Source organism: Hydra vulgaris, chromosome 06 (assembly GCF_038396675.1).
Source record: "Hydra vulgaris chromosome 06, alternate assembly HydraT2T_AEP".
In the NCBI taxonomy this organism is placed as follows: Eukaryota; Metazoa; Cnidaria; class Hydrozoa; order Anthoathecata; family Hydridae; genus Hydra; species Hydra vulgaris.
Genome location: NC_088925.1, coordinates 59,825,776 through 59,960,000, shown reverse-complemented (window position 1 = coordinate 59,960,000; position 134,225 = coordinate 59,825,776). Strand labels below are relative to the sequence as shown.

The window sequence follows — 134,225 nt, the reverse complement described above, 5'->3', positions numbered from 1 at the left end:
AATTTAATAAGTTTTACAATGGAAAGGAAAAGGAATCTAATATCTCTTTCTTGGACAATATTATAAATAAAGTAAATAGTTCCGTATGTACCTCCCTAATTTTTTATAAAGAAACGAATTCAGGTCATCATACTTCCTTTTGTAGTTTCTTCCTTTTTTTCAAACAAGGTAAATTTAATTAAACGCCCTGATAGAACTTCTAAAGTTAATAATCCTAAGCTTGGTTTTTATTATGAATTTAAAAATCATTTTTACATTTTCAAAGGCAACATGTATCCAACTTGGCTTATAAACAAAGTTTATAATTCTTATCTTATCAAAAAAAACTATTTCTATTAATAAACACGAATTTAAAAACCAAGAAATCATGAAAAACTACTTTACACTTCCTTATGTTGGTAATATATCTGAACAAACCAAAAAGAGTTTAAACTCTATCATTAAAAACATTGTAAACCTATAAACTTTAATTTAATTAAAGTTTATAGGTTTACCTCCTTTAAAACTTCAAATAAGTTTTCATCGAAAGATTGTCATCTTGTAGAGATCAAATCATCCGTTGTTTATAAATTTGCATGCGCATAATGTAATTTCTGTTAAATAGGCAAAACTTCTTGCCACCTCAAAACACAAATGAATTGAACACTACAGGAGAGTCAAAAACTCACACATATACAAACGTAATAAGTAAATAATAATTTTTTTATTAATTGTAATAACGACTGTTTCTCAATATTGGATTCTGCCTCCAATAAATTTAAGCTAAAGGTTAAGGAAAGTTTGTTCATTGAATAGAAAATTCCATATATAATCAAACAGTTAAACCATTATAAAATATCATTTTTCACATATCAGTTACCATTTTCTTTGTTGTAAACCTTTTGTTAAATAATTTATATTAATTGTGATTTATATATATATATATATATATATATATATATATATATATATATATATATATATATATATATATATATATATATATATATATATATATATATATATATATGTATATAGTGCAAGTATTGCTGAAACAAATAATTCTATATTCAACAACTCATCAAAATGTCACACAATATTTTCATTTTCACCATCAGTTGAGTCTTCTGGTAAAGTTAAAAGTAGTTGCATTAAGTTGTTAATGTGGTTTTTTATTCTTCGTATAGTATATTTGCAATACACCTTTTTCCACTACAATTTTTTTTTTTTTATATTTTATGTAAAACTCTTAATAGTTGAGAAATTTTAATCTACTCAAATTTATTTATTTTTAAGGGAACACTTCTTCTTAAGCATCAAGACCAATATCAAAAGGATTGAAACTACCTGTTGAAACTGAAGAGACTATAAAATGGAGCAATACAGAGCTTCAGCGTGTGGCCATGCTGGAGCAGCTAAAATTTTATAGGTTAAAGTGCTTAAAGTTAAAAAATTCTATTCCCCACCATTTATTTAACGAAGAAGAGATCAATGTTGATGAAAATAAAGCATAAAGTAGTGACATCTTGAAATAAATTTTGGTTACTGTTAAATGTACAAAAGTTTTAAATTCAAATATGTCAGTTTTTTTTACCATGTATTACATCGTCACGTTTGAAAACGTTATGAGGAGTAATAAAAGAAGGATGAATTATTTAAACTAATAGAAGTATTTTTGTACATTTAACAGTACCTGTAAAATATTTTAAAACTCCTTTATGTTTCAAGTTGATTTTTATTCTATTTCTTAAATGTCAGTTATAATTTGTTTAAGAATATTTCTATAGTTTATAGCATAGTATAAATGTATTATCAACTAATGTATATTTGAATAATATTCTAATAATGAACATTTACGACAAAAAAATTGTCAAGTAAGTTATCAAGTCATAAACATATTATAACTGACACTTGAGATATTTTCGTGTATTTACCGCTTTTTTTAAAAAAATTATTTAAATAATTTATTTTTCTTAAAAAACTTTAAAAATATATTTTTATTATTATAAACAATATTGTGAAATATAAAACTATGAATGTTGTTTTCAATTTTTTACAAATAAAAAGACTGCTTTTGAATTTTAAAATTCAATTTTACAAAGTTGACAATATAAAAGATAAAAATGTTAGTTATATAGTAACTCCCAATTTTAATTTCATATTGCCAATGCAGTTTCACTTCAACGCTGCTGACGAAGTAAACAAATTTGCTGTTTGTTCCCTTCTTTATTTACAGGAACATTTTCTTTTTTGTTGTGTTCTTCTTGAAATCCGACATCTTCTAAATCTGGATAGTTTATTGTGAAATAGTGTGCAGTATAAAACATGCAGTGGTAGCAATCATCAAAACAGGTAGCAATCATCAAAACAGGTAGCAATCATCTCTGGTTTAATTTTTACCTATAAAATTAAAACACAACAATAACATTTCATTACAGCAGTGGAAATACTACTTTTGATTTACTTATCAAAAGTTCCATCAACAGCATGTTTTATCATCAGTAGGTTTATCATCATCCTGATGAATCTACTGATGGTGAAACGTGCTGTTGAAGACGACTAAAAATTAGATAAGTGTTTTTACTAATTTATTATTGCTATGGTATAAGTAGATATCTTTCTGTATCGACATAAAATATATATTTTTTTTTTTTACTAACTATATGTATATTTTACTAACTTGTAAATTGATTTAAGCAAACTTTTAAATTAATAAATTCATCAAAAAATTTACCATAGGGTTTATTAATTCATACATAAGAGCAATTAATAGCTCCTATTGTACAGGGAAAGTCTCTTTCGTAAGCCCATCAGGTTTTGCTCTCAAAGTTTAGAAACTTGCAAATGGAGTAACCTTTTGCCGTAGATGGTTGGCTTATTCAGATTCTATAAACTCAATATTTTGTTTTTGCGGTCTACTTTTTGATAATAATTCGAAGTTAAACTTAGTCTCTGATGAGTCCAATAAATGGAGACATTTAACTAAAACATTGGAAAATCATGAAAATAGCGTCTCCCATATAAAATGTTATCAACAGTGGGTGAAAATTGAAATAAGATTAAAAGCTGGAAAAACTATAGATAATGAAGAACTTAAAATTACAGAAAAAGACTCTTTACAAAACTGAAAACAGTATGGCTTTTCGAGGGAGTTCAGTTAAACTGTTTACACTTCAAAACGGCAAATTCTTAGGACTAATACAGATGCTTGCAAAATTTGATCCTGTGATGCAAAAACATTTAGCACTTGCAATAAAAGGTGGCACTTCAGATCATTACTGCGGGAAAAATATTTAAAATGAGTTAACAGATATAATGTCTCAAAAGGTTAATGATGAAATAGTAAACCGAGTCTTGAATGCCATTTTCTAATCAATCATTGCTGATTGTACACCTGATGTTTTTAGAAAAGAACAACTTTCTCTTATAATTTGAATTGTTGACCTTTCATTAGACATTAGAGTGGAAATTAAAGAGTACTTTTTAGGATTCTTTTCTGTTTCTGATTCTATAGGCTCATGACTTACTAAAGTTTTCGAGTTGCTAACTAAGCATGGACTTGAAATCTTTAACTGCAGAGGTCAAGGGGACGATAATGGATAAAATATGAAAAAAAAGATTAATGGGTTACAAAAAAGGGTTTTAAATCTTAACCCTTTAGCATTGTATGTTCCCTGCAGCAGCCATAGTTTTAAATTTGGTAATAAGTGACTCTGCATAATCTTCAGTAAAATCTAAAACTTTATTCGGTATTCTCCAGAGATTGTTCATTCTATACTCAGCTTCAGTGAGCCAATGGAAAATTTTAGAGAGCTGTAAAAAAATGTTCCAACAAACATTGCCATTAGGGCTAATCAAAACAGACAATGAGTTTAGTTGAAACATAATACGAAAGTTTAAAATACGGCATGTTTAACAATAAAAAATGAACTTTAATATAACACAAGTATATTGTATGTACATATCCGCCTTTTTCTCGGATTGGACTCACCAAATAGTTCTCGGCAGTATATGCATGCTGCTTCTTGCTCGCTATTATTTGGTCGCTATTATTAATTAATAAAGACTTTTTACAGTTTTTAGGTTTTTTGTCTCGCGTTTTCTTATAATAACCTTATCTTTTACAGAATAGGCTTTTTTTGGTGTAATTTTTGTGCGTATTTTTTTTTCTGGCACTTTCTTTGCAGTTTTTGTCTGTAACTTCTTTTCTTTTGCTACTTTTTTTCTGGCAATCTCGTCTTTCTCCGTTGTATCTGCGAGTCCTTCCTTTTTTGGGGCCAATTTTTTTTGAAACTTGTGGTGTCGAAACGTCTAATATTGACCGAACGCTTTTAAATTTTTCAAAAATTTTATGTGGGGTTTTTGCTAAATCTGCTGGTGGAGTTTTGAGAAGTCCTTGAGTTAATGATCCGATATGCTCAATATTATCTGGTTTTACATCTGAATAAAATTTGGTTTTACATCTGAATAAATATATCACAATCAAAATTTATATTAAAAATCACAAATATTGTTATTATTATTATTATTATTACCAGTAGCCAAGCTAGGAAGTTCTTGACTGATAGTAGCTAAAGCAGGAACTTCAAGCTATAGCATAGTCACTGCTGGATCTAGGCGGTCTGTAACATTTGAAGGCATATTTCGACATTCGAAAAAACCTTCGCGATCGACTGGACTGATTTCGCTGACTTTAAACCCTGCAAATACGTTTTTCATTATCGTTGCCAGAGGAAATGCATAGCGTACACAGCTTAGAATGTCATAAATAGTCATTGTTTTGCCTTTATTTGCATTCATCCATGTGTCACACGCAGTGTTTAAGAATTTTTTAAAAGGAAAGTATACAAATCTGTCAAATAGCCGCAGCTTGTGTGAGCAGTGAGGCAGAAAAGACAACACAACAACTCCATTGGCCTTCGCAAAATCCAACACTTCTAGGTTAATGTGCAATTCATAATTGTCAGGTAGCAATAAAGCTGGTCGCTGTGGAGTGCATCGTACGTTGGTCAAAAAGTGCTTCAGGAACAGCAAAAAACTTTGTCTATTCATCCATCCGGATGGATTCGCAGTTCCGATGCATCCTGTTGGATCATCACAAACAAAATGGTCACAAAACTTTATTCTAGGAAAAATAAGCATTGGTGGAGTAGTATTCCCTGAAGCTCACAGCACAACCCACTATCACTATTTTTCCTCCCTCGGCCGATGTGACAGCTCCAATTTGCTTCACTCCCTTTCCAGCAACAATCTTTTGTGGCCTTTGTACAGTTTATCAAAAAAATAAATTTACAGTTACAGATTGTCGAAAAATAAATTCACATTATAGAGGAGACCGGGGTTAGTTGGCTCGGTTTTTACTCTATGAGCTCTTTAGCCCAAACAGCACATTTTTTTGAAAAAAAGTGTTTTGAAATTAAAGTGTAGTCTCAAAGAGTATAAATTTGGATAACTGATAAAATTTGCATTCATTTACAAAAACTATTCTTGGGGCCTTCACGGGCCCTCAAAAAAAAAAAAAAATTGCGCCAACTTACCCCACCACGGTGTAAGTTGGCGCAAGCTATAAAAATGAATAATAATGTATTATTAAGTGCAAAATTATTAGAAATTTTTTTACTATTTAATTTGGCAACAAAATTAATCCAAAAATTTAATATTAGTTTTAGCTGGTACCAAATATTAGTACGGATAACAGCCAAAACAGTATCCCACTTTTTATCTGTGAAAAAAAAAATTAAAAAAATATTTTTTTAATTTTTTTGTAAGAGTAAGTTTTTTCAATATTGTTAAAAATCAAAAAGAAAAAGGAAAAAATAATTTTATAAAAACATGTATTTTTTTCCATAGTAAATGCTATGAGCCAACTTACCCCGTGAAAATTTTATCAACTTACCCTGAAAGCCTTTATTTCAATAAACAGTCTATAGATCTTGAAAAACGGCAACTTTGAAAAAAATTCTGACTGGATATAGTAAACCAATTGTGACTGGAACTTTTAAAACAATTTTTTTTTCATACGACCGACTATTATCTTTGTAAAGTAAAAAGGAAGCGAAGTTCCAAAAGTTACGTTTTTGTTCAAAAAACACATAAATTTTAATATCTCCCATGCGCATGCGCGAATCCTGACAATACTATAGTGAATGATGAAATGGTCAATTAGGAAGGTTCTGTATCATTTTTGTCCCTTTCTGATGAAAGGCTCTGAAGATAAATGCAATTCGTCAACTTACCCCTGCGGCCAACTAGCCCTGGTCTCCCCTATCTGTTAAAGCTGGTGGCACAACTCAGCGGTGAAGTTTTTTTCGCGTAATTGTAAACAAGCTTTTGCACTTCTGCTCTCTGAGTGAGGCCATAGTATACCCGTAAAGCTTCTAATATGTACCTCGTAAGCGCATTCTTTTTTTTCATAGTAAAAATATTCCTGTTGTTGTGGTACCCCACAATTAAACTGGTTGGAGTGCTTGGCATCGCTTTGACTTTAATGCAGTATCTTCTAAGTGTCAAGTGAGAAATGTCATAGACTGCTGCAACTCCTCGGCGTTTCTCTCCATTTTCAACTACTCCTTTGACAACAGCAAGCATCGTATTGCTTGTTGCCATACCTTTTGCTGGTGCCTTTCGTTTATAATAACGCAATCTAAAAATAATTTATTAATGCCGATAACTCTTTCACTACTGCAGTTTTACAAAATTTCTAATAGTCGTGACCGTAAATAGTTTTCAAGAAACATTAGAATCGTATATTGAAAAAATAGTTTCAATTTAAACAACAAACCTCTTTCAAAAACTAAATATAAGAACTTTTAAAATGTTTAAGTTTTAAACGCACAACATTTTAAACATAGATTTGCAAAGAGTTGAAAACCATTGTTTTTAAGAATTCAATTGATATTATAAAGCCGTCACAAACGGCAACCAATGGCTTGTGTTCAAAATAATAAAGAACAAACCGCTTTCAACGACGTGCGGTAGCAAGATTTAAATGAATGAAAACACAAGCTAAATAATAAAGATCCTTGATTTAAACACTTATTTAGTATGCCAGTATGGATAATTATAAAATAACAAAAATAATTTATGAGCGATAATAGAAGGAATATAATTGATGCCTTAAAACAAAAATGTCCCAATCACAACGTTCCAACAAACCCCCATTTAACTAGTGCATTCTTAAACGATTTAATAAAGGTATGCCATGCACAAAACCCTATAAAAAGCACATTAAAAAAAAAAACATAAAAAATACTACTTAGATATTATCAAACTATTTTATTATCTTTTAGAATACAAGATTACAATTAATAATACAAAAATCACAAAAAAAAACTTTCATGTGTACAATTCTCTAAAGTCTTGAGCAGCAACTTAATTTTCGCAATTTATTTTATCCAACAACAAAATAGTATGTATTTTAGTTCTTGAAACCTTCGTTTCTTGTTTGTAATTATAAACTGCTTGTTAGTCGGCGCAAAAGTTCAATGTTTCAACTAACCCTGTGTTCCGACTAACCCCGGTCTCCCCTAATCCTGAAACTGCACATAAAGCGATAACTCTAGCAGAGCAATTGAAAGATTTTAGCTTGTCATTTTAATTGTCTTATATGACGTTCTTTTTTAAGTTAATATTGTTAGTAAAACTCTTTAAAAGAAAGACATGGACATCACTAAATGTGCAAAATTAGTGAAAGCTGTTGTTCAGTTTTAGAAAACTACAAAAAATGTGGTTTTAAAAATGCAATTATAGAAGCAAAGGATTTGGCCGTAGAATTTTCAAATAGAGCCTGTTTTTATACCACCTAAATGAATAACATGAGTGAAACGCCATTTTGACGAATAATCCCAAGATAGGATTTATTTATTTTCTCCCGAAAAAAATTAGAAATCGATTTCTTTAATCATCTTTTAGACACAACTCTAATTTCAATGAGAGAAAGAATTATACAATTAGAGAATTATTCAGAAGTTTCCCCAGTGGGCACGCGTCGTCCAGTAGACGTCCAGACGTCCGACGGACAACGCATGCCCACTGGATTGGGTCTTTTGTATAATGTCGATAGTTTGCACAAAAAAAAAAAGAAATTCTAAAATCATGTTTAGCTCTTCGAAGAAAACTTACCGTAAATCTAAAATCGGACATTAATGGTATTCTCCTTTGCAATCAACTGATGAGCATTGAACATGAGCATTAAACAATTTGAAATGAGCAATGAGCAATGAGCATTAAACTTTTTTTCTGAAATGGTCAAGGATAAAATTACTCCTATTATTGTTTTAAACTTTATAAAACAGCATATAATGCAAGGTTTACATCCAAACACATAGTTTGCAATGCGAATTTCGCTAACAATGCTTGTCATTGTCGCGAGTAGAGAAAGAAGCTTTTTCAAAATAAAACCTACTTGCGGTCAACAATGTCGCATGATAGATATTTAAATTTAGGAACTCTACCAATTGAAGGTGATATTGCTAAAATTCCTAATTTTTCTACGCTAATTAAAGATTTTGGTGATAAAAAGGTCCAAAAGAGCAATTTAAAAAATTAAATGTATTTTGCGTAAAACATAAACAAAAAACGTTTGTTTGTATGTAGGATTTCATTGCAAAGTATTAGTTTTGAATTCAATTTGTCATTATTTTCCGTCTAATTTACCAGCAAGTTTATAAAGTGTCAGGGACGGCAGAAAAAATTTTGCACGAGGACGGCAAGAAGGCTAAGGCCGGCACAGTACACACGCACGCATATATGTATATACTAATATATATATATGTATATATATATATATATATATATATATATATATATATATATATATATATATATATATATAAATATAAATATATATATATATATATATATATATATTTATATATATATATATATATATTTATATATATATATATATTTATATATATATATATATATGTGTGTGTGTGTGTGTGTGTGTGTGTGTGTGTGTGTGTGTGTGTGTGTGTGTGTGTGTGTGGGTGTGTGTGTGTGTTTATATGTTAGGGTGTTGACTTTTAATACTTTTTATAGAATTTAAGAAACACTATAGCATTAGTGGATGAGTACTTATGTATATTATGAATATATCTGTTATTTGATTTATTTTTTTTTAAAAGTCACCCACCACAGCAATTATACATTAATGTTAAGCTGTTTAAAAAGATAATATGTTATATTGGTTGGGTATATTATATATATCAAATAAATCACAAAACAGAATAAATACACACTAAAAATCATCTCTGAAAAGATTGATAAATAGTGATAAATCATAGTATATTTGTAATATAACCTTTTTTTAATATAATGGAATAATTTCAGTAACAACTTTATTTATTAGAATGTCATATAAGCAATCAAAGAATTTAGTTAACAAAAACAAGAAAAATTGAACTAAGAAAAGAATAGAAATTTAGAAAAAAATAGATTTCACAATGTTACTAGAAAACGTGTAGTCAGTATGGACAATTTAAACAGTTTTAAAAAAATGTCATCTAAAGCTATAGTGATTAGAAAATTCAAATCAATTGTGTGTTTAGAAAAGTCAAAGTTAAGTTGAATCAAAATAACTTGCTTTAAACTGAGAGAATTGTGGCAAAAATTTTCATTTCCTACTTTATCAATGCAATCCGTTCATCGTAAAGTAAAAAATCTAATAACAGATTATGATAAATATTTACCAAAACCAAAAAAATCAGTCCACACTACTTTTACTTTTAACTCTTTTAATTGTTTGATATTACTGATTTGAAAGGTGCGTGGTTAACAAGTAAAAACAAATTTTTTTACAATATACAGACAGAAACACAAGAAATAAGAGGCTATTGTTCTAATAAAGTAGTTGACCCAACAAAAACTCATCCATCCAGAAGATACTGATATTAATATTGGTTCTGATACTATGGTTATTGAGACTAGTGGGGATGAATAGTTTGACACACCAATACCCGATACTAACTCAAGAAAGAGGAGGTGCACAACTTTATCAATTTTGAAATTATCACCAGCAAGAAAGTTATCATCAAGAAAAGTTGTTGCGATGTGCAAATTTTTAGTTAAAGATATTGTATTAATCAACATTATGTTCTAAACAGAGTTTTGAAGTTGGTCATTGATTCTGTAATTCAGTATGTCCTGAAAAGTCTACCTCATCTGGCTTACACTATTCTTTTACTAAATTCATTCTTGAAAACAACATTAAATTGCATAAATTGCAATTTATGCAATTTAATGTTGTTTTCTTGTTAACTCATCTAGAGAACAACTTGAATTAGTTTGTAATTTTTTTAGTGGTAACTGGCACAAAGTATGGTTTGGGAAGCATACTTTTAATGAAAATGATTTTAGTGATCCTGAAGTAGATATCAAAAAAGTTGGTAATTACCAGAAAGCTGTTACTTGTTTGAAAATCTATTGGACTAAAGAACCATCAATTATTGCAAACATTCAGCGCAGTAATATATGTGCGATACAATTGAGCAATAAAAGTTGCCTCGATGTATAAACTCTGAAAAATCTAATTTAAAAAATATTTTGTCTAATAGTAAGATTTAAAAAAAAGAAAATTAATTACAAACTGTAAATACAAATACAATATTGTTTTAATGATTAGAATTATTTTTGTTTTTTATTGATCGTTGACCTTGTATATATATATATATATATATATATATATGTATATATATATATATATGTATATATATTTATATATGTATATATATATATATATATATATATATATATATATATATATATATATATATATATATATATATATATATATATATTTATGTATATATATATAAACTAAAAAAATAGTTAAATAAAGTAGTAAAACAACAAAACGAATGTCTAATTGTCAAAATAAAAAAAACTAATATGCTCGTAAAAAACCAATTGCTCGCCGTTTTTTTAGATGTAGCTTTTTTACTCACGCGCTTTTACTCGCATAAACATGAGTGAAAGCTTTTGCGGAAAAAAAGGCAAATGTTCTAAATTTTTATTCACGTAAAAAACACCAGAAAAAAGTAAAAGCAGAGTAAAAGCAATTGTTCTTTTTTTAATTCACCTGGCCTAACTGCCCACGAGTAATGATACCAGCAATTTTAAGAAATCAAAATGCCAACTGCAACGAGAAGTAGAATTTATAGTTTTTTGAGTTGTCGTTGTTGTAGCCGTTTTAAGTAAAATATTGTTACAAAAATTATTATAAAACGTAACTGATTAAAAGATTTTTGTATAGGTTACATACTCTTAGTCTGTGAAGCGGGTTATGATACTCCTTAGTGAGTTAAACTCGTCTTTGCGGACCTTGGTAATGTGGCCTCTGTATGGCAATTAGCCGGAGGAGAATAAACCACTATACCAAAAAAGCAAAGTTTACGTAATGTACATTACGTAAACAGTTTAAATTTTAAACGTAACAAGAGTTACGTAATATATATTACGTAATATATAATATATTATGTTATATATTACGTAAACCATTTAAAACTTTAAACGTAACAAGAGTTCATAACGAGTTAACTTGATAATTTGCGCATTATAACATCTAGTGCAATATCTGTCCGCTTAATCTATGCTATCTTCTACTTGTTCTGTTTTTCACTCTATTATCCTTCGATCTATTAATTTTTAGTCTGTGAAGCGGATTATGATGCTCCTTAGTGAGCTGAACTCGACTTTGCAGGTCTTGGTGCGTGACCTCTATATGGCAATTGGCTTAAAGAGGATAAACCACACAATGCTAAAAAGAACATTAAATAATGATTTTTAAAAAAATAGTTAATCGAGGTTCGTAATGATTTACTTATTTTTCTTTCCAATAAAAAAATAAACAATGAAAAGCTGTTATTACTTTACAATGTTAATAAATCTAATAACTTAACTTTGTCTTTTAAAATTTATCATATATTTAACTTAGACAACATATCGTATTTCATTTAGACAATATATCAGGGGATGAACTCAAAACCGATTTTCTTTTTCTATCAAGAGATATTTACGAACAGATCGATATTTTTAATATTCCCGTGAAAATAACATGTTACAATGGTATCACTATTTTAGCTAAGACGATATAAAATTAATCACAAAAAATTTTTATACATTGTAACAAAACTTTAAAAAATTTTACGTTTTTTTTAACTATTTTACGTAACGATATAAAGTTAACCACAAAAAAAAGCTGAAAATATTGTTTTAAAAAGTTTAACGTTTACAAATCTATTTTACGTTTTCAACAAAAAGCTAAAACTTTGTTTTTTTACGTCCCGCCTAGAACTTTAAAACGAGTGTGTGGATTTACCTTGAGCTCACCATCAATATTTTATTTGCGCTTACATGCGCATTATCAATACTTTGAGCGGTTGCAGTGGTGTTTTAATTTCGTTAAATCAAAGCATTATGCAAAGATATATTATATAAACTAGATCTCTAACTTGCGGGATTTTATTGGACGAAAAAATGAAGCTGATTTTTTTTGTTTATAAATATAGTCCGCCATTTGTAAAAAAAGACAAAAGCAACTTCACTTTTCGAATCGAAGTTAGACATCCAGTTTATATATTGTATCATTGGCATTAAGTGTTTTTGAGTGGCCAAAATACAAAGATAAGTCTTAGATTTAAAAAAAAATAAACTCCTTGTTCCTAAACTGTTTTCAAATACTCAGATTAAGAAAAGTCCACAATATTTTTACTCTAATAATACCAGTCCCTGAAATAGTGACCATTGTCAAAAATGGTTGCCAAACTTAAATTTTTTAGAAAATTTATATGTTTTCTATTTCTTGCAGTGTTTCATGAATAGTTTGTTTTTCTGCTAATTTATTTATATGTTAAAAAGTTGCAGATCATATACGTCTTAAGATGCTCACAAAAAAGTTTTATTTTTCCATTTCAATTTTCATCATGTTGAAAGCCGAAAAAATTGTTTAAACCGCAATTTCCAACTTCCGTGAACTCTCAAAAAATATGGTATCAAAAGGTATTGACCGAAGTGTTATAGAATAACGTGGAAAAGAGTACATTTTCAAAAAATTAAAAAATTATTTGCAACTTTTTGCGACTATGCGAGAAGTTTCATTTTAAAGTTTGCGCTACCTGGATAATACCCAATTTTCAGTATTTTGTTTTCCTCAATGTTAATTGATCAAAAGTCCGTATTAGTCTTTGTATTCAATAATCAATTGAAAATGATAGTTTACTGTTGGTAATTGACATTTCATTAGATAATTATTTGCTCATGATATATTATTTATGATTAAATTAACATAATTGGAAAAAAAAAAATTTTAATTTAAATAAAATTAAAAAGACAAAATTTGTATACTAAAAGTAATAGTAATAATTTTAAATACAATATTTTAAAAACATTTTTTTCATAGAGCCCTTTAATATAATAAAATATTGATATTTCAAATTATAAAATATTTAAAAAGAGTTAAAAAATCTACGTAAAAACTAATACGACGTAATATATATATATATATATATATATATATATATATATATATATATATATATATATATATATATATATATATATATATATATTACGTCGTATTAGTTTTTACGTCGCTAATTTTTTTATAAAATGAGCTTTTTAAAACCACATTATTTCGAAATGGGGCAAGTTGGGGCAGCTAACTTTTTTAGTTTCTTATAGAATGATACAAACTCTCTTTAAAAAAAGAATCAGCTTCGCGAAGGAAGTCTAAGGTAAAAAGTCCTAGCACTATAAAAATCAGTTTAAACTCGTTACAATTGCAGTTTTAAAATGCATTTCTTACAACGTGTATAAATACATATTTCAAATATTTTCATAATTTAAGATAAAGTTTTCTATTATCTTTGTATATATAGAAAATTAAATTGAAAGGTTTTGTATTTAAGGAGAAAATCAAGATTTAAAAATGATAAAATTTTATTGATAAAAAAAAGCTGTTTTCAGTCACTTTCAAACATAAATTAGCGTTTGAATCTTTTATTTCAGTACTTATTTTTTTATACCGTTAAAATCATAAAAAACTGTAGAAAATAGTTAGCTAATAACATTATTTAAATTGCGCTACTCAAAAAACTGTATTTTGGCCAAATTTTAAGTGTTTCTAAATCACTGTGTGGCAGTTTAAAAGGAATTTGATCGATTTGTTCTCAAGAAATACTTTTCGTTTACATTTTTCTCAAACTTACAAATTAAATTAGCTGGAGTTAGGTTATTAATATATTTATACATTAAAATTAGGTGCTGATAAAAATTTATTTCGTAAACATTCATCATTTTCATATTTCTCATTAAGGGTTTCGTATGCTCTCCTTTTTTTTTCTCGTTAATAATTCTACACGCATGTTTTTGCAAACTATTTTTTTAAGTTTTGATGGTAGTGTACCATGTAATATTAGCATAGTTAATGAAACAATGAATTAAAGTTAATATACTTTTCTTTAGAAAAGCATATTAACTTTAGACAAACAGTATTTACATATGGACATTTTCCCAACTTAATTTATATTCATCAATAAACTTTAAACTTCTTACAATTATCTTTTAGCATTATAAACATGACCTGCATTCTTAGCACTTCAAATATGACATATAATTGAATCGATGTATACAAAAACGTTCTAAGTCATAAAAACTATTTTTTCGGGGAACGAGAAAAAACTTATTAAATCCAAAATTATTACTTTAATAAATTCAAAAAAAAAATCTGGGTGCTATTTGATAGCTTTAAATATTAGATTTGTTAAAAAATATATCAAAATTTGTGATATATATATGTGTTATACATAGTTAAAATTGTATGACTTAAAAATAGTTTTTATGACTTAAAACGTTTTTGTATACATCGATTCAATTACGACCTCGTAAAAATTGTAACCCTTTCAATTTGAGGGAGGGGGGGGGGCAAATAATTTTTAAACGCTAAAAGATTGGTCTATGAAATTTAAAATTTATCAAAGAGTATAAAATAAGTTGAGAAAAGACAAAAAAAATTTTCTATTAACTTGTTGCTCTCACGTACGTTGGGGGCAGTTGCAGCCAAAACTTTAGGACTTTTTTGTTCCCAGATTCCAATCATCACAATTTTTGCCAAGCATCTTCATTAGACATAAGTATAAATATATAAGTGTTTAGAGTTTGACCTCAAACAACAAAAAATGCTACATCCGCCCCTGATATATACATACATTTGACAGGGCATTGGTAAAATAGCGCGGGAATCGGATTAGGGTACATACATCAACTGAATAAGTGAGAACATGCAAAAGAGTGCTGCTGTAACGGCTAAAAGTTTGGGTTGAGCAGCAATATGGTAAGGGTTAGGAGAATTTTTCACACTTAATTCATACATTTTATATATATATATATATATATATATATATATATATATATATATATATATATATATATATATATATATATATATATATATATATATATATATATATATATATATATATATATATATATATATATATATATGCTGTATTAATTTATATTAAAGCAATACGGTAGGAAATCTTGGAATATCATTCCAATTTCAGCCCCGTTAACCTATAAGTTAAAAAGAAATTAATAAAAGAAAAACTTTTTATAATTCTTTATAAACAAGGCGTCATTTTTACACGCTATAGAAATTAAAAATAATTTAATTAAATAAACTAATTCATATATGAAATATAAATTAAATAAAAAAATAATCCATAAAAAAAAAAGATTGCAATTAAGAAGTTTAAAGAAATTCGAAATATTCATTTTATTGATTATTGATTTATGTGAGTTTTTTCTGTTGTTCCATGTTTTTTTAATTCTATATCGGTAACTAATGGCGTAACTTCTGTGGCTTCAGTTGTTCCATGTTTTTCTAATTCTTTATCGGATGATAATATAGCCTCAGTGGCTTCAGTACAACCATTAAGGTTAGGATCAGTCTCTCTACTAGAACCGTAGTAAATATAAGTGTAAAAGTATGCCATTATAGCGAAAATCACAGTGACAACTGCCAGTAAAATAGCGAAGAAAAAAAATTCCTCTGCCTAACAATAAAAAAAAGTAAATGCATTAACATAAAATACCATTTGATAGAAGATCAAAAGCATATATATATGATTAAAATTAATATATAAAGTGTGTGTGTGTGTGTGTGTGTGTGTGTGAGTGTGTGTGTATGTGTGTCTAAATATATATATATATATATATATATATATATATATATATATATATATATATATATATATATAAATATATATATATATACAATATCGGACAAAACAAGTGCAACCAAATAATGCTAACTTAGTTTCTTTATATAAAAGTGCTGCATTTTTTCAATTTAGAGAAATAACTATGTAACTGTTTAGAGACAAAGTTCTTCAAGTTTTATTCATCACAAAGTTCATTATTTGTACACGAAAATTAATAAATTAATCAAAAGTATTAAAAAAAGTTGATTTTCTTCTGGACAAAACAAGTGCAACTCCACAAAATGTTGACCAAGCTGTATTTCGCTATCAATATTTCGTGGCGAATCCTTTGTTGTCGATCACAGCCTTGCATCTTCGTGGCATAGATTCGATCAGGTGATCAATAAAACTTTGTGGAATTGCTGCCCAGGCCTTTTGGATTTGTTCAAACAGTTGATCCTTATTACGAACTCCTTCACGATTAATTTTGCGGTTGACAATCTCCCACATGTTCTCGATGGGGCTGAGATCCGGAGATTGAGGCGGCCAATCCATCACCGATAGGTGGTTGTCTTGAAACCACTGCTTGACTACTTTTGCAGTGTGTTTCGGATTGTTGTCTTGATGAAAATCCCATTTTATTGGCATATTCCATTCAGCATGAGGTAACATAACATCTTTCAGGATATTTTTATACATGAAACGGTCCATTATTCCATCGTTTCAATGTATTGGACCTAGACCGTTAGCAGAAAAACACCCCCAGACCATTACATTGCCTCCATCATGCTTCACGGTCTTATGGCAGTAACGTAAATCGAGGCGTTTTCCGGCCGGTCGACGTACACGGCAAATGCCATCGCTCCCAATGATGTTGAACTTCGATTCATCACTGAACAGGACAGTTCGCCATTTCTGCACATTCCAGTCAATATGAGATGTAGCAAACAGGAATCTTTTCTTCTGGTTTTTTAGTGAAATCAGCGGTTTCTTTGCAGGGCGTCGAGAAAACAATCCGGCTTCAACAGCACGTCGTCTGATTGTTCGGTCCGATACAGGCAGCTCTAATTGCTTTTGTATCTCGACTGATGATATCCAGGGATCCTTCTTGACGGATCTGACGATCATAGAATCCTCTCTAGAAGTGGTGGAACGCGGTCTTCCACCTTTGTTATCAGCTGCCAACTTCCCCGTAGAACGATATTTGGAACATAGTCTTGATACGGTCCATTTTTTCAAGCGATATTTATCACAAATACTTTTTTGTGACATTCCACTTACGTAATCGCCAATAATTTTCTTTCTTAGTTCCAATCCAAGACTGTTGGAAGCCATTTTTGCACTTGAAGTCATAAAAATAATAAAAATAATCACGCTTCTCAAGGCTTACTGTGTTACATTTACTTTGTGGTGATACAATAATGCTCTGTGGAACACAACGTCTTGGTTTGATGTCGACTGTATTGATGTAATGAAACACTTGTTGTATTTCACTTCTTGTATTGATGCTCTTCGAAAAAACAATTTGATAAAACTCACTTCGATAAACTGTCTTGTTAATACTGACTGATAGACTTCCATATACTGACTGAATTACATGTCGATTTACATGTCTCTTATACAGTAAAATGAACCTGTGTGAACCTGTTCTGGAAGATTCTAGATGCTTCTTTTTGATGCTTCTGGAAGCTTCTGGATGCATCTGGATGCTTCTGAATGTCTCTGGATATTTCTGGATGCTACTGGATGCTTCTGGAAACTTCTGGAAGCTACTGCATGCTTCTGGAAACTTCTGGATACTTCCTTTAATTATTATAAAACTTCCGTGACGTTGACACGGACCAGACTTAAGAAAATAAAACAAACTAAAAAAGTTGCACTTGTTTTGTCCGCTGCAAAATGGCACTTGTCAACGAAATTCTGGCTGTGTGCTGTCACCTGTCAGCTGATTGCTCATGTCATGGCATGCTATGACTCCAGACTCCTGAACTGTTTGCTGTGGTAGTATAGTTCGTTTTGTTTTTAAGACATGTAAAATTAGGAACACTTTTTAGCATTGTTCGATGTTGGTTGCAAATGTTTTGTCCAATACTGCATATATATACATATATATATATATATATATATATATATATATATATATATATATATATATATATATATATATATATATATATATATACATATATATATATATATGTATATATATACATATATATATACATATATATATATATATATATATATATATATATATATATATATATATATATATATATATATATATATATATATATATATATATATATATATATATATATATATATATATATATATATAAATGTCATATAGCATGTCCAAAATTTCTTTTAAGCACCAGAAATATTTTCATAAACAAGACAAATTTTTAATTAGTAAAACCATTTTATTAATAAAAAACATGTTTCCACTAAGTAGAAATTGAAGTGCACTTCAATTAAAATTAAATATTAAAATAACTATAAAGGTATTAGTAGTATTAGTACTTTCTGTAACTGGTGTGAGCCAGATAGTTTCGTATTAACACACTATGACAGCTGATTTGCTTGACTGCTGCTCAGCCAGTAATTAAGACCTGCTTTAAAACTGGTAACTGCAAGTTATGGCTGATCTATTAATTCAAAAGTTTTCACGACATGCTTCCTTAGTTATTTCTTAGACATTAAAAGCAATGATCTCTCCTTTGAGTTTGTTGAAAACTAGTTTTTTGATTATTTCTAAAACATTGAAACTGTTAAAGGAATTAAAAAGTTGAATCATGACTCTTCTTTGTCTCCTTTTTGTCAAGGTAGTCAAGCCGAGAGTTTTTTTAGGTGATTCTCATAGTTGATTTTCTTAAGTAATTGGTATTAACTGAGTTGTACGATCTTTACCTCTTTCTAATAAATTAATTTTACCCTTTCGAATAGGTGACCAAATGGTTACTGCAAATTCTAACAGTGGTCGCACAAAAGAAAATATTTTTAGGAGTTTAATATCTAAATGAACAAAGCACTTTCTAATCCAACCCAAATGGGTTTGGCTTTGCCTACACATTTTATCACATAATTTTTCCATTTCAGATTGCTTGAGAAATACACTCCAAGATCACTTCATTTAAAATTTTCAACTGGTGGTAAAAAAACCAATAGAAAATTTAATTACTCGAGTACCAACTAATAACATAATTACAAAAATAAATCAATTAAAAAGTTTAAGATTATTAAGTTTAAGAAAAACTTTTTGTTATAATTTGAAACTTATATATACAGTTATCTATATAAACTTATAAAAAGGTATCGATTTCAATAAATCTTAAGTTAAAATTTAAATATGCTCTAAAAGTACTAAAATAATAGTTTAATAACAAAAGACTACAAAAGATAATATGTATAGGAAGTATAAACAGAGTCAAATTTGATGCTGAATTTAAAAAAACTTATTTACTTGAATGAAACAATTTTCATTAGCATGGAGATGCTAATGAAAATTGGGACTTTTTGTCCATCTTTTAATGTTCAGATATCTGCTTCTTGAGATGGTGAGTAATTTTACCTATATAATAGGAGTTACATCCTGTATAAACGAATTTATAGGCCACGAACAAATTGAACTCGAGAGGAATAGGATCTTTAGAAGAAAAGAATTTAGAAATATTTAGCGAGGTAAATACTAAATAAATATTTGCAGCACAGTATTATCTTTTAATTGATAATTGATATTTAATTGTTATATAGATAAATAAGAAATTTTTTACAAAAATAGAAATTTAAAAGAAGACAAGAATTTTTTGATTTTTGGTTGTGTTTAAATAGGAGTTATATATTTTGTATATTTAACTCCTATTTAACTTTGTTTAAATAGGAGTTATATATTTTTGAAATTAGCCAAGATGGGTGGATGATTCTTTAAAATACTTTAAAGAAGTCGTTTATGTCAGAGTGAAAACTAAGTTTAGTACTATTAATTTTAAATGTTCTATTGATTAAGCATTTGATTGACTAACTCTGTACAAAAATGGAGTGTAATTAGAAAAATTAGTGTGAAGACCAGAATAGGTGTTTTTTTTTTAAACGGTCTAGATAACTAAAGAATTAATTTTGGGAAGACTACAATATCTACAAACGATACTTTTGAATTTACTTCTTGTTCCATAGTATAAGAAAAAGAATTGTGTATTTATAAAATTTAAGAAGCTAAGAAAAAGATGTTTTTCATTTTCTGACTGGAAAGCAGTACAAATGCCATCAATAAATTGTTTATAGAAAACTGGTTTTACACCATTCAAACTTTTAATGCATTCATTTTCAAAATGACACATGAACAAAATTGCAAGAACAAGTGCTATGTGAAAACCTCTTTGCTGCATCATTGATTTGATCATAAGTTTGTCTTTTAAAAAGAAAATGTGTTTTCGAAGTGACAAATTGTAATAGATTTTTAAATCATTTTTAGTAATTTTAATGTTTTTATTATGGAAAAATAGAATTAACTGCATTTTTAATGGTTTCTTGAAGCAGAACATTGATATATAAGCTGGTTACATCAAATGATATTAAAATATGATTGTGGAGATTGACTTCACATTTCTTTAACAAAGGATAGTGACTCTTATGTACAAAACTCAGTGTTTCTACACAAATATTTACATTTTGTATTAGTCTTTTTTAACACCTTTAAAGGTATTTTACCAAATTTTAATATTTAATTTAAAAGAAGACGATTAGTGTTAGTTGAAACATGTATTGCTTTTTATTAATAAAATGGTTTTACAAATTAAAAATTTTTTGTCTAATTAATTAATATATATATATATATATATATATATATATATATATATATATATATATATTTATATATATATATATATATATATATATATATATATATATATATATATATATATATATATATATATATATATATATATATGTATATATAAATTAGTAAAAAACACTTATCTAACTTTTATCTTCGACTTGAAGTTTCACCAATGCTGGATCATCAGGAAGAGTTTGTGTGTAAAAAACTCTTCCTGGTGATCCAGCAATGGTGAAACTTCAAGTCGAAGATAAAAGTTAGATAAGTGTTTTTTACAAATGTGTTATTGCTCTGTTCTTTAAGAACATTGAGCACTCTATTTGTAAAATACACTAACATAATTTACATATATATATATATATATATATATATATATATATATATATATATATATATATATATATATATATATATATATATATATATATATATATATATATATATATATATATATATATATATATATATATATATATATATATATATATAAATAAAGAAGATATCTAAACTGTAAACTAATCCCTAATTATAGAAGCAACAATAACATTGTAGAAACAAACCATATCATCAGTTAGCTTGACTCCAGCCAATATAACTACTAAGAGATTTCCAACAGATACTGTTAACAGCCAAGCTGCCATTATACAAGACTTCATAGACGGTGGTGACTAAAAATGAAAATAATTTTTTATATTGTTTTGGTGAACAAGAAAATAATTTTTTTAATTTAAATATAAAAATAAATTTGATATAAACTTCCAACACTATAAACCAATTCTTATATTATAATAGTAACTATTTAATTTTAAATTGCACCTGAACTATTTCTTCAATCCTTTGATTTTATTATTTATGAATGTAACAAAAGAAAAGTGATGGTGTAAGTGCTTTTTTCGAGGTATAACTTTAAAAATCTCTTAAAATGTCTAAAATAAATCATTTTACTAGAAAAATGCAAAGTATTGCCTTGAGGGTTTTTATTTCAGACAATTTATTTCCAAAGCAAATGCAAGAATTCAAATTCAGGCAAAACTCTTTATTTTATAAGGTGTTGTAGTTGCTGAGAGAAGATGATGATCAGACAGATGTGTGGTGTGACTCTAACAAAACAAGAAAATGATGATGTAGATAATTTATTTAATGATTTTTAAATTACTAAACAAAGTACTATTTAATAAAGAAAAAAGACGTTAATTACAGTTTTGCACAATTTATTATTTGTAGAATTTCATTTTACCCAGAAAATTTTAATCCTAATATAAGTTTTAAAAATATTGATTATAATGTCATTGTAAAGATGAAAATAATTTTTAATTGTTTTATGTTGATTTTACTGAGTAATTTTTTAAAAGAAGCAAGTTGTTCTGATTACTGATTGTCTTGATTGGAACAAAAAGGAGTCTTGACAAAACCAAATTTGAAATTAATTAAATCAAAATACGGTTCAAACTACTGTAGGGTTATCTGTTTGTACTAATCAAATCATAAATATTTCATAGTTGAGCCATCTTTTAATATGTTTCATAGTTAAACCATATGTCAAAAAGTGTTCCAATAATATTAAGTGTTCCAATATCGGCAACTCTCCCCTACTAAAGTGCGTATAAATACGTAGAGATATGTTACACCAGCATAAAAATAAATAGCAAACATATGTTTATATCCAGATTATATGGAAGTTTCTAATAAATGGTAATTGTGTGCATAAATGTATAATATATAATGTATATTTTGAAAATAAATTTTTTCTAGCCCTGGCTATCAATACCTGCCCAGTTTTTAGTTGGGCCGGGGCATTGTGAAAAATAAAGGTCTCTTTTGGATCAAAAATCAGAACTTTTTTGTTACTAAAAATAAAGTGTTGAAATTTTGAACAAATTTAAAGTAGTATATGACGCTTCTAAGAAAATACTTTTTATATAAAAAAAATTAAACATAAAATTTGCAAATAAAAATCAAAAAATTCAAACTTGCCATTTTTTATTTTGTTTTTAACTAAACATATTCTTTTTAATTATATAAAAAAAACTAATTAATTTGCACATATTTCAACATTTACATGAATATTTTCAATAGTTTATAAAATTTTATACAGTGTGTTTTTATCAAACAAAGTAAAGGTCGACTTTCAAAAGCTGCAAAGTATCTTCATCAAGTTCTTGGACATTTTTGCTATATACGGTTTTCTAACGCTGGTGATGTAGGGATCATAAGTGTACAGAAGACCATGAAATACGCCCTCATTTGTAGCTAATCTAGAACATTTCCTGGCATGATGAAGGCAAAAAATTTTATAATCTTAATTAAGGGATTCTTGGGCATCTTCTGAAAGTTGATCAATAGGCAGTACTGCAAAATGTTTTATGATATTTTCTCCGTGAAGTAAAATTTTGTTTATTGAAGATGGCATATAGTACCAGCTATAATTACTCTCATAAATGTGAACAGCAGTTTCTGCAACACATGTAACAAAACTTTCAGCATTTATCATAACACTTGAGAGAGCTTGTAGAATTATGTAAAATCGCTAAATCAAATTTTCATTTCATTGATTTCAGGAGAGCAGCTTGCATTGTAAAAAAATCTCTTAGCAGTATTACCATCATTGGTATTACCACTTACTTGTTTCGGTTTGTCAACAATTAACCCTAGCTGCTCACGAAAACGTTTCTATACCAAGGTCTTCTTCTCTTTTGTCATTTTTTTTCTTCACTTTTAGCTGACAATGTTTGGAAAGACAGGTTGTGGGAAACATGTAATATCATTTCCATACACTGAATCCAGGCATGTTAAGTCAACATTCCATATTGATACAAACTTTCATTTTCGGGCGTAGCAGACACTTTAGTCAAATCCTTCCTTTGGCGTGAATTAGCTCCACATATTGTATGTGTAAACACAGAAGGCATATCTGTTAATACCTGAGCCACATTTCAATCTATCATTGGTAAAAAAAGTTCATTTTCACTTGTATTACTTTATAACATTTGTTAATTATAGATGACAGTAAAGAGTATATTTGGCTTTTTATTTCATCTACAACATAATACCAATGATAAAGTGTGTGTCCATCAAAAATAATTCTCAATAAAAAATTGACAAAATAACTTACACAAAACTATTGTTACAAACAGATATAGTCTGAAACCATGATAAAAAGTGGTTTTCTGTTTTCTGACTTTTAACACTTTTTTATCTATAATTTTGGAAACCGCACATATTAGCATCCGATTTTTAATAAATCAATTTTATAGACTCCTAAGCTACAAATCAATTATATAAATAAAGCGTGGAGAAGCTTAGGTGACAAATTTATATTTTTAATTATAAGGTTAGTAAACAAAACCTTATAATTAAAAATATAAATTTGTTCTAAAATCTTCATAACAGGATGCTTTCAAAAATGTTTTACTTTTTTTTCAAAAATGTTTTACTTTTCAAAAATGTATACTTTTTTTTATTACTTATTCATAAAAAGTTTTATAAAAATAACTTTTAAAGTGATGAAGCAAATAAGTTTCAATTGAAAACGTACAAAAATATGAAACAGGTTTTCAAAAATTATCTTTTTACATAAAATTAGCTGAAATCTTTACATTATAGTAAAGATTAACTATTAAACTACTAAAAAAAATTAAAAAAAAATTTTTGCAGTGAAATTTAAATTTGAGCAAAAAACGTTTATGCTTTATTTTTCTAATACCATTTTCCACAGTGCAGGGCTTTGGTCACTTACTGGTAATAACTATATTATATATATTTAAAGACTTACTTGAGAGTATGCAAACTCAAGACCAGTGATAGAAAACATTACTTCACCCAATGTTATAATAATGTATTGCGGAATTTGCCACAATATATTTATAGGTCGAGGTGAAAGATCTGCATATTCTAACATTTTTAACTGAATTAAAAAGGCAAAAATTTATTTAAAACATAAAATAAAATTCTTGAATGTGCTTTTAAACTTAAGAAATAAATAACTAACCCCCTGCAGTTTTTTGTTAGGTTGAATTACAACAGTGTATATACCACCATTTCCAAATGAAATAGAACGCTAGTATAATAAAATTATAGCTGTAAGCAACATAAAATTATCTAAAACATTATTATATATTTTACATAGAATGTTTAGATATAACAAAAAAATAAAGAATAATGAAAAGACAAAGTAAGTTTTTGCTGTTTTTATGTAAAAAGTTAATATATAGATATGTTGTATGTATGTATGTATGTATGTATGTATGTATGTATGTATGTATGTATGTATGTATGTATGTATGTATGTATGTATGTATGTATGTATGTATGTATGTATGTATGTATGTATGGCTTAGACAGGAATGGCGTGCAATTGAATGCTATTGCTGACCACGCAAATAATTTTTTTTGTTGACCACGACTGTTTAGATGTTTGATGATTTAAACATTTCATAAATGCACTAAAAAAAAGAATTGCTGAGCTAAACTGTTTAGCTTAGCATTTTTAAGTTTGAAAACTATGAAAAAAATTTAAAAAACTAAAAAAGAAAACAATTCCTCACAAAAAACAAAATATATAAGCTTTAAAATAAAACTCAAAAACTTAAACTCGAGGCCAAATTTACTTTTTGATACATTTTTAATTGTGGTTGAAATAAATTTCTTTAAAACTTACCTTTTGAAACATTTTATTAAAGTTTCGGTAAAAGGCTTTTACAAATTCCTTCTGATTGCTTAATAAATTAAAAAATTTTATTTAAATTGTTGTTCATTCAAAAAGTGAAATTAAATTATTGAAATGAAATTAAAAAAAAAAAATTTAATTGTATAAATATTTTTTTTGAAAAAGTCACAAAAAAATTTTTTTTTAATAATAACGTAGTCTATTCAAAATAGTATTTTTTAATCATTTTATTAGTAAGTTTTTTGTAAAAATAGAAACTAAAAAATAAGCAATTAAATCATTCCATTGCAACAGGAAGATTTTAATTAAACTTATTCATAATTTAAAGTATTTAAAAAAAGTAACCTTATAAAAGATTTTTAGAAACACATGAAATAAAAGTTTCAAATTTTTAAATTTGTCATAAAAAACAAATGCCTACTAAAAAAAATTGACATTCTCAATTTACACAAAATGCGTTTACTTTAAATCATTGCAATTATTTTTTAATCTTATTTAAAGCCTTCAGGTAAAATAAAAATGTTAGAAAAGATCAAAAGTTAATTGTTATTCATAACTTAATGATTTTCTTAATGCATGGTCAATTTGTAAAAAAAAAATTATTAGCGTGGTCAGTTACAGAGTGTGATTGCACGCCATTCCTGTCCAATCCTGGTATATATATATAATAAAACAGTGCATATTTAGATGTTTTTAAAGATAATTTTCTTCCTTAATATTTTTATAATAAAACAAATAAAATTTTTGAAACTTTTAAAAAATTTCACTTTTCTTGAGGTTGAGCTACTTTTAAAAAACTTTTTATACATATCAGGAACCCTTTAGATGTTCAAGGGTTTCGGGGCACCTCTAAAAGTATTTTTTGTTCAAAAAATTTTGAAAATCTATTTTTATTTTATTATAGTTTAAGTAAAGTTATTTTAATTATAAAGAACACATTTAGAACTCAGATTAGGTAATTTTAAAGAATTGTTTCTTGATGCACCCTATATATATATATATATATATATATATATATATATATATATATATATATATATATATATATATATATATATATATATCTATATCTATATCTATATCTATATCTATATCTATATCTATATCTATATCTATATCTATATCTATATCTATATCTATATCTATATGTATATGTATATGTATATATATATATATATATATATATATATATATATATATGTATATGTATATGTATATGTATATGTATATATATATCTATATATATATATATATATATATATATATATATATATATATATATATATATATATATATATATATATATATATATATATATATATATATATATATATATATATATATATGTATATGTATATGTATATGTATATGTATATGTATATGTATATATATATATATATATATATATATATATATATATATATATATATATATATATATGCTGGTACTCATGCTTCTGGTAATCCCTTCGGAACATTGAACTTAAACACTCATTTTTTGAGATGGAAATGGAGATGTTGTGTTAACTAGCATACAGGCATAGCAAATCATTTGGTTGTGCCATTCTATTCAGCATATAAAATATGCATGTAAGGTAATGGAGAGAAAGGAATAAAGTTCCACAATCATTTGAGAAAAATTATTAAAAATTAAATGAAGCCAATACTTGATTTCTCATTAGCATCTTTTTTTGTGTTTTTTGTTTGATAACTTGAATGCATTCACAAACTTGAAGAGACATTAAAAGATAACTTAATCATACCTACTTTTCTTGAATGTTTAATTCGCAAGATGTAAATACTTTTTAACAAATGTTTTTTTAAAGCTTTTTTTAAAATTAGTTTTTTTAAAACTATTATAAACTTGCTTTGAATCATAAATTTAACAAAACTGTGTTCTAAATTTAGATTGTTGTTATTACTTTGAACTTGAAATTATAAGAAAGTGCAAATTGAAAACTCAAATCAGCACTTCCAACATTTTGTCGTTGGAATTAAAAAATTAAATGAAGTCAATACTTGATTTCTCATAAGCATCTTTGAAAGCAATTTGTTTGCTTTTTAAAAGAAGGAATTTTTTTCTGTTTTTAGTTAGATAAATTTCTGTATTGAGTTTGAGTAAACTTTATACAGAAAAAAAATAGTATGGAAATGATTTGATTCTAATACATCATCCAAAAAATCATTATGTATAAAAATGATTTGGTTCTGTTGCATCATCAAAAAAATGTATAAAAAAGAACCAAACAAATCTTAAGCTTACCTTGTTTGTCAAATTGTTTTTATTTTAAAAAGTTTATTTTATTAAAGAAAGTCTTTAATGACTAGAGTTTCTCAAAAACAGGTAGCTTCAGAAAACAGCTGTTTTCTGTTTTACATTTTAAAAAAACTGCTGTTTTCTGTTTTTCATGGAATTTACAACAAAATAGTCCAATTTCTAGCGTTATTCAGATTTGTACTAAAGGCGTAATCGAAACTTTGTGCAGAAGTTTGTTGAAATTGAAAAAACTTGTTCAATGTCTGTGGACGACGATTTAATTGTAAGGAGAGCCTCATATAATTTTTGAAAATTTTCTGTTCTATTTGCTGTGTTCCAAAATAGCAAAAATTCTTGTTTAGCCATTCGAACTCATCATTGACTGATGAAATGCGAGTAAATTTTTCCTTTCTCAGCAATAAATCCAACTCTTCTTGAAGAGATATTGAAGTTGAACTAGTCTGATAACCTTCAGAATCACCAGAACTAGAAGTATATTCATCTAATCAAAAAACGAAAATTCTTTTTGCCAATTTTCCAGCAAAGAGCAAAGTGTCTTTTGATGGAATATTCGTAGGATCTATCAGTGATCTTAATAAGTTCACCATATCATTATTCCATCCTCCACTTGTTCGCTTCTTGAGATTTACATACAACTCCTTCCCAATGTTGTTTTTTAATGTCATACAACTCCTTCCCAATGTTGTTTTTTAATGTCATACAACTCCATCCCGATGTTGTTATTTAAATTCAAAAGTTTTTCCAGCATAAAGCCAATAACAGTATCAGCTGTCAAAAGCATTGCACTTTCACAACTCAGTGTCTCAACAACAATTTTGATTGGCTCCATGGCAGTTTGCAACATCAACAAAGCATTAAAATCTACCTTATTGATCAGATCAAGCATATTTAATTCAGTAAATGTCTCAAACAGGCAAAGTTTTGTTTTAATCAGTGGATCAACCATTGTGGGGATAGAACTTCAACGATGTTGAACGTCAAGGTGCAATTTGATTTTAGCTCCAAATACTTGAGTTAATTTTGACTGAAATATTTGATTTCTAAAAGTCAAATTACCGATATATTTGACAACATCTTTTCGGTCGTTTTTCTTATACAAAGTGTCAGTAGATCCCAAGTGAATGCCATGATTAATGCAATACTGGTCAATAATCTTGACAAATTTCATATATTTCTTATTGATTGTTGCACTGTCTTGTATTGATCCCACTTAATCTTTTTCAAATCAATTAATAAACTCTTCAAGTGATTTGATACTTTTTTAACAATTGCTTCAGCATTGCAAAAATCAAAGATGCAAAAACCAAGGAAGTTTTATTTTCTTCACTACAATGCAGATTTATTCCAAAGAAGTGGCTGTGGTGAATAGTAGTATACTCATCAACACTTATACTGAATTTTCTTCCCTTCCCAATTTTTGAAACAAGTTCTGAAACCATTTGATTTTTCTTGTTATCAGCCTTGATAAGCTTCATTGCTCCACTCTCATTTTTTGGAAGTTGATATCCTTCTTTTTTGATTTCATTGCAAATGAACTGGTATCTGGTGAAAGCTCTAATGGATATTCTGTCTGTGGCCATGACAGAAACTATTTCGTCTACTCTTACATTGAACAAAATCAAGCATTGCTTTAGGTTTCTTTTCTGCTACAACTTGTTCATGAGGAATTTTTTCAGTTTAAGACCAATCAATTTCATGCTTTGATTCTAAGTGAGCCTTTAAGCTCATGGTAGATCCTCCAGAGCACTTAATGACATAATTGCAGCAATTGCAAACTCCTTCTATATTGTTAGTTACAGGATTTTTTCCTCTTGTTGCAAACACCCAAATAGATGACATCTGTATTGAATTAAGGTGTACATTATATATACATATATAATAAATAATCTTCATAATAAAATAATCTACTTTCTAGCAAAATATTGAAATAATTAATCACAAATTCAATTAGTTAAGCCAATAATATCAACAACTCAACCTCACTGTTATGTTTTGTATTCTTATTTATAGGAAAGAGAATCATTATTATGTTTCATTTAACATTTGTTTCTATATCATATTAAACTATTGCAAGTAATTATATTATGTTAAAACTATGCGAAGTTTTTTGTATTATTATTCTAACTTAGTTGAATTTAGCGCTACGACTTTTATTCGCGCAAGAATTCCTCATGCGGAATGAATCTCTTAAGGAAATAGTTTTGCAATCATTATAGAGTTTTTCATATAATTCTCTAAAGGAAACTGCTTGTGCTGCAATCTTTAATGATTATTCTAAACAAGTATTAGAAATGATTGTCCATAAGGAATCAGTTTCGTTACAATCGTTACACTTGCTTCAGAAAATAAATATTTTTAAGTTTAATTTATACTACTTTGTTCCATATTAAAAATCCAGAAATCGTTCAAAAATCAAACTGTTCTTTTAAATTAAAAAAAAAAAAATTGTATTTTCTGATAGAAAAAAATATTGACATAAAAATTAAAAACAGGAAAACAAGTTGCAAAAAAAACAGGTAGCAATAAAACAGATGTTTCCTGTTTTCTGATTTTGGGTAAAAACCAGCTGTTTTATGGTTTATATTAACAGCTGTTAGAAACTCAACTAATAACTTATACAAACTTATTTATAGATAAATAGATGGATAAAAATAAAAATATAAAAATATTGCCTATAGCAATGAGTTTTATTTTTTATGTTTTTTTTACTATCTGTATTATCTACAAATGTTTTTATTATTTATTGTATTATCTATAATATGTGTTACACTAAAAAAAGATGCAGGGTTTAATAAATTGTTGAATGTGCAAAGGTTTAGCATGAAATTGAAGGAAAAACAAACATCAAGTATTTCCCCTTTAATTTAATGTTTTTCTAATTTTGAATATTAATTACACTAAATAAACATTAAATGTTTTAAAGATATAGAAAGAAACCAAGCTAAAACTGTTAATAGAATAACAGTAACTTCCAATTCCAGTAACTTCCAACTCTAATTAGTGGTTGCATGCAGCCTTGTTGGAAGCCAAAATGTTTTAAAAAAAAAACAGTCTTCATGAACATGCATAACTTATTTTTTAAATTATAACTTAGCCGAATATTAATGCTTGATTTTAAAATACTGTAAAAATAAAAAAAAATTTTAAATAACAATTTTTTTTTACAGTATTTTAAAATTAAACATTATAATCAAATTTTTTATAAAATGAATTACTTAACAATTCAAATGAAAATTGAACTAAATAAAAATTATTAACAAAATTATTACTACTGAACAAAAATACTGGACTAAAAACGAATAAGTAATATCAAAACAATACTAATAAAAAATATCATAGCACTGCCTGCTAGATAGAATGCTAGAAAATATCACAGCATCCAGCATGTTGGATGGAATGTTGAAAAATATCTCTGCATCCAGCATGCTTTATGGAATGTTAGAAAATATTGCTGCACTGCATGCTGGATGTAATGCTGGAAAATATCACTGGACTACATGATGGATTATGATAATATCTTAACTATGCTTAATTCAGATAATATCTTAATTCTGAATTATTTGAATTTTAATCAAAACATAATTATATAATTTCAATAAACTAGGGATAGGTAAGGGCTTTAGTACATACATTGACTTTTGGGTTTGGCTAGCAGACAGAAAAAACAAATAGCTTAAATTTTTATAAATTTAGTTTTTTTTTAGAAAAATTAAGGTTTGCACTAAAAAATGTCACAAGTATGTGAAAATGCTGATCATATTTTGCTGTGTCTTAAGATATAGTGAGAACTATTTTTTTTTTTTAATAATCTAATACCTATAACTATTACATTACAGAATTATAATTACCATTAATACAACATTTAATGTAATAATAATTAATAATATTAATTTTATCATTAATATAATAACTAATGTAATCAATAATCAATAATATTATTATTATCATTAATATAATAATTAATGTAAAAACATTACAAAATTTAGAAAAAAATTCAACCTGTTTTTCCCGAAAAAGCCCTTCAGAGGGTTGAAAGTACACACATTCCTGATTCCAGAAATGTAAAAACTGAAATCAACAAATTATGTCCCAGAAAAAAAATTGCAACTGAAATTTTATTCTATAAGCACACGACACAGAAATGACAGCACACATTTTTTTTCGCATTTTCACAGCACATTTAATTTGAAAAACTCTATAAAAATAAAGGAGTCATCTTCAATTTGCTACCATAGTCAGGATTACTTGCGTCTCTTTTGCATCTTTTCCAGTGTTCAGCAAATGAGTGGTGAAGAGCTTCTGTTTACTGCTCACTGTAAGGTCCAAGTGCAGTGTGCTTCATTTCAATGAATTCTTTGATATGAAAGAAGATTGCATGTACCTTGGGCGTCACTGAAACATTTGACAAAGCCAGATATGAGGTTTGAAATGCATCAATTTTCACTGCATAGTGTGGATCAAGCTCTTGTTCAAAGCAGGCAGTCAAAACGGCTCCAAATTTTCGAAGGGCATCAAGGATACCAATAGCTTAGAATGCACAGTCATTTTCTGCTAGTTTTTGAAAGAGATCAACATTCTTCAAAAGCTTGTGGCATTCATTGCCAGCAAATTGACATCTATGATGGGGTTGTGGTTGAATGTTTAGGAGTCTTAGCCAATCATCAGCTTTGGGCAAAATGTATCTTAAGGCTTTAAACAAGTGATTGACAACCCCAAGCATCAGGTGTAGCTCCAATGAAAGAAATTGTCTGATGTTTTCATGTTTCTGACATTTCTTCAGCAACTGCAACCAAAAGCTGTTGTTTAACTCCACTATCTTTGGCATGGGGTGCAGTGAGCAATTGCTTGCTTGGGGCAGAGTGACTGATACCACTTGTGTAAATTATTCCCAGACTGACTCAGGGATCCACCTCCACTGTCATTCAAAAGCTTTTTCAGGTCATTGCAATGAACAACAGTTTTTGACTTTTTGGTGTTTGAAGTTTTTTCAGTTAAAACATCAATGTCAGTTTGTGTGAAATGTTCTGATAAATGTCTTCCGAAGGCATCAAACTTTGCATGAAAATTGCGTTCAATAACCTTTGTTCTGCTGACTTGATTGATTGTTGATGGAATTTTTTTAACACCAGAGTTTGACAAATTAGTATTCACCTGAACAGTGATAAGGTCTTTCACTGTCATGATTGGAGCATTGTCAAAAAGTTTTTTGGCACTGGAAGGCCCTAAAATACAGAACCATTAGTTAAATAGTGTAACAAAGCTTAATAAGATCTAAATTTCACTAAACCAATTTGACAATAAATTTTAAATGATGTGGGGTTCTATTATTTTTATAGTAAATTTTATATCTTATAAAATTAAAATGATATTCACAATTTACCTTTTGTGATGGGGAGAGGTCTTCCACTATGTTGTGAAACTCTGATTGTTCCATGTGGAGATGCATCTTTTGAAGAAATCACTGAAGATTTAATCAGCTCTGCCAATGCTTGTTCTTTTGTCACAAGGGTTTGCATATTTTTTCTAAATGTTGTCTGAATGTGAGTTTTTGCTGCTGATGATGGCATCGGATCAGCAGAGTGGATGCTTTTCATTCAATTTTAGCCTTCCAACATTGCAAATAAGACAGTCACAATTATGTTCTCATGTCTCTGGTCCGACTTGAATGCTCTTGTAGTTGAAGATAGGTGTCAAGAGGACAGGCTGGCCAGAATGCTTTTCCCTCAGTTTCACTATGCAATTCTCACATATTTCCTTTGGGACTCAAGTATCAGAGAAATCAATTGGTTTATCAAGTAGAGAATGAACTTTTTCAATGATGAATGTTGTCACTTGTCTATCACACTTTTGAAAGCACAAGAAGCAGACAACCTTCCTGTTATCTTCATGTGATCTTGCAGAATTTGGCACTTTTAAAAATATAAGTCTTTTCAAAATTCACTTAACTAAGTTTGTGAGCACTTCAATTAGAAGTAGCACTTTCCCAGAATTTTAGTTTGAGCACATTGTAGGGTTGTGCTTTAGTATTTGAGTCAAATATGCTTATGGTTTTAGATAGATATAAAAAGTGAATTTTTTTACATAATTTTTAACAGAAAAACATGCAAACTGGCTTTCCTAATATACTGTAAAATTATTGCCTATATTTTGTGACAATCAATTTGATGCAATGCTTTGCAATCTAATTAGGTAGTTTAATTAATTTAAAAGTCATCTTTTAGTTTTAATAATACTGTAAAAATGCAAAAATACTGTTAACTGTCATTTCAGTAAGATGTGCTAATAGAGTAAATTTCAATCTCAATTTTTTTTCTCGGACAAAATTTGTTGATTTTATTTTTGATATTTTTAGAATCAGGAATGTGTGTACTTTCATCCCTCCAAAGGGTTTTTTCGGGAAAAGTGGGTTGAATTTTTTTCTAAATTTAGTAACGGTGATTTTGTTATAACAATTATTAATAAATTTTAAGTATATTCCAGTATTTCAAGTAAAATATAATATTGGTAATAAAAAAAAACATTTTTAATTTTACATAGTAATAAAAAATTTAACATGACAATTAAAAAAACTATTTTCATATCTAAAATTGAACAACAAACAAAATATCATTTGAAAATAAATAAATACCAGGGCTAACGCATTTACTGTTCCTGTTGGAGCAACACGAACTTTGTATGTTTTTGCAACAATATTTATGTAGTCTGGTTTTGTAAATGGAAGAAGATCAATTGATAATGTTTTATTCATGTGTACAGTCACTTTGTCACTAACAGAACCACCAGCATGTAAGAAACGAACTTTGGCATGACCATGTGGTAAAGGTGTTATATCATCTGCAAGCTTAAAAAATATAAAACATAATAGTTAAACAAATTATCAAACTATCTGTATTGGTATCTCGTTAGAAACATAATAAGAAACTTGCTTTTCAATAAGCATTGGTAACTAGCTTAATTAATAGTATAATAAATATTAGTAACTAGTTGGGTAATAAGTACTAGCTTTAATCAAAAACTTTTAACATTAAAAAAATACATATTTCAAATACATATTTCATGCAAAAATTTCTAAAATTAAATGAACAGATAATTTATAAATACCTGCATTACAGCAAGTCGACTGTGATTTGCACCAATGACCATTGTGTAACTTCCTTTTTCTTCAACATAAATATTTGGCTCTGCATTCATTTTTGGAGGACAATCTGTGGAAATGTAGATGCTGTTAATAGTGATTGGAATAGCAAAGTATTCAGTTCCCTATAAAAAAAGTCCAATAATAACATGTTGTCATTAAAATAGGTTAAAATATTTTGATAAATTAAAAAAAAAACTTTTGAGATTTTGTAAACCTCAATTACCTACTTGTTGGTATCCAACTGATACATTTGTTATCACCATGTCTGGTCCATAAATATCTATTTCACAAGGCACTGTATTTATAAATCGATAATTGGCAAATCCGGTAGCAGGCAAATCAGCAACAGAAGATTTTGCCTAATGTAATCAAAATTGAACAACAACAAAAAATTTTTTTCAAATTAAACTTGGCTTGGTTTATAAATATTTTAATTTATTTAACCTGCTATAAAAATAAATATTGTTGATCTCAATTCATTACTCCCTCACCTTTATTAATAAAAGAGAGGAAGTATTAATCCTTTCTCATACTTTATTTGTTTCTAATTTTAAAATTAAAAAACATAAGAAAGAAAGTATAAGAAAGTATAAAAATATGTTTATATATATATATATATATATATATTTTTTTTTTATATATATATATATAAAATTAATAAATTATACATATATATATGTACATGCATACATACATACATACATACATACATACATACATACATACATACATACATACATACATACATACATACATACATACATACATACATACATACATACATACATACATACATACATACATACACACACACACATGAATATTTATTGAGTCCCTGATATTATCCAAAAAAAATTTTATAAAAATTTCAAAAATAGTAATTGTATTTTAAAAAAACTTAAAAAAAAAAACTTTTATAAATGTTTAAAAAAAAGTTTTAGCGCAATAAAATCTAAAAAATACTTATATAAAATGATTACTATTTTGAGTAATGCTTCTTTTGAGTACCAAGTTGAGATGTATTTTTTTGGATAATAGTAGAGATCCGTATAATATAAAAAGGTCATGTTAATGAAATTACTAATAAGTAAAAAATAAAACCTCCATCTTTATTTGCAAAAAACCAGCAACAACAAACGATATTGCAGTCAATGCCATCCCAAAGCCCATTCTTTGCAGGGGTCTGGTAATAAACATACTTATGTTAAAATCAATAAGTTAAAAAAAAAATTTGCAATCATTATAATCATTATTAAATATTAATATTAATATCATTATTAATACTATTAATATTATTATATTATAATATCATTGCAAATATAATTTTTCAAAACCCTTTTTTAGAAAAAATTAAAATGGGAATTTCTGAAGGAAATTTCTGTTTGAAAAATGAAAAATAAAAATACTTCTTCTAATATGTTTGACTTGAATTTTTGATAGTTTATTTCATTAATAATTTTTTTTTAAATTTATTTACTATAATATTAATTTTTAAAATTATATAAAATCTATATAAAAAATATACATAAAACTTTCCTTTAAAAAAAAAAGTAGAAATTATAATTTGCAAGCTATTAAAATAAAAAAAGGAAAAAAGAAACAAACAAAAAAAAACTGAAAATAATTGTAGTAATAATGATAAGAAAATTAATTTTTTCTTAATAAGAGAAATAAAATAAAATAAAAAGAGGTAACAATGTCAAGTAGTTGGATAAGTTAATAAGATAATAAGAATGACGTACTCAATAAAAATGTAGGGAAGTAAAGAAAATTCTTTCTGTTTTCTTTATGTTTGTAAATTTGAACAATTAAACTTGCATGCTTTTCTAATGTTTGTGGTTTTCCTATCACATCTGTTGCATGAATCAAATCAAGCAAACAAAGGATGATCATAAAATTATTTTTATGATGATAACATGTTGTTTTATTTTCCATTAACAAAAAAGTAAAACTTACTTGGTTAAAAATCTACATTTTCTGCCAAGAGGATAAACCACTGCTTCTACAAATGGAATCAAGATCATGACAAACACTGGATTTAAAGCCTAAAATTTTATTAAAATTTTTTAATTATTTCTGGCAGATAAAAAATCATAACTAAAAATTTTAGTCTAGAATTTTAGTTGAGAATTAAAATATGTGAGCAAAATAAACTTGTAGGAAAAAATTTTAAAATAATAAAAATTGTCTTATGCTCATATGCACTATATTTTGAATGCATACGCAAAATAATAACATAACAGATAGCAACACACACACACACACACATACATATATATATATATTAGGGTGCTCTGAAAAATTTTAAGTCAAAATTTTTTAGCTCTCTGGACATTTTTCTATTCTTTTAATCATAAAATACAAAAAAAAATCACACTTTAAGATTTAGAAACAACTGTAAGCCTTGCCACGACAAAGAAAATGTTTTTCATATTATTTAACATTAAAAATACTACGAAAAATTGTAACATTAAAAATATAACAAAATTTTTTTTCAAAATTTAGAAAAACTGTTGATATATTTATTTAAACAATAAACATAACTAAGAAAGTTCAGTAAGGTTATTTTATAAGATTTAAATATGCTAAATTGGTACTGATGTCTCTAAGAAAAAAAATAGTTTTTAAATGTTTCCCAGGGTTCTTTTTTCAAAATCTGGTACTTTGTGTCTGCGTTTTTCAATAAACTGTAACAAATATTGTTTCTGTATTTCAACTTTAGTTAAAGTGTTTGCAAAGTCTGTAATAAGTTTCATGGCTCCTTCAGCAAGATCATTAACAACTTTTGATTGACAAATAAACATAGCAGCTTCTTGAAAATCACTACTTCTTTCCCACTGTGCTGGCGGCAAGTGTAACAAGGCAGTTTCAATTCTGAGTAAGTTGAACAGGAGCCAAGATTTCTTGCCAATCGTACCAAATGTACTAATTTTGTGGATGAAACCAACTGTGGAAAAATTATCAAAGTAAAGAAAGACATTGCAATGTCTTCCTTTACTTTGATAAGTTGTCTAGCTATTTGTTTCTTTTCCAATTCTGGCACCAAACTTGAAAAAACTAGCAATTTCTTCGGTCAAATACCACAGATGCCTGTTCAGGGCAAGAATGGTCGCTTCACCAACTTCTAGGTCAGTTTTCTTTAACATGTGAAGATCATGGTACAACTGATGGTACATAGGCTGCAAAAGGGGTGGCTAGCCATGTCTTTACGTAGAAGAGTGCATTAAATATGCAAATACGATGCAGTTTCTCCATTTTATCTTGATCATAATTCAGCTGGTCACCAAAGGCATATATCTTAGCACAATATATATACCAGTTGCCATCCAGCGAACATGATGGTTTGCACCAGGTTGTAGCCAGTGCACCCCACAAGGAGGCATTTGTCCTAAAAGTATTAGCATGAGTTCTGCACATTCTCTGTAATCATCACGAAGCAAGCTGTCACCATCAGCTGAAGTCAACATTTGTCGCAAAAAAATAACAACTTTGTCTTTCTGCTATATAAGACAACGATTAGTGATATGTAAAATTTTAAAATTTGATTGATCTTTGATGGTTTCCCAAGATTTCTTAAATTCTTTGAACTTAGGAGTGTCAGGACTGGATGTTGGACCAAAAATCTTTTGCCAGGCAGAACATAAAATTCTTTCTATTACATGATGTCGACAAGCAAAATAGAAAAGTTTCTTGTCTAACAATGATTCCAACTATATCCATGCACCATTTTTCCACCCAGAATTTAATGCTGTCAAAAACTAGTTTAACAATTGACTGTTCTACCTTCCACCAAACCACAAGAGAATGGCTTGTGTTAGCCATAGTTGCACCAGTTCCATAAGAGATTACTGGAACCTCAAATAGTTTACCTTCTTTACAGTTTGGAATCCCAGCTATAAGAACACCTAGCCGTTCAGCATCCTCTGGAACAATTTTTCCATCCCAATGTAATGTAACACACTTTTGGGAAACAAATATAGTTTCAATATCATCCCCATATTTTATTCCAAGTTTTTTTAGCCACTGTTCTGCTGCTTGCATTTGATAAAGTCACACACTGCAAATCAGCACCACCCTCTGAAATTATAGCTGCCATGAAAGCTGTTCTTTTACCAGCTGATAAATTTAATCTGCCATTGCTGAAGTTTTTTCACTTTTGAATGGATTGCGTGGAAGAGCCAGTGTAATTACTATGTTTTTGTCAGGTTAGATATTTTTTGGTTTCGTAGCAGATTTATGAGGGTTTTCAAAATTTTCGTTTTCAGAATTGTCTGAGCTGTGTGTAACTGTAACACTAGAGTCATCTGCAGATTGCAAGTCTACTTCAGGACTTATAGTTTCAGGTTTTGTGCTTGTTGTTGCTGAAAGATTTTGTATTCTTCTAGTCATTTCAATACTCTCTCTCTGTATTTTCTGTGTAATTTTCTTAAGAAATTCAATGTCTTCTTTTTTCTGCTCACTATCACGAAGTCGATCAGTTTCTATTTTGTTTTGACCATCTTGGTGAGCAATATAAAAATAATTTTTCAGATCAACAAATAGTTTTTTTTTAGCTTCATTGGATTCGCATCCTTTCTTCTTTTGAAGTGGTCTATAAACATCATACAAATACAAAACTTTTGCTTTAACCTTGTCTTTGCGTTGAATCGCAATTCCAGCATTATCCCATTGATTTGAATTTCTACAATAACCGTGTTTGCAATGTCTTTTCTTAAAACTGGTCTATCCATAATTGAGTTAAAGCGATGAGTAGCGTCTAAGTAAAAAAGTGCAATACTTAAAATCGAGTTTCATCTAATATCTTTGATAATCTTTGATAATTTACCTTAAAATAAAAATAAATGATAGAATTAAAGAGATTTTAAGAAAGATATTTTAAAAATATATTATTAAAGATAATATACGTAATAAAATATTAACTAACTATCATTAGATATTATTATTTATATGCTTTATTTATAAATTATTTATTTTTATTTATTTATTAATTTATATTATATTCATATTATAATTATTTTGTATCATTTATGTAATAATTGCCAAAAACTTGTGTCAAATTTACATAACGTACCTAAATGTAACATATTTTAAATTTATTTTTAAAAAAAATTCACACTTAATTTTTTGGAGGCTGGTGGCAAGGCTTAAACACTACTAAATTGCTTGAAATTTGTTTACTTATTCTAAAATAGATAAAGGAATGGGAAAACCAATAGGGAGCTAGATTTTGAGAGGAAAAAATTTACACAGAACATTTCTAGAGCACCCTATATATATATATATATATATATATATATATATATATATATATATATATATACATATATATATATATATATATATATATATATATATATATATATATATATATATATATACATATATATACATATATATACATATATATACATATATATACATATATATATATATATATATATATACATATATATACATATATATACATATATATACATATATATACATATATATATATATATATATATATATATATATATACATACATATACATATACATATATATATATATATATATATATATATATATATATATATATATATATATATATGTATATATATATGTATATGCAATAGTGGTGTAGTGGCAGAGCACTCGCTTCATAAGCGAGAGATTCCGAGTTCGATTCCCACCATGTCCTTGGTAGTACCACGCTCAACTTGTTTCTGCGTGCAGCGGCCTTGTTCGACGAGGTTTGTTTTGTCATAGAGTTGAGAGAGGGTTATAACCACAAGTAGCCTCCTCATCTGTAGTGGCCTTCTCAGCCTTGGGGAGGTGAATAATAAAAAAATAAAAAAAATATGTATATATTATTTAGGTGCCCCAAGAAGTCCTTGCGGTCTTATCAAAGAGCACCGCAGATGATACCATGGATACCTATGGTATCCATGAAACTTCCAAATAAAAACATCCAGAAATAAATAATTGCTACAGTATAAAGTGTAATGTATAAAGCGTAATGGAAATAAATTATAGCAAAATTCATCATTCTTTTGTTATTTTTTTTTCTGAAAAAAGCTGGACATTTTAATTGTTGTTAATTTTCATTGATTAAAACAAACATATACCTGCATTTGATCAGGCTTTACAGTTCCTAAATAACCCTAAAAATACAGCAACAAAAAAGACTATAAATAATAATGTAAAAAAAAGGTATAAATAAAAACAGTTTAAGTTCACAAATGAATAAAATTATTTTTTATCACATGTTAGGGTGGGTAGAAAATTTAGATTTTATTTAAAAGTAAAGATTTCTTGGATTTTTTTTTAGGGTATTTCTAATGACTGGTTTTTTTTAGAACTACAAACTACTAGCCATGCCATTGATTATATTATTTATGAAAAATTATATTACTATGTTGGAGCAATTTACTTGTAAAGATAACCCATAACCCTCACAAACTTAGTTAGAAAACTGTGTAGCAGACCATAAATACCTAATAAGTGTTTCTATATAAAAAAGCTTGTTTTAATTTGTTAAAAAAGTTAAAATGTTGTTTTCATTTTTTTTTTTTTTTAATCTTTTGAAATTGTATTAGAAACGCAAAGAAAAACTTACTTTTAAAAAAATTCTGCTAAAGTAATAATTTTTCAAAATTTTTACTTTTAATATTGCTATATTTATTTCACACTTCAATGTTTTCATCTTCCAAATAATCTTCCAAATAATCTTAGCAGCTTCTAAATTGTTCATTATTTCACCTTCTAAGTTAATAATTTATGTTGGTTCCGATGATTCTAACTCACTGATGATTCTAGTTTTTCCAGTTTTAATGATTCCTCATTGTCCACTTCTAAAGTTAAAAAACTATTTACTTCTTCTAGAAGCTTGAGCAAAACTTTCTTTGTCCATCTAGATTCCAAGGAGATAGAACTGATAAGAGAAATGGAGGGTCTAATTGCACGGTTAAAGATGTCATTAAAATTTTGCTTGTCTGGAACACTTACGAGCAGGCAGATCACAATGTCATCTGTAACATTTGCTTTGGCATTCAGATGCCTGTTCTGCTAAAACTTCCAAGAAAACTGGTAAATTCATCATTATTTCAGCTCCATGTGCAAGAACTTGTGTTCTTGCACATGGAGTGAACATGTTGACAGCATCTTGCACACGTGTGAACTGTTGACAGCATTTCATACGAATCATACAAATCTAAATATTGACAATATACTGTTACTTGCATTATAGCTTAAATAATTCTGGATTCAATGTATGCTGACAAATTATTGCAATTAAGTTATTTTTGAACATTTTAATAACTGTCTCATCAATCCCTAATATTTTGCTTAGCTTTTTTGGGTCAGAAAATGCTTTTTTGCAAACATTTCCGGTTGCAGATAATTCTGCTCCACTAACTGTAGAGAAATCAACTCTGAGATAGTTCTTTTCGAATATTAATTGCTGGATGAATTCCTCTTTGTTGTCATATGTTGTTTTGAAATCATTGCTTTATCTCCATTTTTTAAAACCGAAGTGGTATGAAATATCTAAGACACTCTAGAAATCTTATCCAACCATGTAATGGAGATATCCCATAGATAAGTGGACCTTTTTTTGACTTAAATCCACTTCAAAAGTTCTTTAAACACATCATTGCGGTTGGTGTAGCTCTGCAAATACAACAGCATTATGTTGATGATGTGTTTGTTATAATTGTTAAAACTTTTCCGTCAATCATGGATAAAATAAAATTGAAATTAGTAATAACAAACTTTCCATTAACCAATTCAATATTCCCTGGATGCAAATCTAAATATGTATTTCCTATTCAAGCCTACCCAGGAAGCGCGTGCCGTCACACGCCTTGTTCGTCCACATTTGAAGTAACTTTTTTAAACAAACTGACCACAGCAGTTAGCATCTTTTAACCAAATTTAATACAAGTTAATGAAAAAATATCTTTTATAAAAATTTAACAATAATTGAAAGTTTTGATATACAATTTATTCACGATTTTTTTTGTATAATTAAGAAACTAATTTGCTATGTACACTAGAACTATGAGAAACTTTGTTAATTTTTGTCTTACGTTTATTCGTTTTAACGTCTCTTCACTTTTAAAAATGTTTTTGCTATATTTGATGTTTTTTCTTAATACTTATATAAGAAGAAAATAAGAAAATAAATTGCTATTTATTTACATATTTATTTATACAATTTATATTTGTAAAACATATTTGATTAAAAAATTTTGTAATGACAGAATAAATTAAATAAAAGAATAACATGGCATAAGCATATACCACTTTTGATGCACACCTGAAATTAATTCTTTTATATAGCCCAATTTCCAACATTATTACGAATTACTAGAGGTAACGAACATAACAATTGCTCTGTTTGAAAAAATGTATTTAAAAATTTTTTTAAATGTAGGCTCCTAAAACTTTCGTTATAAAAGTTCAGTAAATTAATATTGCACCTACAAGCTTTTGGAGCATTGTTAATAACATTAGTTCATCAGGAAATAAATTATCGGGTCTAAATGCATAATTTAGATAATCAAAAAAAAGTGCATCCTGTAAATCCTACTAAATTGCAGACTATTTCAATGGGGGTATTGAAAACAATCAAATATTTTATATTTAAGTATAAGTAATGATGACTTTTAATTTTTTTACATAAAAAACTTGTTGAAAAAATTTTTTTTTACAAGTAAATAGCAATTAGTTTTCTCGCTTTCCTGTGCATTGATAAAAATAGTAAAGTTTAGCAAAAACATTTAAAAAAACAAATTTAAAAATTGAGGATGTTTCTAGTGCAAATAATAAAGCATTTCCTTAATATACTGACTGAAATAAGTTGCGAAAAAGTTGTATATCAAAAAATATTTTCGTTTTATTCTTATATGCTTTTTTCCTCAACTTGTATTAATTTTACTAGTAGAAAATAACAAACACACTGAAAATAAGAGAGCAATTACAGTAAATAATTTAGATATTATTTTTTAACATTTTTTTTTTAATATTCAATTTTTTTTAGCTTATTATATTTATATTTTCTATTTTGTATAGTCTTTGTTTCTTTTCTTCGAGTACTGCGGTTTTATTCTCTCTTGTTTCTTATAGCTTAATTTTGCCACAAATTCTTAAAACGCTTACAATATAAAAATGTGGTCGAGTTGTTTAAAAAAATTACTTTAAGCATGGACAAACAAGGCGTGTGGCTGCATGCGCTTCCCGGGAAGGCTTGACATTTGACACTGTTTGTCTAAAATGACAGTTTCTTTGATAAAATTAAGTTCAATTGGACTACAAAATCTTACATTTAAAGCATCGAGTTGGTCCACAAAAAGACATTTTATAAATATGACACACAGAGCCTCAAAGCCGTTGTTATAATTGCAAACATGCTTGAACCTTGACTGTCAACAGAATCGGGAAACGCCTGGTTGTACAAAGCTTGTCGAGGAGATCCATCCATACCCTAACTGTTTAATAACAACATATTTTCACATAGTTTGTTACTGATATCCAAATAGTCCATTATTTCTTTTTGCTTCATTTTTACAATTCTTTCGGCGGTGCTTTCATAAATGCCTGTAAATCTACTTTGCCTTTTAAATCACTGAATTCCAAGTGATTATCTTGTGGACCACACAGCTAAAGTGCTTTTTCAACTGTTGAATAAGATGGATCCATCTTAATTAAGATGCCTGTTGGATTTATTTATAGCCAGATATGCTAAGATCTATGTCAATTACTATTGCAGCAGCTTCTTCAGCTGTCATTTTATCATTATTACATGTCAGCTGAACAAACATATGAGAAACTTTATGATTTTTGATTACTTGTGTTAACACATTGAACAAAGAAAAATCTTTTTGATTATATAATTTTTTCCGGCTTAAACTAATAACTTTTTAATTAAATCAAAATTTAAACTTGTATACACTCATCATCATAAAAATTAAAAATAAAAATAAAAAAATTTTCCTGAGCATCTTAAGATGAATATAATTTGAAACTTTTTAACATATAAATAAACTAGCAGAAAAAATGATTCATGAAACACTGCAAGAAAAACAAAAACACTTAATTTTTCAGAAAAACTTAAATTTGGCAACCATTTTTGACTTCACTGGTCACTATCTCAGGAACTACTACCATTAGAGTAAAAATATTTTTTTTCTTTCTTAATTTGAGTATTTGAAAAATACTCAGATTAAAAAAAATACAAAGCCGTAAAAAATTAGTTTTCTAATATCTGAAACAAATTATTTTTGTACATTTGCCACCCCAAAACACATAGTGGGGTGTAGCAAAAAAAAAGATTTTTAAAGTAATTTTTTACCCTCCCTATTACATATTACCAATCAAATATATGTAAAAAGTTGCAGTGATGAGACCTCAATGCAACTTTTTACATATATTTGATTGGTAAATATTATATTGAATTATACATGTTTTAAAAACTAGTTCATCACAATATTGGAAAAATTAATAAATGAACCTAAGGAGTAAAATCAGGAAGAAAAAAAAATGAAATGTCTTATTCTGTTAAAAAGTCATTATTATTAGTTAGGTGCAACCATTCTATTAAATATAGCAATAAAGGTTTCAATAATGAGTTGATTTATAATCAATTTAATTTAACTCAAGGTTCACGCTATATTAATTTATGAATTGATTATTTTTGCATTATTATTTATGATTTTATATTTGTTGGTATTTTTTAGATTATTTATATATTTTTACTATATAACAAAATCAACAACAACAAAAAACAAACAATGTCTCCATTCATTTCCATAGCTTGCAATGTCCATCTTGATCCCTAAAACAATAAAATCGTATGTTTATAATAAAATATAATTTTACAAGCCCATACAAGAGCAAGGTAAAACTTTTAATTTATTATAAAAATTTTACTTCTCAATTAAGATAAGAATTTTTGAATCTTTATGTTAGCTGTTGTTTAGAAGTTTGTATATCACAAAAAATTATTTAAATAAAATTCACTGAAGGGAAAAGAAATTATTATCTCTTATCTCTTAAACACTAAAACATGTTTTAGGGATTTATGTTGTTGACATTAAAATAAGTTAATTAGTGGTACTACAGAGATGTAGTGGTTATGTTGGTAGATTGTGATTATGTTGGTTGACTGTAAGATAAAGATGTAGTGATGATATTGGTTTACTGTAAGATGAAGATGTAGTAATGATGTTGGTTGACTATAAGATGAAACGTAGTGATGATGTTGGTTGACTGTAAGAGCAGACTTGATCTTTACCTCTCACAATCATTTTATTAAAACAGATGATTGAATTGAAACAGTAATTAAATGTACTAAAAAATGTAGTAGAATGTCCTCAATCGTCTTTTTTTTTAGTAACATAGCTAAGGTGGGGAGAGTACCTTGAAGTTTTTTTTTTTGAAGAAAATTCAAGTAATATAAATATTACTTGAATTTTCTTAATAAATATTTGAAAAAATTATTAATATTTCAATAGTAAAATTTAATAGTTTATAGAGATAATCATGTGGTAAATGATGGTGTGTGAGATTTAAAATTTGTGAGTAAAGATTGTTAGTGTTATGAGGGATGTTTGTGAGCGTTGCGAGCAAAGTTTGTTAGCGTTGTGAGGAAAGTTTCTTAGTGTTGTGAGGGAAGTTTGTTAGTGTTGTGATTGAAGTTTTATAGAGGTGTGAGGGAAGTTTGTTAGAATTGTGAGGGAAGTTTGCAAGCATTGTGAGGGAAGTTTATTAGAGTTTGTGAGCATTGTGAAGAAAATGATGGTGTCTACATTTTGTATAAGTTTATAAAGAGGGTAATAAAAGAAACGATGATGGATAAAAAGGTTATTCCTTAATAAGGTAAGCTCTTTATATTTTGCATTTGCATAACTAAAAAAATGTGGGAAATCAATACCAATTTGAACATTATATGCACTTTTTATTATATTTTATATTATATATTAACTTATATTTAACATTAAATGCAGACAGTTTACTATTAGTTAATGCAATAATTGACATATGGCAAAAATTTATAACAGATGGTAATTTAAATTGTCAGAACTTTGTAGTGCACTTTTGAAAAACAGTATATTTGGCGTTTCCAATTTATATTTCATTTTAGAAAGTGCTTTATATTAGAATCGCCACATTCAAAGTTAAAAAACTTACAGAATTGACAAGTTATGCAATTAAGGGTTTCAACTTTGAAATTAATTAAATGTTACCTTTTTTTTAATTTTAACTCATAACCCTTGCAATTTTAACACTTTGAAAACTTTAGGTAGATTAAAAAAATAATACAAATTTTACAAAAAAAGTTTGATATAAATATATTATTAAATTACTGCAAAAAGGCAAGGTTAACTGACTTGAATCCTAATTTTTTTAGTGTTTTGTACTATATTTTTAAATCCAATTATTATGATTTTATTTTATTGATATCTTATTTTTGTTTAATTAACTGATTTATTTAGGAATTGACACTGCAAAGTGTATTTACATTAACTAACTTGAATAGGTAAAACATGCAAGAAGTGTACATATATATAAACTTTGAGATTTCTAATAAAATATTAAAATCAATTTTTTTAAGTATAAAATGGAATTGTGAAGTAATTATATTAGAAAATAATACTGCAAAGTTTGTAAAATAATTTTAATTAATCAAACAATAAATAATAAATAAAAACTAACTTGTTGGTCAAAGAGTGTCCAGAACACTGGTAGAGGAAGAAACATGAAAAGCACTTTAAATAATGCTTTAATATCTGATATCAATACGGGCTGCAAACATAAATTACAAAAATTAATAATATTTAAGAAATACAAAAATAGCAAATATAAAGATATAAACTAACAAACATGACAAGTTTATTAAAAATACAAATTTGTTAAATATTGCAGCATAAAATCATAAATATTTTGAAACATCTAACACTATATTCTTGTCCTGCCCAATCCATCCAGTGATCTTTTTTAGTCCCACTTCCACAATTTGCTATTCTATTTTTCAAAGCGCTCTAAAATAAACATATTTATAATAATATTTTGTATTATATATATATATAAATCATTCAATAAAATATATGACAATTAAAAAACTTTTTAATAAAAAACATAACATTCATAACTAAATTTCTATAATTAAAAAGTCAAGAGGGGGGACACTCCCAGAATAAGAAAAGCAGTAACTAGGAAGCGCCAAACCAATTAAAAAATTATTTTAGGTTGCATTCCTATAAAAAAGTAAAACAGAGGCACTAAAGGCCAAGAAGTACCTAGGTTGATATGGCAGTTTGCAATAGCAAGTCATATAAAAAAGTAAAAATGATCAATATGTTTATAGTCATAAATATATGACTCTCTCTCTCTCTTTCAATATGCAGTATCAGTGAGTTGTTTGTTTCAAAACACAGTCTCAATGTCTATTTAAAGTTATTAATAACAATTTGTAGTCTATTTGAGTAGTGCTAGTCTCTTTATTTTTTTATAATATTTAAATTGATATTCAGATCAGTTTAGCAATACTAAGTACAAAGTCCAGATCACCAATACTAAATACACTAACAAAATACTTACACCAACAGCTGATGAGACCTCAACAACAACGTTTCCTTCAGGAGGAACTTTTTTATACAAACTACTACCAGCAAGAAAAAGCAACAAAGCGACCACCATAAGAATAGCTGGTACACCAAATGCAAGCGGATAGCAATCATATCCAAAACACTGTACATCTCCTTTACGAAATAAAAAGAAGTGACTTTTTTTTTAGTTTGAAACTTGAAGTTATAAAATAACTTTATTAAAAAATTATTTTTACCTCGTAAAACTGGTGTCAAAAGTGTTGCAATGAGGGAACCAAAATTTATAGAAAAATAGAAAATAGAAAAAAAGCTCCTCAGCTTGTCATCCTGTTAAACAACAAAAACAAAATTAATATCGATATCAATAAAATTAATATCGATATCAATAAAATTAATATCGATATCAATAAAATTAATATCGATATCAATAAAATTAATATCGATATCAATAAAATTAATATCAATATCAATAAAATTAATATTGATATCAATAACAGGGCTCGAATTAAGCGTATCGCAATCGCGAATCGCGATTACTTTTCGCACCTTCGCGATAAGTTTTTTTTTTAAATTTGTTTTTTCGCGATCTTTCTTTTTTTCGTGATTCTTTTTTTATTTTAGAAGATTGATACTCTATTCACAAATATTTAGTGTTCTTTTACAGTATAAAACTGCAGTGACTTCTGCAACTATAATTTTTTTTTTAAAGCGGAGCAGAAAGTAAAAGAAAGAAAAATAAAAGATCTAGAAAATCAATTAGCAAAAATGTTTAAATGCAGGAAAAAGACCAATTGTTTAAGGAAGGAAAAATTTATAAAAAACAAACGATTAAATACATATTCGAATCAAGAAATAAAAGATTTTGATTGAAAAAAGAAATAAAAGTTAATTGATTGAAAAGTCACTTTCTTAACTCGAATTCTCAAGGGCTTTATTCCGATTTAGCTCATTCATTATGAACAAATTTAATGATATTTTTATAAGTTTATTTTGCGAAGAATAGTGGAAGGCAATATAGAATCTAAATAGTTATTAAAAAAAAACTTTAAAGTTTGTTAGTACACTTGCTAATTTTAAATTAACAGCAATAAATGGATGCAAATAAGGATCACAGATGCAGATTATCTACAGTTAAAAAGTGGGAAAAACATTTTAATTGCGAGTTAGAATACGATTTAAATGGAAATGAAGTTATAAGATTAAGATGCAGTTTATGTAAACAATTTGAAAAATGGATAAGTCAAACAAAATTGTTTTCCATGACCTGGATCAAACCAGGAACAATATCAATAAAAAAATACTCACTAGCATCGCACTTAATCAGTGCGCAACATAAAGAGGCCATGCAAATTCATCAACAAACAACATTAGGTTCAGTTTTATTATCTAACCATGTTATTCATAATACTCCAATCGGGCGTGGTTTACGTAAAATGGCCGTAAAAGACGCTTACTCGGCTATAACAGATTCCCAGGTAGCAAAGAGAGCAGAGTTAAAGGGTTTTTTAAAGCGATGGAAAAATGCGTCTGTGTCTATTCATTTATCAATATATCTTGATGTTTTATCTCCCCTTCGGCGTCTGAGTTTAAGTTTTCAGAACAATATTCATGATCCAGTAAAAGCTGTAAGAAGAGTTCAAGAATTTACATGGACAATGGCCAAGCTGCAAATTCTTCTAGAAAATTCGTTAGACAATTTGCTTGATGAAACAAGTGTTATGACCTATTATAAAAAACTGTCTAAAGATATTGAGACAATTGATTCAAAGCAATGTTATCAAAATATTGCACTTTCTCAATATACCGAAGCTAATAGCCTTGTTCTTGACCAGTACAAGCTAATTATTGCAAATATTACCATATGTATGGAAGGCCGTTTTTAAGCTCTTAAAAAATCACCATTGTTTATACATTTGGTAGCTTTACTTGACGTTTATAACTGGCCATTAAATGTGAATGTTGGAACTTTTGGTGATAAAGCTATCGGTGAAGTTGTTGAACATTTTTCTGAATTTTTAATTGGTGTAGGATGTGATTTGAATAATATACTTCATGAGTGGATCATTTTAAATGCATACATGTTTCCCATCATAAGTAACAATCAAAATGAGTATTATTTGAAAATTTGGGAAATTGTTTTTTCCAAATCAAATTTGGTCAAAGAATGCCGAAATATTCTTGATATTTTTGAACTATTTTTAATTTATCCTTTTACAAATGTGAAAGTAGAACGAATGTTTTCATGTATGAATCGCGTAAAAAATGACTGGAGAAGTTGTCTACTTCGGATAAGTGAAGAAGGTCCTGAGGTTGACAAATTTGAACCTGATATTGCTATGGACGAATGGTAAATTGATAAAGTAAGACGATTGTCAGCAAATTTTCATTGTTATCCGGAAAAAAGAAAAAGAAAGTCAGGAAAAACAGACATTGATCTAGCGACAGTTATAATATTGGATTTGGAAGAAAGTGAAAGCGAGGAAGAAAATTTAATATTCTAAGCATTAAACTAGTGAAATGGTTACAAAACAATCAAAATATTTACGATTACAATCTAATACTTTTTCTATTAGCAATCAAAAAAAGTATTAGATCGTAAAAGATTCTATTATTTAGACACATTTTTTTCTTTCGCTTTGTTTTATTGAATGAAAAAAGTGAACGCTAACTTTTATTAAAAAATACATTGAATGAAAAAGCAATAGATAGAAATATCATGGGAATTTGATAAGGTTACTTAGATAAGAAAACTTACTTAATAAGAATTTAATTATCATTCTTGTTTGTGATTGTGCAGGTTTTCGTGAAAATGTTAAGTTTTAACATCTTATCAAGATAATGTTTTCGTCATTTTTAATAGTTTTTATAACTGTTTTAAATTTATAGATTGTTTTGTTAGAGTTTTAAATAATTTTTTTTTACTGTTAAAAATTTATAGAAAATTAAATATTCTAGTTGTTTTAAACAGTTTAAAATATGTAAATAAAATAGAAAATGAAATAATTATTTAAAAGATGATTATATCAAGTTCATTGATTTTACAAAAATACAGCCGTTAGATTTAATGCAATATAATAATAGTAATAATGCAAATTATAACTAAAGCTACTTTACAACCGCTGAACGTAAATGTTATGACATCTTATGCAAAAATGAGACTTATTATATACGGTATTATAAATAAGCTAAAATAAATAATGTCCCCTCCCCTTCGGCGGGAGTGGAGGAGGGGTTATGAGCAACAAAAAAATCGCGATTAGATTTTTTTACGTTAATTTGAGCCCTGAATAAAATGGTATTTAAATAAACTTAAGGATTTTGCACAGTTTTGTACAAAATTATTTGTATCAGTCTGGAATTATTTTAAAAAAATTAAAAATAATGTGAATAAATAATATAAAATGCATACTACTGATTGACTTGGTAGCTTTTTAATATTTTATTCAGTTCTATATTTTTTATAGCTTTTCTTAAAAGTCATCAATTTAAAGTAAATAAAAAAACAAAATGATAAAAAAATTTTCATAGCATAACACTTTCAATAATATTGTTTAAATTTGTGGGAAACAAAATTCCTTACTTATTTTTAAGTTAAGTTTTTTTAAGTTGAATTCTTTTTTTTTTTTTTCATTTACAATAAAAAAAAAAATTCTTTGGTAATCCTTGAACAGATTTAGTTCGATATTTATCTTTTTTATTATATTATTAAAAGATTTTAGAATGCATAAGTCCAAATATAATGGTGTTAAAGAGCGTAAATGGTGTTTTTAAATATTATTAATTTTGACATATTTACATAAAAATTTATTGCTGTTGCTAATTCTTACCTGCCCAGCTTCAAATTGATCTCCACCAAATGCAGATACACATGGTTTTATACCACCTGTACCTAGTGCAATTAAAACTAAACCAATTGCAGGACCAGCACTGTTAAAAAAAAATTAATAAAACCTTTATAATAACTTTTTCTTAAAAAAAAAACTAGAACAAACAAAAAAACTTACAATTTCAGTTCATGAAGTACAGAAGGTACGGCTGTAACAGATACAACTATATTACCAACTGCATATATTACTGATACATACATTATAGTTCTAAAAAATAAAGAAAACATTAAATAAATTGCTGAAGTTTCAAATTAAACTTTACAAATTAAAACCAAATATTTACAAGTAAAAAGATTAACTTACTTGTATTTCCCCCAAAAACTATCAGCAATGATGGCTCCAAATATTGGTGAGAAATAACATAACATGTTAAATGCATGATAAACTGCAGTAGCATCATCTTTACTCATGTTTAACATAGTTGTCAAATAAATAACCAAGATGGCTGAAGATAATGAAGAATATATATATTGTTTAATAGCAAAATCAAAACTTTAAAAAAATTCAAGTATTTTTTAATTTACCATGCATGCCATAGTAAGAGAATCTTTCACAGAATTCATTACCAAGGATAAATAATACTTGCACAGGATACCCAAAAATAAGCTTAAAAAAAATAATAAAATTGTTTTTAATATTTGTGAAATACAAGTAGGATGTAAGTACAAAAAAAAATTCAATAAATACAACCAACCATTTAAATATAAAACCCAAAAACAACATAACAACAATTATAATACTCTAATATATAAATCTTCCAGTTAATGTTTATAAGTCTGAAGTCAAATCCATAAAAAAAAAAGAAGATATAAGTAAAGCATTTTTCTGTACAAAAAAATATGAAGTTCATTTTTTCCCACAGAATGTAGAAAACTTAACACATACAATGAAACTCACAAATCTTTATTTTTTTATGAACAATAAAACAGAAACATAAAAACATGAAGATTGTCACTCAATGGCATTAAAAAGAAATCACCCATTAAAACTAAAATAATACAATTTATTTAAAAAACAATGCCATGAATGAGCCATTTAACATAAAATGTCAATTGGCTTTATTTTATTCATCATATATGAAAAGAATTTACACCAAGATCAAAAACACGCTTAATTGTGTGAGACAGTAGGCACTGCCCCTGCGTAGTCTTTTTTAACACTTAAATTTGCTTGAATATTGTGCCAATTATTGGCACATATTAAGTCTCTAAAATACTATAGGCTAATCTTGTGCATGGTCTGGAAATGCTGTTAGATGCAATTAATAATAACTTTGTAGTGGCATAAAAAAATAGCTAATTTGAAACTATTCATTAATCAAAAATCTCTGAATTTAAAAATGAATATTAAAAATTAAATTTCATAAAAAAATTTAGAGTTTTCTTAAAGTTTGTGATTTTTCAAGAAAAAAAAAATCTTATTTAAAAATTTTAAGAAGAAATTAAAACTAAAACTTGTTGTAAAATAAAGTCCGATAATTTAAAAAATAATTAAAATGTAATATTTCTAAAAAAGCATAAAACAGTAACAAAAGAAAAATATTTAATATTCTAGTATCTATGTGTCAGTAATCTTGTCACCTCAAGATCATTATGATCAATCTGCTACTAGCAAAATCCAGTATGCATTACAGTTAACCAGCTGCATTTATTAAAGTGTTTTACTATCTTGTTAAACTTTCTAGAAAATGGTTAGGAGAAGTCAACTCTAATTTAGAATATGCATAGTCTTGGGCACTTGTATGTGTAATTCCAGAGATAGTGACTTAATAAAAATACTTACTGTTTTTCTTATAATACTTTTTCTTTTTAAAACAATGTCCAAAAAGGCATTGCAAATGTAGCTGCTGAACTTGCAGTCCCAAAAAAAACACTAACTTTTGAACCGTATGGCTCTAACCATCTAAAAAGTTTCTTTTTGGCAAGTTATTACACCAGAAAATCTTTTAGCTTGGTAAGAAATATTTTAGTGATCCCTCAGAGACTCTGAAAATTGATTGATTGATTGATGGTCGTTCTGGCATTTCCACCTGACAAATTGCTTGACAGCTTAAGTGCAGCCAATCTCACATTGTGTATACAATTCAGCAACACAACAATATTGTTTACCAAAAAAAAACAGACCATTCCAGCCCGTACTCTTGAGCAAGTGTCCAAGTTACAAACATGTTGCGGCAGATTGTGTAGAAAATTTTATGGGTATGATTTCGTAATTGATGATGAATCCTACTTCACATTTTCACACTCTGATAAGAACTCAAACGTTAGGTATTGGTAAGGCAATACAAAAGAAGTTTCTTGTGGTGTGAAATACAAGTCCAAGGCAAAGTTTGAAAAGAAAATGCTTGTATGGTTAGCAATTTCACCTTGATGCATCTCAACACCCTATTTTTTTCCTTCGGGCCTTGCTGTCAAACAAAATGTGTATTTGAAAGAGTGCATTATCAAAAGACTGATGCCTTTTATTTAAATTATCATCCTGAGGGTTATTTTGTGTTTTGGCCTGACTTGGCTTCGGCCCATTATGCTAAATCAGTGACAAGCTACTTGATTTCAAAAAACATCACTTTAGTACAAAAAGCCGATAATCCTTCTGCTGCTGTGCCTGAACTTCGTCCAGTTGAGAACTTTTGGTCAATTTTGAAGGGTTTATAAGAACAATTGGCAGGCTACTTCTGTTGATGAATTAAAACAATGGATCAAGTATTGTTTGAAGAAAGTAGATGTAAATGCTGCACAGAATCTGTGTGGAGGGGTGTATCGAAAGCTTGATTTTGTAAGACGAAATGGTGAAACAAGTCTATTGCAACTTCAAAAATAAATTATTTGATTATAAATCTACGAGCTGTTTTTTATTTTATCAAAAAATATTGATCCACTGCAAAGTTAAAGTGTTTCAAAAAAAATCTCAAATTTTACTGTTTACTCGTTATTACCAATCATTTATTTTTAACCTTAGTAAGATATTTTATCATTTAAATTAAATCAAGCAATACAAAATTGTGTAAAATTTAAATTTATGAAAAAAAAACAGTTTATCACTAATCTCCCTGCTCTATTAGACAAAAACATTTTCATTCAAACTTATCATTATACAAAGTTTGCCTCTAATTATTTTTTATACAATAAATGAAAATATGTCACTAAAATATAATTAATACAAATTTCAAATATGGAAATACTCTGCACTAAAATGTTATTTAGACTATATGACACTATATGAGACTAACTTATGACTAATACTTAGTGTGTCCACCTTTATTTTTTTAATTACATCTGAAATACTCCGCGTTTAATTCTGAATAAATAAAAGACAGAATAAATTTACTGCATAGGCATTTAATTCATTTATCATGACACCAAATCTGAATTAATTTCTCTTTGAGCTGAGTGGTGTTAGTTGATGCTGTTTTCAGGACCTTTCTCTTCAGTTCATTCCACAAATCTTCAATTTGATTAAGGTCTGGGCTATTCCAACACTCAAATCTTTGAAAAACTTCATTACAGATTTCACTGTATGGCATGGCGCACCATCTTGCATCAAAAATTATTTTTTATTTGGGAACCATTCACGCAGCTGGGGCAAAAAAGCCTATACAGCAGTTAATAGCAACATATATATATTTTCAGTCATTTCTTCTACTAATTGCACTATTCCCTCGATATAAATGTACAGATCTTTCACTGAAATAACACTATTATTTGTGGATGCTTGAAACTTTATTGGAAACACTCTGGTGGAATTGTATCTTCTTATTTTCTTCTACCAAACTGGACCCTTTCCTATATGAATTCCAGATATGACTTTCCCTTATGACTTAAAGATTCATCAGAGGAACATTCCTGCAAACAACATTAACTAATTTATTGATCCTATGCAACTACCATGCACCAATCTAAACAATTGCAAATCTAAACAATTTTTAATTAAGATTATTCAATGGATCTTGTAATATTACATTATTAAATTTTATTTCTCATCCTTTTGTATCCCTTTGTTTGCAATCATATGTACTTTTATCAAACATTACAGTAAATTTTTGTATGCCTTACTCCAATCATCACTGGACCAGTTTGAAGTTTCAACAACCAACTGAATCTCTTCTTCCACATGGCTGGTGTTAACTTTAGCTTTTTCTTTGACCTATATGCTTTGTATCCGTTATTATACAGCCTTCTTTTTTCTATCCTTGACTTATAGTAACTCCAGAAGCTAATTGTCATTCGTGCATCAGTTTGATCAATGTATTCTTACGCCTTTTGCAACACAATTCCAGTAACAAACATATTTTTAGCTACTCTTTATTCTGCAAACCAAGGGGAATTTTTAAAGCTGTGTTTTCCAACGGAAGTTTTATTTCATGTTTCTTAGCCACACTTATGTCAGATTTCTTGCCCATTTTGTTCAGTTTCGCACAAAAAAAATTTTTTGCACAACAGCATACAACACTGAGTGATGTTAGAGATATCCACAAATAGCAATTAATTATGACAAAAAATACCAAAAAGTAAGTTAAAAATATGAAAATATCACACAGAAAATAACAGCAGCAATTAATAAAAATGTCAATAAAATACAAAAAAATATATGATTTCATGCATCACCATGGCAATCAAAAATATTTTTATGTTATAATGCCATCTTTACAAATTAAAAAAAAATTAATCAAGGTCTGGCTAAGGTTAAGAAGAAAGAGAACAAATTTTCAAAACTAAAACTTCAATGGCCAGTACTGTAATTTAAAACTTAATAATAAACAATAAGAACATTAAATGGTACCAGAATTGAATTGAAAAAAATTTTAAGAAAAGATTTTGGAAAAGTGTTTATCTAAAAACAAAAACAAAAAGAAAATGGAAAACATTTTTTCCAAAGTCAAACTAAATGTACTAAATTCATAATTGCTGTTACATTGATAAAATGGAAACAAACTATGCAGTTATATCTACTTGTGACAATAAAGAATAAGGAAGAAAAATAATTAACACAACTGCTTATTATAGTAAAAATAAGGAGAGAAATATCTAACACCTGGACTTAGTATAAAATAGAAAATGATGGTAAAAACCATGACAACACTGTTATATAAATTTTTAAAAGATTCAAAAAACTTCATCAACCAAAAACAAATCTAGTTTTGGAACCAACAAAGTTATTCTTACAAATTCAAGATGTTAATGAATCGTTGGACATCAAAAGATTGTAATTCGAAAAATTAACTCTAACAAAAGAGATTGACGTCAGCAGAGCTGAAGAAGTTAAAAATGCAAAAATGAAATTAAAAAAATCTAACTAAAATACTTGATACTCTGTTTTAAACAAATTCAATAGGAATTTACAAGCATGGTTTCAATAAATTTGATTAGAACTTATCAACATAGTTTCAGTAAATTCAACAGGAACTTACCAACATATTTTACCAAACCCATACTTTTTAGACGTAAACATTTTTATTAATAAAGCATATTATAATATTAGTAGTATACATCTAACGTTTGAACATATTTTAATTATGTAAAAGTAATTTAACTCAAGTTTATATATTTTTTATTTTTCTTTGTTTGAACACTACTTGGTTGTCACTTTAAGAATTATTAAAAAGCTAATTTATTTTAACACTTGTTTAAACAACTGTTTGAATTGGAAACACACAACTAAATCATAAATTTGTTGAAACTAAAAAAAAAAAAAAAAGAAATCTAAGAAAACTAAATTCAAAAATAAATCATAAACAAATAAACAAAAAAATTATAATCGAAATGACAACAAATGTAAAAAAATAACACCTTTTGTTTTGGAGCAACGTTGACGGGTTCATCATTTTCTAGAATTAAAATTAAAATTTTCTTAGTGATGTAATCAATAATGAGTTGATCAAGTTGATCCAACTTTTAATAACATGATACTAAACAAAGTTATTTAGTAATAACGAAATAAAACAGATTGTATTAAAAAATAACAAAATAAAATAAAACCTTTCATATCACGCCTTCATATCGTGTTGTATTCATAAAATCTTGAATAATTTGTGAACCATGCTACACTATGTAGTAGAGTAGATGGTAGTGTAGCATGATAGTAGTAGTACAGTCATCAGTTGACTACTGATATCGACGAATCTACTGATGACTGTACTACTACAATTAATATTATTACTTAGCTAATTATGCTACTCTACCATCAAAGTACTGACTAGACAGTATTTCTACTATTATTAGTTTGCTATTCAAGCTACACTATCATCAGACTATACTACTATCATATTGTCACCAACTACACACTAAAAGCTATTAAATGAAAACTTTTCATTAAAAATGTTTTTCTAACTATTTTTGTTTATAACAAACTTTATTTAGATTAACTGTTTTAATTATTCTAAATATTATATGATTAAAACATTATATGGTTAATGCAGGTAAAATTGATTTCTACTCCTTAAAACATTAACTCATTCATTTTAAAAGAGCGACCAAAAAAGTTTTGTTTGTATGTAATTACTTGCATATGATGAATCATGTTTGAAAAATTTTAAAATCATGTATTGGAGCATAATATAAATCGAATAACTCAAATATCTCAAATAAAAAGTAAATAATATGGTTACCTAAAATTATTAACCAAAATCAATTATTAACCAAAAGACCCTTGAATACTTAAAGCATCCCTAATGATATCATTTTTAAAAAAAATTTCAAAGTTTGTCATGTTGGGTTTTAAATAAAGTAAAATTGTATAAAAATAACAAAAATAATAATCACTTCATAAAAAACAAGTCAAAAAAAAAATTAAAAATGGACTTTTTTATTTTTGGCATTAAAAATGTTATTTTTTATGCAGTAAAATTGAAAATAATTTTTTTTTTTTAATTGATTACTGCTTTTGAAACTTTTGTATATTTTCACTTCATTTGAGACCCAACATAATTTTTGAAAAACATTTTTCTTGATATTATTAGGGACCCATTAAATATTGAAGAGTCTTGGGGGACTCAAAAAATAAATCTTATTTAGACATTTTTTTAATCCAGTGTTATTTTATTATGTAAAACACAATTAAGGGGTGAGAGCAGACATTTTTAGGAAAAATTGCTTTTATGGGACACCCTATACATATATACGTAACAACGAAAAAATAAAATTGCAAATTTTTTTTTTACCTTATGCAATTTTGTCTTACACATAACTATTTAATTATGTCTTAGACATCAACTTAAACTTTCAATGAACTCATTTTCTAATGTATATTCTATTTGAAAATTCTATTTTTGCAGAACAATTGCAGTGGGCTGCAGTAGTTAAAAGGCAGAAGAGGTTGGGAAAAACAATTTGTATAAATGCTATCACCCAAACAAACGCTGGGTATGGCACTGCTAAAATAACTGTTATTTAACCAAATAAACATGTCATGAGCATGTTAGTGTTATTCAGACCCTGTTATGCAATAGGGAACCAACCAACATTTACAATATTTCAAGATAATTAAGAAAAGCAATTTTAAAACTAGATCTAATTTAGTTTTAAAACATGAAATTATAATATATTCACAGCCTCTTGCAAATATGACTATAGGTAGAATATTGTTATTGATATTTATAATTAGCCTTTTTTGCAATTAGTAACTCATTTTTAAAAAAATGGTTTCTGCTTCCCTATTGCATAACGGGGTCCATTTATTATATTGCCATTTTTAAACTAAATTTTTTGTTTTTGTTGTTTTTTCATAAAACTTGCTTGATCTGGTAAATTAAAGTTAATTTTATCTTTCTGTACAGTTGTAATGTTTTTAATAAAAAAGGCCAAAAATATTTCTTGATATCATAGCTCGTAATAACCTAGTTTATTCTCTCAAAATGTTGAGACTAGAAATGTAAAACTATTAAAACAACTTTTTGAAAAAATTCAATTATGACAACTATTTTAACTATGACAACAAAATATATGTAACCTGGAACAAATTATGTGTAACCTGGAACAAATTATATGTAACCTGGAACAAATTATGTAACCTGGAATGTTAAATATTGTATAACAAATCTATTACAATATAAAGAACTTTAATTTAGTCATACCACTTTGTTCCTCAACAGGCACACTTTTATAGCTGGACATCTTTCAAAAGAATAAACTTCTTAGAGACTCTAAATATTCAATTAAAAATTAAAAAATTTTAAATCCATTTTTCTTTTTCTAATAATAATAACAAATAATTAGAAATATTTATTAATATTTCTATATGCCTTGTTTAAAAAGTTAAAAAGTATAAAAAACTATACGTTAGAACACACAAACAAATAAAAATAAATTTAAAGCAATGTTTTAAGTGAATACTGTTAGCAGCAGTTCTTATTATCTTCAGAATTAGAAAAAATTAGGTTCACAATAAATTGCCAACCTTAAAACATAAGGTTGGCAAAGGTAAGAGATCGGCATAAGGTTGCTGAAAAAATTTGACACAAAGGTCATACGATAAAATATAGAAACAAGGTTGACGTTTTTTGCCAACCTCAAACACTTTTAGCTCAGCAGTTAGCCTGATTCCGAGGGCTTTTATCTGATTTTTAAACAAGTATTTTTTTGCAAAAAAAGGCAAAACTAATTCTACATTATAACTTAAAAAATAAGTAAAAAAAAAAAGAATTGGATTTAAATAAAATCCAATTCTTAAAAAAAAGGATAAGTAGTTTCCTAAGCTCAATCAGACCTTTGGGCCTTAGGGATGTGAACAAAATTTTATAAAAATTAAAAAACAAATAAAACTGAAGTGTCTGAATGAAAGGGAAGCCTGATAAATACTTTTTGTATATTTAATCAAACTTTTATAAATGTTCTTTGAAACAGTTATTCATTTTAAAAATATAATTTTAGGTTAAAAATAAATAAAATAAAAATGAAAAACATAAGAAATAAAATAAGGAGCTACACACAAGCTGAACCTAAATCTTAATTGAATCATTGTACTAGAAGAAATCAACTAAAAATTTGGATTAGGCAGACAGTAAATGTAACTAGCTTAAAAATGTATTCATTTAAAGGGATCCAAAGTGCTGAGACAAGTTGTGTTCATTTTAAAGAGAATGTTAAAAAAAAATGTTTGGGCAGAATTTTTTAAAGTAAAACAAAATAATAAATGCATACCAAGAAAATCAAACTTTGTTGTTTTACTCGAAGCTTGCCGCCTCCATGTTAGCCAATTTCTTAAAGTCTTTAAAATATACAATGCAATCTACAGACTTTATAATTTATTCAAGTGCATTTAATTCCAAAGAGTTTTAGTAAATGACATTTTTTTATCAAATTATAGAATTTTTTTTATTATTATTATAGATTACTAAAGAATTTGTTTAGTTATTATTATATAAAAGTTTTTTTTTCATCATAAACTACAGTAGAATTTCTTTAGTTATTTTATTTTCTAAATTTCACGAAGTTCGCATTAAAAATATAAATAAAATATTTCAGATATTTTTAACTTGTCTATTGCTTTAAATTTTTTTTTCTTTTGTTATATTTATTGTTATTAAATGATTAATATCCTTATTAAGATTCTGTTAAAAAAATTGTTTTGTATTTTTAACACTACCGCAAGCCATTGATAACGGCTTTTGATTTTATCAAACTTTGATCGCAAGCCACTTGTAGCAGCTTTTGAGTATGCTTCTCAATTTATCTTGTTTTGTACATAAATTTTCACTCTTGACACATTTGATTGTTTTTAAGGTTTAATTAATTCTCTACATAATCAAGAACAAATAAGCGTGTTATTATAAAAAGTTACTTGACAAAAATAAAAAATCTTGTAATCCTTATTAAAAAATAATCCTTGATTAAAAAAAACTTCTTTTAATTTAGTTTTAAAATAAAGCAGCGTTAACACTGTAAAATTTAACTCGTAGAAGTGTATAAGTATTTAGCTATGTAATATAAAACGTCCTCAAAAAGCATTCTTTTTATACATTAAATGAGTTTTTAATGAAATTTTTTCTGTAAAGAATGTATTGCTTATTTTATTTTATTTTTAAAATTGAACAATTTTTGGTCAAGCAAAAAAGTGTTGCATTATAGAGTAAGTTTTAAAATTGAAATTGCTTAATGAAAAACTTTTTATTATCAATTTTGGTAGGTTTTGATTTGTAATTTTAAAAGACAGGTTTTAATGTAAAAAACTTGCCAAATACAACATAAATTGGGAAGTATTAAATATATGTTTTTTAACTCCCGCTGCAACACATTGACAATTTTAATTCCCACCTGCTTTGAATTATTGCCATAAAACATTAATTATTGCTTTAATTAATATAAAGCTGTCTGCAAATTTGTTAGGTGTAAAATTTATAAATATTTTTTAACTAAAAATTTTAGAATTCAGCAAATATCTCTAATAAATAATGTCTGTAAATTTGTTAAGAGTAAAATCTATAAATATTTTCGAATTAAAAATTTAAGAATTCAGCAAATATCTCTAATAAATGATGTCGTTTACCAAAACTCTTTGTTAATTAAAAATTTAAGAAATTGTAAAATGTCATTTTGATAGGAGAACAAAAATGTCCTAGTGATAAACGGCTTAGAAAAAAAGTTCACATTGTTTACATAAAAAGAAAAAAGATTCAGAATATATAAGGTGATCAACATCTTTTTTGAATATTTATTATATTTATTATATTTTAATATAAAAATCTTAAGTTTATTTGGTTCTTATGCACTCTATAAAAAAAGATTCTTTTGTTAAGCTTCCTATAAAATTTATAGGAAAGTCATGCGATTAATAACAAATGCATATTTTAAAAAACAAATAAAACGAAAACAAATAATATTGATTCAAAAGAAAGAAAAATCTACAATGATGACATTTACTAAAACCCTTTGGAATTAAATGCACTTGAATAAATTATAAAGTCTGTAGATTGCAACATATATTTTAAAGACTTTCAGAGATTGGCTAACATGGAGACGGTAAGCTTCGAGTAAAACGACAAAGTTTATTTTTTTTGGTATACATCTATTATTTTGTTTTACTTAAAAAAATTCTGCCTAAACATTTTTTTTTATCATTCTCTATAAAATAAACACAACTTGTCTCAGCACTTTGGGATCCCTTTAAGAAAATCTTTTAAATAAATTATTGTTGCTGTCGTATATGATTAAATTGTAATAATTTTTTAAAACTTTGTATTTTAACAACATTATGAAGAGATTGAGAATAAATCTAAATAATTAAAGTGAAATACTGTATCTTACTCCAGGTCAGTTCAGGTTCAGGATTATCACGATAACCCTGCTACTGGTATTATGTAACCTACTACTACCTCCCCAATGCCTTGGTGCCTTGTGGAGTGTGCTTTTTTAGGCAAAGGCTAGGAGAAACAAACTCTCACTTGAAAATTCTGCTGCCTAGGAACTCTTGGTTAAGTAAAGGCTAGATATGGTGTCTCGATAAAAATACTCATCTTGGGCAGATGTTAACTGTCTCCAGCTAAAATTCCCCTGCCTTGGGGCTCTTGGTTAAATAAAGGCTAGAAATGATGTCTTGAAAAAAATACTCATCTTGGGCAGATGTTAACTGCATTAAGCTACTGCCTTGTATGAGGCCTCCTAGGCAAAGACTTTAGGAGTAAGCAGAATAACTCTGCTAACCAGCCTAAAACCCCTTCTTCATCTATTAGGATGGCATAGTCGCAAACCTGTGTTATATTGTTTCCTGCCTAGGATGATGAATGCTGGATCTTCTTGACTCTTCTCATAGGTTTTTGATTGTGTCTTCTTGAAAGTAACTATGCAACTCTTCCTGTTATTTCCTAATAAGGGTACAGCCCTAAAACTCAGTTAAATGGTTCTGAGGTTAGCTGGTAGTAAGATTCACCCAACTATGTGGTAGCTCTCAGAGAGGCTGATTCCATCAACAGCTGCAAAATATCAGAGTATTAACAGTGCCATGTTAGGCATTGGTGTCCATGTTAATACTTAGCGTCCATGTTAATACCATATAATTTTTGATCAAATTGATGGCCAAGTCAAGCCTCATTCTACTCAGGGTTGGCAAAAAAACCCAACCCAAAAAAACCCAAAAAAACCCACCTTAAAAAAACCCCAAAAAAACCCAAAGATATTTGGGTTTTTTTAAAAATATCTTTTTTTACAACAGATTCTTAGCTTTTATAAACCCTATACTGTAAATAATATTGGATTTATTATTATGAAATATATATGTATATTCTACTTTTTAGTTTAAACTCCTTACAGAATAATCCATATTATGATTAATCATTTGTATAGCTGGTTGGGGTTATACAGAAAAAATTATTAGGGAAATTAGTTTAACGCCTAAAAAGAAAAAGAAAAATCAATGAAGATTACAAACTATATTTCATTAAGTTTCAAAAGCTTAACAAAATGATTGGCCATTGTTGTTTACCAATCAAATTCTTCGCCTCTCAAATGTCTGTATATCCGTACAAGCTTTTCAGCTCTATCGCTCCCTAACCAATTTCTTAACTTGCTCCATACAATACCAAAAGTAGAAAACACTCTTTCTATGGAGCCAGTGCTTGCAGGACAACTATGAAGAGATTGAAAAAATTTTGCAAACCCTTCTGGCAGTGGTAAAGATTTTTGATGCAGCCTTTGCTTCAAATCTATTATACCCCACCATCTTTCACTTGAAATTGTAGAAATAAAATTATCGTTGAACATGTGCGGTGGAAAGGTAGTTGTGACTTTTAGCCTGAAATCATAGTATCCAGCCACGTATTCATTGTGCCTATCACTTAGCCAAACTTCTGCAGCAGCTTCTTGTTCAATGCTTAAAGATTTTCCTAAAATTAAAGAATATTGTATTCATGCTTTATATATTAAAAATGAGAAATGTAAATATATGGATATTATGTCATAAATTGTGTCTGTAGTCTAGAATCAACTAATGGCTTATGTAAGTTATATAAGTTAAAACAATGTAGTTTTAAGTTCGTTCTTTCAATTTTTGGGTTAGATTTGGTTGCCATACCTTGGTATTTAATATCAGTCAAATTTGCCAAAAAATGAAAAGGTTCCATTGCTTCATCAAATTTTAACTTAATTTCCATATAAAATGGCTTCAGGTCATTCAGGCTTCATCCTTCAGGAGAGATAACCAAACTTCACATGCATCTAACAATGATGTTGAGTCACTTTGTAGCTATAAATGAAACTTCTTTTTTTAAATATCTTTGCAAGTATTTTAACAGTATATTGAAGCCATAGTTTAAAATATTTTAATGAATAACAATTTTGCTTTACATATCTACCTTATCTAAAGCTATCTCACATTTCTCCAGTTGAATTAGAAGATTTTTAGCTTCTCTGAAAATTCCAGCATTATCTATAATTTTCTTGATATTATGTTTAATACCACCTTCATGCTTCTCTATAATATCAAGGTAGTGGTTATAATTTTTAATATAAGTTTTTAAACAGTCTACTTGAGAGTTCCATCATGTATCATTAGGAAGTTGCGGCATAACTCCATTCCTATCATCCAAAAGCCATCTCTGAAATTAAGAACTAGTTTAATTAGTTGATATATTAACATAATTCACTGAATAAAAAAAACAAAAAAATTAAACTGTAAAATTAAAATAATATATTATAAACAATATTTACTCATACGTGGTTGGTGATGGTTTCGGAAGTATTTGTTCACTTCAATTAAATGTGCCAGAAAATTTGGTGTCACATGCTTCTCAACTAAATTTAAGTAATGAGCTGAGCATCCATATGTAAGTAACAACGGATATTCCTCTTTAAGAACTTCTTTCATCTTTTTCATTTTGTTTTCATTATCTGTACAAATGGCAAATACCTGTTGGAAGTAGAGAAATATTCTTATATTTTTAGTTAATTTAAATTAAAGTAAATACTATGTACACAAATACTATATACAGTATTATTATACTTACATTTTGCTCATAAACCTTCTTGATTTGTTTTATTGCTTGAATGGCTAATTGAGCACATTATTCTGAAGTTTTTTTTTCACTTCCTGCATCTATAGCGGAGATTAAATATGGGGTCTTTCCATTATGTACACTGTGAGCAATAATTGGATCATTTCTGACACTGCTCCAACCATCTTGTATCAATGTAATAGTACTCCTATTATTTGCAAATTCACTTTTCATAGATACAACTACCTCATCGTTCACTTTATCCAGTAACTCTCCTGAAAGTTTCTTCCGGTTCGGAGGGTCATAACCAGGTCTCAAAAAATTAACACAATTTTTAAATTCTCTATTTTCTACAGCATTAAATGGAATATTGCATGCAAAAAAAAATTTGGCAACTTGCAAGTCAAAAATATCCTTCTGGTCTGAGCTTGTTCTTGAAATGTAGTTTTCTATTAACTTTTGTTTTTTATATGGGTTTGATGTTGAACCAGAGTAGCTACTCTCAAAGAAACCAGAAGTGCTTGATGCTTCAAAAGATTCTGAAGTAACTGGGCTAACAAAATTACACAACAAGTTTACAGATGTCCGAGATGATACTTGGCCATCATTTAAAATAAAATTCTTATTTCGTTCTGCAACATCAGCAGATGGGTTTTTTTTTTTACATTTTTTTAAATGAATTCTGATTCTTTCTATTTTTTAGCTATTAATAATTTCATTGCAATAATTGCACTGGCACTGCAGTATTACTTTTCCAGAAACAGTTTTTGATAACTTAGTCACGTCATTCCATTCATCTGCAAGCATTCTTCCAGATTTAGGAGCCATAATATATGCTCTTATTAAAAAAGGTTTTTTTTCTCTGAAATAAATTCTATTATGATTAAAATATAAATAAATAATGTCAACTAGTTAATATATCAGGAAATTCCAAAACACTTTGCAGTTTTAAAAGTCATAATATAACAAAAGTCAAAACATAACAACATATTCTCCTAGACTAGTCCAGGAGCTCCAAAATATGTTAGAGACTTAAGGTACTTTGGCAATAAAAATAAGAACATATAGGGTAAATGAACTAGAAATTTAGAAATTTAACTTTCCTTTCTAGAAATTTTTATTTTGTAATAACGGTCAGTTTTGAAAAAACCCAAAAAAACCCATAAAACCCATAAAACCCAAAAAAAACCATTTGGGTTGGGTTTTTTTTAAAAACCCAGGGTTTTTTCCAACCCTGATTCTACTCCATGGTTTTCACCCTCTGGTGCAGCTGCTATATCTAAAAGTAATCAATTTTTTCATCTTTTTCAAAAGAGCAACTCTCTTGAGAACAAACAGCTATTTATTATTGCAAGAAATCGATGTAAAAAAGTGCTGTCAGATGCCAAGCACCATTATTCTCAGTTTACTAAATCTCAGATGTTAGGCTCTATAGACTTTTGAAAAATCTTCAACAACATCGTTAACAAAGGTAGGTCTAACATTCTATCTCTCATTCACAAGACTGACCTTATTACCTCTCCCAAGGATAAGGCAGAACTATTTGCAAAGAACTTTTCTTCTAATTTGACTCTTGAATCTTATGGCCATTCTCACCCTTCCATTTCAATTAAAAAAGTTAAACCATTGTTAGACATTCAAATCACTGAAGCTTCCGTTGCTAAAGTCATTGATTAATATCTTCTACAGCTTGTGGTCCAGACAACGTTCCTGTCATAATCTTACAAAAATGCTCTCATTCCTATATTAATGAATGGCAACCGTCTCACTGACTCCTCTTCTTTATTCCTTCTTGGATTATCGTTTACTACTGACCTTTCATGGAAACCATAAATACATTCAATTACTAAATTAGCATCTGATAAGTTTGATTTTCTTTATCGTGCTCGCCACTTTCTCTCTCCTGATTTCATTCTCTACCTCTACTAATCTCTTATTTGTCCCTGTATGGAATACTGTTGTCATATTTGAGCTGCTGCTTCAAAAGATGCTCTTTCTCTACGAGACAAGGCCCAAAAAGGCATTGTAATTGTAGTTGGATCTGTTTTATCTGCTAAGCTTGAGCCTCTTTCCTATTGTCATAAAGTTGCATCTCTTTCTCTTTTCAACAAATACTATAATGGTTGCTGCTAAAAGGAGCTATCATCTTTAGTTCCATCAATTAAAATTCATTCTCGCTTTTCTTGTCATTCAGCAAAGTCTCATTCTTTTAATGTGTCTGCCCCTGCATGCTCTAAAACTTTTAATTTGTCAAGTTTTTTTCTCATCACGTGAAAATAGAGGCCTTGTTTTAAATAAAAAACAGATAAGCACATTAGCTCTTTGTAAATTTGATATCATAAAATAATTTTTATTGTTTTTAAGTTTCAAAGTACCATATATTAAAAAATATATACCGTTGCACTTTCACTTGCCTTAAGACAAAAAAAGTTAAACGTAAACTATATGAATATTTTTGATGCAGTGTTTCATAAATTATAACATGTTTACAAAAAATTTAATTTTTTGTAAAAAATAGAAAAGAAGGAAGAAAAATGGAGAGAAAAAAAAAACAATTTTTTTAAATTTAATTAACTTTTTAATTAAATTCTTCCTAAATTATAAGGAAACTTCTATCTTTACTTTTTTGGCATTGCACAAACTGTTAATTACACAAAGCTGATGTAACTATTATCTCTATATTAATGTCAACTTTATGGTAGTGTTATTACAAGTGTTAGTGCCCCATTCAGTGCGTTTGACACGGAACTCTTGGCAGCCATTGCAACCCAGGTAATGGCGAGAAAGAGTTGCAGCACTTTTTTTTATAAGAAAATGAAAATTAAAGTGTATGCAAATATCTAATGTACGTAAACTTCAAATTAAGTAATGTTAAAACATACTGAAACATTTATCAAGTTTTACAGTTCAGTATTTAAAAACTCGAAAAAAAGTTTTAAATAGGCTTCATAACATTTCATTAAAAAAGTAAATTAACAATGCACTAGCCCACAAGCTTTAAGAGCCAACAACAAAAATTCATCAGGAAATAATCAGGTTTAAATGCACAATTTGGATAATCCTACTAAAGTGCAGACTATTTCAATGGAGATAATGAAAACAACTAAATATTTTATATTTAAATATTAGTATTAATGACTTTCTATTTTTTTACATGAAAAACAAGTTTAAAAAAAAAAAATTTTAATAAATAGCAATTAGTTTTTTTGCTGTGCATTGATAAAAACAGTAAAGTTTAGCAAAAATATTAAAAAAACAAGTTTAAAAATCGTCACTGTTTCTAGCGCAAATTATAATGTATTTCCTTAATCTACTGACTGAAAAAAGTCGCAAAAAAATTGTATATCAAAAAATATTTTTATTTCCTTTATATTCTTATCTACTTTTTTCCTTTACTTGTATCAACTTTGGTAGCAGAAAATAACAAACGAACTAAAAATAAGAAAACATAAACAGTAAAACATTTAAGTATATTATTTTTTGACAGCAATTTTCTTTTTTTTTAATATTCAATTATTTTAGCTCATTTTATTTAGATTTTCTATTTCATATAGTCTTCAGCTCTTTTCTTCGAGTATTGCTACTTTATTCTCTGTAGTTTCCTTTAGCTTTATTTTGCTGTCAAGTTGTCTAAAATAGTTACTTAAGTTGTGGACAAACAAGGCATGCAACTGCACGTGCTTTCTAGGAAGGTTTGCAGCTTGACTTTCACTTGAAAACTGAATTGTGCCAACCTCTCCTTAATTTTGATCTATAGCATTTATTTCCATTAAAAAAAATATTATATTGTTTTAAAATTTTCATGTCAATGTGCCAGCGTGGCAGAGTGGTTAGTGCGCAGAGCTTCTGAACAGAAAAGCGGTGGTTTGAGTCTTTTTTTAATTTTTTTTTATTATTTCAAAATACAAAATACTTTTAAAGTTTTATAGAAATTAAAAACAAATATATGTAATGATATTATACACTTTAACAAACGAAAAGATTTATAAAAAGCTAAAAATTCTAAAAACATCAAAAAACATGGGGAAATTTGTTGTGTATGGGTCATGATTTATGCTATTAATGTGTCTATAAATATATATAAACAATATATATATAAACAAATATTATATGCAAATGTAAAAAACCCACTTATATAACATTTTATTCAGGATCGTATGTATTTGTTATTGAATTTAAAAAATTGACAAAATTGAAATAATATGAAACATATTGTCTCATCCAAGTAGAAAATTTGAAACTTCAATTTTAGATTTGCCCCTCACTAGATAATTTCAGATTGCTAAAATTATATCATCTTTTTCTTAGACCATTAAAAATGATAGAGGCAGCTTTTTGTAAATCGATGAAGCCACAATTTTTTTGGGTATGTCACTTTGTGGCAAAAAAGCTAGAAAAACAAACTAGAAATAAGATTTTATTTAAGTTTTTCGAAAAATTCCTTCTATCAAAAATGTATGGAATATATTTCTAAGATATATTTTCCAATAAAGACTCAAAATTTTATTTTAAATTTTAGAAATCTTTTTTGCTATACAACTATTATTTTGCTATAAATATATGAGCAAAATTTTATAAAAATTTCAAAATTTATTACGCTAAGAGGAGGTCTTAAACCCCCTAAAACAACACTGACGACAGCGCACTAAACTACTGAGCTATCAATGAAATGCATTTTGGAGAAAAACAAATCTTATTATAAATCTCTTATAAGCTCTACGCAGAAAAGGTGCACAAGTTTTTTTGTTCTTAAAGTTCTTTTTCAGAATAAATTATTTTACTAAAAAACATTGAAGTAAATAAGAAATAGGTATAGAAATAATAGGTGTGGAATAGATATGTATAGAAATGGTGGGTTTGGTTAAGACCTATATTTTAGGGGCCCGGAAAGTTAGGATATATATAAAGAAAAAGTATAGAAAAGTTCGGTTTGGAATAGAGTTAGAAAGAAGCGTATTATTATGGGTCAGCTAGTAAAATATTATTTTTCTAAACTATTATTTTTTGCAAAATAAAACTTATAAATATAACGAAGACATTTCAAGAGCTATATTGCTTCAAGCATAAATGCAGGCAAAAAAATTAATAATAGAATTATATCCTTAAAAAAAAAATTTTAATTATAAAAAAACAAACTCTTTATAAAATGTCATTTAAAGTTTGTAATAATGTTTTTTTCAATTTTTTGATAAAATCAATCACTATTAAAAATAAAAATAAAAAATTTTAAATATCACTATTAGAGGCACTAATATTAAAATAAAATTTAATGTGTACTGTTTTTTAGCTAATAATTTATTTATTTTTAAATTTGGTAGTTATTTTTGTTATTGATTGTTATGAGAATGATGAGATGGTTTAGTGCATACGTAAATGGCCAGATTACACTTTAAAACAAGACCTGAATTATATAAAACTGTCAAATAAATTTTGAATTTGTTTACAATTTTGGAATCATTGTAGCTGTTATAGTTATTAAGTCAAAAAGAATATGGAAAAAAAAACTTTCTGAAAAAAGTTTGAAAAGTTTTCAAAATACTCCATAGAATTTGATTTATACCACACAATATCTTTTTCAGTTTCATATATAGAACACTCATATTTATATTAAACAATGTATTTAAAAATTCAAAGAAAAAAATTTAACATGTTTTTTGAGAAAACAAAGTCTAATATAAATACATGGACTTTTTAGTGACACAAAACTTTTTTTAACTGTATGTTTACTTTGAAATAAAAAACTGAGGACTCTTAAAAAGTTCTTAAGGCTCTTGCTTGTCTAAATAAATAGCTTCTAATGACCTAAAAAAAAAAGGCAAATAACTCTATTGTAATGCTGCATCTCTTAGTTGTCCCAAGAAACTATATGGGAAGTTATAAGATATTTTATGCTATAATTTTATCAATGAGAAAGAAAAAAATTATTATCAACTGAAAATTATTATTCAGTACCCAGAAAATAAAGATAATCCATTTTAAATGCAACCATTTTTGAAAATAAATTTTTAATCAGTATCTGAAATAGGTATTCTATTTGCAGATGACAAAATTATACACTCCAGTCTTGACAAAAGGTCATCACTGTTCTGGTTGCTTAGAGCAGGCAACCAATATTGATTCTTATCTCAAAATAAGAAATTAAAATATCATCACAAAATAAGAAATTAAAATAGATTTAAACAGAATTCAAAAAAAAAAAAAGTTAATTGATTACATAATTTGTGTATTGTTTTTATTTTTTTTATGTTTCTTTAGAGTGGTTGTTATTTTTCAACAACAAAATTGGATAAGGCAAACCAAAAATAAACAGTTTTAAGTTAGCATTAAAAATAATGATTTTCCTATATTTTATTTCTTTTAAAAAGGAAAGTAAAAATATAAATTGCTATCTGTTCCTAAATTATATTTGTATAATTTTAATGTAATATTTTATATACATGTATATATTTTATTTTTAACATTCAGCTCTGTGTGTTTAGTTCTACCCACCCCCTTCCTTTTGGTCTACAATATTATTGTAGAAAAGTTATCAATAATTATTACTATTAATTGTTATGCAAATATTATTAATAATTGGTAATAATTGTTTAAAATTATTTCACCAATAATATAGTAGAACAGAAGGAAGGGAGCTGGTAAAAAAAAAAATTGGGACAAGGTAGTAACCGAACCACGTACATTCCCTGTATGTTGCAAACACCTTATCTAAGTCAGCTAAACATGCTTATATTTTAGAGCAAATAAATAAAAAAAAGTTATACATAAAAGTATAAGCATGCATTACATAGACGTTTTCATATAAGGACAATATATACTTGTTACATTAAAATTAAACAAACACATTTTACAAACAGATAGCAATTTATATTTCTGCTTTCTTCTTTAAAAAATAAAAAAATAAGGAAACCATTCCTTTTAAAGTTGACTTAAAATTTTTTTTTTTTTTTGTTTTGCTTTATCCAATTTTGTTGCTGAAAATAACAACCACTTTTAAGAAACAAAACTAAAAATAGTACACAAATTATTTAAATTTTTTATTTATTTAAATTTCATATTTTAATTTAAATTTGATTTAATTTCCTATTATGTTAGTTTTTGCTTTCTTTGTTTTTGAAAAACTTAGTTTTTTCCGCAACGCCTAATAATAAAAAACTTGCAAACAGCCGTGACTAAGTTGTTTAAAATAAAATACTTATGCGTGGATGTACAAGATAAAAAACCGCACATGTTTTCTGAAAAGCTAGTTGCCTCTCTTTATTGTGTTCACAATTTCTTTTTACCAGATTCTATTCTCTATCTCTATAAACTTTTTACTTGCTTCTGTATTAAATATACTTAGCATATTTGGGAAGGTCCAAAAATGTTTTGTAAATGTAGTTACGCCTGCTTAAGCTGTCAATCTTTTTTCCCATTGATCTTGTTTCATTAATTAAAACTTATCACATATCTCATCAATTAGGAAAGTTGCATTCTTTTGCTCTATTTTTCTTAACATGCTTTAAACACTTTTATTTATGTAATTTTTTTTTATGTATAAACTACGTATAAATTAGTATAGAAAACCATACATAACATTAATGTTTTAATCTAGTAAAATATACCTTTTTATTATTATTGATACTGTATTTATTGATACACTGTTTATATTTTGCACTATTTTGACTCATCATAGCAAATACTAGATCATTTTTGATACTAAGTTATGTTAAATTATTATTCCCCTGCCCGACCACATATATATATATATATATATATATATATATATATATATATATATATATATATATATATATATATATATATATATATATATATATATATATATATATATATATATATATATATATATATATATATATATATATATATATTTATATAAATATATATATATATATATTTATATATATATATAAATATATAAATATATATATATATATATATATATATATATATATATATATATATATATATATATATATATAATAAATTGCTGTTATTTTTTTTTTTGTTATTGTTATTGTAATTTTTATTATTATTATTGATATTATTTCTTTTTCCTATTTTTATATTTATTAAAATTATTATTACTTTATAGTAATATATTATTATTTTTATCATTATTATTCATATATGTGTGTTTTATATAGGCATATTTTAGGTAACTACTACCTAGATAAAAAAAAAATTTATATAAATTGTCTTTTTATTTAAAAAAAAATTGAAACAAAATCAAAATTGAAAAAAAAAACTTTTAACTTTATAGGCAAAAAAAAACAAAAAAAAACTTACAGATTTTATTATTTTTGTATTAAAACCATGGTTAAAACATGTAGCTTTTTACATATATTTTAAAGAAAAAAATTTAACCGCCATTTTTAAAACTACAACAACAATCGTGATGATATTATGCACTTATCGCTTGAATAAACGTAAAAAATAAACACAATTTTCAGATCGAAGTTGCTAACGAACCACACCACTCTAAGCAGTATCTCTCTAAAATAAAATGTTTTAGAGAGTAAACATTGCCGTTTAAAGGATTTTAAGTGTCGGTACAAAGGAGTTGGCTAACAATTAATTAAAATTTAATTAGTTAAACAATTAATTAAATTTTCAGTCTGTAAAAAAAATTAACAAAATCAAAAAGCTAAATACCGCAGTGTATGCAAGTGCGCAAGTTTAGAAGATACGGTATGCAAGCTTGCTTGATAAAGTGTGATTAATTGTAAATTTTCACTTTTCGTCTGTTCGATGCCATCTACTGACAAATAATCGGCTCTTAGATCTTCTGAATAGCATTTATCCGAAGGAATTTGAAGAAAATTCCTTCCAGAGATGCAGGCCAGTCCCTGTGGCTGAAGGCGAGAAATCTTTTAGCAAGTTAGCTCTCGTCAAGAACTCTCTAAGAGCTACCATGGAACAGGATCATCTTAAGGACCTGTCTTATCCTTTCAATCGTAACAGATCTTACGAAGAAAGTTAATTACGATGTTGTAACATCCAACTTTGCTGCTACAAAAGCTCGTTAAGTCTTGATACAACATCAGAAAACTTGCTACCAAATCCAGAAATGTTTTTTTTTCTCTGTTGTTTTTAACTGTTTGATTCGTGAACTGTCTTAAGAAATTTTAAAATATTTCGTAAATACTAGAAATAATAGCTATGTTTTGGTGGTGGTTTGAGGAGGAGGTATCCAGTAATTTTTTTTATAATATACCCTGGGCATCATGAAGTCTCTATGCGCCCCTGCATATATATATATATATATATATATATATATATATATATATATATATATATATATATATATATATATGTATATATATATATATATATATATATATATATATATATATATATATATATATATATATATATATATATATATATATATATATTTTCTCCTTCCTCGATAATGTTATTAAAAATTATGGTTTTCAAAAATTAATTTTAAGGACAAACAACGCTTCAATTTTTAACGGAGTAAACATAACGCATAAAAATTATTTTTAGAAGCACATCTCACCACAAACGCCCACATGTCATTTGTTTATGACGTAATTTTAACTAAAGTTTTTTGCATATCTCTTGCATCTTATAAATTATTTTCGTAGTTACGATTTCATTACATTGTTAGAAACATTTAATTTTTTTCTCTATTTTAATTTAAAGGGGCAACAAGATTGCCTTCAAACCATAATGATTTTGTTAAACATTTAGTGACGATTGAAAATTGAAGATTAAGTTTTTTTTAACATTTAAACATGAAGCTTACAATATAAAAGACATTAAGTTGATAAAGACATTTAAAACATTTGTTTTTTAAGAGTTTTTTTTTACTAAAAAAAATTTTCAAAACTCCTTGTCCGAGCTTTGTATTTATGATAGAGGGAAAAAGATTTAGGGTGGAATGCAAGAAGCGAACTTGAGTCAAGCTCGACTTGAACTTTATATTGTAACCAATAGCGGCAGAGTATTTTTTTAATTGGAAAACCCATTCTCTGCCGCAATTGGTTACAATGTAAATTTTAAGTCGAAATTGACTAAAGTTCGCTTCTTGCATTCCACCCTAAGGTTTTGTTCTATTAGGAGTGTTGCATATAGTGTTTGCTAGGGTGACCAGAGGTTTTCCGCGGTTATTCCGGCTTTAGGTACGCTGTCCCGGCGTCCTAAAAAAAGGTCATCGAGACAGTCTATTGTCCTGGTTTTGAAACAGATATGCTTTTAAAAAATCAAAAAATGATTATTTAATTTTTATTCACCAACGCATTAGCTGTTTTGGCCAGCGAATTGGTCAGCCTATGGTATACAATCTATGATATACAGTCTATGATATACAGCCTATGATATACAGCCTATGATATACAATTCAAAAACAGCCTATATATACAAACACGGTGTAAAAAATAAATCCGCAAACAAACCAGGTTATAAAAAATTAGAATAGAGAAGCATAGAATTTTAAAGTTTCAAATTGTATTGCATTCGCAAGTTCTACTTTAACTTTGTTAAAACTGTGAGAATTTTTTTACATAAAAGACTTTATAATCTTATTTAATTATTTTATATGCATTTTTTTCATATACTTTAAATGATTATTTGTTTAATTTTAAACTGTCTATCATTAACGAGAGACTATATATTTTTTGATTTAAATCAAATTTGAAATTCCTTTTAATTAGCGTTTCTTTAGTTTGTAATTTCTAACTATTATAAATAACCATAAAATGTTTTAAAAGTATTTTTTGATGTTTATTACAACAAGGCAGGAAAAATTTATGCTGGTTCATAAATTAAAAAAAAAAAATTAATGGATTGTCTCATCTCTGTCACAAAAACACGTGTTAAAAACATAAAGTTTTTACCTTAGAAATCATACTGAATTAACTTTTCTTTTTGATGATTGAATAATAAATAAATTTTTTTCTAATCAAAAATAATCAGCAAAAAACTGGTACTTGTAAGTATTTATCCCGACTAAAACTTGTATCAATCGTGTCTTCGCTAAAAAAACGCGTTGAAAAATTTAATAGTTTTATCAAGTCAAAATAAATCTAGCTATTTTTTATAAAACAAATTAAACATTCCGAAAAACAGGTGTGCTTAGCTTGGCAAACAAAACTATAAAATAAATCCATTATAATAACCAAGGAAAACCATTATAAGCTCCAGAGAGGGTTGAAGAAATTTGTCCCATCTTCCTCGTTGTCTTATACTGACCCGAATTACCTTATATTTTAGCTCTATTTTGAAGTCTTTTAGCTACTTTAGGTCGGGGTTATTTAGCATTTGCGTTGTTAAAATTTGTTGTGAATGACTATAAATATATTAAAATTCTAGACGGTCAATTAACTAATGGTATTGTTTCATTTTCGAATAAACCGTTTAAAAAAGTTTCCAATTTTTCAAGTTATTGCGCTGTAGCAACAGCTTATAAGTTTATTTTTCGTTGCAACATATTTCTGTAGCAACAGCTTATAAGTATATTTTTCGTTGCAACATATTTTTGTAGCAACAGCATATAAGCTTATTTTTCGTTGCAACATATTTCTGTAGCAACAGCTTATATGTTTATTTTTCGAACGAGTATTGAGAATTTCTAATTTTTAAATCTCTTCTTTTTTTTAGACACACATTTCGCCACTAACATCAAAGACAGTTTTAACTAATCCTTTTTTCTAAAGGAAAAAAAAAATCACGTGAGCACGCGTAGTTTAAATTTTAATTTGTCTAAAGCAAAACTATTCACATTCTCGTATCAAATAAATAGAAAAAATGTAAAAGAGAAAAAGTTTAAAAGAGAGATTGTTAAATATTTTATTGATTTTGTAATTTGATTACTACTAATATTATCAAATCTCACACTTTTATATTGTTTAAAAAACCTTCGTTTAAGAGTTCAGTTCCAGTTCTCCATCTCAGAAATATCAATGACAGAGTTCTTATTTTTAAATCATAAACTGCTCAGTATAACAAATAACATTTTTGAGCAGGATTGAAAAGTCGTGTTTTTCAAAAGGACTGACCTTTGTAAACTAAATTAGAAATTGAAAAAAAATATAAAAGTTAAGAAGGGGGCAATACCTAACAAACTACCTATAGATATCTATTTAATTTTGAGAAACTAGTTTAGTAACTTCTAATCGCGTTTACAGGCTGTGGTTTAAACCTTTGAGAGATAGTAACAAAAAAATTGAAAATGGCCCCAATAAAAAAATTTTTTAGCACTTAAAAATTATTAACAATAACAAATAAGCTTAATAAACATCAAGTGAAATTTTGGGAGATTTGTTTCCCAGTGAGAAATAGAAAGTTAGATTATACTTTGGAGATGCCTCAAATTGCCATTGTATTTGTGTGATAATGCTTTCAAACACACAGTTGCATTAAATGACAAAGTTTTGTTCTGGTTTGATTAAAATGCCATCATCATCAGCCGCATCAAAAATCATACGCTTGACTTTTCTCTTTCGTTTAATTGGAAAGTCTGTGTCAATATCAATTTTTTTATGCTGTTTGTTTGGCAGATTCTTTGATGTCTTTCACTCCACTTTCTCTAAGATACTGGATTTTTTGAGGTTATGTCAATTGAACTTTTTTTGGCTTGCATTGCATGATTTTCTCTGTCAATTAATGTAAGAATTTTAGTCCACAAGTTCAACAAACAAAGAAATTTAAGATTGAACAATTTGAGTAGGTCTTTTGCACTAGCAACAGTTTCATGGTGAGAATTCAGCAGCATGAACGCCAACCACATTAAGAGTCAGACATGCACATGGTACAAATGATGTTAGTCCATTGATATTAATGATTTGTGCTTGAACTCCTTTGTATTTTCCAGCCATATTTGCTCCATTGTCATAGCCCTGGCCTCTGCAATCTGCAATAATCTATCAATTTTCATTTTTCCTAGAATTTCTACTGCAATGCTATTTTCAACTTTCTTTTATTGAGCACATTTGATTTTTTATAATAATATATATTATCACTTTACTCAGCTGTTCTTTATGAGAAAAATCTGGTGCACAGTCAAAAATCAAGGAATAATATTTTGCATTTATAATTTCTCCCACAAGTGTAATTATTTCATTTTGAATTTGTCATGAAAAATATGAGACTGCAGCTTTTTGGGCTTTTATTGTTGCAATATAGTCTGCCAATAGAGGATTGTAATGACTAATCAACTCTTGGGTAAAGACCTCACTTTTTTGTTCCCCTATTGCATCATTGCTGCCTCTTAGAGCTAAATTATTATTTGCACAGAATAATATGGCATCAACAATGATTTTTAAAATGTCCCTCCAATTGTTTGCTTCTCGGTTTCTTGTTCTCTGAAGGTCATTGCCGAAAGCTTTGCCTTTTTTTAAATTTTATTACATTTCCTTCCAAATTGCAAAGCATTTTCTGTTCTCAGAACTATTCTCATGTTCAATTTTGGGATTCAGCTTTTTCCAGTTACTAAATCCTTTAGAAATATCAGACAACATATTAGCTTTAGGTATTTAATAGCTTTAAAACATTTGATACTGTTGTTGCCATTTTAGTTAAATGTGAAATATTTTTAAAAACTACCTATAAATTTGTCGACACTTATTTCTAAGCCACAATTTTTTAACCATAACATCTAGAGATGACCAAGTTTCAGGTTCCTAAAAGACATTTTTATAAAATTCAAAAAGTTTTAACTGGCAAAATGTTAACTATGATTTAAGCCATTATCGCAAAGTTTTCAAATTAATAAAAAGCGTACGGCCTAAATATAGTTTGGTTTTTTAAAAAACAGTATTACTTAAAAAGCCCAATACAAAAAATTAAAATTCTGAAGTTTAAACGAGTATGTAACACAGGACTGTTAATGCTGTCAAATTTTCTTTTTTTTAAGTAGATGAATTTGTTTACAAAAAAATGTTTGCGCCAACTTGTTTTGACCTTCCCTATCTCCCTTGTTATTAACTGTCAAAAAAGGTTCAGAACTCCTCTTCCTTCTATTTTGGTGGCGCAATTAATGAACAGCCCTTCAGGAGACAGTGTTATAAAACCGTATTGTTTTAAGCATCATAAAATGTTGAAATTTAAAAATTACATTGTAAAAGTTTTTTGACAGCGAACATAGCAGCTATTATTTTATCTTATAATTCGGTGTTTGTTAATATATAGCAGTTATTTGTAACATTGAATTGATCATAGTTAGGGGAGAACGGGGTGAGATGGGACAAAAAAATTTGCTTGCGTGCTGCGCTTTAAATTTTCCACAAAAACCATACAAATCGGTTTAAAACTATAGTCCAATGAATAGTCATCTTAAATTATTGCAAAACCCATTATTTAACCATCAAATTAAGTTCAAGGGCTTGGTTTTTCTCTTTGCCACCCTTTCACCCGCTTTTGGAAATGGCCTTATATCTTCTGCTGTCCAATGGTAGGCAGAAGTGCTGATTTCCTGTTTTTTTTCGTTAATAACTTCAGATACAATACACAGTGATGTGGGGATTGTTTGTTTGTCGAAATTGTCATTTGCTTGAATTGGTCGATCAGATACATAAGAGCATAAAAAGTTGACTGAAAACATATGGATCGTATGGGAAAATACCAGCTGCTTTAAAACCATTTTGAATGTTTTGGGAAGTAAAGGCTCTCGTATAAGCTATTCCTAAATTTTCAGAAATGTCATATATCGTCATAGGAGTATTTGGATGTGCCTTTAACCATGAATCACATGCTGAATTGTAAAATTTCTTTATTGGCCCAAATACTGATCTATCAAGTGGTTGGAGTTTGTGGCTGCAATGGGGTGACAATTTCAAGAGCACAACATTGCTTTCCTTAGCTTTATCCATCAGTTTAATCGATATATGAGTTTTGTGGTTGTCCATTAATAAAAGTAATAGTTGATCCTTGCTAGGATGTCCATACTCCACAAAATGATCAAACCATTTCAAAAAAATTTATGTATTTATCCATCCACTAGGACTAGCATCACCTTTTGTACCTGTTGGTGCACCTTTAAGCATATGGCTACGAAAGTGGACACGAGGAAATATCAAAAACGGTGGAATAAAATTTTCAAGGACATTAATGCAACCCACTATTGTAACTAGGGTTCCCCTTTCAGCAGAAGTTACCTGTCTTACTTGCTTTACTCCTTTACCAGCAATCACTTTCACTGGCTTATGAACAGTTGTCAGACCTGTTTCATCAATATTGTAAATGCAATCAGCAGAAAAGTTATAGCGCTTCTGCACACTGTCAATGTTTTTGAAGAAAGTATCTATATTTGTGCGATTGAAACTAGTTGTTCGACTGAGGTTGGTAGCTTCTGGCGTACGAATAGATAATTTTGTACGAATTAAGAATAAATAAAACCATTCAGTTCCAGCTGTTTCACTCTTTTTCCAGTTTTCTGGTTTTTTAATGTCATTTTAAATTGCATATTGATATGCAAGTTGCTTTGTTTCTCTAACATCAAGTCCATAATGCATATTAGATGCTTGACAAAGATGTATTGAAAGTTGCTCTTCTTGTGTCTTATTAAAAATATATTTATGTTGTTCATCAAAGTATAAGTTACTGTAAGAAGTTTCTTTATTAATCTTTATTTTCCGCTGTAAACTTGATTTTGAAATTGTATACTCTTGTGCAGCTGCTCGTAGTGATAAACTGCCAGATTCAACAGCCATCACAGCAGCTTTTATTGTATGAGCATGAGGTTTTACTTGTCACTCGTTTGTACTTTCTTGGCATCTGCAAAATTATTACTCATATTACTCACTCCATTATTAAAAAAAATTATGCCCTTTTTAATTGCATTAACGAAAATCCAGATTAGGCTATAAATTTTAAATTTATTTTAATAAAAATAAAATAGTATCACAACCCTATAAAACTTATAATGTGATTAAATTTATTAAGGCTAATAGTGAACAACTTTATTTTAACTGAATTTAAAATACAAAAATGATTGGCATTAAAACAATACTTACTGTGAAAGATGTCTTCAGGACAAAGCAACAAAGAAATCCAATATAACTATTATTATTTTCTATTATAAAAAACACTTTACTATAAAGTAAACATTGAAATCTTATCATAAACATAAACATAATTTTCTGTTCACTTGCTTTTTTACAAAAATATTGATTATAAAAGTTAAAGTACCGTAAATTAAAAAAATGATAAAATTGAACAGTGTCCCATTTCACCCCAATTCTCCTGTCCCAAGTCACCCCATCACTAGTAGGTGTGAGAAAACCTTTATTTTATATAGTTCTCGTAGCCATATGATAATCATTTTTCCTCAGTAGTTAAATAAAACAATAGTAAATAATTAAAAACCATAAACATAAAAATATATGCAAACAACACATAAATATTTATTATTAATGATGTCTTCAAAATCCAGGAAAGTTGTTAGATTTTCACATATTCGCAAATATCCGAAAAAAAAATACTTCTGAAACTTAAAAAACACAATAATATGAAGAAGCTATTGCAAACTTATATATAAAAAACTTTTGCTTTATTAAATTTTTCATTGAGATATTGCCAAGTCCCATCTCACCCCATGTCCCAACTCACCCCGTTCTCCCCTACTATTATTTTTATTTAAAAAACTATTATTTACAATTTTTACAAAAGATTTACTTCAGGAACTAGATGTACACATGACCATTTTTTTTTTTTTTTTTGCTGTGCTACCTTCAAATTTTAGTACATGCAAATTAGGTACATTTTCTTCAGTTGCATCGTGTGTTGATTGATTTTGGCTTTTACTATGTCTTGCTTTATTTGTTTTGTCTTTTTTTCCAACACTTTCCATTACTAATAATTTAATTATTAGTAATCGTAAAAAGGTTAAAGTAATGGTAAATGGTAAAACAAATATTAGTCTAATATTATTTAATCAAAATGATTGGAGCGGATCTATCATGCAAAAAAACATTCTCTAACTTTAAATTAAATATTAAGTAAATAAACTTGATAATGCAGTAAATGTTTATTTTATATTGCCATATTGCTAAAAATCATCTTTTATTTTATTTTTATTGTTTTATTTAATAGCTTCGTCTCAATTGGTTACTTTGTCACGAAAAAAAAAAATTCTCATTTTGCAACATTACGTCTCAATTGGTTTTCTTTTTAACTTTAAAAAGTGTAACCAAACAAGACGTAACGTAACGTTACTAAATATAAATTCGAGACGTAACTAAACTACGTGACATAAATGGATCTTTTTGACGTAACATTATGTCTTAATTGGTTACACTCTAACAAGTATTAAGATAGACGTAATGTAAAGTAAAATATATTAAATTTGTGACGCGTTAAATTCGAGAATTGGTACTGCGGTTTATCCTCCTCCGGCTAATTGCCATATAGAGGCCACATTACCAAGGACCGCAAAGACAAGTTCGGCTCCAAAAGGAGCGTCATAACTCGCTCTACGGACCAAGAGTAAAGTGATTTTAGGAAGAACGAAGATATGTTAGAGTGAAAGATAGAAGTAGTTGATTTTGAAAGATAGCATAAAGACAGCGGACAGAATTGCACGCGGTGTTAGAAGGTGCAATTAAGATTTGTTCCCGATTAATTTTTAATTTTTCGTAGCAATAGTTGCATCTAAGTTACAGGTAAAATAATATATATAAGGAATTAGATTGCTTGTGGGTTATTTTTTTTTTAAATACTTTTTTTATTACAATGGTCTGGACAAATGTATTCAGTGCATTTACAATATTGTTAATTCAACAAATTTGTTAAATACTGAAATCAATTATATCAATTATAAAAGAAAGACGCTAAACTAAAAAAAGGTAGGTACGTTAAAAGCGTAGGTTTTTTTATTGAGGTGGAGGGTACTAAAAAAAAGCGTATATCAAAATTATATAAGAAGACACTAAACTAAAAAAAAGGTAGGTACGTTAAAAACGTAGGTTCTTTTATTGAGGTGGAGGGTACTAAAAAAAAGCGTATATTAAAATGCGGGGGAGGAGAAGAAGGGTTGAAATAAAAGCGTACGTACTTAATGAACGACTCCTAATTAGAAATACATTTACACATATACAATTAGCAATGATAGTTAAAATTATGCTTGAATTTTTCGGCTTTTAAACTAGACATTAGGGGTGTTCAAAAAAATTTTTATTTTAAAACGAAAATACACAAGAAACCAAATATGGAGCAAATATGAATAAAATACGATTAAAAAAAAAATTCTAAAAAATATTGACTTTTACCTTGTGTTCAAGCAGCAAAAAACCCCGGAAAATGCGCTAAATTGTTTCCAAATTACTTGGCTTTGAGCGCAAAGTAAATCTCAATATTTTCTGAAAACAAAATTTCTTATGTGATAATGACCCAAATTTTTTTTAGATTGTTATGTATTCCGGTTTTTTCATAAATGTTGTTTAAGTTAAAGAAAAAATTTAGGAAAAAAGTAACCATGGGCAAATACGCAATAAAGTTTTATTTTTTTGACTAAGTTTTGCGAAACTTTATTTTATTTTAAACAACAAATACGAAAAAACCAGAATACACAATAATTTAAAAAAGAAATTAGACCATTATAATCAAATTAAAAATTTTTTTTTTACAAAATATTGATATTTACTTTGCGCTCAAAGCTCAAATTTGGGGACAATTTGGGGCATTTTTCGAGGTGTTTTGCCGCTAAATTTATTTATTTTGTCAAAAAAAGTTTTACTGTTGTGCTAATGCGATTTCAATAATTATATAATTGCATAAATGTTTTTTTTTTTTTTTTTATCGATTCTATTCTTTTAAAGATGTAGATTTTATTTATATATTTTAAAGATTCTCTGCAGCTAAGATCGCAAAAACGCATTAACGTCCGTAAGGTGGCAGAGGTGCTCGGGGATCAATTAAAACGAATGCCAATGCATGCAAAACGCGCAGTAATCTAGACTAGACAGAAGCTAGACTAATAGGCATACCTAGTCGGGCACGAAAGAAGGCTAGTATTGCACCTGAATATATTGGTAATGATAATTCTGACAATAACGCCTTTGGTGATATTTGCTACAATGATATTTCGTTTACTAAAGACATTAATTAGAGGCAAAATGTACACAGATTATATTATTACAATGTTAATTATTTTTTTCGTTATAACAAACTTCTGAATTAAATGCTTTTTTCTGAACGTCATCAATAAATTTTATATGAAATTTGAAATATATATGAGGAGGAGTGACGAGGGTAATCAGGTGATCGACCCCCCTTTATTTGCAAATTCTCTTTATTTTAAACAACTTTTATATGTAAAATTAAGAAAAATTTATATTTACTATTATAATCTGCCTTTTTTCTAAAAAATTTCACGTTACGGGTCCGTATATATATATATATATATATATATATATATATATATATATATATATATATATATATATATATATATATATATATATATATATATATATATATATATATATAATTGATTTTTTGACGAGATTAAATAAAAATAACTACATTTTACTACTAAAAGTTTCATGCGTTTAGCAATCATCAGGTAAAAAATACATTGTTTTTTTCGTTAAAAAATATACTTAATAAACATCGTGGCGTTCAAAAACAATTATAAAACTATAACTATTTGCGAGCGTGGTTTGGTTTTTTAATCATTGGGCTCGTGGTTGTCAAGCAAGAACTTGTTTTCGTGACGGCACTTAGAAATAATTTCTGTTTTTTTATTTAATATTTTTTGCGTACCTTTGTATGATATTATGCAAAGTTTTTCATGAAGGCAAAGCAAGCATTTTTTTGTTACGTTGGTGTAGGCGGGGACTTGTTTAATTATTGACCAAGTTAATTTTGGTGTTATTTTTAAGTTTTCTTTTATCTGCCATATATACTTTGAAAGGGTGGTTGAATTTTTCATCTTCTTGTTTGTGAATGAGTGTTTGTGGTTAGCCCATCTTCTCTTCCATTCACCTTCTGCTAGGCCAATATATACTTGTTCTGGGGTGTTAGGGGGGGGGGATACTATACATTTATAAATAACATTAGAGGCTCTACATTTTCCTATTATAAGGCAGTTTCCTTTTTTTTTGCAAGAAAAAGACAAGAAAAAGAAATATAATATGGTTTAACCCCCTTACAGTAAAAGCGTCTCTACCAATGTCGGACATATCTAGCTGAACTTAATCGACAAACACTTTCCAACATCCCGCCCCCTAAGTAAACTTTTCAATCAAAACACCATCAAATTAAGTTACAGCTGCACCAAAAATATTGAAAGTATAATAAAAAGCCACAACAAGAAAATTAGATCAGAAAGACCAAAGGAATACCCACCCTGCAATTGCATAAAAAAAGAAAACTGCCCTAAAATAGGAAAATGTAGAGCCTTTAATGTTATTTATAAATGTGTAGTATCCCCCCCCCCCTAACACCCCAGAACAAGTATATATTGGCCTAGCAGAAGGTGAATGGAAGAAAAGATAGGCTAACCACAAAAACTCATTCACAAACAAGAAGATGAAAAATTCAACCACCCTTTCAAAGTATATATGGCAGATAAAAGAAAACTTAAAAATAACACCAAAATTAACTTGGTCAATAATTAAACAAGTCCCCGCCTACACCAACGTAACAAAAAAATGCTTGCTTTGCCTTCATGAAAAACTTTGCATAATATCATACAAAGGTACGCAAAAAATATTAAATAAAAAAACAGAAATTATTTCTAAGTGCCGTCACGAAAACAAGTTCTTGCTTGACAACCACGAGCCCAATGATTAAAAAACCAAACCACGCTCGCAAATAGTTATAGTTTTATAATTGTTTTTGAACGCCACGATGTTTATTAAGTATATTTTTTAACGAAAAAAACAGGCTATAAGTGTAAGCAGTGACGAAAATGTAATCCATTAATAAATTATGCAATCGCATACAATAATTCAAAATGTCGCATATTGAAAGTCGCGTTAGGTGAACATAATCACACCTTATTAGGTCTAAATGTTACGTATTAATACGTTATACGTTACATCTCGGTTACGTAAAAATTACATTTTTGCACATAACGTTACGTTACAATGTTAAGTATTGTTACGTAAAATCTTATGTCTCGTTTACGTAAAATTAACGGACATTTTGCACGTATTGTTACGTAACAATGTTACGTGTCGTTACGTAAAATCTTATGTCTCGGTTACGTAAAAATAACGGACATTTTGCACGTAACGTAACGAATCTGGTTTACGTTACAATACGTAATGTAACCTAAAAATGTTATAGGGGTATGATATAATTTTTATTTTAGCTGTATAGCAACGGAAAAAACATAGCGTTGCTACAAAAATATAAAAAATTTTCTTAAACTGTTTTATTAATAAAATGATTTTTAATCGTATTATTAATAAAAAATATTTATATTTATATATATAAATATATATATTATATTATATATATTATTATATATATATATATATATATATATATATATATATATATATATATATATATATATATATATATATATATATATATATATATATAATATATATAAATATATATATAAAAAATTGGATAAGTGTATCAAATATATCAAAAGTGTATAATTATATCAAAAATTAGATAAGCGTTTTTACTAATTTATTATTGCTCTGTTCTTTTAGAACATTGAGCACTCTGTTTGTAGAATACACTAACATAATTTATATATATATATTTATATATATAAATATAAATAGGGGCTTGGTGAGAAGACAATTGTGTCTTCTTCTTGCCGCAGCCATTATATTATATATATTTATATAAAATATTATATCTGGGCAAAAGCGGGGTAAAAAGATCAGAGGGGCAATATGATCTTTTTGAGCAAAGCTAATACTAAATTCCTTTATGCTATTGTGTAAATAATAATTTACTAAATTTTTCATGATATATATTTACATACTGCGTAAGCGAGTAGTTTAAAATATTTCTTGGACTAACTTTACCATGATTAATTTGGTTTTCAATATCGACGTTTTTTACGGCAGTTTTTAATTTTGTTCGAAGTTTATGAAAAACTTTTTCCATATCGGTGCTCCTCAGTTTTTAATTAAAAAGTCTAAGTTTGCTTTTATTTTTCTTGAAAGTAAAGTACTATCTAAGTTTAGTAAGTTCAAGTTGTTTGCTTTTATTTTTCTTGAAAGTAAAGTACTATCTAAGTTTAGTAAGTTCTTTTTTAAAGTTAAACATTCTACTTAAGTAATATTTAGACATAAAAATAATAATTTAAATATCATATTTATTTTAGTAAAAATCATTGAGACATTGAGCCGTCCAATCAAGGTTTTGACATTTTAAACATATACCAATAAAATTACCTTGCACACAATTTTTTTTTGTTTTACTAGCAAAGGTAAGACTTATTTGAGATACTTGTTTCAAATAATTTTATTTATTTGTTTACTTAGAGTATTAAACTTTTATTTTAAAACAAGTAGGTTTTAATGCCCTCCCTGACTAGTAAAAAATGGCAAAACTCTCTAATAAATTTAAATCAGCCATAAGTTTCATACTATTTAGTTAAAAAATTATGACTAAAATTAAAAGCAACTTTTTAATGTAAAAATAAATTTTGTAAATGTTATTTTTGAAAATAAAAGTTTTTTTTTTTTAGAAGGGTTCGAACATACAAAAAGTTGAAGCAGGGAGGAAGGAAATCCTACTCAAATAGCCAGGAAATGATAGATGTCTGCAGTTCTGTTTTGAATAAAGAAATGTCAATAAACCAGGCATCCAAACATTTTAGGTGTGACAGGAGAGCTCTTTCGAAAAGAGTATACGGTGAACTATCAGTCGACTCACATCCAGGATGAAAAACAGTTTTGACCTCACAGCAAGAAAAAAGCTATCAAAATGTCTTATTTTAATGGCTGATTGGGGATGGGGTTTAACTAGAGGTGAAGTAAAAGATCTTTCCTCAAAACAAACAGTATTGATACACCATTTATAGATTCTCGACCAAGTAAAGACTGGTTGCATGCCTTCTTGCAAAGAAATCCCAAAATTACGCCAAGAAAAACTGAACATTTAAGCAATTCAAGAAGCCGTGCTGAAAATCCTGACCATCAAAATTTGGTTTGATTTACTCAAAAAAACATTTAAAAATGCAAGAGTTAATAATAGTCAAATATTCAATTCCGATGAATCAGGGTTCATCACTGACCCAAAGGATCAGATTGTATTAGCAAAACGAGGTGCTTCTCGAGTGTCGCAAAGCATTGGTGGATCAGGCCGGGAGCAAATTACTGTCAATAATGCATGCTCTGCTAGTGGGCATATATTGCCACCATATATTATCTACAAAAGGAAAAATTTAGGCATATTTTTAAATACATATATATTTATATATAATATATATATATATATATATATATATATATATATATATATATATATATATATATATATATATATATATATATATTTAAATACATAAATAAAAATATTTTTTATTTTTAACACGATTAAAAATCATTTTAATAATAATACAGTATCAGTAAATATTTTTATATTTTTGTAGGAACGCTTTGTTTTTTCCGTTGCATAACAGCTAAAATGAAAATTATATCACGATTATAGTATATGTTTTTTTATATAAAATACCAGATGTCATGATTGCAACTCTTAAACTGCTTTTTGTTTATTGAATGTGACTTTTGGTGCATTTGGCTTCCTACTATAGTTGCTGTTTTCTTTATCACACATATTATTTTGCAAGAGCGGACCCCCTCCCCCCCCCTCACCTTCTTTTCCTGCGTAGATATTATTGAAATTTTTTGTTTTTGCATGATAGATCCGCTCCAATCACTTTTATTACATAATATAAGTAATGGAAAGTGTTGGAAAAAAAGACAAAACAAATAAAGCAAGGCATAGTAAAAGCGAAAATCAATCAATACACGATGCAACTGAAGAAAATGTACCTAATTTGCATGTACTAAAATTTAAATGTAGCATAGCAAAAAAAAAATAAAAAATGGTCATGGGTACATCTATTTCCAGAAGTAAATCTTTTGTAAAAATTGTAAATAATGGTTTTTTAAATAAAAGTAATAGTAATTATGATCAATTCAATGTTACAAATAACTGCTATATATTAACAAACACCGAATTATAAGATAAAATAATAGCTTCTATGTTCGCTGTCAAAAATCTTTTACAATGTAGCTTTTAAATTATAACATTTTATGATGCTCAAAACAAAACGGTTTTATGACACTGTCTCCTTAAGGTCTGTTTATTAATTATACCACCAAAATAGAAGGAAGAGGAGTTCTGAACCTTTTTGACAGTTAATAACAAGGGAGATAGGAAGGTCGAAACAAGTTGACGCAAACATTTTTTTTTTAACAAATTTATCTACTTGAAAAATAGAAAAGTTGGCAGCGTTAACAGTCCTGTGTTACATACTCATTTAAACTTCAGAATTTTAACTTTTCATATTGGGCTTTTTAAGTAATTCTGTTTTTAAAAAAAACAAACTATATAGGTCGTACGCTTTTTATTAATTTGAAAACTTTGCAATAATGGCTTGAATCGTCGTTAACATTTTGCCAGTTAAAACTTTTTGAATTTTATAAAAATGTCTTTTAGGAACCTGAAACTTGGTCATCTCTAGATGTTATGATAAAAAAAATTGTGGCTTAGAAACAAGTGTCGACAAATTTATAGGTAGTTTATAAAAATAATTCACATTTAACTAAAATGGCAACAACAGTATCAAATATTTTAAAGCTACTAAATATTTAAAGCTAATATGTTGTCTGATATTTTTAAAGGATTTAGTAACTGGAAAAAGCTTAATCCCAAAATTGAATACGAGAATAGTTCTGAGAACAGAAAATGCTATGCAATTTGGAAGGAAATGGAACAAAATTTAAAAAAGGCAAAACTTTCGGCAATGACCTTCAGAGAACAAGAAACCGAGAATCAAACAATTGGAGGGACATTTTAAAAATCATTGTTGATGCCATATTATTCTGTGCAAATAGTAATTTAGCTCTAAGAGGCAGTAATAATGCAATAGGGGAACAAAAATATGAGATCTTCACCCTAGTCATTACAATCCTCTATTGGCAGACTATATTGCAACAATAAAAGCCCAAAAAGCTGCAGTCTCATATTTTTCATGACAAATTCAAAATGAAATAATTACACTTGTGGGAGAAATTATAAATGCAAAATATTATTCCTTGCTTTTTGACTGTGCACCTGATGATTCTCATAAAGAACAGCAGAGTGAAGTGATAAGATATATTATTATAAAAAATCAAATGTGCTCAATAAAAGAAAGTTGGAAATAGCATTGCAGTAGAAATCCTAGGAAAACTGAAAACTGATGGATTAAATATTGCAGATTGCAGAGGCCAGGGCTATGACAATGGAGTAAATATGGCTGGAAAATACAAAGGAGTTCAAGCACAAATCATTAATATCAATGGACTAACATCATTTGTACCATGTGCATGTATGACGCTTAATTTGGTTGGCGTTCATGCTGCTGAAGTCTCACCTCTTATGGTTACATTGTCTGGATCTATTTAAAAAATATTCACTTTTTTTTCCAATTCTACATCAAGATAGGAAAACCTGGTGAAAGAATTTCATTAAAGGGTCACTGTGAAACAAGATGGTCATCAAAAAAAGAAGCAGTTGCTTCCCTAAACAATCAACTTGTTGAAGTTTATAATGTTTTACAAGACATGAATTCAAGAACAACTTTAAACCATGAAACTGTTGCTGGTGCAAAAGACCAACTCAAATTGTTCAATCTTAAATTTCTTTGTTTGTTGAACCTGTGGACTAAAATTCTTACATTAATTGACAGAGAAAATCATGCAATGCAAGCCAAAAAAATTTCTATTGACATAACCTCAAAAAAAAATGAATGGGCTTGTCTCGGCCATCCAGTATCTCAGAGAAAAAGGAGTGAAAGACATCAAAGAATCTGCTAAACAAACAGCAAAAAAAAATTGACATTGACACAGACTTCCCAATTAAACGAAAGAGACAAGTCAAGCGTATGATTTTGATACGGCTGATGATGATTATGGCATTTTAATCAAACCAGTTCAAGACTTTGTCATTCAATGCAACTGTGTGTTTGACAGCATTATCACACAAATGTAGTGACAATTTGAGGCAATGTCCAAAGTATAATCTAACTTTCTATTTCTCACTGGGAAACAAATCTCCCAAAATTTCACTTGATGTTTATTAAGCTTATTTGTTATTGTTAATAATTTTTAAGTGCTAAAAAATTTTTTTATTGGGGCCATTTTCAATTTTTTTGTTACTATCTCTCAAAGGTTCAAACCACAGCCTGTAAACGCAATTAGAAGTTACTAAATTAGTTTTTTGGAGAAAGGAGTTCATTTTAAGGAAAGGGAATTTTTATAAGGGGGGCTGCAGGGCTATTTTTAGGGGGTAGGCGTCAAATGTTCTCAGACCCCTGGCGCCATTTTATCTTGTTACGGCACTGATACCTATAAAGATCTATTTAGTTTCAGGTAAAGATATTACATGTGGAATAATAACTTTTTTTATTATAGCCATTGAAATTGTCTCACGGAAGGAACCTATCGTTTTTTACGTGACACATGTTTTTGATGCCTATAACTAAAAATTTAGAATTCTAGAAACAGATATTTATAGGTAGTTTGTTAGGTATTGCCCCCTTCTAAACGTTTTCATTTTTTTTTCAATTTCTAATTTAGTTTACAAAGGTCATTCCTTTTGAAAAATACGACTTTTCAATCCTGCTCAAAAATGTTATTTATTATACTGAGCAGTTTAAGACATAAAAATGATAGGAGCTCTGTCATTGATATCTCTGAGATGGAGAACTGGAACTGAACTCTTAAACGCAGTTTTTTTAAACAATATAAAAGTGTGAGATTTGATAATATTTGTAGTAATCAAATTACAAAATCAATAAAATATTTAACAATCTCTCTTTTAAACTTTTTCTCTTTTACATTTTTTCTATTTGTATTATTATTATTATTATTATTATTTATTATATAATCTTTTTCGTCAATATAAAATTATTTTTTTTTTACAAAAATGTTAACGTAACAAATTGACTGGAGCAAGCAGAAGACGATGGTCTTATCATCTTGCCCCGTTAATTTCAATTATGTTTTACAATCAATATCAATTAAATATAAGATAAATACAAATTATAAGATATTTAAATATATATAAATATAAGAACTCGTATAAGTAAATTAGCCAAGTAAATGTATCTTTATAAATATAAATACAATTAAATGCATTTTTATATAACCACAATCATTTCCAGCTATTGTGTAAATGGAAAGAACAAAAAAAAAAAATTTCAAGACGTGTGAAAGTTTTTTTAAAAATAAGAGATTGTTTCAGTAATGTTGAGGTCAAGTAACTGTTGTTTAACAACACATTTAAAATGTTGAAAAGAGTTTATCGTTTTAATCTTATTTGTGAGAAATGAGTTTCACAATTGTGGTCCTCTTCTAGATATTGAGAACTGGGATTGACTAAAAGACATTTTTGGAATATAGTAGTTCTGCTTAGAATGTTTTATTTCGTATTTATGATCAATAAGTTGGAAGTAATTATGGAATATTTTTGGGACCAAATTATTTTTTACTTTGAACATAAACTGAAGGATGCTATAGATGTTTTGTTCATAAATATTAAGAACTCTCAGTTCTTTCATTATTTGTTTAGCACTAACATATCCATTTGTGAATATGCGGCATGCTTGTTTTTGTTTTTTATAGACTAAGGCTAGTTTTGATTGGTAAGTTCTTGCCCAGGCAACATTGCAGTAGCTAATGTAGCTATGAACAAATGCAAAGTTTGAAACGTTTAAAACATACTTTATTTAAAATATACTTAGTTTTATGTATAATCCTAATGCTTTTAGATATTTTATTTTAAAACAACTTGATATGCTCTTTCCAGCTAATATGTTCATCTAGAATGACTCCTAGAAACTTCACAGAAAATGCTCTTTTTAATATTGTTTTGTCAACTAAAATATCCGGAAGTTTTAATGGGAATGTGTCTGTTTTTGATGGTTTTGTGAAAAGAGTGTATTTGCTTTTTTCAATGTTTAAGGAAAGTTTGTTAGCTTTCAACCAATCGCTTAGCTCTTCAAGCTCCTGATTTACTATGTTAAAAATAGTTTTAATATTTTAGTGGGTGTAGAAAGCTTGGGTGTCATCTGCAAAAAGAATAAAATTCAGTATACGAGAAGAAAAAAATATGTCGTTAATATAGACAAGAAAAAGCAAAGGACCTAGAATAGATCCCTGGGGAACGCCACAAGTAATGGTTTGAAGGGAAGTGTAAGTTTTATTGTAATATAAAGCTTGTTTACGATTGTTTTAGATTGTTTAGCATCTAAACCATTTTAGATTTTTATTTTTTATACTATAATTACTAAGTTTGTATAGAAGAATCTTGTGATCCACTGTATCAAACACATTTGACAGATCGATAAATACTCCAAGTGTATATTGATTTTTGTCAAACCCATTCAAAATTTCGTTGACTAACTTTATTACTGCATGTTCAGTCGAATGGTCTTTTTTAAATCTGTATTGGTTATTAAAAAGGATGTTGTGATTTTGGAGGTATGAAAAAAGTCTGTTGTACATAATGCGTTCTAGTACTTTCGAGAAGCATGAAAGTATGGAGATAGGCCTATAGTTTGATAAAGTAGAGTTATCTCCGCTTTTATATATCAGAACTACGCGTGCTAATTTTAAGTGTTCAGGAAAAACTCCACTTTTTAATGAGAGATTAAAGATATACAATAGGCGATATTCAATAACATCAAAAACTTCTTTAACCACATGAGAGCTGATATCATCAAGGCCCGGACTCTTTTTTGATTGTATTGTTTTAAATGCGTTTCGAAGCTCATCAGAAGATAAGTCAAACTCGTCCATTACAAAGTCCACTTCTTTTAAATACGATTTAAATATTTTTTTACTTTGAGTTATTTTATTAGCTAGTATGTTTCCGATGTTTGTAAAATAATTGTTAAAACTTTCAGCAATCTTTTTTTGATCATTAATAACAATGTTTTTGTTATCGATATTTAAATGGTTTGGCAGGGTATTACCTGGATCAATCTTTTCCTTTCCTATTACTTCTTTTATAACATCCCATGTTTTTTTATTATTACCAATATTATTTTGTAAAAGATTTGAATAATAACTTTTTTTTAGCTTGTTTCTTAAGTTTTTCAAAAAGGTTTTTATAAGTTTTATATTTTTTTTCATTTTTGTAGGTTGTTTTTTTTTAATATTTTTCGTAGAGTTTTTTTTTTTTTTAGGAAGATTTGATGAAGCCTTGTGAAATCAATGGACTTTGTAAATTTTTGAGCTTGACTCTTTTTTCTTGTTTTGGAAATGCTTTTGCATAAGCATTACTGAACTCACAGATAAAATGTTCATAACCTTTATTTGCGTCTTTGTAGTTAATAAGTTGTTGCTAGTTTATTAGCGATAAGTGACCGCGAAAAATTTTTATACTATTTTTATTTATTTCCCTTTTTTATATATATTATTTTGTATGGTATCTATCAGATTTTTCTTTGTATATTGAATTAGAAGTAAAAAAGATTGGAAAATGATCACTTACATCGGTTATTATGATCCCACTTTGATTGTTATATTTTGAAAAATTATTAGTAAAGATATTGTCTATGAGTGTTTTAGTTTGATGAGTAACACGAGTTGGCTGGTTAATTAATGGTAATATACCATGTTGATAAAGAATATTTATAAAGCGTTTAATTTTATTAACAGTTTTTATGTCTAAAAGGTTTATATTGAAGTCCCCCATTAAGTATAGTTGTTTATTTTTTACCGTTTCTAAATACTGTTCTAAGCAATTTTGTATTACCACTAGGTGGTCTGTACATTGCAGTTAAAAAATCTTTTTGTACTTTTTTCTTATTATTAATCAGTTCTAAGGTTAATGACTCACATTCTTCACTACAATGGCTAAGATTTTCTGCTTTTTTAAATTGCAGTGTATTGTGGATAAAAAAACATATACCGCCACCCATACCTTTACTTCTGGTTTGATGAATTGATTTGGACCCTGTCAATTGAAGGTTCGAATTATTGGAATCTTCATCTTGACACCAAGTTTCTATGAGGCATATTACCTTAAATTCACAGTTTATGTTATGTAACATAGATTTAAAATTTTCAAAATTTTTTTTCAGACTTCTAATATTTAAAGTTTATTGACGTAAATGATGGTTGCGTTGAGCCTATATAACAAGAAACTTCCTCAACATTACAGTAACAAGACTCAATATCAATATCCTCAAAAAAATTTATATCAGGATCATTGTTTTTATTCAAAAGTAGTGTATTTTTCTTATCAAAAATCTCAAAAGTTTTTGTTTTTTGGGTGTTAGGTTGTGGGTAAGGTTTCCCAGTGAAAAAGCGCACATGGGATACGCGTGGATTTTTTCCACATGTAACCCATGTGGGGATTATTATTTTGTCCCATGTGGGTTTCATATGGTAAATCCCACATGGATTCCATATGGTAAATCCCATATGGGATACGTGTGGATTTTTACCATATGTAACCCATATGGGAATTATTATTTTGTCCCATGTGGGTTTCATATGGTAAATCCCACATGGGTTTTATGTGGTAAATCATACATGGGATATAGGTGGAAAATACTACATGTTATAGATCTTAAATGCCACATATTTTAATCCAAATGGTATAAAAGTAGTCAATACTAGACAAATGAAAGTCCGAATGCTTCTATGATAATTTTTAAAATTCTTTTAATTTAAAAATTACTTAAATAGTAATTTAAAATTAATCATCGAAGCTTTCAGAGAGGCTTAACTTAATCTGGTATTTGCTACTCTATCCCATTTGGTATTCAAAATGTGTAGCATTTTTGATCTTTTACATGTGATGTTTTCCACCTATAATCTATGTGGGATTTACCTTAAACTATTATGACGAAATTTTATAAAATTAAAAAACGTGTTGCAAAATGAATTTATTTAAAAATAAATGCTATTAATCAATACATCCAAAACGAATATTAAAAATGTTATTTTTTTTTGCGATTTACACGCCGTTTTTTGTCAATTGAATTAATGAAATCGCTTCGGCTTGCATAATACCAAGGTTTTTAGTATCTTCTAACTTTCTTCAAACATTTTCTAAAAAAAAAAAAAAAAAATACAAATATATATAAATATAAATATATATAAATATATATATATATATATATATATATATATATATATATATATATATATATATATATATATATATATATATATATATATATATATATATATATATATATATATATATATATATATATATAGAAAGAGAGAGAGGAAGAGACAGAGAGAGAGAGAGAGAGAGAGAGAGAGAGAGAGAGAGAGAGAGAGAGAGAGAGAGAGAGAGAGAGAGAGAGAGAGCAATTTTAATAAGGAACCTTATTAGTCGAGCAATTTTAATTATTAGCCAGTTTGAAGTCATTAATGACTACAATATTTCACAAATAATTATTTCCTAATTTATTACTTACAATGACAAACGTATTATGCGTAATTGAACACATATTATGCGTAATGAGCTTGAACCCATGAGGAGAATCCTGAAAAAAAGTGATCAATAAGGATAAGTAGTTAAACAAAAAAACAAAAACAAAAATGTAAAAATCTACTTTTTCAATGATGTAGACTTCTATAATAACAGGCCTTAACATCGCGCAAAATGCCGTAAAAACTGAAGGCCGATTAAACTTTCACTTTTACTTATATTGATATATTTTTATATTAGGTAGGGTTTAATGGCAGTCTATGTTTTCTAATAATAATCTCTAGTAAAAACGGAAATATAAAAAGAAAACCAAAAAATTGTTAAAAGATAATCATGCCTTTCGTATTTCAAATTTCATTAAGAATATTTATGTAATATTAAATAGTATCAATAACAAGCAGAACCATAACAGAGTATATATCTATATATGAGAAAGATAACTGTATTTTTAATTTTTTTTTGCTAAAAATGGTAACAATAAAAATCACCAACAATAAAAAACACCAACAAAAGTCGATTCAAGCAAAAAAAAAGTTTTATCAATATATCTCAACAGGGTTAAAGTCCTTGTACTTGGCAACTTGTAGTCAATACACAAACAATCATATAAACTTCGTCGCATAGCAAAATACTCATATGCTCTACATATAATATCTGAAGTATATAAAACTTCACCAACATTAACTTTTCTCATAGCATTAAGGTGTTCGAATAGAATATTTGACAGAAGCGAACTTTCTTTATTTTTTAAAAACCTAACTGCTTCAAATAAAGCTGATTTTGTTTTTATTAACTTTAATTTGTTTACAGCTAAATAAGAAATATTACAAGTTATGCCATTATGGTTAGCTACAAATAAATAATCATTGAAAATTACTAAAATAAATAATGGAACACCAAGTTTGTACATTTTTGATTGTATGTGCAAACTTTTTTTATTAAGCTGGAAAACAATAACATCGTTATTATCACATAACAAAGATTGAATATCGTCAAATATAAGTTCATCCTCTTTAAGAAAATCATTTAACTCATCTGGTAAAATGCTTCGAAAAACCGATTGAAGTTACATTTTTTTTAACTTTACTTGCTGGTGTGGCTAAACAACTAGGCGGAATATTTTAAAAACAGATGGTGGGTTTAAAGGTCGTTGCTTCCCATATTTGCTTTCAAAAGGTGCTTCATTTGGCCAATGCAGTTGACATAATGCTATATAGTCTGTAACAATAAAACCAGTTCTTGGGATAGCTTCACTACATCTTTTTCTCTCCTCTAGATTCTTCGGGAATTTATAAATTGATATTTTTGTCGTAGTTGAGTATTGATATTTTTGTTGTAGTTGTAATTGATATTGTAGTTGTAGCTGTATAAATTGATATTTTTGTTGTAGTTGAGATAGTTCGACTTGCAAAGAGATACACAGCATTTTAAAGGCATTTTTAAGGCATTTTAATTTTTAAAAAAACTTATCGTTAGTTTGACAATAGTATTACCTTACAATGTTAACGCCTTGAACCTTACAACGTTATCGTCTTGATGTTGGGCTATCTAATTTATAAACCAATCACATTTTAAAGATTTATTAAAAAAGCGCGAACACAAACTTTCGTCTAATGTTAAAAGATGAAAATGTAAACAAAGTATTAGGAATTGGCCTTCAGTTTAACAACTTTGTTGCGCGATGTCAAGGCCTTTAATTATAGAAGGCCGCGGTCACACATAATATAATATTCTGAAACTAATAAACAAACATCTAAATTTCTATAAGTAAATTTATTATTTGATCATTGCCTTCATATCTTATCTTATTTTCATATCATAATCTATTACGGAATTATTTATATAACATATCACAACAATATTATTAAATTTGTGATGTTCAAATATCATATGAACATTCTCTAAGATGTTCATATGATATTTGAATATAGTTCTTGAGTATATTATCTGCAAACAATTGACTGATGCAAGTTCTAATGTTGTCAAAAACCAAGCATGCATGCATGGGACACTGCAGTGTCCCACAAAGAAATGCAGGTTTGAAAGTCAAACTTTGTTTTATGAAAAAAAAAATTAAAATAGGGGGGAGATAGGGAGGTTTCTGTAACTTTTTTTAGGCTCCAAAACTTTTAACTTTATATATAATAAGGTTCATAAAACTCAAGGGACTTACGAAGTACATTGAGGAACAAAAACAGGATATTTACAGAAACTTTTAAATTTTTAATCTGGAGTACCACAGTGTAATTGGGAATAAAGTCTCTGGGTCCAGTATTCAAAGTAATATGATATAAAGTAATATATAAAATAAATAAAATGCTATAAAATGCATGCAGTTATACATATAACTCCTGATAGTTAACTATATGTATAACTAGTTATACATGAAATTTATTATATAAACTTATTTTTTAAGGTTATGCTTGAACAAATTAGAACCAATTAATTCAAATTCAAGATTTAGTTCAAGTTCAAGTTATTTGTTCATTGTTTTTTCACTATTTTATATTTATTTGTTCAAATTTGTTAACTAGTACTAATTCTTACTACAGTAAGAATATTTATCATTGTTGAACGTGATTTTATTAGTAACTTAATTTTACTATCAACATATTTTGACAACACTCTTTACATTTTAAATGATGACAGCTTTACTTTTCTATTGATGTTAAATTTATTACGCTTCAATAACTCAGATTGAATTTTAACTGAATTATTGTAAGCTTTGTAAGGGTTTGTTGTATCTCAAATGGTGTTGTAAATAAAGTAAAAAATAATATATATATATATATATATATATATATATATATATATATATATATATATAAATATATATATATATATATATATATATATATATATATATATATATAGTATTTAGGCTACGGGATCATCCATAAATGATGCCAGTAGATAGAGGGGCAGTGTGAGTTTAACAATAATTGACAATGGGGAGGGGATGTTACGACCAAAATAATGTCAATTAAAAAATTGAATTAAAAAAAAATATATATATTTTATTTTAAAAAAAAGTAAAACAATTAATGCTAGCTATGAGCAGGTTTTAGAGGTACTTACACCAACAATGTGGTCTAAAAACTTCTTGCTTTTGTTGCTTAAAACTGTAGAGGATCATAGGAAAAACAATTTAAATTCAGAAATTAGCTTGCTTATCTGAAAGAACAATTTATGTTTTTTTTTTTTTACTTTTAGTACTGTTGAGAATAAATGTATAATTGAACTCGAAAAAAATTGATGGTATATGCATTTTGTATATTGTATTAACAATTCAGATATACCATCATAATACGATAACAAAAACTGACATCATTTTCAATGGGAGATAGCAAAAAATTGACTCAGTTTGATAATGGGTGAAGTTGTTTAATAAACCGGGTCATCATCTGATATCATTATGCATAGATGACCCTACGATTTAGGTAAAATAAGTAATCAATTTGCCATATTTCTCTTAGGAAAGTGTAAGAAAAAAGCATTGTTATGCTGAGAACCTACCTATTGAGCAAGCTTTGACCACCTATTTTATAAATTTGAGAGACAGAAGTGGAAGTGCGAATTGCAAAAGAACTAATAACAATGCTCTAAATTGATTTTAACTTTGTAGACTAACATTAATATAGTATTTAGTAATAATAAATGAAGTTTACATGATTTTTATAATTTGTATTTATTTCCATTAATTATCAGTTGTCAGTCTCCATTTTATAAAACGAATTAAAAAACTATTTATTTATAGTATAATAATAATACATAAATACTAGTTTCCTAATGCTATTATCATTACAATGTTAATGGTATTCGTTTTAAAGTGAAATTTTGTATCAATTTTATTGTTTTAATGTTATATATATATATATATATATATATATATATATATATATATATATATATATATATATATATATATATATATATATATATATATATATATATATATATATATATATATATATATATACATTTATATATATATATGTATATATATATATATATATATTATTATATATATATAAATATGTATATATATATATATATATATATATATATATATATATATATATATATATATATATATATATATATATATATATATTATTTTTACTTTATTTACAACACCATTTGATATACAACAAACCCCTACAAAGCTTACAATAATTCAGTTAAAATTCAATCTGAGTTATTGAAACGTAATAAATTTAACATCAATAGAAAAGTAAAGCTGTCATCATTTAAAGTGTAAAGGGTGTTGTCAAAATATGTTGATAGTAAAATTAAGTTACTAATAAAATCACGTTCAACAATGATAAACATTCTTACTGTAGTAAAATATAGTACTAACTGATAAATTTGAACAAATAAATATAAAATTAACAAAAACACTAAATAAATAAGAACATTAACTTGAACTTTAACTAAATCTTGAATTTGAATTAATTGGTACTAATTTGTTCAAACATAACCTTAAAAAATAAGTTTTTATAACAATTTATATGTATAACTTGTTATACATATAGTTAACTATCAGGAGTTATATGTATAACTATATGCATTTTAAAGCATATTATTTTATTTAAACATTACTTAGATCATATTACTTTGAAAACTGGACCCAGAGGCTTTATTCTCAATAACACTGTGGTACTCCAGATTAAAAATTAAAAAGTTTCTGTAAATATCCTGTTTTTGTTCGTCAATGTAGTTCGTAAGTCCCTTAAGTCTTAAGGACCTTATTATATCTAAAGTTAAAAGTTTTGGAGCATAAAAAAAGTTACAGAAACCCATCTCCATCCTATTTTTTTCTTTTTTTAATAAAGAAAATTGGGAATTCTTTGACTTTCAAACCTGCATTTCTTTGTGGGACACTGCAGTGTCCCATGCATGCAAGATTGGTTTTTAACAACATTTTAACTTGCATCAGTTAATTGTTAGCAAATAATCTACTCAAGATCTATATTTAAATAACTATTATATTATCCTAATAATAAGTCTATTTGCACAAATCTTAATCTTATTTCTATAAAGTAAGATAAAAATTATTCGTGGTACTTACATACTTGCTTGCCATTCTCTTTATTAATATAAAATATTTTCACACAATATAAACGTAACGCAATGCAATGTTGATTTAAATTTTTTTTTTTTAGTTTCCAGCTTTTAAATTAATTCCCATGCAAATCCCACAAGAAACCCACGTGGGATATCCCATGTGTGTAAATACCATATGGTTCCCACATGTAACCCATGTGGGATTACCCACATGGGTTTAAGGTGACAAATTTCCATACGGATACCACATGGGAAAATCCGTCCCACATAAATCCCATCAATCCCACACGGAACCCACGCGGAACCCATGTGGGACGCGGTTTTATTTTTCACTGGGTTAACACACCCTATCAAAATTTCACTCTTTTAAATATTGTAATATTTATTAAAATGAGTAAATTATAAAAAATAAATATAACATTTTAATACTTTGAAAAATAGTAACTAGTGGTGTATAAAATTACCTTTTTTAGAGGGGGCGTATGCCGCCCCCCCTGCTGCCCTAAACCTGAAAAAAAAAAAAAAATAATAACAATTTCACAAAAAATGTTAAAATGCTTTCTTAAACAGAAAGAAATTAGAATAAAAAACTAATTTACCACATTACAAGATGCGTTTGAATACCCATTTTGTCCTTTAAAGGGACCGATTACCCACTCCAACCTTAACAAAAAACACACAAAAACAATAAGTATTTTGAAATAAAAAATGTAATTAAGTTTTGTCTTGGCTTTTAGTGAATGATTTAATTTTTCAATTCCATTAATGAATAATTTTGCAAGCTATAAAACTTGCTGTACATTTTTATGTAATGCATATAAGTTAATTTCATTTAAATTAAAAAAGTATTAATTCTCCGGTTATAACATCAGCAACAAGATGGATTATTTTCATCTTATAATCAACAGCTTCAATATCAGTTTCATCTTGCTTCCAGTAATAAATAGTGTAAATTATATCCTGTTGTCTCTTGTTTACTTAGTCTACTCTTCCTTCATAAATAACTGTTTTTGAATCGTTAGCATGACAAAGTTTTTTTCCGGCAATTCTTTCAGACATAACATCATCTAAATCATCAAGTTGTTTGGCAAAAGTGTTTATACAAATTTATAATTTCGCTGGTAGTTAATAAACTTTCTTTTTTGTTTTTCATCCATTTTTTGTCGTTTAGATGCTACTCTATCAGCAAAAAACTTGATAACCATTCAGATACATTTTTAATACATAAATTTACCAGCAGAAGGTTGAGCAGGTGGAACTAAAGGTAGAAAAAGTTGTCATTTAAAGATATTGCAATTGCTGAGAAATGCGCACACATTAAAAAGTAATAGTTTTTAGACATACCAGTTGTTGCAGATGAACATGAAACTAAGGTTAAAAAGTGTAATAAGAAAAATTGTAGTTGATGAAAAATGCATACACAATTAGAAGGTAAAATTTTTAAAACTTACCAATCATAGAAGATGTACACGGTCCTAAGGTTAAAAAGTTGTAATAAAAAATTAATATAGCAAATGATGAATAATGGACACGCATATTAACAAGTTATATTATTTAGACATACCACTTGATGCAGAGGACGATTAAACTAAGGTAAAAAAGTTTTAAAAAAGAAGAAAAAGTTTAAAAAAAGTTTTAATAGAAAATAAATATTGCATTTGTTGAGAAATGCATACACATATTAAAAAGTAATAGTTTTTAAACTTACCACTTGTTGCAGTTAAAGTTGGAACTAAGGTTAAAAGATTGTTATAAAAAATAAATGTTGCATTTGATAAGGAATGCATAACAGGTTTTTAGAACTTACCAACTGTACCAGATGAAGATGGTTCTAAAGTTAAAAAAAGAGTAAGACACCGCAAAAAAAAAAAAAGTTTAGCATTAAAATATTCACAGAATAAAAATTCCTGGTTTTCAAAATTACTAACTATAGCAAGTGATGAAAGGAGAGTTAAAAAAATATGAGTTAAACCTAGACACATGTTTAAACTTTTGTTACTATGATTCATAACAAAAGTTATAATATACAAACTTACCAATGGTAGACCTTGTCGATTCAACTAAAGGTATGGGTATATACTTATGTAAACAATAATATATATAAATTAGTATACACCAAGAAAAAGTTATAGACAGTAATAATTATATCTTATATTTAAAAAAACTTTAGAAACATTAAGTCAATGCAAAAATGTTATGGGACTATACTTACGAAATCTCGAAAAATCTATAATGATAGTGCTAGGATCCAAACAAGAAGCAAATATTAGACATGTTTGTATAATTATTTAAATCATATATAAAGGATGAAGTAGCATACAACAGGAAAATAATAAAAGAAGATGAATGTTATTTTTATATCATTTTTAAACTAAACACTAAAAATTATGTTTGTTAACGATAAATCAGTATAAATTCGATTTGTAGACTTCTATAGAAATTAAAAGAAAAGAAGCAAATTATACAAATCATAAAATAATTTATTTTTAACAAAGTATTTGTTAATATACAAATAAGTAATATTAATACTTAATTGTGTATTAACAAATTTTTATACTTATATGACGTTTTAATGAACCTGTGAAATGATACATTTATCTATCAATAAAATCAAAACAGTTTTAATTTAATAGTATTAGATTAAAACTGTATTATTAAAAATGTATTATTAAAAATGTGTTAGTAATACATTAATCTTTTTATACTTAAGATTATCTTACCAAAATAAACAAAAAGAGTAAGGTTTTTACATTTATGTTTTTGTTTTAAAAATCGTTAGCAATAATATAATTATGAAAAAAAAAAAGTGCTTACTATCTGTTAGAGAATCTATATATTTTTGTAAGTCTTTTTTTTCCATTTTCTCTGTTTTTCTATTATCTGTTATCTAATAATAAAAATATTGCAGAAAAAAAAAATTGCTTTTCTAAGAACTGGCCCCCCTATCCGCCCCCGTATTTTAATAGTTCGCTGTTACCGAAAAAAAATTCATTAAAACAAAAATTAGGTACCAAAAGTGCTGCACTTAGTTATATATCTGCTCCCTTTTTTTTTGGCTGAAATTTGCCAGGTAAAAAGAAAATACATGTAGAAAGTAGAATAAATAATAAAAAAAGCGGGCTCAACATTTCTTTGATACGAAATTAATGTGAGAACATCGACTAAATTTTCATAGAAAATCAGCAAAAAAATTTATAAAAAGGTTAGGCAACCATACTTAAAAATAATATAAGAATCAAGCTTGACCTTTCTTCTTTCAAAAAATATCCTATGTTTATATGTGTTTCTAAGAAGAAATACCTCAAAAAAAGGTTTGCCTAAGGCTACCTAAAAAAAGTGGTATTTATAGAATAACACATAGTAAACTATCTGCTCCCTTTTTTTTTTTCTTTGAAAATTGGCATGTGTTTAGAAGATGCATGTAGAAAGTTAAATCAATAATAAAAAAAGCGGGCTCAACATTTCTTATACTATAAATTAATGTGAGAACATATACTATATTTTCAGGACCATAACAAACCATGAAAAATTAGTAGCCATACATTAAAAGTCACATAAAAATCAAGATTAACCCTTCTTCTTTTAGAAAAATATCTAGGTTTATATATGTTTCTAAAAAAAAACACCACAAAAAAACGTTTGTCTGACGCTACCTAAAAAAAAGTGAAAAAAACGTGGAACAAAATTTAAGCACAAAAATCGGCACCGTAAAACGTGATTTCCGTGTACCTATTATATACATATGCTTTGTGAAAATTGAAAACCAAACTGCACTACCATCAGCTATACTAACACCAATGCTTGCTAAAGCATTGCAAGTGGACCAATTATCACCTGATTTGGTTAATCACCGTGTTGGAGGTGCGTTTAACTTATTTATGAATTAAAAAATGATGTTTGTTGAAACTTAATATGGCTTAAGATGTAAAGGAAATCTTTTGTTTCTATAGACTATTTTTTTTATTAAAGTATTATTTTATGTATTTGGTTAAAATGTATACCTGTTTTATTTTTCTTGTGAATGATCATTTAGTGAATGATCGTCGGCAATTAATATTATTAGAAGAGGTCAGACAGCGTTTGATGAAACATTAGTTTATTGTCAACTTGCCAGTATTTTATTTTATTTAGATGCCGATCGACGTAATCCGTCAACATGCCGTGGTACGGATGCTGATGTTCGAGGGCAATTAAAGAATGGGTTTGCTTTGCAAAAGATCGTGATGGAGGGAGGAGGAGAAGAGAAGTAGCGTTGCAAAATGTTTATATATTATATTTCCAATAATAAATAACTTTTTACTAGAAACCCAAAAATTTGTTAAAAATTATTAACTTAAAACGTAGCGCCTGTAATACCTATTATGATAACAACGTTGGCTTGATGAGTATCTAATCATCCCAGTTGGTAAAATCGTTGGATATCTTACGCCAACGTTTTTCCAACATTGACCTTTATAGCTTTCTTGCTGAGACATGCCAACGCTACAATTTTCTTACAAACTAGTTAAAATGCACGGTTGCATCGTTTGCTTGGTGAGGAGCCATTTTAGCGCCTACAACCTTTTACCAAAGTTCCGCCAATATAAGGCCAACTAAGTAAAATATCATAAAAACGCGTCGCTAACTGTACCCAATTAGCCAACTTCGTTAGAAAAATGTCAGTCCAAGGTTGAAACAGCGTTTGAAGCGTTGCTTTGATGTTGGACCAACGTGTTTTTAATAAAGAGTTCTAGCTTGGTAGCACTTGGTTTGGCTAACTTTGCGCCTACAACGTAGCAGTAAGAATAGGCCAAAGTATTGCCAAAAACGTTAAGTACAAACAATGCCAACATAATCTCAATTAACAATCGATAATATGCCAATACAAGCCCAACCTCAACAATTTAATAGGTCAACATTGCCCCTACAACCTTACATTAACGGTGCGCAAATGTAAGTTCAGCGTATTATAAAGTGCATTATGCCTATGAGTCGCCAACTGCAGCAATTTGTTTTAGCCAACGTTGCGCCAAAAATTAAAAACCAAGAGTAGGCCAACGTTTTGCCAACAACGCTGAGTATAAAGGACGCCAACGTTGGGACGATGGGCAGCTGATCAAATACCGACACGACGCAAACGTACGACTAACCAAAGCGCTTTGGTGGGTCAACAATCACAAATACGTTGGGATAACGTTGAAATAATGCAAATGATTTTTTTTTTAAATTAGCTTTTTCAAGTTTTTTTAGCTTGTTGTTGTTTCAATATATGTCTTTCAGCAGTATCTGTTAGAAAAACTTTTTTTTTTTCTTCGTTTATGTAAATTTATTTACTTTTTATTTTTTATATATTTTTTTCTTTATATTTTTTAATTTATTTGCCGTATAATATTATATACAATAAAATTTACGATATTCAGGACTTCGAAAAGATCGTAATGATATACCTTATCACAAAGCCCTTTAAAAAATAAAACTCTATTTTCTTCAACAGTAAATATATCTATATACCTTATAAAAAATATATATATACTTGAAATATTTAACCATTAAATATATCATTGATTAAATACTGAGCAAACTTTAGAAGTAAAACTCACAATAAAGCGTAACACACTATAAAGCATAACTCACTATAAAATATACGAAAAAAAATTTAATAAGCATTGCTATTGTAACATGGAAAATGCATTTATATTTGGTTGTTTTCTTCCCATTTACAAAAAAATTAATTGAAAAAAATTAAGCAGCCTCTTTGATTGTAAGAGTGTCTTACAATCAAAGAGGCTAGAAGTTCAGCTCCCCAAGACTTAAGTCTTGGGGAGCTGAACTTAATTTAAAAAATCTTACCTCAATACCTTGTAAAAAGTACGCCCAGAAAGTAATCATGATACATCCAAAATTGAACAATCTTCATTCAAATTGTCAGGATAGTTTAAAAAAAAAAAGATAAAAAGCATTTGTCACATCTCTGCTTGAAGCAATAATTTTTGAAAAAATGTGACTTTCTTTAAGTACTCAATTAAATAAATAAGTACTCTAAAACATAATTTTAAATGTCTTAATGCTTTTTTGTGGAAACAGCATTTTTGTGGAAACACAAAGGAAAAAGTTAAGATAGACTTAACTTTTTCCTTTGTTTATTTCTCAAATCAAACATGAAACCATCATTAGGTGAAAAACAAGCAAATTATCAAGCGAAAACAGCACAGAGCCACAAAGATACCAAAAAAATTAATTAAGTTACGCTATATGTCTAAATGTTCTCTTGAGTTTATTGTCGTAAATGAGGTGACCTCATACATAAAATAGTAATTTATTAATAGTAAAATTGTTTTTATTCTAAATTATTATTAAAAAAATCATAAAATATCTTCAACACTATTTGTTGTGATCACTTAATCTTCTACATTTAAAAAAAACTGGTACAGAGTTTTGTCGTTGTTTTTATTATGAATGTTCTTACTATTACTAGCTGTCGGGACCAGTAAGATATGTGTCTTGGTAAGACTATTCCACATCATCCCTTTCTAAAATTATTTTTATAATACAAAAAGAATAAAATACGAAATAAAAGTATATTTACAATTGGTATAATATTTATTATTAGAAAAAGGAACATATTGTAGAAGTTTTTAAAAATTGAAAAAAAGCGAAGGTTGTTAAGAAAAAGAAACAAAATCTTTTCAACAAAGTTTATTTACATTTAAATCAATACAAAATCTTATTTATAAAAAAAAAAAAATTTTTTTTTGTAAAACAATAGGTCATTTAACAAAACAATAACAACCCTGTCTTAAATGAGAGCTAATACCCAATGTGCCTTATATGATGAGAGTCTTTTGTTCTGAGTCTAATTGTTCTGAGTCTAATTGTTCTGCAATATGCTGAAAAAGCATTGTTTTAAATTGATAAAAAACAATTATGACATAATAGTGAAGTGAAGACACTTAAACTTTTAAAATCAGTTTACCTGTTGCTGTTGTTTTTTCTTGTGCATTGTTAGAAATAGCCAAAATCTGAAGAAAAGGCACTTATTGTAAAGACGATAAAAAATCAAAAATTATTAACTAATTATCGACATAATAAGTTTCAAATATTTAAAATTTACTAAATTAAAGACATATTTTAACAGAAAACAAAGTAAACTAATGAGCAACGGTAGATCTCCAAGGTAGAAAAGAAACAAAATAACAGAAAAAAAGGTAGACATGTTTGTAATACAAACATGTCTAATTTAGTTCTGCACAATGTCTCACTTGGCGTAGCCTTGATAATGTAAATGTAATATTTTTGAAGTAAGAGATAACATGAAACATTCTTTTAAAATAATTGTACTCAATTGGTTCAAACTTATTACACCATAAATGTCTTAAAGAACCAAATAAACACAGCATTCTTTGGTAATGTAATTTAATATACTAATGCAATTTCGGAGTCATTTTTCCATAATAAACAGATAAAGAAAATTCCTAATAAGATTTCTTAAATATGTAATTTGATCATTTTTATTTATCAAAGAAAGTAAAATGTCTGATATATGACGAAACAGTAAAAAGACTTCCTAAAACGATCAAAAAATATCACTATAGACAGAAAAATAACACAGGTCAACAAAAAAAAAATTTTTTTCTGGTGCCGAACAAACAATTTGTTTTTTGTATAGCATTTCTCATTTTGATTTCAAATATGTAACTCTTTTTTTACCATCAGGTCAAGTTGTAAAGATATTTAGGTTCAAATCTTAAGTATTTAGGGTAAAGTCCCTAATATTGTCGAAAAAAAAGTTATTCAAAAGTATGTCAACCTGGTTCTCAAAAGAAGCGTATTTTCATAGAGATTTTAGAAAACATAAATATTTTTCCTTAAAATTTATTAACAAAAAAATTATGTGAAAAAATGCTAAAGACTCTTAAAAAAAAGTCAACAGAATGTTATTTATCAAAAATACACAAAATACTTATTTTTATTACAAATGAATAACATTTAAAATCTCTATGAAAATACGCTTCTTTTGAGACCCAGGTTGACATACTTTTGAATAACTTTTTTTTCGACAATATTAGGGACTTTACCCTAAATACTTAAGATTTGAACCTAAATATCTTTACAACTTGACCTGATGGTAAAAAAAGAGTCGCATATTTGAAATCAAAATGAGAAATGCTATACAAAAAACAAATTGTTTGCTCGGCACCAGAAAAAAAAAATTTTTTTGTTGACCTGTGTAATCAATAATAATTATTGGAAATAATTACTCTAAAAAGGCACCAATTTTTTGAAGCTTTTCCAGAGAGATGACTATTAGCAGAAATCAAATCGTTGCGTATTTCTCATAGGTCATTTCATGAATCATGAAATCCATAAGGAAATATTTTTATTTCATAGTTTTACTGGGTTATATTTATAATCTTATGTTCAATCAATTTTTGGATTGTCAATTTTAGAAGAAGTGGAACTATTCCCTCTAGAATATCATGATGTAAATCTCGTGGAAAAGATTCAATAACATTAAAGTAAAGCAATTTGTCCATATTGAATGATTTGTTTATTCCAAATATTGTTTTATTTGCAGAACATGATTTTAACCTGAGGATTAACGAATAATCTAAAGATCATTGCAGTAAACACCTTGGTAACTACTGTAATGCCTTTATAGCTTTAAAATATTTGATACTGTTGTTGCCATTTTAGTTAAATGTGAAATATTTTTAAAAACTACCTATAAATTTGTCGACACTTGTTTCTAAGCCACAATTTTTTTAACATAACATCTAGAGATGACCAAGTTTCAGGTTCCTAAAAGACATTTTTATAAAATTCAAAAAGTTTTAACTGGCAAAATGTTAACGACGATTCAAGCCATTAACGCAAAGATTTCAAATTAATAAAAAGCGTACGGCCTAAATATAGTTTGGTTTTTTAAAAAACAGTATTACTTAAAAAGCCCAATATGAAAAATTAAAATTCTGAAGGTTAAACAAGTATGTAACACAGGACTGTTAATGCTGTCAAATTTTCTTTTTTTTAAGTAGATAAATTTGTTTACAAAAAAATGTTTGCGCCAACTTGTTTTGACCTTCCCTATCTCCCTTGTTATTAACTGTCAAAAAAGTTCAGAACTCCTCTTTCTTCTATTTTGGTGGCGCAATTAATGAACAGACCTTAAGGAGACAGTGTTATAAAACCGTATTGTTTTGAGCATCATAAAATGTTGAAATTTAAAAATTACATTGTAAAAGTTTTTTGACAGCGAACATAGCAGCTATTATTTTATCTTATAATTCGGTGTTTGTTAATAAATAGCAGTTATTTGTAACATTGAATTGATCATAATTACTATTATTTTTATTTAAAAAACCATTATTTACAATTTTTACAAAAGATTTACATCTGGAACTAGATGTACACATGACCATTTTTTTTTTTTTGCTATGCTACATCCAAATTTTAGTACATGCAAATTAGGTACATTTTCTTCAGTTGCATCGTGTGTTGATTTTAGCTTTTGCTATGCCTTGCTTTATTTGTTTTGTCTTTTTTTCCAACACTTTCCATTACTAATATTATGTAATAAAAGTGATTGGAGCGGATCTATCATGCAAAAAAAAAAAATTTTATAATATCTAAGCGGGAGGAGGAGGGGGAAGGGGGATTAGCTCTTGCAAAAAAATAGGATAAATGTGGAGTGATAAAGAAAACAGCAACTATAGTTGAAAGTCAAATGCACCAAAAGTCACATTCAATAAACAAAAAGCAGTTTAAGAGTTGCAATCATGACATCTTGTATTTTGTGTAAAAAGACGTATACTATAATTATGCTATAATTTGTTAGCTATATAGCAAATGTTAGCTATATAGCAACGGAAAAAACAAAGCGTTGCTACGAAAAAATAAAAAAGTTTACATATACTATTTTATTAATAAAATGATTTTTAATCGTGTTATAAATAAAAAATATTTATATATATAAATATATATAATTATATATATTATATATATTTAAATATATTATATATATTTAAATATATATATATATATAAATATGCTTATATATATAAATATAAATAATTATATATATTATATATAAATACATATTTATACAAAATATTATATATCTCCGCTGCGCAGAGAAACAAGTTAAGCGCGGTACTACCAGGGGCGTGGTGGGGATCAAACTCGGAACCTCTCGCTTATAAAGTGAGCGCTCTACCACGACACCACTACCGCATATATATATATATATATATATATATATATATATATATATATATATATATATATATATATATATATATATATATATATATATATATATATATATATATATATATATATATATATATATATTCAGGCCCGTATGAAAAAAAATTATCTTATGGGGAGGGGGCAGTACTATTTCAAAACAGTTTTAAGAACAAATTTTTATTTTAGACATTTTTTCAGTCAATTTCTTCAAAATTATTTATTTGAAAAATTATTGAGGGATCAAATGCCCCAGCTGCCCCTCCTCCGGTTGCTACAAGCCTGATATATATATATCTGTATATATATCTATATATATATATCTATATATATATATATATATATATATATATATATATATATATATATATATATATATATATATATATATATATATATATATTAATGTTTTATTTTATCTGTAACTATATATTAAATTTTTTTTATTATACGAATCTATATAAGCGTCATACGATCTTAAGTGAGTCTCTGGGTTCCTTTTATAAACCTAATGAAACTCTCGCTTATTTGTATTTATTTTATTGCAACGTTTATTTAGAATAAATAACATTAGAAAGAAAATGCGAGTAAAATATTATTATTATTAAAACGAAAACAGCTTGAAAAACACGGCGTTTAAAAATGACTCATTCCGCTTTGTCGGGGGACATTTTTATTTGTGTAATCAAGCAATAAAGATCATTAACTGTTTTAGTTTTTTAAATTAAATGAAGATTTGAATTATAGTGTTTTTTACATAAATTATTAAAAATAAAAGATCATCAAATCATCATCACGATTGTAATTTATTATCGTGGGAGTTAAAAAATATAAAAAACAACGTTTCTTAAAAAATATTCGATACCGTAATTCTTGAGGGGATCGAATTAATTGGTTCGCCTTTTAAATATACTTTGAACAAATATATATATATATATATATATATATATATATATATATATATATATATATATATATATATATATATAAATATATATAAAACAAATAACAAAATCTTTCATAACGCAAACTTTTTTTTTCTTTTCTTTTCTTATTTTTCTTAATTACGCTGTTCGAATGCTAATAAAAATAAAGATATTATTTACAAGAATTAAATGTGAAGTTTTCTAACTTTCAAAGAAAAGCGATCGTCAGTTATGTTTTTATCAACAGTTTAAACTTTAAACTTTATATATATAAAAAACTAAAACATTGTAGACGGATGGTTAATACCTAAAATTTCAGTTTCTATTTTATCAACACAATAATAAATTTCTAAAGCTTCGTTATATTTTCCCATTTTGTTCAAACAGTTTGCGATATTATTAATAATTAATTAATTTCTAATTTCAAGAACAATTAATTTCTAATTTCAAGAATAATTAATTTCTAATTTCAAGAATAAATAATTTCTAAAGCTTCGTTATATTTTCCCATATTAAACAAACAGTTTGCGATATTATTTTTTGTTAACATTGATATCGGATGGTTAATACCTAAAATTTCAGTTTGTATTTTATCAACAGAATAATAAATTTCTAAAGCTTCGTTATATTTTCCCATATTGTCCAAACAGATTGCGATATTATTTTTTGTTAACATTGTATTCAGATGGTTGATACCTAAAATTTCAGTTTGTATTTTATCAACAGAATAATAAATTTCTAAAGCTTCGTTATATTTTCCCATAGCGTTCAAACAGTTTGCGATATTATGTTTTGTTTCCATCGTATCCGGATGTTTGATACCTAAAATTTTAGTTCGTATTTTATCAACAGAATAATAAATTTCTAAAGCTTCGTTATATTTTCCCATATTTTTCAAACAGATTGCGATATTATTTTTTGTTGATATTGTTTTCCGATGTTTGATACCTAAAATTTCAGTTTTTATTTTATCAACAGTATAATAAATTTCTAAAGCATCGTTATATTTTCCCATATCGCTCAAACAGATTGCGATATTATTTTTTGTTGACATTGTATCTGGATGGTTGATACCTAAAATTTCAGTTCGAATTTTATCAACAGAGTGATAAATTTCTAGAGCTTCGTTATATTTTCCCATATTGTTCAAACAGCTTGCAATATTATTTTTTGTTCCCATTGTATTCGGATGGTTGATACCTAAAATTTTAGTTCGTATTTTATCAACAGAATAATAAATTTCTAAAGCTTCGTTATATTTTCCCATAGCGTTCAAACAGTTAGCGATATTATGTTTTGTTGACATTGTATCCGGATGGTTGCTACCTAAAATTTCAGTTCGTATTTTATCAACAGAATAATGAATTTCTAGAGCTTCGTTATATTTTCCCATAGCATACAAACATATTGCGATATTAAATTTTGTATCAAGCGTGAATTCACTATTTTCACCATAAGTTTCTGTATTAAATTTTTGAATAACTTTTAATATTTCGATTGCTTCTTCAAATAAACCTGTACATACTAATAATTTTTGAATAGAAGTCGTCATATTATGGAAGGTTTTCGAAAATTTTTTTTCGTTATTACGAAACAAATAGATAAAATGATAAACAAAATGTATTCCGTAATCCGCGTGATCTTCTATTTTGTTCATTTTAACTTGAAAATAACTTTCTATTAGATCAAAAAACGTATTTATACTAGAATTTCTCTTTTGAAAACATCTACATGTTATCTGTGTAAGTTCGTGGATTGTATATCTTTTATCATCAAAACAGTTTAATAAAGAATAACTCATTAGTAATCCAATGGTTTCATCTATTAAAGATTCGTCGTTTATTTCCATGTGATTTGAAATTTCTGTTATAAACTGTTTACTGATGTTTTGACTGTCGCAATGAGATAAACAGTTTAATATTTTAAATGGAAATGATTTAGTTTTTTCTAATTTGATTAAAACTAAGTTAATTGCTTTTATTGCAGACTTTGATTCTTCTTCGGTTGGAAAAATATTATCGTCTAATATTTCTGATGGTTTTGATCTATATCGATCTATGTATTTTTTTATCGAAATTTTATGTATATTTATATATTTTATTGCTTGAGTAATTGCAAACGGATGATAACCAAGTTCTTTATTTAAGTTTCTTATGTTTTCATCTGTATTTTCTTTAATATTATTTTTAACATAAGCAAATGCTTCTTCAGAAGAAAAAACATCTACTAGAATTTTATTTAAGTTATTCGACCACGTTCTCCATTGGGAGGTAATCAACGTAAATGAATTCGGTTTTCTTGAAATGTACATTGATAAATTTTTAACACTTTCATCGTCGACATTGTCAAAAATATACAAAGTTTTTTCATTTTTATAAAAGTTGTGAATTTTTTCAACAATTACTTTTATATTAAAATATTCACCTTTCGAATCATGAACTTCAATTCCTAATATTTGACATTGGTTTCTCATTGAAGTTTGTAACATTCCAAATGCTGCGTCAATCCAAATAATGTTTTTATAGAAGTTATAAGATATTTCACAATATTTTCTGGCAATATGTGTCTTTCCGACACCCGACATTCCACATAATACTAAAGTTGACTTATTTGCATCTTGTAAAAAATAATGATGAATTTCACGGAGTAGTTTTTCGCGTGAAAATAAGTTTTCTGAAAAAGGTTGAATAAAATAAAATTCAAATTTAGTAGAAAGTTTCAACACTTTGCTATATTTTTATTTTATTTTTTTAAACGTAACTTTTAACACCTTTATATTAGCGTATTATTCTGAATTTAAAAGTCTTTATATATTTAAAAAAAAAAGTTTTTGAATATATTGTAACAATTCTATAGATTTAAAAAGCTTTGTAAACAAAGCTTAAATCCTAACTTAATAATTTGAAAAACATCAATTAATTATTGTTAGATTTAAAGAATTACAAATAAAATTACAATTTAACTTTGCTCTAAAATTTGAGTTTCGGAGTTTAAATTTCGGCCTATAAAAAAAAAATTTTTTAAAGGATGTGGTCTACCAACCCGTAATACAAATGTTTAAATTTTCATAAAAAAGTTGTGTTTTTTTTTTATATATGTATATATATATATATATTTTTTTGCGCTCTAGCTTTTGCGGAAGAAAGACATATTATTTAATAGCGAAAAGTTTTTACATAAAAAAAAAAAATGGATATTACAATGAAAAACATCGAAAAAATGATTTCTAGTAAGCTTGAAGAACATAAAAAAAGTATTCTCAAAGAAACGGAACGCTTATTAAAAGACCAGGAAAAGTCATTTACCTCAATAATAAGTGCAAATCTCAAAATTATCACAGATAGATTAGACATGCTAGAGAATGACATTAATAACAACAAATGTAAAATATCAAATATAGAAAAAGACCTACGTGACATTGAAGACAGCCTAAATTTTCAAGAAAACAACATCTCAGAAAAAATATCACAAATAAAGAAATACTACGACAAAGAAATCAATTCATTATATAAAAAATCCATAGATCTAGAAAATCGATCGAGAAGAAACAACTTAAGAATAGACGGAATACAAGAAACACTAGGCGAAAGTTGGGAAGACTGCGAAAAAGCTGTTAAAGAAATTTTCAAAATAAAACTGAAAATACAAAGCGAAGTAGTGGTTGAACGAGCTCATCGTATTGGACAATTTAAAGACAACAAACCAAGAACATTAGTTATAAAACTTTTAAACTTCCAAGACAAAAACAAAATTCTCAATGCTGTAAAGTATCTTAAAGGAACTGGCCTATACATAAATGAAGACTTCGCTCAAGAAACAATATATCATCGAAGAAAGCTCTGGGAAGAAGTTAAAAAACTAAGAAGCGAAGGTAAATACGCCATTTTAAAATACGATAAAATATTTACACGAGATTTTAAAAAATAGCGCAACACACTTTTGTTTTACTGAGTAAACGCGTTCTAAATTTTACATTCTAAAATAATGGCAATAAAAAATAAAACAATAGATTTTGAAACGATGCGCTTTAATGTCTTTGAAACCGCGAATAATATTCTCAATGACGCTGATACGCAAATTTTTCAAACGTATAATTTTAACTCTCGATATTTTGAAACAGAAACTTTCAAAACTGAACTTGAAGCTTATAAAAATAATTTTACGATAATTCACATAAATATAAGAAGCATAAATAAAAATTTTGACAAACTTAAACATTTCCTAATTGATTGCAATTATTCATTGAGTATGATTTGCCTAACAGAAACTTGGTGTTCTGATGAATCAATCCAAAATAACTCTAACTTTCAAATTCCAAATTATAAATTATTATCTTCTGAAAGGAAAGCATACAAAAAAGGAGGAGGGATTGCAACTTATGTTCGGAATGATCAAGTGATAAAAGTGAGAAAAGATCACTCCATTTCTAACCCCGATAGTGAGGTCTTTACAATAGAGATCATCAACTCCAAATTTAAAAATATTATAGTCTCTACCTGTTATAGGCCACCTGAAGGTAATATTAAAAAATGTTCTAATTATCTAGAAGAAATTTTTCTTAAAATCAATAAAGAGCAAAAAAAGTTGTTCTGTATCGGGGACTTAAACATAGATTGTTTAAAATACAAAGAGTGTCCGATCACTAAATTATTTTTTGATAACATGTTTCAACATTGTATTTTACCAATTATTAATAAACCCACACGGGTAACCTCGAATACTATTTCTGCTATAGATAACATACTAACAAACTCATTTCTAGATACCTCCTTAAAAGCAGGAATAATAAAAATTGATATAACAGATCACTTTCCAGTTTACTTTACAATAAAACATGATACAAAAATAAATAATAACTCGAAAAAAAAAATTTATAAAAGAAAAATAAATAAAAATTCTATTAAATGTTTTAAAGACGCACTATCGGCAGTAGATTGGGTTAAAGTGTATCAAGAATGTAACCTTGGGAACACAAACTCTGCATATAATACTTTCACAGATATTTTTCTAAAACACTATAATAATCATTTTCCAATCAAAGAAAAAGAAATAAAAGTAAAACATTTGAGCTGTCCATGGATCACCAGCGGAATCAAAAAATCTTCAAAAACTAAACAAAGACTATATGTTAAATATTTGAAAAACAGAAACGAAGAAAACCTATCTACTTATAAACAATATAAAAATCTTTTCGAAAAAATCAGAAAACATTCTAAAAAAGTTTATTATTCTAAATTACTTCAAAAAACTAATGGAGATACCAAAAAAACATGGAACATCATGAAAGAAATAATCGGAAAAAAGTATATAAAAACAAACAGCTTACCAGATAGAATTATTATAAATGAAATAGAACACAACGATCAGAACTCTATTGCCGAACAATTCAACAATTTCTTTGCAAATATTGGCCCTAACATGGCGTCTAAAATTCAAACCGCAAATAACTCCTTTGAAAATTATTTTACTGATCTAAATAGCGAACTAACTTTCAACGGATTAAGCTATGAAGAACTCGAAAATGCAAAAAACTCTTTAAAAATCAACAAAGCACCAGGAATTGATGAAATTTGTAGCAATATTGTAATGAGTATCTTTCCGATAATAAAGAAACCCCTCTTCAAAATATTTAAATCTTCAATTACAACAGGAACCGTTCCAGAGAAATTGAAAATTGCTAAAATTGTACCAATATATAAAACTGGAGAACCATACTTACTAAACAATTATAGACCAATCTCAATTCTTCCTGTATTCTCAAAACTCCTCGAACGAATAATTTATAATAAATTATACCAATATATAACAAACAACAATATCTTAAATACAAAACAATTCGGCTTTCAAAAGCAACATGCAACCGAACATGCAATCGTAGATCTTGTAAATAGCATCAACTACTCATTTGTTAATAAAGAATTTGTTTTAGGAATCTTTATAGATTTATCGAAAGCATTCGATACTGTTGATCATGCTATCCTGCTAAAAAAATTGGAAAAATATGGCGTAAAAAATGTTGCATTACTCTGGTTTAAAAATTTTTTGCTAAACAGACAGCAATGTGTTAATACTGATGAAAATATCTGTTTAAAATTGCTTAAGATTAAATGTGGCGTTCCCCAAGGTTCCATTCTAGCTCCCTTATTGTTCTTAATATACATTAACGATCTTCCAAAAGTCTTAAATAAACTTGATGTAATAATGTTTGCAGATGATACTAATTTATTTTATTCATCTCAGTCTATCGAAGAACTCTTTGAAACAACGAATATCGAACTTGAAAAACTTAATATCTGGCTAAAATCTAATAAATTATCTTTAAACACAGAAAAAACCAATTACATTTTATTCCATCCCAACCAAAAAAGAAAAAAAATACCTAATATATTACCATTGCTAAAAATAGAAAACAAAAATATTGAAAGAACCTCAATAACAAAATTTCTAGGTTTACTAATTGACGAAAATATTTCATGGAAAGCACACATTGACTATTTAAATACAAAAATAACCAAAAACATTGGCGTGCTATACAAAGCTAGACCAATGTTATCCCAAGAAAATCTAAAACATCTTTATTTCTCATTTATACAGACCTATTATACATATGGTAATATAGCATGGGCAAGTACCAATAAATCCAATTTGAAATCACTTTATCGACGTCAAAAACATGCCGTTAGAATTGTCTATAAAAAAGACAAATTCACTCATGCTGAACCTGTTAAAACTCCTTAATGCACTAAACGTCTATAGAATAAACATTTATCAAAACTTATTGTTTATGCTGAAATATAAACTCGGGCTTGTCCCATCACATTTCTCAAATGATTTCTTTAAAAGCAATAGAAATAGATATGACACTCGAGAAGTAGGAAACTTTAATATACCGTTTAGAAAAACAAAACTATCGCGTTTCACAATTTCATATCGCGGTCCCTATCTCTATAATAAACTGATATCCAGAAATGCCATAATTACAAAATTAGATAACCAAAATTGTTTGAAAATCTTACTAAAAAAATTCGTTTTAAATATAAACAATTATATGAACTTACACTAAACTAATACTGAAACTAGAGCCAAAATTAACGTTGAAGCGAAAATCCCAAAAAACTTCAATAACAAATATTAATATAAAAAATATATAAATCAAAAATAATTTTATTTATGCCTAATCATATATTTATGTGTGCAAAATCTAGCATTTATCAATTATTTTTTATCTTACATTTTATTATATGTGAATCCAATATAAAATGAACTACCATTATATTTTGTGAAACTAGAAACATGTAAAAACAAAAATGCAAAAAATATTACTAGTACAAGCGGTTTCTTGATGACAAGACCATCTGGTCTTCTGCAAGTTTCCCGCGTTCTTTTAATAATAATGATACCCTGCAGTTATATTCTTTGTATTCTATAAAGTTGTGAGATTTTATTTTTTCTCTTACCATCATATATTTTATAAAAATTGTAAATTTGTATCAGTTATATAGATAGAATCACAATATTGTAAAGATAAAAGAACAAAAAAAAAAAAAAAAAAAAAAAAAATATATATATATATATATATATATATATATATACATATATATATATATACATATATATATATATATATATATATATATATATATATATATATATATATATATATATATATATATATATATATATATATATATATATATATATATATATATATATATATATATATATATATATATATATATATATATATAGAGGACTAATTTTATGTGTGTATGTACTAGAATGAGATAAATAAATTGAGCAAATGAGAATTCATTACATTGTAGAATATCTTTATTTTTAATAAAAATATTGTAATTGACAAAATGCATTAAAATAGCAGTGGTTGTATTAATTTTAAAGTTAGTTAACAAAACTTAAAGAGATTTTAGTATTTTTCGTAGAAAAAGTAAGTACTACTTTAGTTATAACATATTCTTTATTTATTTGAGTATGCGTAATGGTAAAATTGTTTTCTAAACCTTTCAAAGTGGGCCGAGGACATCATTGTACACCAGCAAAACGCAACATTATTTTGAAACACCATAGAGAGGGTAAATCTTACTCATAAATACAAAATATTCTCGGATGTTCAGCAAAGATGATTTCAAATGCCATAAATTATATAGCAAAAGTTGAAAAACGAGGCGGGAAACGTAAGACTACCGCGCAAGAAGACCGAAGAATTGTTAGATTTGTTAAAAGCAAACCATTTTCTTCGGCCAAGCAAGTCAAAGATGATCTTGAACTACAGGTGAGTGAAATAACAGTTCGTAGACGCTTAAGAGAGAAAAGTTTATATGCACGCAGTCCACGAAAGGTCCCTTTGTTGACAAAAAAACATACCGCTAAACGTTTGCAGTTCGCAAACCAACCTCTGAATTGGCCCATCAAAAAGCGGCGCAACGTATTATGGACTGATGAATCAAAAATAGTTCTTTATGAAGGTACATGTTCAAGACAATATATAAGACGTCCATCTAATACAGAATTCCAGCAAAAATATACCATTAAGTCTGTAAAACATTGTGGAGCCAAAGTCATGGAATTGGGCTGTTTCTCATATAATGGTGTCGGACCTATTTATGAGATTAATGGTATCATGGACCAAAATATATATGTCGATATCCTCAATAATGTCGTGCTGCCTTATGCTAATAAAGATATGCCGTTAAAATGGGTCTTTCAACAAGACAACGACCCAAAACACACTAGTTGTAAGGCAAAAGAGTGGTTTCAGGTCAATGGGGTTGAGGGTATGGAGTGGTCTGCTCAGTCACCTGACCTAAACCCCATTGAAAACTTATGGGGAGACGTTAAAAAAGCAGTTTCAACTGCTAATCCAACTAATGCTCAGCAGTCATGAAAAGCTACTCAACAAGGATGGTACGCAATACCTGCAGAAAAATGTCAATACCTAGTTGACTCAATGCATCAGCGTTGTAAAGCCATTATCCAAAACAAAGGTTTTGCAACGAAATACTAAGGGTAAATGTTGTTATATTATACTTATTTTTAACTTTAAAAAATTTGCAATTTTAATGTTTAATACCATAAAAAATAATTTTTTCTCTATTTTCAGACACCACTGCTATTTCAATGACTACGAGCTTTCTTGACATTTTTGTTTTTTTTTCTGAAATAAAATGTAAAACTATTATTGATGTAATTTTTTTGTTCTATTAGATGAAGTGTAAAATAAATGCAATAAATTTTTTTCAGTAATAAGTAAAAAAAATTGCTTAATAGTTTTCAAAATATTCCAGGTACAGCTATTTTCATGCTCATAACTGTATATATATTAATCAGGAGTCCTGCCAGCATTTTTTGGTTTTCGAGATATCTAATTTCCATACATGGAGCAAACTCCAAATATTTTTATGTTTATACTTATGTCAAATAAGGATGCTTTGCAAAAAATTGAGATATTGGAGCCTGGGAACAAACCATGTATCTATATGTGAGTGTGTGCATTCACTTTTTATCCTTTTAGTTTTGTTATCTTTATATATATACAGGCTTGGCTCGTGGTTTTTTTTGTGTGTGTGCAAAAAAAATTTGACGCCTTTGATTTTTTTCAATAAGGTACTAAAAAGCCATATTATAAGCAAAACCTGGCCACTATTTTCTATAGTTATATATTATTATCGTTTAAAAGTAAAGCGAAGCCATTATCAATTTGTATGTTTTCTAATTTCTAATTGTCAAATTATTTTAAAATAGGTTTATAGTTTATAAACTATAATATTTTGATTATAATTTTAAGGCAAATTAAATTCATTTATGACAAAAAAATTAAACAACATGAGTTGTGATTAAAACTTATTTCTTTATTAATCAAAAATAAAATTAACAAAAATTAAATAATCCAAGTAATAACAGTAGAAAAACGAAAATAAAATTAATTAGAAAAACATGACAAAAAAATATGTTTAAATAAAAAATATTGCATAAAATATTAAACTTTACTACTAAGGGATTCGCCTGGCTTTGATTTTAGCAAAATCTTTACGCAACAGATCTAGGTTAATAGATTTGGCAATGTCGATTCTATGGAGATTATTGCCAAACCATTCAAATTTTCTTGCCCCATAGTTGATCGCTGATAATTTTTAATCATTTTTAATTTAGAAAAAGTTTAGCAACAAAAGCGGGCAAAGTTAATAGCACTCTTAATGCAATCAGTGCATTTGGAAAGAGTTCTTCAACGTTGTTATTATAAACCTATTTCAAAATGTTTTCTGGGTTAGTATCATCTTCAATTTTTCGAGACAACAACTTCAGCTCAATTTATAATTCGTTTGCGTCAAGATCTTTGCTTTCTTTATAAGTTAATGTTGTTTCTAATAATTTAAATTTATATATGAGTTCATTGTTCTCCATTTCATCACATTTTTTAATATCATACAAAAGTTCAAAAGGTAGCATAACACTTGAAAATGATTCAAAACGTTCTTTCATTGAAGAAATTGCTATTGTAAATAATACGTCGAAAAATTTCCTTTTGAATTTCATTTTAGGAATAATGGACTCGGGTGCTTCAGGCTCCTCTCCAAAAAAAAATGCGTTTTTTTTCGGATCCGATTTTCTACCTCTTTTATTTTCGCCTAAAATCGTTAGTTAAATCCGCATCTATAGCGCATACTTTAGCTTCTGAAATATATTTAGCGAAAGAAACTTCGGAATTACGAGAAATCAAAAATTCTGTTATTTTTTTTAACACACTACCTGCTGATCTCACATCCATGCTCTGTAATTGTAATAATTTTCTCGTACAATTTATTTCTGATAGAACATCTTGCCAGATTATTAGACCACAAATAAATTCAAAACTGTCTAATTTTGATGCGATTGATTCAGCTGTTATGCGTGTAAGTGCATCTTTTTCCAATTGAACGACTTCTTTTAACGCTGAATAAATACCTTTCAGTCCGCTTTTCAAAGCACTAATGGCATTAATATGGCTTTCCAATCGTGTATAACTTAATGATTTCACTGTCAATTTACAACACATGGATATGAAAATATGCCAACGCTTTGGCGATCTTGAGAAAAAATTGTAAACTGTTTGGATGGTTGAAAAAAAATTAATAATTTCAATATCTCCTTTTACTGCATCAACAACGACTAAATTTAAGGAGTGGCAGACTCATGCAATGAGGAAAGCCCTTGGATTTATATTTGTAATATGAGCCTGAACACCGTTTATTTTTCCACGCATATTGGCTCCATTATCGTAGCCTTGACCACTCGGATTCATAATTGATAAGCCATTTGTGTCAAAAAAGTTAATATTTCTTCGGTCATCTTCGCTCCGGTTGAATCCAAAATGTTAATAAATTCCAAAAAACTTTCTTTAACTTCCACACTAGCATTATTACCTTCGGTTGATTTTGTTATGTGGACATAACGCAGAACAGTGTACATTCTACAATGACGGAAAAATATATTGTACTTTTTACCAATTCCAAAATATTATCCTTTGTAGCTTTAGCGATCAATAAAATATTTTCTTCCTGGATATTTTTTCCCAAGTAATGAGGCTTTTTTGGATTTTCTACTGCTCGTTTAACATGTTTCTCTAACACCGGATCAAACTTTAAAAACAACTCAACAATTTTAAAATATTTACCATTATTTTTGGTGAATATTCTGTCTGAAGATCCTCTAAATGCAATATTTTCTGAGGCCATCATTAAAATAATTGAGGTTATTCGCTTGAGCACTTCATCCCAATGTTCAACTTCACTCAAGTATAATTTATTAGCTAGACAATCAACGGCTTGACCACAAAAAAGCCGTTTTTTAAGTTCAATCCACTTTCCATTCATCGCTACTAAATATTTTACAACAAAAACAGAATACCCGATCTACTTTGGATGAATATACAAGCCAGGTTCTTTTAAATAATTCACCATTTGCTGTTTTTCGATGAAAATGTATTTTGTAAAATGATCGACCCAAACTGTCTTTTGGGTACTGGTTAATATTAGCTTGTATTGGCCCTTTGGAAACTATATTTTGAATTTGCAAATTCTGCCAATTTTCTAGCCAATCTGTTATATTACAAAAATCATTACAGCTAGATATATTCTAAGCACTTTTTTCTACCTCATTATTTAAACATTCATCTTGATTAGCTGTACTAGTGCTAGCATTTAATTCAACATTAACGTTAGTTTCGTCAGTTTCAGATACAGACTTTTCACCAGTTACAAAATATTCATCATACTCACGCTCATGTGTATCGATTTCTTCAACTATCTTATCAGAAATGTCTTCATTTTGCCTAACTTGCAGAAAGCTGTTCAGCGTTTTTAAATTGCTCTTTCAGCCTGTTTTCCCTATTTTGTTTGTTTTGCCAATCAGACAATTTCGGTTTCCGATCCATGTTACAGCAAATAATTTTTAATATTTAACTTTTCAGTATTATAATTCAAATTCACTTACAGTGAGTTTATGATTCAAATTCACTTACTTTAAACTTTAAATTCCTTTTCAAAATGTGAAAATGAAAACTAACTGACAACATTTTTATGTAGCGCTAAAAATACAATACTTATTTATTTAAATTTTGAAAAAATAGAAATTAAGATTCCTTTGATAATAAAAATTCATTAGGAGGCGCATTTTCATTTATAAAAAAAGGAAAAAAATACTTTACAAAAATTAAAAACTAAAAAAATATAATTTCATATTGTATAAAATTTATATTTCATATAATCTTGCAGACGCCTTTGAGTTTTCGGCGCCTGCGAAGCCTGTGTGCATTGCACACATTTCAAGCACGCTTGGAGCCGGGCCTATATATATATATATATATATATATATATATATATATATATATATATATATATATATATATATATATATATATATATATATATATATATATATATATATATATATATATATATATATATATATATATATATTACATACATTTTTAAATTTTTTTTTCTTAGTTATTCTCAATCTAACAAAATAAATTAAAAAAAAAAAGAAAAAGAAATAGAAGGATAAAATGTAAAAAAACTTTTTTTTATTTATGTATTTCTTTCTTTCTTTATTTAAAATATAATTTTTAAGAAAATTAATAAGAAAATAATCTAAAAGATTTTTTTTATAATCTTGTAGGCGCCTTTGAATTTTCGGCGCCTGCGAAGCCTGCGTGCATTGCACACTTCGAACACGCTTCGAGCCGGGCCTATATATATATATATATATATATATATATATATATATATATATATATATATATATATATATATATATATATATATATATATATATATATATATATATATATATATATATATATATATATATATATATATATATATATATATATATATATATGTATATATATTTATTATGTACATTTTTAAATTTTTTTCCTTAATTATTCTCAATCTGACAAAATAAATTAAAAAAAAAAGTAAAAGAAAGAGGAGGATAAAATATAAAAAATATTTTTTTTTTAAATTTTTTTTTATTTATGTATTTCTTTCTTTCTTTCTTTAAAATATAGTTTTTAAGAAAATTTAATTAATATCTAAAAGATTTTGTATTATCTTATACGGTTTTTAAAAGCTATGCTATGTATGGTATTATTGCTATGTATGGTTTTAGTGATAAGACAACTATAATCTTCTTTTTGCTCCTGTCATGTAAATTATTATTTAAATACTTAGTCATTGTAATTATCGCCAAACGGCGAAATATATATATATATATATATATATATATATATATATATATATATATATATATATATATATATATATATGTATATATATATACATATATATATATGTATATAAAAAAAATATATACAAATATATTAAAAAATAATAATAATAATTTAAATAGCTGTTAATAAATGAGTAATAATAATAAAGTTGTGTTAAAACATTTTTTTATTAGGATCTTGATTTATGTTTAACTCTTGTTTAATTTATGTTTAATTTTTAGATATATTTGAGCAAATATATTGAATATGTGGTTTCCATGTAAGATTCTCGTCGAGAACTACTCCAAAAAATTTATTTTAATCTCTTTTTATTTCAATTTTAACAATATAAATTATATGCTAATTTTGAGTGTATAGCGTTTTTTAGGGAGCAAATGGAAAATAACTCATTTAGTTTTAATAATGCAAAGAGTTATTTAAAATGTTCCACGTAAAAAAAAACTTGACTTACAAAATATAGTAGGTAGACAGTAGCGCTCCTTTTAAAGTTTTTAAATTTAAGTTTGACTAGAAATGAATTTCCCAGTTCCAAAGTATGCCTAATTTAAGTTATATTTCCACATAAATTTTTGTGACATTTTATTAGCGTCTTGTCTACTCGAATATTAAAAGATACTTCTGCTTTTATTTTATCAAGTCTTTAGAAAAACGTTTTATATTATATAGTGTTACGTTTTTTAATTTTTGTTGTCTTATATTTACGGTATAGACTAAGGGGCTTGGTGATAAGACCAATTATGTCTTCTTCTTGCCCCTGCTATTTGTATTTATATTATGCTTTACGACTTTAATAATTTTATATGGCAAAAAAAAAAAAAAAAAAAAAATTAAAAGAAAAAAAAAATAACAATAACAATAATAATAATAGTAGTAATAATAACAATAATAACAACAATAGGAATAATACATAAAAATATCATTTAATATATATATAATAATAATATAAAAAATTACCCATAAATGAACTAAATTTATGGCAATCTTCTTGATTTGATTCCATTTAGTTTTGAAACTAAAGTTCTGCTAAAAAATTATATAAAGTATGAGTAAACGTAATAAAATTAGTTCAAAAAAACTAATTAATCAAATCTAAAAGTTACATAATATTAACTTACAGAAAATAAATGATACATCTTTTCTAATCTTCACATACAATAAGATATACAAAAATAATAATACGTTATAGCTGTATATATACCTACTTTTCAACATTTGAGTTTATTTGAAGTAAACGTTTTTAACTTTAAAAAATGAAATTAAGAGAATGCTTTTAGATATTAAATACATTAAAACGTACTTAATATCTAAAAGCTAAACCTTGTTTACTTATATGTTATTATTTGTTGAAAATAAAATGTATGTTTATTTTGTCATAAAACAATAATAAACAATTTTACCATTTAACGTGAAAACTCATGATACGAAATAATACACTTTAATTAAAAGTTATTTAGATCATACTGTTAATAATCACGTGTAAATAATTTAATATAGTACAGCTACAATACAAACTTAATACTACTATATCACTATAATACAAACTTTAAGCCCTACTATTAGTAGGGCTTAAAGTTTGTTATTGACTTTATGTAAGATAATATGGTAAAAACCTTCTATACAAATTGTTTTTTTTAATAACTCCACTAATATTTACAATATATGTCTTGAATCACGAGGTAAAAATAGAAAGTGAGGAGAAAAATTAGAGAATGAGGAGAGTGCAAGAAAAAACCTTCTGCGTAAGTCTGTGTGGTTTCATCACTAAGTCGCAGTCATGACAAAAAAGAAACTAAACTGGCTGCAGCGTTGGCAGCAGCCATATATATATATATATATATATATATATATATATATATATATATATATATATATATATATATATATATATATATATATATATATATATATATATATATATATATATATATATATATATATATATATGTATATATATATATATATATATATATATATATATATATATATATATATATATATATATATATATATATATATATATATATGTATATATATATATATATATATATATATATATATATATATATATATATATATATATATATATATATATATATATATGTATATATAATATATATATATATATATATATATATATATATATATATATATATATATATATATATATTTAAGTTAATAGAAAATCACTTAACTAAATTTTTTTTTATTTTACACAGTGTTTCATCAATAAAGACTCATCAGAAATGAATGATCAAATTAATAAAACTTAAATTTATATCAAAAATTTTACAAAAAAAAGTTACATAAAGTCGCAAATGTCTTAACTACTGTAAATTTTCACACATTTGTGGAATTTGTTGATCCTATTATAAAAAGAATTTTTTAGAAATGATTACTTACGCTTTTTTTAAAATAAAATTTTTTAAAAGAGGGATTTAACGTAACTATTATTTGAGCCCATTTATTTTTATAGTTTAGAAACTTATTTTCGTGCCTACATTTAGAAATTAAATCCGATTTTTTGTTTAATAAGGATTCTTGGTTTGCATGTTTAAGTATATCAAATTTTTCCTGTAGGTAAAGTATGCATTTTTTTGAAATATTGTATAAATTCATCAATATTTTTACCTTTTAAATCCCATATATATTTTGACAGCATGGTGTCTTTTGAATACTTTTTATTTTTAAAAGATTGCTTATGATTGGCAAAACGCTTTTTCCATTCACACTCTGTTATGGCAATATATTGTTTATCAGGTACATTCTTAGAGGAACTACACAACCCTCTAAAAAATGAAGCGTTGATTTGATGTTGATCAACGTTGATTTTGCGTTGATATTAGCGATCAACGGCGATCAACCATAAATGGATGTTGTAGCAACAGCAATGTTATCAACAGCAAATCAACGTTTATTTACAAACACTGAGCGTTCGTTGATTTACTGTTGACAAAAAACAAATTTATTGAGCCGTTTACTAACAGTAATTTGCTGAGCATTTTCTGCTGGGATTTTTTTTGTTATTTTTGGTGGTTATAAAACGTTTGTTCAAATTTTAATTGTATTATAAAATGAGTATAAACTTATTGAAAAACATATATTTTATTAAGTAATTATTTTTTCAGTTCTTGAATAAAGATTATCCTAATGAAATTAAGGTAGTTTTTTAACTATTTGAGGATAAAAGAACATCTTAATATAAATATTTTAACAATTTAACATGAAAAAGTCACAACTTAGCAGCAGTTTGGCTTATTAATGCTTATTATAATAACATTACTATTATCATAGCAAATTATTAATGGCTGCAAGTATTTGCCTGATAAATTCTGACTGCAAACTTAAATCATATAGTACAAAATGCAATTTAAATTGATTTTTTCTGTATAAGAATAATAATGCCTTAATTTTTTTTTCTTTTGTGATGTAATAAAATAAAGATAATAATGCCTAAATATGACAGAAGCCTATATATGAGAGAATTTATGAAAGAAAAACGAAATACTGAAAAAAGAATAAAATATCTTCTTGAAGAGTGCAACATTGTTGGTAGAGGAAATTGCGTTCATCTAGATTTAGACATTCAAAAGATTTTTGAAGTTTCTGAAGATGTGCACAGTGATATATTGATGTTTTCAATCAATTCGCCAGAAAATAAATTTTGTTTAAGTAAAGTTGAATCTAATTATTGTGATGTTGACGACATTGCATTTAAAAATAGTTTATACAGTAGTATTGATACTCTAACTTCAACAAAAGATTTTTTATATGAGTGGTTATTAAAATACTGTATAAAAGATGATGCTTTAAATGCACTTTTATTTCACTTAAATAAATTTACTCCATCTATACCAAAATGCTGGCAGACATTACAAAAATCTCTTCAAAAAGTTAATGTTTTATATGTCAGTGGAGGCGATTATATATATCTTGCAGTTAAAAGTGCAATTGATTATTACATATCAACAGTTGGAAATAAGGAAAAGCTTGATCTAATTGTAAGTATTGATGGTGCACCTATGTGCAATAGTAAAAAGACTTCCATTTGGCCTATACTAGTTACAATTAACAGAAAAGAATCCTATGCTGTTGCAATTTGGCATGGTCAGGGAAAACCAAACAATTTGGATGAGTGCTTTGAAGATTTTATTCTTGAAATGAAAAAATTGCAAACTAATGGGTATAAACAGCTGCTGGTGACTATTAAAGCTTTTGTTTGTGATGCGTCTGCAAGAGCATTTGTTAAATGCATTATAGGGCATAGTGGCTATCATAGCTGTGAAAGATGTATGGCAGTTGGCACACAAAAACATGGCATAAGATTATTGGAAACGACTACTTTACTTTGTACTGACATGGCTTTTAAAAATAATTTTTATAAAGAAGGTCACCAGCTTGAGAGTCTTTCTCCACTTGTTCAGTTAAGTTTCCCAATGGTAACTGAATTCCCATTAGACTATATGCACCTTATATGTCTTGGAGTAGTTAAAAAACTTCTAATAAACTGGTGTAAAGGTCCCCGATGTATTAGAATAAGTCAATCTGTTAAAGACAGTATTTCAAATGAACTCATAAATTTACGAAGTTATACACCATCCAATTTTCAACATAGACCATGCTCTTTAAATGAACTTGAGAAGTGGAAAGCAACAGAGTTTCGATTATTCTGCTTTATGCTGGACCAGTTGTTTTAAAAAGGAAAAATAAATAAAACTATGACTTATTTATTTCTCTTTCAATTGCTATGCACATACTGCTTTCTAATAAAATGGCCAAAAATGAATTGTTAGTGGCATTTGCTAAACAGCTGCTTATATAGTTTGTCAGAGAAGTACAAATTTTGTATGGGGAGATCTTGGTAACATACAATGTTCATAGCATGATTCATTTAGCTGATGATTGTGTTAACTTTGGGGAGAGTCTTGATCATCTATCAGCTTTTCCTATTGAAAACTTTTTGGGTTGAATTAAAAAAATGGTGCAAAAATCACATCAGACTGTTGCCCAAATAGTGAATCAATTAGATGAGAGAAAAAAGTTGGATATTTTTCTTAGAGAAAGGAAAGGTAAAGAAATTTCTGCCCAAGTGGTAAATAAAAAGATCACATCAAATCTATGAGACAGAGTTTATTTTATTCAAGACAAAGGGTTTATTTTAGTAGAAGAGGTTTTGGTAGATCTTGCAAAATGCAAGGCTCTAAATTCTCATTCAGTTCGAAAGTTTTTTCCTGATTGTTTTGAAACATCTTATTTAGACGTTTGTTATGTAAATTCATTAGCCAACCTAAAAACAATTTTTCCAAAAAAAAAAGAACTTTTGAAGAAAGGCTTGATAATACCTGTTTAAAAAGGTGGTTATGCTTTTTTTGTGCTTAGACATTGTGATATTGCTTATGATCACTGATTTCTTGAATTAAAAACACAAACTTTGATTATACTTGCAGACCATCAATTTTTAAAGAATGTCTGTGCATGTGTCATTTTGTAAAATTTGTTGTAAATTTGTCAAATATGTAGTTCATTGAACAAATTTAAAGTGAGTTTAATGCATTTTAATTTATAAATTTTTTGTGTGAAACAAATACCTGGTATGTTTATAGAAATAATAAAATATTTACACTGGTGTTTTACATTAATAAATCTAAAAAGCGTTTTACAAAGTTCATTGTTTTTAATCTCTAATGTATTTTTAATTTTATTTTGTAACTTATATAAGATTGTTTAGAATTAAATTGCACCAGAATATTGAAATTTCATTTGCCATTGTTGAACTTTAAATGGAAAAATTAAAGAAGTGGAAGTGATTGCTAAAAGTTGGATGAAAAATGATGGGAAATGCTTCTGGCTGCCATTTAAAAGTTCCGCTGCGATTTGTAAAGCTGTCACAACCTTGCAGGCATCAACCTCTGATTGGAAGATATACCCTGCTAGGATTTTATACACTACAGGTTTGCATATTACTATAAAAAAATGTAAAAAAATTGAATTAGATACTGAACTGTATGTTTTGACCAGGGCACTGAAGAGGATAATCATGTGCTGGTGCAAATTTATTTTAGGCCTGCTTTACAATATGACTATAGTCTCATTTAATATCACTTATTTTAAATCC

General features: G+C 27.3%; 5 protein-coding genes and 1 long non-coding RNA gene across 20 annotated transcripts in view; 3 read left to right on the top strand and 3 right to left on the bottom strand.

Moving 5' to 3' along the window:
- Positions 1–15,574: 15,574 nt before the first annotated feature.
- LOC100215923 (solute carrier family 15 member 2) lies at positions 15,575–77,545 on the bottom strand. Of its 3 annotated transcripts, XM_065800623.1 has the most exons (23): positions 75,152–75,237; positions 74,786–74,992; positions 60,647–60,715; positions 58,365–58,402; positions 53,103–53,184; positions 52,882–53,023; positions 52,696–52,785; positions 52,519–52,618; positions 48,928–49,018; positions 48,684–48,844; positions 48,041–48,124; positions 47,799–47,888; positions 45,874–45,918; positions 41,210–41,245; positions 37,058–37,146; positions 36,203–36,284; positions 35,329–35,460; positions 35,065–35,223; positions 34,592–34,804; positions 25,009–25,077; positions 24,793–24,924; positions 21,581–21,688; positions 15,575–16,034 (listed from the first exon to the last, which is right to left on the bottom strand). In XM_065800623.1, the coding sequence occupies exons 3-23, from the start codon at positions 60,684–60,686 to the stop codon at positions 15,762–15,764; spliced, it is 2,256 nt and encodes a 751-aa protein (XP_065656695.1). In that variant the 5' UTR covers positions 60,687–60,715; positions 74,786–74,992; positions 75,152–75,237; the 3' UTR covers positions 15,575–15,761. The 3 variants fall into 3 exon arrangements, with proteins under 3 accessions (XP_065656695.1, XP_065656696.1, XP_065656694.1); XM_065800624.1 differs by lacking the exons at positions 74,786–74,992; positions 75,152–75,237 and adding an exon at positions 77,362–77,545; XM_065800622.1 differs by lacking the exon at positions 75,152–75,237 and having other exon boundaries at positions 74,786–75,055.
- On the bottom strand, positions 64,922–66,099 carry LOC136081097 (uncharacterized). The gene is made up of 2 exons (XM_065798382.1): positions 65,578–66,099; positions 64,922–65,389 (listed from the first exon to the last, which is right to left on the bottom strand). Exons 1-2 carry the CDS (start codon positions 65,654–65,656, stop codon positions 64,986–64,988), a joined length of 483 nt encoding a protein of 160 aa, XP_065654454.1. The 5' UTR covers positions 65,657–66,099; the 3' UTR covers positions 64,922–64,985.
- Positions 77,546–90,341: 12,796 nt separating the features above from the next.
- Positions 90,342–92,466, top strand: LOC136081564 (uncharacterized). The gene is made up of 3 exons (XM_065798891.1): positions 90,342–90,446; positions 91,802–92,032; positions 92,092–92,466. Exons 1-3 carry the CDS (start codon positions 90,342–90,344, stop codon positions 92,464–92,466), a joined length of 711 nt encoding a protein of 236 aa, XP_065654963.1.
- Positions 92,467–114,414: 21,948 nt separating this feature from the next.
- LOC136082047 (uncharacterized) lies at positions 114,415–129,644 on the bottom strand. 6 transcript variants are annotated; one of them, XM_065800621.1, is made up of 4 exons: positions 129,511–129,586; positions 129,068–129,136; positions 121,648–121,747; positions 114,415–116,997 (listed from the first exon to the last, which is right to left on the bottom strand). In XM_065800621.1, exon 4 carries the CDS (start codon positions 116,906–116,908, stop codon positions 114,794–114,796), a length of 2,115 nt encoding a protein of 704 aa, XP_065656693.1. In that variant the 5' UTR covers positions 116,909–116,997; positions 121,648–121,747; positions 129,068–129,136; positions 129,511–129,586; the 3' UTR covers positions 114,415–114,793. The 6 variants fall into 6 exon arrangements, with proteins under 6 accessions (XP_065656693.1, XP_065656691.1, XP_065656692.1 ...); XM_065800619.1 differs by having other exon boundaries at positions 129,316–129,515; XM_065800620.1 differs by lacking the exon at positions 129,511–129,586 and adding an exon at positions 129,229–129,502.
- On the top strand, positions 122,088–123,517 carry LOC136082048 (uncharacterized). Its single transcript, XR_010639373.1, has 2 exons — positions 122,088–123,348; positions 123,443–123,517. It is a non-coding gene; the product is annotated as an uncharacterized LOC136082048 (long non-coding RNA).
- An 878-nt stretch (positions 129,645–130,522) lies between the features above and the next one.
- The window catches only part of LOC136082046 (uncharacterized), a 5,603-nt gene continuing 1,900 nt past the window's right edge, over positions 130,523–134,225 (top strand). For 6 of the 8 annotated variants that reach the window (XM_065800613.1, XM_065800614.1, XM_065800610.1 and 3 more), the window contains exon 1: positions 130,529–134,061. In XM_065800613.1, the coding sequence (XP_065656685.1) occupies positions 131,560–132,807 (1,248 nt within the window). In that variant the 5' untranslated portion in view covers positions 130,529–131,559 and the 3' untranslated portion in view covers positions 132,808–134,061. Of the gene's footprint in view, positions 134,062–134,225 lie in introns of all 8 variants that reach the window. The other 2 variants (XM_065800612.1, XM_065800609.1) reach the window with 2 other exon arrangements.

Bases quoted from the DNA above. Each gene is read 5' to 3' on its own strand.
- LOC100215923 (XM_065800624.1), bottom strand. From the start codon at position 60,686: ATGTCCAGCTATAAAAGTGTGCCTGTTGAGGAACAAAGTG. The intron at 53,024-53,102 runs GTAAATTAAAAA...CATTATCTTCAG, and splicing joins CTCTTACTATGGCATGCATG to CCATCTTGGTTATTTATTTG. The intron at 48,125-48,683 runs GTAAGTATTTTG...TGTTTATTTTAG, and splicing joins AGGTCTCATCAGCTGTTGGT to AGCGCTTTGAAAAATAGAAT.
- LOC136081564 (XM_065798891.1), top strand. From the start codon at position 90,342: ATGGAAAGTGTTGGAAAAAAAGACAAAACAAATAAAGCAAGGCATAGT. The intron at 90,447-91,801 runs GTACTAAAATTT...GCTCAATAAAAG, and splicing joins AAAATGTACCTAATTTGCAT to AAAGTTGGAAATAGCATTGC. The intron at 92,033-92,091 runs GTTACATTGTCT...TTCTACATCAAG, and splicing joins CTGAAGTCTCACCTCTTATG to ATAGGAAAACCTGGTGAAAG.
- LOC136082047 (XM_065800618.1), bottom strand. From the start codon at position 129,113: ATGGAATCAAATCAAGAAGATTGCCATAAATTTAGTTCATTTATGG. The intron at 116,998-129,067 runs GTAATTTTTTAT...AACCTTTTTCAG, and splicing joins TAAATTTAGTTCATTTATGG to AAAACTTATTTTCACGCGAA.
- LOC136081097 (XM_065798382.1), bottom strand. From the start codon at position 65,656: ATGGAAATTAAGTTAAAATTTGATGAAGCAATGGAACCTTTTCATTTT. The intron at 65,390-65,577 runs GTATGGCAACCA...CTTTAATTTTAG, and splicing joins GACTGATATTAAATACCAAG to GAAAATCTTTAAGCATTGAA.